Source organism: Pinus tabuliformis, chromosome J (genome assembly GCF_031772625.1).
Source record: "Pinus tabuliformis cultivar Carrire ecotype Pingquan chromosome J, CPIR1, whole genome shotgun sequence".
Taxonomy (NCBI): domain Eukaryota; kingdom Viridiplantae; phylum Streptophyta; class Pinopsida; order Pinales; family Pinaceae; genus Pinus; species Pinus tabuliformis.
In genome coordinates, this window is record NC_142295.1 from 244,885,900 (window position 1) to 245,030,078 (window position 144,179).

Below are 144,179 nucleotides of genomic sequence, written 5' to 3' on the forward strand. Positions count from 1 at the left end.
TTCTCTAAGTCTAGATTTAGGAACTGCATTAAAATATTAATTATTTTAATAAAATATAATCTAGGTGGAATTTAACGAAACGGTTTCTGGGTTCTTTAGAACTCATGTGCCTTAGCCTCTCCACCAATTTTCAATGCTAGATCACTTCTGATGCTACCAAAAATTAACACTCCTTCGTAGTGAGGAAAGTGCTCTAGCAATAATGTCCACCTACATGCTGCTCTGTTTCTGAAGCACCTCCTTTCTGCACTATTGCTACCACCAACATTGTGTTGCTACTGCTACTGTACTACTGCCCATGACACTGCCACTGCCACTGCTGCATCTGTACTACATCTCCCTCTCAAACGCTGCATCTGCTATGCTGCTAGCACTGCATCCTACTGCAACTCAGTTGCTGAGAGATGCAACTGAAAAACATCCAAAATTACTTGAACTTAACTGTGTTCAACATAATACCATGGATGTTGGAATCTGACTGCTGCTGATTCTGACCCTTTGAACCTTCTGCGCTGCTACTGACTCCTACATTGTGCCAACTGCACTCCTGCCAACCTTGCTTTGTGCTGATCAATCTTTGGTCCTCACGTACTGCATCTATCCTCCAACCACTCCATTGCATCATCTGACACTAAGTCCATCTCGTTACTGATGAATCTTGGGCTCCCGTAGCAAGGAATTGATCCAAGAGGTTGACTCCTCAAGGATCTTGCCCACATGTAGTCCTCCCGACTACAACTTAATATTGCCCCATCTCCCTCCTGGAGATGCGTGGGCACTCATGGCAAACTCATCCTCGTCAATCTTTGTTGAAGTAGTCTTAGGATCATGTTTCTCATCCTTGTCCTTTTTCTTCAAAGGACACTGGGATGCATAGTGGCCCATCTCGCCACAATTGAAACATTTCACCTTCGAAAACTCCTTTCGCTTCGGCTTCTGCTGTCCTTTTAATGCTAGAGCTGCGTTTTCCTCCTCCTCCTTTGTCTTTGTGCCACTCCCACTGTTGCCATTGAGGTTGACCTTCACTAGGTCCCTCCTTAATTCGTCCTATTGAAGAGCCACCTACATATCCTACCATGAAGGTAGTTTTTCTCTGCCCAATATGCTTTGGACGAAAACTTGCTATTCATCAGAGACTCCATTCAAGGCTATCCTCACTATCACGGTTGGTTGAGGAGTGGACCCCACTGCAGCAAGTTGCTCTCTAGTGTCCTGAAGATGCTGAAGATAGAGGTTCACCCCTTCTCCTTTATCCATCAAATTCTGCTGCAACTTCTGCTCCAAATACATCTTTCGTTGTTCGGAAGAGCCTTCATATAGAGATGACAAGGCTTCCCACATCTCTCGGGTTGTATCCTTGCCTTGCAAGTGTGAGACCACATGATCTTCGACTCCAGTGAGAATGAGCCTCTTTGCCTTCCCTTGCTTGGCATTGTACTTCTTCTTTTGATCGTTGTCAGCAGGAATAGCTACAACACTATTGACGTAGGCCTCGAGATCATATTCATCCAGAACAACTAAGATTCTGGTCTTCCGTATGACATAGTTGGAAGCACCTTCCAACCTATCCTAATCTCTGAGCCCATGCGATGCCATCGCACCCAATTGTCGAACTGACTCCTCTAGTCACTGCTCAGGACTTCTCAGCTGCTCAACAAGTGAGAAATTCGAACTTTCTGGCGGAAAAGTACTATGAGGAGAAAATCCCCCTTCTGCGTGTCTTCGTTCTTTTCCATCGGATTTCTGCCTCGACAGAAACTACGCCCTTCAAGTACTGCATTGAGGCTCTGCATCACTCCCTCTGCTTCTGCAAACTCACGAACTAGAAATCATACCCCTCTGTCATATCACTCAGAGAGAGATTTCCTCGGATCCGCTTCCCAGCAAGGACTGCGCAATCCCTCAAGGGGATTCGAATTGCTGCCAAGTTCAGCTTTTGGCCTCACTGCTCAGCACTGGATCTGTTCTTCCTGTTTCCAAATCAATGCTCTGATACCATGTGAAAATTCCTAGTCTCAAGGAACCCCTACTGTAGCAAATCTGAATCTACTTCACCTACTTTATTTTTTTTAATAAACATTATCAAGTTATTCCTCTGAATACTGAAGCAAATTACTCCTGCAACCTACACTAATTAAATGTTTGATCTCATGAAACAGAAAACAGAGCAAAGAACAAGATACATAGGACACGCTTAAGTTTGGACACAATAGTCCCTGGAAAAACCCAATGTGGGAAAACCGGTGTAGTGGTTCTGAGGGTTTATTATTATGTCGGAGAAATATTTGAATACAAATCTAGGATGCTCATCTAGCAATCCTTTACAGAGAAAATGCTTACAGAAAATTTGAGTGAGTTTTACCTCACTTCACCCGGCAGAATTCCGGCTGATCCGACATAAGACTAGCTAACCCCGACTGTTTCTGCTTTGGCTCTGCGTTAGCCTTGCGTCACCTTCTTTGCCCTCTGCGTCAGCTCTCCCGGCTGTTTCGACAGTTCCTGTAGTTCTCGATAGTTTCGGTTGTTCCAACAATTCTGGATTCTGTGTGACAGGAAGCTTTTTTGTGTCAGCTCTCTCGGCTACTGCACTGCCTCTGCGTTAGCTCTCCCGGTTGTTCCGACAGTTCCTGACAGTTCCGGCAGTTTCAGCTGTTCCAATAGTTTTGGATTTTGCGTGATATGCAACTTTTCTGCGTAAACTCTTCCGGTTACTGCGCTGCCTCTCTGCAAGCTCACTCCGCCTCTCTGTTCTATAATTTCGGCAAATTCCTTCTCCTGTATTCTCTCTACCCCTCAGCTGCAAGATCTCCCAATCGATTTTCCTGCTAAGAACTTCTCACCACAGAAAATCGATTTCCTCAATCTCTTTGTGTGTGTTTCCAAATGAACCCCAAGCCTCCATTTTATAGTTTTCCTGTTGAGTCTTCAACGGCTGAGATTAAGTCTCTAATCAACACCTAAGATTAAAACATGACTTGATCCTCCTTTTAGATTATTCTCACCGATATTTTGATTAATACCCATTAATATTTTAATTTCGCTAAGTTTAGAGTTAGGAACTCCATTAAAAATATTAATTATTTTAATAAAATACAATCCGGGCGGAATTTCACCAAACGGTTTCTGGGTTTTTTAGAACTCATGTTCCTTAGCCTCTCCACCAATTTTCAAAGCTAGAGCTCTTTCAATGCTACCAAAAACTAACATTAGAAACAAGTCATCCACATATAATACCAGAATAAGTGGCTCATTCTCCACCATTAGATAGTAGAGATCGGGATCATCCGTTGATTTGGGGTAGCATCGGATGTGCTCTAGCCACGAAATTTGGTGGAGAGGTTGGGGCACATGAGATCTCCAATACCCCGAAAGGGTTTGGGCAGATTCTAAACAGATAAGGAGATATTAAAATAATTAATATTTTTAATGGAGTCCCTAAGTCTAAACTTAGGGAAAATAAAATATTAATGTGTATTAATATGAATCTGTGTTAGAATGGTCCAAAAGACATGGATCAAGCCTGATCTAATCTTAGCTGTTGATTAGGGACTTAATCTCGTCCGTTGAGATGTCAACTGGAAAAGTATAAGAGAAGGCTTGAGGGTCACTTGGAGAACACACCAGAGTGATCAGTCATTCTATTCTCTAGAGCGAGGTTTGCTAAGAGAGATAGAATTAGTGATCGAGAGAGCAGTTGAGGGGCATTGAGTACAGAGAGACAGAGAGGCAGAGATAGTGCCGGGAAAGCAGCCAGAGAGAGAGAGACGCAGGAGCGTACAGTGCTCACGCAGGGCCATGTAGAGGCAACTAAGTGTTGTGCAGAGCACCAGAGGGGCCAACGTAGCTGATGTAGAGGCTCAGAGAGCTGACGTAGGGCCTCCTGGGGCTGACGCAGGCCAAGGTAGGCTGACGCAGGGCCAACGTTGGGCTAGGAGAGGCTGACGCAGTCCAGATTGGGCAGACGTTGGGGTTTCAGGGGCAGATTGGTGCTGAGTAGCTGCCGAAAGGATTATCCGAGATTTTAGTTAGTAGATTTGTTTGAAACAGAGAGGTATTAATGCTAAGGAAATTCTCTATTGGGTAGGCCAATTTTGGCACCCAGATTGTACTCTCATATTGCTTAACAAGAAAACCCTTAGATAGCTGCACCGATTTTCCCACATTGGGTTTTTCTGTGGACATTAGTCCAAAAATAATGGTGTCATATGGTGTGTTTGTTCTTGTTTCTTTTAGTTGCTGATCTGTAATATGTTGAGCATGCACTGGTGTTTATTTTGAGTATTTACTTTGTAAATAACTTGTTAAGGAAAAATAACAAGTAGGTAGGAATAAATCAGATAAAGTGCATGGAGGGTTTCTAAGCTAAGTAAACTTAGAAACTTTAATATGGTATCGACGCGTGATTGCAGATCACAGGAGGACTAAGAGACATCAGCCAAGCGGAGCAATAGCAGTAGAAAACCACTGTCCCGAGGTGATAGAAGCTGTTTCTAGCAACGCAGAAGCCAAGGAGTGTGACACAGAGCTAGCCAGAGCCACACAAAAGAAGTCGGGAGCTGCGCAGAGCCTCAGAGAGGCCAGCGTTGTTGACGCAGAGGGCCAGAGCGTTGATGCAGGGCATCCCAGGGTTGACGCAGACCCATCTGGAGTTACACAGAGCCAGCATGAGGCAGAGAGGGGTTGACGCAGTTCACAGAGAGGCAGTTGCTGGGGTCTAGAAGGCTGCAGGAATATTGCAGAGTTGAGTTGGTGAGGTACTGTAGTTAGAACAGTACCTGATAGAGTAGGGCCAGAGGAGTTGTTACTGAGGGTTTCTAGCCGAGGAACCCGGATCAAAAGGGTAGCTGCACAATTCGATCAGAGTAGGGGACATCTTGACAAGTGGCAGAAGGATTTCCAGGAGGGAAATCAGGACGCAGAGGGAGTCCAGAAGAGAACTTCCAGATAGGAAGTAGAGACTCAGAGGAGTCGAACAGAGAACTTCCAGGAGGGAAGTAGAGGAGCATCATGGACCTACACGGGGTAAGAGACCAGGATAAACTGGACAGAGCATCGAACTTCGCAGTCTGGAAGGCCAAAATCTTATTAGTGCTTGACAGGAATCGTGTCAAGAACGTTGCCTTGAAGGTTATAGCTATCCCAGTGGACCCCAATGATAACGACAAGCACGAGGAGGCAATGGCGAGGGCCAAGAGCATCATCCTTGATGGGGTCAAGGACCATGTAGCTCCACACATTGCAGAGAAGGAAACGGCATATGAGATGTGGGAGGCCCTCAAGAAATTGTACCAGCATATTTTTGTGCAGAGAAGAATGCTACTTGAGAATCAGTTGAGGTCATATCAGATGAAGAAGGGAGAACCGATTGACACCTTCCTCGGAGGACTTAATGAGATCCAAGATCAGTTGACTGCTATAGAAGCCACGCTGGATTAGTAGTTGATGGTGAGAACAACCCTGAATGCTGTCTCAGAAGAATGGGAAGTATTTGTCCAGAGTATACTGGGCAGAGGGACACTTCCACCTTGGGACGAGATGTGGGCAGCTATTCACCAGGAAGAGATCAGACGATAGTTGAAGACGGATAGCCGCAGCAAGGGGATCAAAGTCAAGTAGGAGGAGGAAGATGTGGCCCTAACATCTAAGGGAAAGCCGGAGAAGCAGAAGAAGAAAGATCTCTCCAAGATCAAGTGCTTCCACTGTGGGGAGCTGGGTCACTATGCGACCCAGTGTCCAAGGAAGAAGAGTAAGGGAGAGTCTTCCAAGACTAAGGCAGCGCCAACACGAGCAAAGAAGGAAGTTTAGATAGACGATGACTATGCCATGAGTGCACACGCACCACTTGAGAAGTGGGGAGACATCGAGCTGTAGTCAGATGGACTACGAGCGATGAGGGGCAGGATCCTCGAGGTACCCAGCCTCTTGGATTAGACCTTGCTACGGGAGCCCCGTCGAGGAGTAGCAGGACGAGCTGATGTGGGTAGAGATGGATGTGGATGGAGCAGCATAGAGAACTACAGTGCAGGAGTCCCCAGTACAACATAGAGCTAGCAGACTGCAACAGTGTGAGAGGCACAGGAGTGTTGCACCAGTGCAGGAAGGCACAAAGAGGTGTGCAACAGTTCAAGATGCAGGGAGTTGTTGCAATAGCGCAGAGGTCCAAGAGGGAGCACTTGTTAGCGGCAAAGGGAGCTTCAACATCAGTGGGTGTCTCTAGCCCAACAGGGAGGTCAGTTGGGAGATCAGTTACTTACTTCTCAGTAACTGAGTTGCAGTGCAGCAGTGAGCGGCACGATGCAACTTGATGAGAAGAGGTGCAGTGCGGATGCAGTGTTGGGAGAAAGGACCAGCAGCAACATGGATGCAGAGGGAGCTGTCGTACAGATGCAACAGTGGTAGTGGCAGAACCATGGGCAGTAGTACAGGAGGCAGTAGTGCAGAGGATGTTGGGCAGGAAGGCCTAACATCAGCACAGGCATTGATACCAGATGATTAGAGTAATATTCAGTGAGGAGTATTGCTAGAGCACAATCCTCGCTAAGAGGGAGTGTTGATTTGGGGTAGCATCGGTTGTGCTCTAGCCATGAAATTTGGTAGAGAGGTTGGAGCACATGAGATCTCCAATACCCAGAAAGGGTTTGGGCAGATTCTAAACAGATCAAGAGATATTAAAATAGTTAATATTTTTAATGGAGTCCCTAAGTCTAAACTTAAGGAAAATAAAATATTAATGTGTATTAATATGAATTTGTGTTAGAATGGTTCAAAATAAATGTATCATGCCCGATTTAATCTTAGCCATTGATTAGGGACTTAATCTCGGCCGTTGAGATGTCAACAGGAAAAGTATAAGAGGAGGCGTGAGGGTCACTTGGAGAACACACCAGAGTGATTAGTCATTCTATTCTCTAGAGCGAGGTTTGCTAAGAGAGATAGAATTAGTGATCGGGAGAGCAGCTGAGGGGCATTGAGTATAGAGAGATAGAGAGGCAGAGATAGTGCCCGGAAAGCAACATAGCAACCAGAGAGAGACGCAGAGGCAGCTAAGTGCTGTGCAGAGCACTAGAGGGGCCAGCGTAGCTGACGCAGAGGCTCAGAGAGCTGACGCAAGGCCTCCTGGGGCTGACGCAGGCCAAGATAGGCTGACGCAGTGCCAACGCTGGGCTAGGAGAGGCTGATGCAGTCCAGATTGGGTAGACGCTGGGGTTTCAGGGGCAGATTGGTGCTGAGTAGCTGCCAGAAGGATTATCCGGGGTTTCAGCCAGTAGATTTGTCTGAAATAGAGAGGTATTACTCCTAAGGAAATTCTCTGTTGGGTAGGCCAGTTTCAGCACCCAGATTGTACTCTGATATTGCTTAATAAGAAAACCCTTAGATAGCTGCACCAGTTTTCCCACATTGGGTTTTTCCGGGGACATTAGTCCAAAAATAATGGTGTCATATGGTGTGTTTGTTCTTGTTTCTTTTAGTTGCTGATCTGTAATATGTTGAGCATGCACTGGTGTTTATTTTCAGTGTTTACTTTGTAAATAACTTGTTAAGGAAAAATAACAAGTAGGTAGGAATAAATCAGATAAAGTGCATGGAGGGTTTCTAAGCTAAGTAAACTTAGAAACTTCAACATCATCATCACTCTTGACGAATCCCAACTGCTGCAAGTAACTATCAATCTAACCATACCATGCTCTGGGTGCCTGCTTGAGCCCATACAGGGCTTTTTTAACTTGCAAACATGAGTTCTCTTTTCATGAGTTTTGAAGCCTTCGAGCTGTTCTATATACACCTCTTTTTCTATCACCCCATTCAAGAATGTTGTCTTGACATCCATTTGGTGAAGCTCCCATCCCATTTGAGCTGCTAGGCATATAACGGATTTGATAGAGGTGTAATGGGCAACTGGGGCGAAGGTCTCTTCATAGTCTATTCCTTCTTTCTGAGTGTACCCCTTTGCCACGAACCTAGCCTTGTACTTCTCTATACTGCCATCTATAGCATACTTGATCTTGTAGATCCATTGTGATCCTACAACTGATTTATCTTCTAGTCTAGGTACTACTTCCCAGACATAATTCGTCATCATAGGGTTGTACTCTTCTACCATTGCATCCACCCATACTTGGTATTGAACAACTTCCTGAAAGCTAGAGGGTCCTTCAACTTGAGCTACCAATGTCTGGTATCTGTCAGGTTGTCTACGTTGCCTTTTCTTGGTTCTAGGAGCTCCAACAAACTCCTCTGCGTCCCTCAGTGTCTGCCATACTTCTCTGTTGGTTCTACCACTGGTGGTGGGAGGCTCAATCAACTCCTCCTCCTAATCTTGTTGTTCCATCTACTGAGAACTCTATTGATTTCCTCCTTCTGAGGAAAGACTAGTGCTGGTCACTGTGCTCGATCCAGGTGTCTGTCCTCCTTCTTGTCCTCCTTGTTGCCCCTGTTGCTGTTGGACTAAAGGAACATCTACTGACTGACCTTCTGTTGTCATTTTTCGAGATTTCCTGAAAGCTCTATCCTCCATGAACTTTGCATCCTGTCTTACTACAATCTTCTTGCTGCTAGGAATGTAGATTCTGTATGCCTTCGAGGTCTTGCTATATCCTACGAGGTACCCCTTTTTTGCAGTCTAATCCAGTTTACTACGCTTCTCGCTTGGAATGTGACAATATGCCACACTTCCGAATATCTTGAGATGACTCACCTTCGGCTTCTTCCTTGTGAAGACACCTTCGTGCGTTTTTGTTAAGATTAGGTATGTTCTATGCTAGAGCAATTTATTTAAATTTTCACAGTTAGCAATCACTTCAGCATTACGATAAACTGCAGATAGAACATAAATATAATATGCAGAAGACAAGCCAAGACAAGAGGACACAAGATATGGCGAGAGCCAGGGACAAACCCCACAATGTGTGGGGAAACCCTTGATCAATTCTTCTTTTATCTTCAAAATTCAGCAGAGAAAGAGAGAGAGAGTACATTTACAACAGAAGTCAACACTTTGACTAGATCATCTCCTATAACGATGAGATCAGTTGAAGACATTTTGCTTCAACTGGTACCTATCATCGTGCTGCATCTGGTCTTCTAGTTGCACCACTGCATACTGCACCATGCTGCTCTAATCATCATGCTGCCCATGTCCATTATCTTATCCATCATAATGCTGCTCAAACTAATGTGCATCATCATCATGCTGTTGCCCTTGTTAATGTATCATTGTACTGCCCATGCACATGATCTCATAGTGCTGCCCACCATGCTGTTGCCTCTGCCTTCTCGTTGCTTCATCGCGCTACAACAATGCATCATCATGTTGCTCATGATCACATACATTATGCTGACATCACAGTTGCATCATTGCTGCACTTTGACTGTCCCTTGAAATACCACAGAGGTAATCTTTGCATCTTCAATGAGATCATGATTTTACAAAAACTAGATCATGACTTTGTCACTGATCATTCTTGACACAGCTTCTTCCATTATGCTGAGAATGTAACTATCACTATCATTACTACAACAGCACTGACATTGCTTGAAACCTTCGTCACTGCTTCTCATTGTGCCCAGACTTCCAACAATTTCCAAAATATATATATATCGAGACTGAGGTTGTACCTTAAGGATCATTGTGATCTCCATTAATCCGAGACAGGGAGAACAGTAAGGGTTCTAAGTTCAATGTATCACATATACATTGATTGCTTATGAAGTAGATCCAACGTGTGATCTTATCTTCCATCTAGGCCGAGACTGTTCATCATGCCGATTCTTTGACTGTGGTTATGACTGCGTATACAACGAATAAAGGTATCACATGAACAACGTATTAACTGTCATCATGACTGCGTATGAAATCAGCTACTGTGGCTATGTCTTCCTCACTGCGGCTGCTGCGGCTAGATGTCTTCCTCACTGCGGCCACTGCAGCTAGGGCATCACTGTATGTCTTCATGAACAACGTAAGAAGTGTTTTCATGACAGCGTATATATTGCTGTGTATATGACTGCGTATATATAGTTGCGTATATCACTGCGTGGTTAGCTTGCGAATATAAATATATTGCTACAACGTATCACTGCCCATGAACTCACGTATCTCTTTATTGCTGTGTATATGACTGCGTATATATAGTTGCGTATATCACTGCGTTTCTTCTCCAAGTCTTGTAGGGCAGCGTATTACTCTTGGTGTCTCCTACTCCAAAAACCCAAGATGTGGAGAGGAGATCACCTTGAGAGTGAGTGTGCCAATTGACATCAAAAACTCTTCTATTTATACTAAAGCGAGGATGATGAATAGACACGTCGGTTGGGCTTCTAGAGCCTACATAAGTGCTGGTCGGCTTGACTATAATTACATAAACCAAAATAAATTCACATCTCCATAAATACTTATCGGAATCGGATGATCTTTGGATCAATCCTACACCTCTCGACGAGAGGGATCCAATAAAATTATCAGCTGCCATAAGTAAGCTGACCCACATGGAGTTTTACCCTAGTTCCCAATTTAACAGTTTTCTTCCCCAATGCTCTATGAGGAGTTCTATTCTAGATATACATCGTTGTGTTGCAAGCCTCTGCCCATAAGAATCTAGGCAGGTTCCGGTCATACAACATAGCCTTTGCCGCCCCAACAATAGTTCTATTCTTTCGCTCTGCTACTCCATTCTGCTCTAGATTATATGGAGTTGTCCATTCTCTTTTGATGCCCTCCTTTGCGCATAAATCTGTGAAGTCTTTGTCTGTATACTCTCCACCATTATCTGAACGCAATACCTTTATCTTTTTCCCTGTCATGTTCTCTATGAGGGCCTTAAACTCTTTGAACCGATCAAATACCTCATCCTTGGTCTTTAAGAAATAGATCCAGGTTTTTCTAGAGTGATCATCAATAAAGGTGACAAAGTATTCGTCACCACTAAGAGCTCTTGTGGACATTGGGCCACAAATATCTTAGTGTATCAATCCCAATACGCCTTCCGCGCTGTTGTTACTTCGGGAAAAAGTTGCTTTAGCGTACTTCCTTAGTACGCATCCTCTGCATACATCATCATGCTTAGTACTAAGGACTGGAACTCCTGTAATAGTGTCTTTGAGCATCCTCAGTGCTCCATGGTGTAAGTGTCCCATTCGCCTGTGCCACAGTTCATTCAGTTCCCTTTCACCATTATGATTGCTGCCTTTCAGTGCCATTGGAGATTCAAGCTGCAATCTATATAGTTTGTTGCTTTGAGCTCCAATTTGTCTCTTCTTCTTCTAGCTTGGATGTTTGACGTATACTTTCCTTCCAAAGAATTATGCATTGTATCCCTTGTCATGTAATTGGGACACTGAAATCAGATTCATTCCTAACCTTGGTACATGCAGAACATTAGTGGCTCCGATGCTTTTTCTATTTCCGTCTGAAATGCTATGGTGCCTCTCCCTACTAGAGTACACTTCGTTTTGTTTCCCATAGTAATATGGAAGTCCATTTTCTCTTCTTGATAGCTCGAGAAATATTCTCGTGCTCCAGTTATATGGGTTGAAGCCCCACTATCAATATACCAAACATCTACTGACGCTGAACTTGACAAGCATGCGAACTCTTCTTCCAATCTGGAAGATAATTGTGAGACATCTTGATTTCCATTCTTCTTTGTGCTATTTCTCCTATTGATTTCTGACTCTTTTCTGCCCCAACAACTGTTGAAGAAAAATGCATCTTTACCTGAACACTGCTCTGCGCTGCTCCCTTTGCCGTTGACAAATCTCGATCTAGAAATCTTACCTCTCTGTCGACTCACTTAGAGTTAGAGAGAGATCTTCCACGAAAAGCTTGACCTTCTGGCTTGGACTGCGCAATCTTTATCGGGATTTGATTTGCTACCTACGCAATACTTCGACTTCCCTCCTTCTCAATGCTAGCTCTTCTGGTCTACACTCCTGCTTAACTCAGCTCTGATACCATGTGAAAATTTCTAAATAGAAATGCAACTGCAGTGACTAATATTATTTCTTCTACTTCTTATTTCAGAAATAAGTTATTCACAATGTTTCTACAACAAATATCGAAATAAATTCTATTTAGCCTTCACAATTAAAACACTGCGGAAAGTAAATGCAAGGAAAAATATGAGCACAAGTGTAATCACAATGACATAGTTATTTTTGGACAATTGTCCTCGGGAAAACCCAATGTGGGAAAACTGGTGCAACAGATCAGGGTTTCTTTATTGATCTTCAGCAAAAATCTCATGTACAAGATACAACCAGTAGAATAGAAGAGGAATTTCTGTGAGAAATTTTACAGATGATATTCTCATGCTTCTCAGCAAGATTTTGACTCTGGAGAGGACCAGTTGCCCCCTCTACATCTCACTATGTCAGCTTCTGTGTAGGGACTGCGTTGTCCTAGCGTCACTGCTCTGCATCTTCTTTTTGCTCTTGCACTCCCAATTGACATTGATGTCCTCTCTCCTTCTCACCTGCAACTCTCCCTCTGATTCGATTTCCTCTTGCCGAACTTTGACCAGTGACTTACTTGGGTAACTGAGTATCTGGCGGGTGTGTTTTCCAAATGCCCATCGAAGTCCTTTTTATAATCCTCCAGTTGAGTAATCAACGACCCAGATTACATTCTAATCAATGGCTCAAATCATATTGACTTGATCCTCGTCTTCTTCTAGAAGTTTCACTCTTAGTTTAATTAATACCCTTTAATTATTTTAATTTCTTAAGTTTAGACTTAGGCACCCATTAAAAATAATTAATTATTTTAATAAAACTGTCTCCGAGTGAAATTTTCCAAAACGATTTATGGGTATTGTGGAATACGTGTGTCCAAGCTTCCTTGCAAATTTTGAGGGTTAGAGCACATCCAATGCTACCAGAGTTTTTTCTGGGGACTTTATCCAAAGATAACTGTATTATTTTTATGTGTGTGTGATAGTATTTCTTCCAACGTTTATTCTTCCGTAGTTTTATTTGTTTAGATTGCAGTGTGATTTATTCATTATTTGTTGTAGCAAACAGTAAATGAATTGTTAAATTAAATTAACAATTAGAAGAATAATTTCCAGTCGCTGCAATAGGATTATGTGTTGGAATTTTCACACAAGTTGCTTGAGGAAAGATACATTTTATTGAGATGGGTAGAAAAATTCGATCCTTCCAGATCGAGTGATTCTAGAGGCAGAGGGAGCAACTCAATACCTTCGTTGGGCAGATTTCTAGTTGGACACAGAGGGTTTTGTAGCCGTTTGCTAGAGAAAAACCAACATCGGGGTGGAAAAGAGGAATAACACACTATAAATTCTTCAGCATAACCATGGACCTAAGTAACATTCAGGAGACTTCATATTTGTCTTCCAGATTGCATGACGAATTTGCTTGCTTAGCGGGATCAACTTCACAGGGAGTTTGGTATATAGACAGTCGAGCATTAGCTCACATGACAGGGGTTAGAGAATATTTATTTAACTACAAAGAGGAGCAGATGGACTTCTAGATTACTATGGGAAACAAAACGAAATGTACTCCAATAGGGGGAGGTACCATAGATTTTCATAGGGAATCAGGAGGAAGCACCAGTGCTACAAATGTATTGCATGTGCCAAGATTGGGTACGAACTTGTTTTTAGTATCCCAGTTACAGGATAAAGGGTATGATATTCACTTTGTAGGGAAGAAAGTGTATGTCAAAGTTTCAAACATCCAAGTTGGAAAAAGGTAAGACAAATTGGAGTTCAAAGTAACAAATTGTACCAGTTACAGATTGATTATCCAATGGCACTAGTAGGCAATGACAGTAGTAGTGTGAAGGAGCTGAATGAGTTATTGCATAGGAGAATGAGACATCTATGCCATGGAGCACTTAGGACGCTTAGAGAAATGGTAATAGGCATTCCAAAACTTCGCACAGAACACGATGATGTGTGCAGCGGATGCGTACTTGGGAAGTATGCAAAGGCAACATTTCCAAGAAGTGACAACAAATTTGATGGCATGTTAGGACTCATACATTCAGATATTTGCGGCCTGATGTCCACTAGAGCTCTCAACGGTGCAGAATATTTTGTCACCTTTATTGATGACCATTACAGGAAAACCTGGATTTACTTCTTGAAGACCAAATATGACGTCTTCGTTTGTTTCAGAGAGTTTAAAGCTCTCTTGGAGAACGTGACAGGGAAGAAGATCAAGGTGCTTCGCTTAGATAATGGTGGAGAATATACTGATTAAGACTTCACAGGTTTCTGTGTGAAGGAAGGCTTTAAGAGAGAATGGACAACTCCATATAATCCACAACAGAATGGTTTAGCGGAGCGGAAAAACAGAACCATTGTTGGAGCTGCAAAGGTTATGTTATATGGCCAAGATGTACCCATATTTCTATGGGCAGAAGCATGCAACACGATAGTATATATTTAGAACGAGACTCCTCATAGATCATTGGGGAAGAATACGCTAGAATGAGTCTTCACAGGGAAGAAACCAAAAGTTAGCCACTTAAAAAGTTTTTTGGCAGCATTGCTTATTGCCACGTGCTAGATGATAAACATACCAAACTTGATCAGACTGTAGAGAAGGGGTTCTTCGTTGGGTACAGTGAAACCTCAAAAGCATACATAATCTACATTCCTAGCAATAGGAAGATTGTAGTAAGGCGAGACGTGAAGTTCATGTAGGATCGAGCTTTTAGGAGATCTTGTGAGATGCCTTCAGGCGATCAGAATCAGTTAGTAGAAGCTCCTTTGGTCCAACAGCAGAGGTAGCCAATGGGACAGGCAGGAGGACAGTGACAAGGATTGAGTACTATGGGCAGTACCAGTATTTTCTCAGGTATGGGAAATCCGGGGAGTTCTCAGTAGATGGAGCAACAAAGGTAGGATGAGGAGGAGCCGACTGAACCTCCCATGACTAGTGGTCAAGCTAGCAGAGAGGTTCATCAGACATTAAGAGATGTAGAGGAGTTTATTGGAACTCCTAGGACAAACAAAAGACAACGCAAACAACCTGATAGGTACCAAGCGTTGGTGGCTCAGGTTGCAGAACCTTCCAACTTTCAGGAGGCCATACAGAACCAAGTGTGGGTAGATTCCATGGTAGAAGAGTATAGATCTATCATGACGACTGATGTTTGGGAGGTAGTGCTGAGGCTGGAAGACAAATCAGTTGTAGGTTCTAGATGGATCTATAAGATCAAATATGCGGCAGATGACAATGTGGAAAAGTACAAGGCTAGGTTCGTGGTAAAGGGGTATGCACAAAAAGAAGGGATAGATTGAGGAGACCTTCGCCCCAGTTGCTAGATACACTTCTATTCGGTCAGTTATATCCTTGATGTTGAAATTTCTAAGTTTGACACGTTAGAAATCCCTACTGCATTATCTGGTTTAATTTTTCCTTCTTGTTCTTCTCATTAACAAGTTATTTATAAATAGAAATACTGAAAATAAACACAAATGCAACCTTAACTCATATACACATCAACAACTAAGATAACTGAGACAAACACACAAGGGACAGTTATTTTTGGACAATCGTCCCCGGAAAAACCCAATGCTGGAAAACTGGTGCAACCGACATGAGGATTTTATTATTATGATGTTTTTGAATACAACTAGGCTGCCAGAAATGCCTCATCCAACAGAGAATGCCCTCGGCAGTAGTACCTTTCCTCGGAGATAGATATTTCGGCTGATTAATCACCAGATGAACGATCCCTCAACAACTATGGCAACTTCCACTGCTCTACGTCACTCTGATAGGGACTACGTCACCCTCTCAACTCACCAGCACTCAGTCTGCCCCACAAAAATCTTCTAGCGCTGCCTCTTGGCCACGCGTAAGCTCTGCTAGCCTCTGCGCAACTATTGAAGCCTCTGCGTCAACCCCTTGGCTTTTTGCGTCAGCTCTTGACCCTCTGTGTCAGCTCTCAGACCCTCTGCGTCACCCACGCTGGCCTCTTCAGCCTCTGCGTCAACCTCTCCATGCTCTACGTTGTCTCTCTGGCACTATCTCTGCCTCTCTGCTATGTATTCACGGCCTTGTGCCGAACTGCCCCTCGCTGCAACAGATCACTAGCTTGATTCTCTCAGCAAAAGCCCACTCCAGAAAATCAAACTGATTGATCAATTTTGGTGTATCTCCAACTGACCCTCAACCCTCCTCTTATACTTTTCTTGTTGAGTCTTCAACGACCGAGATTAAGTCTCTAATCAACGACTAAGATTAGATTTGGCTTGATCCAAGTCATTTAGAACATTCTCACCCAGTTTTATATTAATACCCATTAATATTTTAATTTTCTTAAGTTTAGACTTAGGAACCCCATTAAAAATATTAATTATTTTAATATCTCTCCAACCGGGTGGAATTTTTGCAAACCATTTTTGGGCCTTGGAGATCTTATGTGCCTTAGCCTCTCCACCAATTTTCACGGATAGAGCACATCCAATGCTACCACAAATCAACACTCCCTCTTAGCGAGGAATGTGCTCTAGTAATGCTCCACCACTGAGCATCACACCAATCCTTCCGCACCGGTACCTATGCTGATGCTTGGCCTCCTGCCCAACATCCACTGCATTGCTGCTTCCTGTATTGCTTCCCATGACACTTGCACTGCCACTGCTACATCTGTACTGCATCTCCCTTTCAACATGTTGCCCATGCTGCTCGTAACATTGCCATTGCTAACTGCTATAGTGCAACTTAGTTACTGATAAGTAACTGATCTACCCAAATTACTGACATCCTTGTCAGTCCGTAAGCCTCCTGATGTTGAAGCTACCTCTATTGCGATCCTATGCTCCCTCTGTTGCTTCTGCACTGCTGCAAACACCTTTGTGCCTCTTGAATTGCTGCAACCACCTCTGTGCGTCTCGCACTGCTGCAAACACCTATGTGCTTTTCGCACTACTGCAACCCCCACTGCGCTGCTACAAACCTATGCACTCTAGCACTGCCTTGTCGCTCCATCACATCTTGCTTCTTCCCGACATCTGTCATCCTGCTACTCTCGTTAAGGGTTCCCGTAGCTGGATATGATCCAAGAGTTTGGGCACCTCAAGGATCTTGCCCCTCTTTTGTAGTCCTTTCGACTACAACTTTATGTCTCCCCACCTCTTCTCTAGAAGTGCATGAGCACTCATGGCACAATCATCATCAGTCTCAACTTCTTCCTCCGCCTTAGCCGGAACTGCCTTAGAGTTAGAAGCCTCTCCCTTGTTCTTCTTCCTGGGATACTGGGATGCATAATGACCCAATTCCCCACAATGGAAGCACTTCACCTTGGAGATATCCTTCTTCTTCCTCTTCCCCTACTGTCCCACAGATGCTAGAGCCGCATCCTCCTCTTCCTGTTTCTTGATTCGACTTCCCTTACCACTACTCCCTACCTTGGTCAACCTCCCAATCTCTTCTTGGCGAAGAGCTACCCACATCTCCTCCCATCCTGGAAGAGTAGCCCTGCCCAAAATACTTTTGACAAATGTCTCCCACTCCTCGGACACTACATTCAAGGCGGTCCTCAACATAAATTTCGGATCCGGTGTAGACCCGATGGAAGTAAGTTGGTCATGAATCTCTTGCAATATGAGGAGGAACGGATCTATCTGCTCTCCCTTCTACATCTGATACGACTGCAGCTGATTCTCTAATAGCATCTTCCGTTGCACGGAAGTGCCCTGATACAAGGTTGTCAAAGTATCCCACATCTCCTTTGCTGTGTTCTTTTCAGCAATATGTGGTATGATATGATCTTTGACCTCGTCTAGGATCATGCACTTTGCCCTCGCCATTGCATCTTCATGCTTCTCATTCTCAGCTGGGTCGGCTGGGATAGCCACGGTTCTCAAGGCAAAGTCCTTGATGTGATGTCGATCTAGGATTGCCAAGATTTTGGCCTTCCAGATGACAAAGTTGGAAGCCCTGTCCAACCTGTCCTGATCCCTCAGTCCGTTCACTACCATTTCAACTCCTCTTCTGGACTCCCTCTGAGTTTCGACTCCCCTCCTGGAAATCTCCCTCTAAGTCCTGATTTCCCTGCTGGAAATCCTCCTGCCAAATGTCAAACCGCTCCTCTCCAATCCTCCTTGCAACTGCAACTCGGATCTGGATTTCTTGGCTAGAAATCTGTCAAGGTAGCGACTCCCTCTACCTTGGTTCTGTCCCCTTAGGTACTGTTTTGCACTGATAGAAACAACACCCCACCAGCTTCTCAATCACAATTTGCCCACAGCTCCCCAAGCCCCAACAACTGAAGAAACTGAGCCTTTCAGGCTCTGCGCAATCTTGGCAATGGCAAAATTTGCTCCTCTTGGCCACAACGTCGATCCTTCCTGACTGAGAAAGATGACCGGGCACTGCGTAGGTCTGATTTGCCCCTCTCTGCCTCTGCGCTGACCCTCCTCCTGGCTCGAAATGATGATACAGGCCCTCTACGCCACTTCTTCTCTGTTGCTTTTGCTCTGGAAAAACGTTGTCTCTCGGGACAACTGCTACTACTACAAATTCTTCAGATTACTACTGGTGCCTTCAGTTCTCCTGTGATCTGCAATGCTTTGATACCATGTTGAAATTTCTAAGTCTGACACGTTAGAAATCCCTACTGCATTATCTGGTTTATTTTCTCCTACTTGTTCTTTTCATTAACAAGTTATTTATAAATATAAATACTGAAAATAAACACAAATGCAACCTTAACTCATATACAGATCAGCAACTGAAATAACTGAGACAAACACAGAAGGGACATCGTTATTTTTGGACAATCGTACCCAGAAAAACCCAATGCGGGAGAAGCGGTACAACAGATATGAGGGTTTTATTATTATGCAGTTTCTGAATACAACTAGGGTGCCAGAAATGGCTCACCCAACAGAGAATGCCCTCGGTAGTAGTACCTCTCCTCGGAGACAGATACTCCGGTTGATCAATCATTGGATGAACGATCCCACAACAACTATGGCAACTTCCACTACTCTGCGTCACTCTGATAGGGACTGCGTCGCCCTCTTAGCTCATCAACACTCAGTATGCCTCACGAAAATCTCGCGGTGCTGCCTCTTGGCCTTGCGTCAGCTCTGCTAGCCTCTGTGCAGCTACTGAAGCCTCTGCGTCAGCCCCTTGGCTCTCTACGTCAGCTCTCAAACCCTCTAGGTTAGCTCTCAGTCCCTCTGCGTCACCGACGCTGGCCTCTTCAGCCTCTGCATCAGCCTCTCCAGGCTCTACGCTGTCTCTCTGGCACTATCTCTGCTTCTCTGCTATGTATTCACGGCCTCGTGCCGAACTGCTCCTCGTTGCAACAGATCACTAGCTCGATTCTTTCAGCAAAACCCCGCTCCAGAAAATCAAACTGACTGATCAATTTTGGTGTATCTCCAACTGACTCTCAAGCCTCCTCTTATACTTTTCCTGTTGAGTCTTCAATAGCCGAGATTAAGTCCCTAATGAACGGATAAGATTACATTTGGCTTGATCCAAGTCATTTAGAACATTCTCACCCAGTTTTATATTAATACCCATTAATATTTTAATTTTCCTAAGTTTAAGAACCCCATTAAAAATATTAATTATTTTAATATCTCTCCAACCTGGTGGAATTTCCCCAAACCATTTTTGGGTCTTGGAGATCTTATGTGCCTTAGCCTCTCCACCAATTTTCATGGCTAGAGCACATCCAATGCTACCACAAATCAACACCTGACAGCTCAGATGGGATGGAAGATTCACCAGATGGACGTTAAGACAGTCTTCTTGAGCAGGGTGATAGAGGAAGAATGTTAGTTTTTGGTAGCATTGGAAGTGCTCTGGCCTTGAAAATTGGCGGAGCGGCTAAGGCACATGAGTTCTAAAGAATCCAGAAACTATTTGGTGAAATTCCACCCGGATTGTATTTTATTAAAATAATTAATATTTTTAATGGAGTTCCTAAGTCTAAACTTAGAGAAATTAAAATATTCATGGTTATTCATCAAAATGTGGGTGAGAATGATCTAGAAGGCGGATCAAGTCATTTTTTAATCTTAGCCGTTGATTAAAGACATAATCTCGACCGTTGAAGACTCAATAGGAAAAATATAAAATGGAGGCTTGGGGTTCATTTGAAAACACACATAGAGAGATTGAGGAAATTGATTTTCTGAGGTGAGAAGTTCTCAAGAGGAAAATCGATTGGGGAGATCTTGCAACGGAGGGGCAGTGGGAATCCAGAAGAAGGAATTTCCATAGAATACTGCCAGAGAGGTGGAGAGAGCTTGCAGAGAGGCAACGCAGTAGACGGGAAAGCTGCCTGTCACGTAGAATCTAGAACTGCTGGAACAGTCGAAACTGTCGGGAACAGACAAAACTGTTGGGAATTGCCGGAATAGTCGGGAGAGCTGACGTAGAGGTAGCGCAGTAGCCAGGAGAGCTGATGTAGAAAAGTTTCCTGTCATGCAAAATCCAGAATTGCCGGAACTGTCGGAACAGCTGGGAGAGCTGACATAGAGGGAAGAGAAGGTGACGCAGAGGCAACACAGAAATAATCGAGGTTAGCCAGTCTTGTGCCGGATCAGCCGAAATTCTACTGGGTGAAGTGAGGTAAAACTCACTCAGATTTTCCGCCCGTATTTTCTCTGTAAAGGATTGCTAGACGAGAATCCTAGATTTGTATTCAGATATTTCTCCTGCATAATAATTAACCCTCAGAGCTGCTTCACCAGTTTTCCCACATTGGATTTTTCTGGGGACTATTGTGTCAAAAAATAAGTGTATCCTATGTATCTTGTTCTTTGCTTTGTTTTTTGTTTCATGAGATCAAATATTTAATTAGTGTAGGTTGCAGAAGTAATTTGCTTCAGTATTCAGAAGAATAACTTGATGAAGGTAATTTAAAAATCAAGTAGGTGAAGTAGATCCAAATTTGCTGCAATAGGGGGTTCCTTCGAGTATAGGAATTTTCACATGGTATTAAAGGATTGATTTTGAAATGGGAAGAGCAGATCCAGTGTTGAGCAGTGAGGCCGAAAGCTGCACTTGGCAGTAATTCGAATCTCCTTGAAGGGATTGCGTAGTCCTTGCGGGGAAGCAGATTCGAGGAAATCTCTCTCTGATAGAGATGACAGAGGTACGATTTCCAGTTCGTGAGTTTGCAGTGGCAGAGGGAGTGACACAGAGCCTCAGCGCAGTGCTTGAAGGGCGCAGTTTCTGCTGGGTAGAAATCCACTGGAAAAGAACAAAGACACTTAGAAGGGGAATTTTCTCCTCGAAGAACTTTCTGCTAGAAAGTTCGAATTTCGCACTTGCTAAGCAGTGAGTAGAGGAGTCAGTTCGACAGTTGGGTGAGATGGCATTGCATGGGCTCAGAGATCAGGACAGGTTGGAAGGTGCTTCCAACTATGTCATATGGAAGAGCAAAATCGTAGATGTTCTGGAGGAATATGATCTTGAGGCCTTCGTCAATAGTGTTGTAGCTGTTCTTGCCGACCACGATCAAAAGAAGAAGTACAAGGCCGAGCAAGGGAAGGCAAAGAGGCTCGTTCTCGATGGAGTTCGAGATCATGTGGTCTCACACTTGCAGGGCAAAGATACAGCCTGAGAGATGTGGGAAGCCTTGTCTTCTCTGTATGAAGGCTCTTCCGAACAACGAAAGATGTATTTGGAGCAGAAGTTGCAGCAGACTTTGCAAAAAGGAGAAGGGGTGAACCTCTATCTTCAGCGTTTTCAGGACACTAGAGACCAACTTGCTGCAGTGGGGTCCACTCCTCATCCAACCGCGATGGTGAGGATAGCCCTGAATGGAGTCTTAGATGAATGGCATGTTTTCGTCCAAAGCATATTGGCAGAGAAAAACTACCTTCATGGGAGGAGATGTGGGCGACTCTTCAACAGGAGGAGTTAAGGAGGGACCTAGTGAAGGTCAACCTCAGTGGCAGCAGTGGGAGTAGCACAAAGATGAAGGAAGAGGAGGAGAATGCAGCTCTGGCATCAAAGGGTCAGCAGAAGCCGAAGCGAAAGGACATTTCGAAGGTGAAATGTTTCAGTTGTGGTGAGTTGGGCCACTATGCATCCCAATGTCCTTTGAAGAAAAAGGACAAGGATGAGAAACATGATCCTAAGGCTGCTTCAGCAAAGATTGACGAGGATGAGTTTGCCATGAGTGCCCACGCATCTCCAGGCAAGAGATGGGGCGATATTGAGCTGTAGTCAGGAGGAATACATGTGGGCAGGATCCTTGAGGAGTCCACCTCTTGGATCAATTCCTTGCTATGGGAGCCCAAGGTTCAGCATTAGCGAGATGGACTTAGTGTTAGATGATGCAATGGATTGTTTGGAGGACAGATGCAGTAGCTTGGGACCAGAGACTGATCAATGCAAAGCAAGGTTGGCAACACTGTAGTTGGAGCAGTGCAGGAGTCAGCAGCAGCGTAGAACATTCAGAGGGTCAGAATCAACAACAGTCAGATTCCAACATTCATTGTATTATGTTTGAACACAGTTAAGTTAAGCTAATTTTGGATGCTTTTCAATTGCTTCTCTTAGCAACTGAGTTGCAGTACGAATGCAGTGTTAGTAGTGGCAGTGCTAGCAGCATAGTAGATGTAGCATTTGAGAGGGAGTTGTAGTACATATGTAGCAATGGAAGTGGCAGTGTCATGGGCAGCAGTACAGTAGCAACAACAACACAGTGTTGGTGGTAGCAATAGTGCGGAAAGGAGGTGCTTTAGAAACAGAGCAACATGCAGGTGGACATTGTTGCTAGAGCACTTTCCTCGCTAACAGGGTGTGTTAGTTTTTGGTAGCATTGGAAGTGTTCTAGCCTTGAGAATTGGCGGGGAGGCTAAGGCACATGAGTTCTAAAGAACCCAGAAACCGTTTGGTGAAATTCCACCCGGATTGTATTATATTAAAATAATTAATATTTTTAATGGAGTTCCTAAGTCTAAACTTAGGGAAATTAAAATATTAATGGGTATTAATCAAAATATGGGTGAGAATAATCTAGAAGGTAGATCAAGTCATGTTTTAATCTTAGCCGTTTATTAGAGATTTAATCTCTTCCGTTGAAGACTCAACAAGAAAAGTATAAAATGGAGGCTTGGGGTTCATTTGAAAACACACACAAAGAGATTGAGGAAATCGATTTTCTGAGGTGAGAAGTTCTCAGGAGAAAAATCGATTGGGGATATCTTGCAGCAGATGGGCAGTGAGAATCTGGAAGAAGGATTTTCAAGAGAATACTGACAGAGAGAGCTTGCAGAGAGGCAGCGCAGTAGCTGGGAGAGCTGATGCAAAAACGCTGCCTGTCACGCAGAATCCAGAACTGTCAAAATAGTTGAAACTGCTGGAACTGTTGGAAGTACCGAAACAGTCGGGAGAGCTGACGCAAAGGCAGCGCAGTAGCTGGAAGAGCTGACACAGAAAAGTTTCCTTTCACGCAGAATCCAGAACTGCCGGAATTGCTGTGAACTGTTGGAACTGCCAGAACAGTCGGGAGAGCTAACGCAGAGGGCAAAGAAGGTGACTCAGGGCTGATGCAGAGCCAACGCAGAAATAGTCCGGACTAGCCAGTGTTGTGTCGGATCAGCTGGAATTCTGTCGGGTGAAGTGAGGTAAAACTCACTCAGATTTTCCGCCAATATTTTCTCTATAAAGGATTTTCGGCCAATGTTTGCTCTCACCCAAAAACTAATTTCTGCCACCAAAATCACCTCCCTAGCCTCTTGCGTCACTATCTGCACAAAGCTTACGTTGGCCCTATGAGAATTTCGACCTTCCTTCCTTTGCCTCTTCCAGGGACTGGAAACCTTCCTCTTGGAATGATGCTGCCCTCCTCTTCCACCTGCTACTCACCCTCTGGCTCTATCTCCGCTGCTGAGCTATTGCTTCTGAGAAAATTTGAACTACCTGGGCAATTGAATATCTGCACTGGTGTGATCTCCATCACCACATCGGCCTCCTCTTATAATCCACTGTTGGAGTATCAACAACCAAGATTAAAACATAATGAATGACTAGGATCATTTCTGAATCGATTAATGTGAGTTTCTATATAATTCTCACCTTATCTCAATTAATACTGATTAATTAACCATATTCCCTAAGTTTAGACTTAAAAAATAATTATAAAACAGTAAATAATCTAATTGAGACACTTCTAGGCTAAATTTCCAGAAATGATTTCTGGGTTTTTGAGATCTCATGTATTTTAGCCTCTCCACTAAATTTTGTGGCTAGAACACATCCGATGCTACAAAAATTAACATGGTATATTGTTTCAATGTTATATTGGATAACAAGGTAAGCCCTAAGTTATGATGAGAATGTCTCCTTCACAAATGGTTCATGCATATGAAAATGATTTGGATTCATGGTTCTTATAATGAAATGGTGCGCTTGGTAGTAAATAAGTATCTTACCTTTTAGACATGATGAACTTTTTGATTCTATGAAGCTACTTAATATTGATGTTTGATATAGTGGTATACTTGATGTTTGGCTAACATCTATCACTTTAAATATCTTGATCCCATAAAGAAGGCTAGCACCTTGGTTCTAGTAGATGGTAACTTGACACTATTGATATTGTTTGTTAAAAGCATGGTAGCCATGATCATAGAAGTATAACAATGAGATTAGCATTCCGGATCTTTTGTTGACCTTGGTTAAGTTTTAATGAGTTTAGTAATTATGGCATATGGTAAAATTTAATGCCCTGATTGAGTTATGTGACAAACAAGTAATGTTGTGATCATGATTCTTGGAGTATACTCCTATTAGCTAACCCTTGATGAAAGATTGATGTCATAGTTGATGCTAGCATGTTATGACCATGATGGATATATGTTTGACTTTATGATCTAACAGATCTGCGGATGCATTACAGTATTATAAATAGGTTGATAACTTGAATGAAGATAACTGAAGTGGCTTCCCATTTAGAGGGAGAATCTCTCCATAAGATCCTTACTCCTATTATAATTTTTCTTCACTATTGAAGTATGATTTATGGGCATGAGTAGACAAATATCTGATTTTGTTGATCTGCAGCAAAGTTCTGAGCTGATAGGAGAGAGTTTTCCCTGACTTTAAGCCTCAGTTGCCCGGAATCAAGCTTAAGCATGCGACTATAGCCTCTCAACTACATAGAGAAAGGCCTATGGGTGCGACTATGCCTATAGGACACAAGAGTGAATCTTTGTTCATAAAATCAGATGTTCACTCAAAGGATGTTAGTCCTACAGACATGAAGCAGACAACATAAAGTTCTATTAGCATGGAAGTTTGAATGTTTACTATAATATGAATATGTAGACTGAACTTGTGTTTGCAGGTGACCGGGATATGCATATAGACATGTCATTATGATTTAACCATTGAAATTTGTGCTACAAGAGTTTGACTAGATTTGGCTGATTGATATAGATGAGTAGTGTTTGGAGTTTTGACATGATACTTGATAATGATTTAAAACTTTAACTTGATATGTTTTGGGCTATAGATATCACTGTGATATCAAATATAGGATTTGACATGATGACTAATTTGACGATTGATGATTTGCCTTGATGACAATGCTATATGGGCATAGTGACTTTCAGTAATTTATATTGGTATTCTGTGTTATTAGTTGTGACACATTGGTTGAAGTATAAACAGTTGTGATTCAGCATGAAACAATCTCACAATAAATGGATGTAACCTGCATGACTTATTCTTGGTGTATGTATTTGCATCTAGTGACTTATATTATGATCATGAGATATTGTTTGGTAAATGATAATTTGTTGATAGATGAAGTCAAAACTTGATGTGAGCTCTACTTGTCACTTGGTCCAAATAACTTGTTAAAGTGATATTGATGAGTTTTATATTAGTTTTGATCTGGCATCCAATCTTTGATAAGCTAACTTAGTTGATTAAATTGCATGGTATTGATTTGTGTAAAGCTGAGCATATTGCTTTGGTCAAGTGTCATGATTGCAGAAAACATTGTATGAAGCAATCTCGTCGATCGTGATATGTCCGCTTTGACAACTATTTGGTGAAGCTAGAATGATGTGTTGATCCAAACCTCTACTTCACTAGTGTTCCAAGGTATGGCTTTGATTTTGGTTTTATACACTGACGGTATATTCTTGACAGGTAATGAGCCTCTGATGATCTAAGTAAGAGGGAGATAGCTTCTGAAGGTCGAAATACTGAATCATGGCACGGTGAATCAATTTTTGAAGTTTGGAAAATAAAATCTATATTGCGAAGCTATTGAAGAGTTTTGGAAAGTGGAAATGCAAATCCTTCGACACTTCGATTGAATTTCAAGAAGTTGTGAAGAGATATTGTTGAACTTGAGTTGGTAACTGACCACTGATTGAAGCATTGATGTTCCGTTTTTGAACATCCATATATATATATATATATATGATGTGCATAGAACCTGAATGAATTCATGGTTCAGCCGCTTCATACACATTGAGTTGCCACCAAACACCCTTCCAAATATTTGCATGAGATGATCTATCTTTGACATTCTTCCTATGATATGTGATTGCATGGATGTACTGCTGATGTTTGGATCATTCTTGATGAGCACTGCCTTAGTATGAGATCTGCCATGATGTTTTGGATGAGAAGTCCGTAGCTTCAGGCACGACCGAGGTTGAGTATGATGGTTGCTAACATGACTAGCTATGAAGCAGGATGAAGAATCTTTTTGGAGAGATGTTTGAGCAGGTTTTGGATATGACATGGATACATTATGATGACAAAGAGTGGAAACCAATTGGCAGAGAATCTCGTATATAGCTGGGAATGAGATACCTTCATTGAGACAATGCTGTTGTACGAAACAAGCTTAGGCTCGTGGTTGACACCTCCTTGAAAGGGAGGATGAATAAGGTATCCTTTTTGTGATATATATATTTTTGTTCTAATATGATATTTGAGTTGATGACCTGCATGAACAAGAGACTGTTGCTATTGAGATATAATGATTACTAGATATCAGCACGATGAAATGTTGCGGATCTATAGAGAGCATCGCTGATCGAGAACACTGAGCCGACTCTTCCCCCCTGTCTGAGATCCTAGGGTGAGGAATTGAGATAGAGGGCTCCTGGTGTTGAGGGATCTCTGGACAATAGGGTCGTAGATGTTGCTCCCCTAATTGTTACCCATAGGGTTGGAGTAGTAGCTCACCTATCTTGGTCTTTGCAGAGTATACCCCAGTTGGCATCATACCCACAAGTTGGGCTTGTTGGGACTACCGCTCCTCGTTTGGGAAACGGGTTGAGAGTATACTTCGGGGTGTACAACCCAAGCTGATTATGATGCAGTTGTTCTACCACATGACTCTTGAGGGTCATTGTTGGGAATGTCAATAGGCAATAGGATGGGTTGAGTAGTAGCTCCCTTATGTCACCTATTGTTCGATATGGAGTCGTAGATGTTTAGCTCCCCCATGAGATCTTGGGTTGAGATGTGCTGCCCGATGTGGTTCTAGGGTGAGATGTGCTCCCTGATGATATGCTCTCCAATGATGATGTAGGTCGTAGAATTGGCTCCCCGTTAATGTTTCTTGGGTGGTAGCATTGAGCTCCCCTTGGCAGAGATTCCGAGTGGTAGCAGTGGCTCCTGGATGGATAGAGGATGGTAGATTGAGCTCCCCTCCGATGTCAAATTTTTCTTCTTTTAGATTCAAGAATATTCAACATATGAGCAGGGACAATCAAGAGATAAGAAAGAATAAGCAAGAGATAAATCGAGATGAACAGTGATGATACGTGATGATGAGATACTTTTGATTGGATATGGTTTCATGACAGAATACACGTGACGTGTTGCAGGTGGACGTCTCCCTTGTTGATAGGCAGTGTTAAAATATGCAACTGCGGTCAAATTCCACCTTGGACAACTCATTTGATGGAGATAATGATTGCATTGGATTCCTCTTTTCGAGAGGACCAAAATCGACTTAAAGATCACTCAAATCAGATAAAGGAAAGTGTAGTTATGAAGAAAAACCCACATGTGCATATTTGATAAGGTCGGCCCTAAAGCAAATTGGACATCCTTGGAAGGCTATAAATACAAGTGACCTCAGCCTCATTTGGATATCATTATGAAACACTCTTCTATCCTAGTGTTTGGCTCGCACAAGTCTGATGCCTGTCCACAGAGGAACAGGTTCGCTTGAAGATGAAATTGCAGGGTTCGAAGCTCGCATTTATGTTTTAGGGTTTTGGACCTCAGTTGCAGGCACAAGATAGAGATATCTCGATTGTAGTTGCTTGCTACCAGTCCCATCCGTGCAACCGAAGCATCTTAGTTGCACGCATAACTCGTCCTTCGTGCCACCGACATCTAGGGTTTCAAAATATCAGTTGCAGACTGCAGTTGCTTGCTTGTAGGTTCCAGAGAGCGACAGGAAGCTTCCCAGTCGCACGCATGGCTTCTCCGTGTGGTCGGGACCTAAATGATAAGATTTCAATGGTCCAAAGATTTTGCTCAGTGACCGCAGTGTTCGACAGTTGACCACAGACAGGAACAGTTCATTACAGGCTTCAAAATCATAATTTTGAGTATAAGCATTGTTTGGTTCATTTCATGGATATTGTGTAGTTGTTTTTGCTGGATAGTTGTATGGATGAAGATATGGATCATTGTACTCTCTTTTGCTAAATCATTTGTGAAAATTCCAAACCAGAATCCTATCGCAGCAATTGGAAATTATTCTCCTAATTGTTAATTTAATTTAACAATTTATTTACTGTTTGCTATAGCAAATACTGAAAAAATCACACTCCAATATACACAAATAAAACTGCGGAAGAATTAACGTTGGAAGAAATGCTAGCATACACACATAAAATAACAAAGCTATTTTTGGACAAAAGTCCTTGGAAAAACCCAACTTGGGAAAATCAGTGCAATAACTGATGGTTTTATTATTATGCAACAGTGAAATAATCTGAGTACAACTGGATGCCAAAACTCAAAATCCTACAGAAAAATACTGGCAAAAATCTGGAGAGGAATTTTCCTCACCCCAGAGGAAATCTCCCGACACAAGCTGCCTTTAGAATTTCGGCCCTCTAAGCCTCTGTGTCAGCCTCTGCGCTGCTCTGCGTAGCTGGATGGATGTCTTGCCTCAGACTGGACTCTGATGAAGTCGTTTTGCCTTCGACTGACCAAAAGGATGCTTCTCCGGCACTCTAGGACTCCTTCCAAGCCCCTGGCAAATCGACTTTGCCTCTAGAGGCCTCTGCTCTATTTTGAAAAGTGTAACTACGTTCGGTTTTCATAATGACATGTAATTGTGATTTTATGTAAGAGATGTAAAGAAGAAAAATAAATTTCTTGTAATTCTTACATCATGGGTTTCATAAGCAAGAGATTTTATTTTAGTATAGGTTCCCATTGATAGCCCTTAGGAATTTTGTCATCTAGTCATAAAAGTCTAAAGAGTCATTGTGTTGTAATGAAGACATGTTACACATTGTAAAGAGTCATACTTGTCTATGTAAAGTCATCCTCCAAGGCCTTGTCACTAACCCTCATCAAGTCGGCCTACAACAAAGAGATTATTCTAGAAGATGAAGTCGACCTTCTCCAAATAACATGTCGGCCTAAACAATCATGACCAATGACTATATATACAAGTGCTTGTCCTCATTTGGAAGCAAGCAATTCGGTGAAACAAGTCTACAAAGAAGTGTGAAAATACACTAGAAGAAGCCTCTATATCTGCGTAGTAAGAAAGAAGGATAGTGAAGATAGGTGTGGACTGTTTTTGGGCTATTTTGTCTTCCCACGTGCGAAGGCAACAGATCTGAAGGTGTCTAGAAAAGGTCAAAAGATTGTAGCTACATTGAGGTGATCTTGTTTGGGTAGAAGACCTCGCTAGAAGGAGCCGAGTAGAAGTGCAATAAGTCTCTCTCTTAAGGAGACTATTCAAGGAAGCGAAATTGATCTAAGGTTTCTGTGGTAGGGTTGCAGACCTACAAGAAGAGACCGAGATTTTGAAGAAAGCTGAGAAGGAGAAGAGGAAGAGCTGCGTTGGAGAGGAGGCTAGTGACTTGGTCTTGGGAGGACTCTAGTGTCAAGGGTCTTTGTCATGGTCTTGGTGTTCGTCAATTGAAGATCTATAAGAAGAATTTCATTTGGGTTTTCCTCTCAAAGAGTGAGAGGTTTTGGCCCTGGATGACAAGCCTATATACTATGTCTCTTGTCTCTTTATTGTTCATGATATGGTAATTGTCTTGATGAAAAGAACACAATAATAACTACAAGAAAGAGAAGATCATAATCAAGAAGCAAAAGTCTATCACAAGTAATTATCATAAGTAGAGAAATCATCTATACAATTGATGCCCTAAATTTCTCAACATGGTATCGAAGCTAAGGTGCTAGAATCAAGGAAGGGCATCTAAACAAGAAGACACATAAGGATCAAGGTTCAAGAAAGGGATCAAAGCAAAACAAAGAATTCCAAGCAAGAGATTGAAGAAATCTACTTCAACAAGAGTCTTGGAATCATCATCGAGGAGGAAGCAGAAAGAAAGACCAAAAACACTAGAAGCATTTCCGAGATCATCACTCATTCATCATCTTCAAAAAGGGGTTCGCAAAGCAAGTTCTCTCTCATCAAAGAATACTTCAAGGAATAATCTTCTACTGTCAGAATTAAGGAAGAAGCAAGGGAAGAAAGCAACATCTACTCAAGTAAGTATGTGACCTCATTTGAATCTATCAAAATGTCTTTTTGTAAGGAAAGCAATAAATTAGTTGGGGCTTCAAATTTCCTTGCGTGGAAGAAAAGAATAGACCTAAACCTCATTGAGAATGAAGTCATGGATCACATCAAGGGGTCAATAACCGAACCTCCCAAAGAAGATACTCAAGCACTTGCTGAATACATGAAAGGGGAAGTGAGGGCCCAGAGGATTCTCATAGAATCAATCAAAGACCCTCTTAGCCCATATGTATCAAAATTAGACACTTCAAAATCAATATATGACAAAGTGGTAGATTTGTTTTTCGTAAGTACTATAGGATAATTTATCTCTCTAAGACAAGAACTCGACAAATTGAAGATCTCAAGGGAAGAAGGAATAGCCTCATATTTTATGAGGATTTCAGAAATAAGAGATCAACTTCAAGATCTGGGCGAAATAATGTCTGACAAAGAAATGACCTCTGTAGTATTGAATGCACTACCAAAGGAATGGGGCAACTTCACTTCAAGCATTTATGGAAAGAAAGAAGCCACCCTGTTCCAAGATCTATGGTCATTATGCAAGATCGAAGAAACCAGACTGAAGGCAAAACCTGATGTGGGATTAAATGAGCAAAATCAAGCATATGCTGCTATGACAAAAAGAAAGGGAAAGTTTGGAAAATTTGGCCCTCAAAAGAAAGGAAGAACATGGCTAAGGTGCAGTGTTATGGATGTCAAGAATATGGGCACTATAGAAGAGATTGTCCTAAACTTAAAAGGGACAATAACAAGAGAAACAAGGAAGAAGCTCATATTACCGAAGAAATGGAAGACCCTGAAATAAAGAAGCCTAAGAGGAAGTGAGAGATCTCTACTATGACTGAGATAATCTCCTTCACTAAAAGATATTCTTCTGTTGTGTAAATTATAGATAGTAAGATTTTTAAATGAGATTAGATGCATCATATTAGAGAATGGCATCATGGTAGAAGCATTAGATATAAGAGCTCATGACATAGGTAACATGAAAGATGTCTGGGACAAGATCTATAGCTATGTAGAGTATAGCTCTTGGAAACCTCATCGAAATCTCAAAATATACTTATGGAAAAAGGAAGAAGTCATCTAAGACAAGGCACATCATACATTAGTCACTAAGGTAACATTTGCAGGATGGGATATGCAAGATCCTTCATATTCTCTCATGGAATCTTCATTGTAAGGTTCACCGATCATGAGGAGAGACAAGTGTTTCATCAAGAATTCCAAACTTGTGGAATTCATGGGATGATGGCATGATGACATAACATGGAAGCAAGTCCATGGAATTAAGCTCCTTCATTCAGAGGGAGTTGCTGCAAGAAGTCTGGATGACCCAAAGGAAAGATTAGCTTTGTATCCTTACATGTGATATTATGGAAGTCATGTGATATGGTTGCAGTCAACATGGATCAATCTTGAGAAGCATGATTAGAGAAAGGATCTTCTCCCAGGATGCAGGAATGCATAGATCACATACCTACTAGATGAAACCAATATAATATGTCCTTTTATGGAATATGAGGTAATTGACTAAAATTGAGGAACTCTAATTGGAAGTTCCTGTGAACGAAATATGTGAAGAAACAAAGGAAGAGATCGTGGAATAAGCAACAATGGTAAAGGAAGTCAACATCTGAGAGGCCAAGAAGATTTGAATATGATATCTCCTAGAAATATATGAAGACTTTGATGGAAGTCTAGAAAAGATAGAGACCCTTGAAAATACATATCTTTGGAAGATGTGTCAACATGTACGCTGGATGCTGATACCTACAGGAAGATGTCATGATGAAAGACCATCACAAAGGTAATTGTGATTTAAGTGTAAATTTCTCATTTATGAACTAGTATCTGGTTTAGCTTATGCAAGGCTACCAAAGGAAAGAACTATGGATGTCTTCCAAGAGAACAATGTAGAAGGATGCAAGATCCTTCTGAAGGAGAAATCATGATGAAGGTAGCATAACTTGAAGCAATGCGAGATGTAGACTGATAGATCACTTTATGATGAGAGGAATGATGACGTGAATGACTCATGGATGAAAGTGATGGATGGTCTGTGCCCTATGAAGAAGTCCCCGAAAGATGAAGACTCTGTGACAAAGAAAATTCATGAAATCAAAGGAAGGAGTTCTTCTAGCAGCTGGTTGTCCCATCATCTCCACCTGAGGAGCTACTGTAGGTCCCTAATTAAGAGGGAGCCTTGAAACAATTTTCTTACTTGAAAGAAACTTGGAAATTCCTAAGCTAAGAGGGAGCTTAGGTACATTCCTTCTATAGGAATGAGTATATTCCTTTATTGGAATAGATATGTCCTCCCTAATTAAGAGGGAGAGATGTTGATTTGGGGTAGCATCGAATGTGCTCTAGCCACGAAAATTGGTGGAGAGGCTAAAGCACATGAGATCTCCAATATCCAGAAATGGTTTGGACAGATTCTAAATAGTTAGGGAGATATTAAAATAATTAATATTTTTAATGGAGTCCCTAAGTCTAAACTTAGGGAAAATAAAATATTAATGTGAATTAATATAAAACTTTGCTAGAAGGGTCCAAAAGTCATGGATCAAGCCAGAGTTAATCTTAGCCATTGATTAGGGACTTAATCTCGGCCGTTGAATTGTCAACAAGAAAAGTATAAGAGGAGGCTTGAGGGTCAATTCGAGAATACACCGAGTTGATCAAGAATTCGATTTTTTGAGGCAGGGCTTGCTGAGGAAATCGAAGGAGTGATCAGAGTTTCAACTGAGGGGTAGTGAATACAAAAGCAGAGAGGCAGAGAGGGTACCGGGAGCATCAACGCAGAAACCGGGAGAGAGTGACGCAGAGCCAGCTAGAGGCCACGTAGAGCCAGTTAGGGCCCACGCAGAGGCAACCAGGAGCTGCCCAGTGCCAGAGAGAGCTAGCGTGGGTGATGCAGAGGCTCTAGAAGATGACACAGGGCCTCTAGAGGTTGACGCAGGGCGAGTTGGGGTGACGTTGGGTTGACGCAAACCCTAGAGGTCGACACTGGGAGATTTCTTGGGGTAGATTGGGGTTGATATCTGTCTCTGATTGAGAGGTACTACTGCCGAGGGCATTCTCTATTGGGTGAGCCATTTTTGGCACCCAGATTGTATTCTGAAACTGCTTAATAATAAAACCCTCAGATACCTGCACCGGTTTTCCTGCATTGGGTTTTTCTGGGGACATTAGTCCAAAAATAACAGTGTCACTTGTGTGCATGTTTTTTTTCTTCAGTTGATGATCTGTAATGTGTTGAGCATGTACTTGTATTTATTTTCAGTATTTACATGGTAAATAACTTGTTAATTAAACAGAACAAGTAGGCAGAAATAAATCAGAAAGTACATGAAGGATTTCTAATCGTTAGACTTAGAAATTCCAACATGGTATCAGAGCGAGGTTGCAAATCACAGGAGAACTGAGGGCATCAGCCGAGCAAAGTAGCAGCAGCAGAAACTGTTGTCCCGAGTGACAGAAGCTATTCCTAGCGGATAAGTAGTAAGGGAGGGGTGACGCAGTGCCTGCGTCATCAAGTTTGAGCAGGGAGGAGGATTAGCACAGTGGCAGAAGGGAGAATACCTAACCTACGCAGTGCCCGGTCATCTTTCTTAGTCAGGAAGGATTGACGCCCGTGGCCAGGAGGTGCGAATTTTGCTAGTGCTGGGATTGCGCAGAGCCTAGAAGCTCTAACCTTCAGTTTGCTGAGGCATAGGAGGCTGTGGGTAAGTTGCAGAGTGAAGCTGGTGGGGTACTGTGGTCAGAACAATACCTAATAGGGCAAGACCAAGGAGGAGGGAGTTGCTGCCGAGGATTTCTAGCCAAGAAATCTGGATCAGTGTTGCAGCTACACTAACGATCAAAGTGGGGGCATCTCGACATTGGCAGAGGGGTTTCTAGGAGGGAAATCAAGGCTCAGAGGGAGTCACACTGAGAACTTCCAGGAGGGAAGTATAGGAGTAGCGAAATGGCAGTGAACGGGGTAAGAGACTAGGACAGACTAGATGGAGCCTCAAACTTCATAGTTTGGAAGGCCAAAATCTTGTCCGTTCTAGACAGGAATCGTCTCAAGGACTTCACCTTGAAGACAATAGCAATACCAGTTGACTCGGTTGCGAACGACAAGTACGAGGAGGCAATGGCGAGGGCCAAGAGCATCATCCTTGACAGGGTCAAGGACCATGTAGTACCACATATTGTCGAAAAGGAAACGACAAATGTGATGTGGGAGGCCCTGGCGAAATTGTATCAACATACTAAAGTGCAGAGGAAGATGCTACTGGAAAATCAGTTGCGGTCATACTAGATGTAGAAGGGAGAACAAATCGACACCTTCCTCGGTCAATTAAAGGAGATCCGAGATCAATTGACTTCCATAGGGACCACGCCGGATCAAGAATTGATGGTGAGGAAAGCCTTGAATGCAGTCTCAGAAGACTGGGAGGTGTTTGTCCAGAGCATACTGGGCAGGTCGACCCTTCCAGATTGGGAGGAACTGTGGGTGGCTCTTCGCCAAGAAGAGATCAGAAGGCTGACCAAGGCAGGAAGTAGTGGCAAGGGGGTCAGAATCAATGAGGAAGATGAGGATGTTGCCCTAGCATCTGAGGGAAAGTAGAAGAAACGAAATAAGGACCTCTCCAAGGTCAAAAACTTCCACTGTGGGGAACTGGGTCACTATGCGAGCAGTGTCCGAGGAAGAAGAGCAAGGGAGAGGCTTTCGAGACAAAGGTTGTGCCAGCAAGGGCGGAGAAGGAAGTGGAGACAGATGATGACTGTGCCATGAGTGCTCACATGCCACTTGAGAGGAAGTGGGGAGACATCGAGCTGTAGTCAAATGGACTATAGGTAATGAGGGGCAAGATCCTCGAGGTACCCAGCCTCTTGGATTATACCTTGCTATGGGAGCCTCGAAGAGGAGTAGCAGTACTAGCGGATGTCAGCAGAGACAGATGTGGATGGAGCGACAAAGGGAGCTACAGTGCAGGATTCCCAGGACAACGTGAGGCAGCAGTGCGAGATGCATGGAGTTGTAGCAGCGCAGAGGTTAGAGAAGGGGGACTTGTTAGTGACATATGGAGTTTCAACATCGAGTGTGTCTCTAGCCTGACAGAGATGTCAAAGTTGGGAGAGCAGTTACTTACTTCTCAGTAACTGAGTTGCAGTGCAACAGTTAGCAGTGGCAGTGCTATGGGTAGCACGATGCAGCATGATGAGAGGGGCTGTCGTACAGATGCAGCAGTGGCAGTGGCAGGGCCATGGGTAGCAGTACATGATGCAGTAGTACAGAGGATGTTGGGCAGCAGGCCTAGCATCAGCACCAGGACCAATGCCGGATGATCAGGCTGATGCTCAGTGAAGAGTATTACTAGAGCACAGTCGTCGCTAAGAGGGAGTGTTGATTTGGGGTAACATCGGATGTGCTTTAGCCACAAAAATTGGTGGAGAGGCTAGAGCACATGAGATCTCCAATACTCAGAAATGGTTTGGACAGATTCTAAACAGTTTGGGAGATATTAAAATAATTAATATTTTTAATGGAGTCCCTAAGTCTATACTTAGGGAAAATAAAATATTAATGTGAATTAATATAAAACTGTGTTAGAAGGGTCCAAAAGTCATGGATCAAGCAAGAGTTAATTTTAGTTGTTGATTAGGGACTTAATTTCGGTCGTTGAATTGTCAACGAGAAAAGTATAAGAGGAGGCTTGAGGGTCACTTTGAGAATACACCGAGTTGATCAAGAATTCAATTTTCTGGGGCAGGGCTTGTTGAGGAAATCGAAGGAGTGATCAGAGTTGCAGCTGAGGGGTAGTGAATACAGAAGCAAAGAGGCAAAGAGGGTACCAGGAGCATCAACGCAGAAGCCGGGAGAGGGGGACGCAGAGCCAGCTAGAGGCCACGTAGAGCCAGTCAGGGCTGACGCAGAGGCAGCCAGGAGCTGCGCAGTGCTAGAGAGAGTCAGCGTGGGTGACGCAGAGGCTCTAGAGGCTGACGTAGGGCGAGTTGGGGTGATGCCGGCCCAGAGAGGCTAATGCAGACCCTAGAGGTTGACGCTGGGAGATTTCGTGGGGCAGATTGGGGTTGATATCTGTCTTCGACTGAGAGGTACTACTGCCGAGGGCATTCTCTGTTGGGTGAGCCATTTCTGGCACCTAGATTGTATTTTGAAACTTCTTAACTAAGTTGCAGGAAACGCTGTGAGGGGAGGAGTTTCCGTACGGAAACAGAAACAAAACGCGGAAATGCGTATGGTACGGCGCAGAGATGCGTTTCTGGCTGTACTGGCACGTTTCTCGAGGTGGAAACGTGGCCAGTACGGTCGGAAACGCGTTTCTAGGCCGTATGACGCTTTTTACACATGCAACTTGACTTTTTTTTTAATTTTTAATTTTTATTAATGTTTTCTAATTTTTAATTAGGTTTTTTTAATGTCTTCTAGTTGCTTCTAGATGCCTGTCTAAAGTTATAAAAGTGAACTTTTGCCCTAGTGTTGATATGCAGTTCATGGTAATGTTAAATTCTTAAAGTAAAAGTGATATTCTCCTTTATTACCATGAAATGACTCAGGATGTTTGAGAGTGGTTTCGCCCTCATTGGATTTCATATGGAAAAAGTAGAATTTTAGATCTCACTCAAAATCTAGCAGACTTATCTGTTTTTCTGGATTTCAGGATTGGGGGGATTGCAACATTTGCATTGGATTTTATCATGTACTAGGGTATGGAACTTGTATTTAATCAAGAGAACCAAGCCCTCTATGCAGGGGAGACTCCCAATAATCAAGAGCATGTAGGGTACTAGGGTATGAAACTTGTATTTAATCAGGAGCACTAAAGTTGTTCGACTATGTAGGAGGAGACTCCCAATCAAGCATGAGACAAGAAATTAGAAATTTCTCGTGGCTGATTTTGGATATTTCTATTTTCATTATGTGATCATTCATGAGTAAATGTGATGTAAATTTAGAGACTTATAGTTTATGCATTGACAATTGATAATTTTATCATAATGTAATAAATTAGAATGTATCATATATGCTTTATGATTGCACATATTTCTTAAATGTCCTCATATATATATATATGTATATATATTCGCGTTTCCCCGTTTCCAAAATTTGGGGGGGTCACGTTTCGTACTTGTGCCTGTTTCGGAAACTCGTACCCGTTTCCCCGTTTCGTGCAACCTTGCTTCTTAATAATAAAACCCTCGGATAGCTGCACCGGTTTTCCCACGTTGCCTTTTTCCGGGGTCATTAGTCCAAAAATAACAGTGTCACTTGTGTGCTTGTTTTTTTCTTCAGTTGATGATTTGTAATGTGTAGAGCATGTACTTGTATTTATTTTCAGTATTTAGATGGTAAATAACTTGTTAATTAAACAAAGCAAGTAGGCATAAATAAATCAGAAAGTACATGAAGGATTTCTAACAGTTAGACTTAGAAATTCCAACAAAAGATAAACACATCATTTTGGTCTTCACTTGGGAAGACATAATGAGAGGATTGGGTAATCATTTGGCATCCGATACTTTTTGAGGATGAGATAGGGCATCCAAGATAAGAGTAGTTGTGGAGGACCGTTATTCTTTGAGGGCTGGGGAATCCAAGATAAGAATATTCCTCATCGAACACACCCTAAGAACCCGAGTGGGGTATGTTCCGAGAGAGACAATGATGAGAGTGTCTATAAATCATTGGTCTTGCCAGAATTGAGCTCAAATCTTATGGAGAGATAGAGCTATTAGTCAAGGCCTTGCTATGTAACAATTTTGGTTGATATGATGCTATATAATTGGGTTAGCAATCCGATCCTTCTAATGAGAAATTCTTTAGATTGAGAATGACCAAGTACCATTATGAATACCTCCTTAGTTAAGAGGGAGTGTTGAAAAGTGTAACTAGGTTCGGTCTTCATAATGACATGTAATTGTGATTTTATGTAAGAGATGTAAATAAGAAAAATAAAATTATTGTAATGCTTGCATCATGGGTTTCATGAGCAAGAGATTTTATTTTTTTATAGGCTCCCATTGAGAGCCCTTAGGAATTTTGTCATCTAGTCATAAAAGTCTAAAGAGTCATTGTCATGTAATGAAGACATGTTACACATTGTAAAGAGTCATACTTGTCTATGTAAAGTCATCCTCCAAGACCTTGTCACTAGCCCTCATCAAGTTGGCCTACAACGAAGAGATTATTCTAGAAGATGAAGTCGGCCTTCTCCAAAGAACATGTCAGCCTAAACAGTGATGACCAACGACTATATATACAAGTGCTTGTCCTCATATAGAAGCAAGAATTTCGGTGAAACAAGTCTACAAAGAAGTGCGAAAAATACACTAGAAGAAGCCCCTATATCAGCATAGCAAGAAAGAAGGATAGCGAAGATAGGTGTGGAAGGTTTTTGGGCTATTTTGTCTTCCCACGTACGAAGGTAGCAGATCCGAAGGTGTCTAGAAAAGGTTGAAAGATTGCAACTACATTGAGGTGATCTTCTTTGGGTAGAAGACCTCGGTAGAAGGCGCTGAGTAGAAGTGCAATAAGTCTCTCTCTTACGGAGAGTATTCAAGGAAGTGAAAGTGATCTAGGGTTTCTGTGGTAGGGTTGCAAACCTACAAGAAGAGCTCGAGATTCTGAGGAAAGCCGAGAAGGAGAAGAGGAAGAGCTGCGTTGGAGAGGAGGCTAGTGACTTGGTCTTTGGAGGACTTTGGTTTCAAGGGTCTTTATCATTGTCTTGTTGTTCATCAATTGAAGATCTATAAGAAGAATTTCGTTTGGCTTTTCCTCTCAAAGAGTGAGAGGTTTTAGCCCTGGTTGACAAGCCTATATATTGTGTCTATTGTTTCTTTATTGTTCATGATATGGTAATTGTCTTGATGAAAAGAACACAATAATAACTACAAGAAAGAGAAGATCATAATCAAGAAGGGATAGTCTATCACAAGTAATTATCATAAGTAAAGAAATCATCTATACAATTGATCCCCTAGATTTCTCAACATGGTATTGGAGCTCAGGTGCTAGAATCAAGGAAGGGCATCTAATCAAGAAGACACATAAGGATTGATGTTCAAAAAAGGGATCAAATCAAGACAAAGAATACCAAGCAAGAGATCAAAGAAATCTACATCGACAAGAGTTTTGGAATCATCATCAAGGAGGAAGCAGAAAGAAAGACCAAAAACCCTAGAAGCATTTCCGAGATCATCACTCATTCATCATCTTCAAAAAGGGGTTCGTAAAGCAAGTTCTCTCTCATGAAAGAATACTTCAAGAAATAATCTTCTACTGTCAAAATTAAGGAAGAAGCAAGGGAAGAAAGCAACATCTACTCAAGTAAGTATATGACTTCATCTGAATTTATCAAAATGTCTTTAAATTAGTTGGGGCTTCAAATTTCCTTGCGTAGAAGAAAAGAATAGACGTAAACCTCATCGAGAATGAAGTCATGGATCACATCACTCATTCATCATCTTCAAAAAGGCGTTCGTAAAGCAAGTTCTCTCTCATCAAAGAATACTTCAAGAAATAATCTTCTACTGTCAAAATTAAGGAAGAAGCAAGGGAAGAAAGCAATATCTACTCAAGTAAGTATATGACTTCATCTGAATTTATCAAAATGTCTTTTTGTAAGGAGAGCAATAAATTAGTTGGGGCTTCAAATTTCCTTGCATAGAAGAAAAGAATAGACTTAAACCTCATCGAGAATGAAGTCATGGATCACATCAAGGGGTAAATAACTGAACCTCCCAAAGAAGATACTCAAGCACTTGCTAAATACATGAAGGGGGAAGTGAGGGCCCAGAGGATTCTCATAGAATCCATCAAATACTTTCTTATCCCATATGTATCAAAATTAGACACTTTAAAAGCAATATATGACAAATTGGTAGAGTTGGTTTTTGTAAGTACTACAACATAATTTATCTCTCTAAGACAGGAAATCTACAAATTTAAAATCCCAAGGGAAGAAGGAATAGCCTCATATTTTATGAAGATTTTAGAAATAAGAGATCAACTTCAAGATTTGGGTGAAATAATGTTTGACAAAGAAATGACCACTCTAGTATTGAATGCACTACCGGAGGAATGGGACAACTTGCCTTCAAGCATTTATGGAAAGAAAGAAGCCACCCTGTTCCAAGATCTATGGTCATTATGCAAGATCTAAGGAACCAGACTAAAGGCAAAAACTGCGGTGGGATCAAATGAGCAGAATCAAGCAATAACTGCTATGACAAAAGGAAAGGGAAAGTTTGGAAAATTTGGCCCTCAAAAGAAAAGGAAGAACATGGCTAAGGTGCAGCGCTATAGATGTCAAGAATATGGGCACTATAGAAGAGATTGTCCTAAACTTAAAAGGGACAATAACAAGAGAAACAAGGAAGAAGCTCATATTACTGAAGAAATGGAAGAACCTGAAATAAAGAAGCCTAAGAAGGAGGAAGTGAGAGATCTCTACTATGACTAAGATAATCTCCTTCACTTAAAGGTATTCCTCTGTTGTGTAAATTATAGATAAGAAGCTTTGTAAATAAGATAGGATGCATCATATTAGAGAATGGCATCATGGTAGAAGCATTATATATGAGAGATCATGACATAGGTAACATGAAAGATGTCTCGGACAAAATTTATAGCTATGTAGGGTATAGCTCTTGGAAACCTCATCGAAAGCTCGAAAGATACTTATGGAAGAAGGAAGAAGTCAAGCCCTAGTAGTCAGAGGCAAGCCTTCAAAGAGCCCTCAGGCAACCTAGCAAGCCCCCATCACCCCATCCTCCCTCCCTTGATGTCCTCATTGGCCATTTCCCTTGCGCTGACAACCACTTTGGACCTCCAAAGCCGGTACATAGCTCTGACCTCCAATCCCTCCTCAAAGAGATTCTCTGATGGAATATTCATTGTAAGGTTCACTGATCATGAGGAGAGACAAGTATTTCATCAAGAATTCCAAACTTGTGGAAATCATGGGATGATGGCATGATGACATAACAAGGAAACAAGTCAATGGAATGAAGCTCCTTCATTCAAAGGAAGCTATTGCAGGAACTCTGGATGACCCAAAGGAAAGATGAGGTATGTATGCTCACAGGTGATATTTTGGAAGTCATGTCACATGGTTGCAGTCAAATTGGATCAATCTTGAGAAGCATGATCAAAGAAAGGATCTTCTTCCAGGATGCAGGAATACATAGATCACATAGTTACTAGATGAAATCAACATAATATGTCCTCATATGGAATATGAGGTAACTGACTACAATTGAGGAACTCTAATTGGAAGTTCCTGGGAATAAAATATGTGAAGAAAGAAAATAAGAGATCGTGGAATAAACAACAATGGAAAAGGCAGTCAACATCTGAAAGGCTAAGAAGATTTGACTATGATATCTCCGAGAAAGATATGAAGACTCTGATCGAAATCTGGGAAAGATAGAGACCCTTGAAAATACATATCTTTGGAAGATGTGTCAACATGTACACTGGATGATGATACCTATAGGAAGATGTCATGATGAAGGACCATCACAAAGATAATTATGATTTAAGTGTTCGTTTCTCATTTATGAACTAGTATCTGGATGGGTTTATGCAAGGCTACCAAAGGAAAAAACTATGTTTGTCTTCCAAGAGAATCATGTAGAAGGATGCAAGATCCTTCTAAAGAAGAAAGCATGATGAAGGTAGCATAACTTGAAGAAATGCTAGATGTAGATTGATAGAACACTTTCTGATGAGAGGAATGATGACGTGACTCACTCATGGATGAAAGTGATGGATGGTTTGTGTGTTGATTTTGTGAAAATTCTATCACAACAACAACAGATTTATTTTACCTACTTATTTCTCAATAAGTTATTTATGAAAACCCTTCAGTAAACATTAAAATAAATTCTGTTGCAGATATCACACCATAATACAGAAACAAACACATGCACACGAATCAACACGTTAACACAAATATTTTGGACAATTTTCCCTGGAAAAATCCAATGTGGGAAAACCGGTGCAACAGAGGAGGATTTTATTATTTAGCAATTCTTCAGTACAACTGGGTGCCAAACTGGCTTACCCAACAGAGAAAAATTCTCCAACACTTCTCCCAGTCTCAGAGTCAAGCTTGTTGGCCTCTGCGTAGCTCCCAGACCCTCTGCGTCAGCTCCTGCCTCTTTGCGTTAGCACTGGGCCTCTTTGCGTCACCCACACAAGCCCTCCAGTGACTGCGCAGTTTGCTGCCTCTGCGTATGCCTGAGAGGCTCTGTGTCTGCCTCTCCAACCTCTACGCTCATCTTCTGGTGCTATTCCCGACTCTCTGTTCTGTACCTGTTGCATCTTACTACTCTCTAGACCACTAGTTCGAATTTCTCAGCTAACCTCGCTCCATAAATCGAACTGACTGGTCTCTCTCAGTGTGTTCTCCAGCTGACCCTCAAGCTTCTTCTTATACCCATTAATATTTTATTTTTCCTAAGTTTAGACTTAGGAACTCCATTAAAGTTATTATTTATTTTAATATCTCCCAAACTGGTTAGAATCTGCCCAAACCATTTATGGGTCTTGGAGATCTCATGCGCTTTAGCCTCTCCACTAATTTTCATGGCTAGAGCACATTCAGTGCTACCCCAAATCAACACTCCCTCTTAGCGAGGACTGTGCTCTAGTAATACTCCATACTGAGCATCACTCTGACTATACGACACCGGTACCTGTGCTAATGCTAGGCCTCCCTGCCCAACATCCTCTGCACTGCTGCATCTTGTAATATTTCCCATGGCTCTGCCTCTGCCACTGCTGCATCCGTACGGAAGCTCACTCTGCATCTGTGCTGCTGCTGGTCCTTTTTCCCAACACTGCATCTGCACTGCAACCTCTTCTTATCATGCTGCATCGTGCTATTGTTGACTGCTACTGCATTGCAACATCACCCCCATTTCTGCTACTGAAATGGATTCTTTATCATCCCCATATTTTCTTTGAAATAATTAAACTTTGTTCTTCTAAGGGCCTTGGTGAGGATGTTTGCCACCTATTCTCCTGTAGGAGTGTAGCTCAACTATACAACTGCTTGTTGGACACAATGTCTGACAAAGTGACACTGGATATCAATATGCTTATACAATTGCTCGTTGGAGACAGTCTCTGATAAAGTGACACCGGATATCAATATGCTTTAACCGATCGTGAAACACTGGATTCTCAGAGAGCTCGATGCAACTCTGATTAGTACACATGATCCTGGTCGCCTCCATCTTTCTTCTGAATAGGTTCACAAGCAGTTTTCTAAGTCATATGGCCTCGCACGAGGATGTGCTTGTAGCCATATATTCTGCCTCAACTGAGCTCAAAGCTACAAACTTCTATTTCCTACTGCACTAGGAGGTCATTCCTGACCCAATGTTGAAACAGTACCCAGAGGTACTTTTTCGATCTACTGAACTTCCAGCCTAATCTGCATCAGTGAATCCACTCAATCTGATATCCTTACTCTTGGTGTACAAGAGTCTATAATCAACTGTTCCCTGTATATATTTAAGAACATGTTGGCTGCTGTCCAGTGTGCCCTTTTCGGCTCCACCATGAACTAACTGAGGGTGTTGACAACGTAACAAATGTTTGGCCTAGTATTGACCAGATACATCAGGGACCCTATGAGCTGCCTCTATAAGGTGGGATTGACATACTTGTCTTCTAATGCATCAATTTTCTTCCAGTTGGTGATCATTGGAGTAGCCATGGGTCTACAATCCTCCCTGAATCTCTTCAGAATTTCTGTAGAATACCTCCCTTGTCCAAGGAAGATCTCCCCCTTTTGTTGCCAAACTTCCAACCCCAGGAAATAATGCATCTGTCCCAAATCCTTCATGTCAAATTCTGTGGCTAGATTCTTCTTGCAGTCCTTGATGAGCCTGGATGATCCTATCAGGAAGAGATCATCCACATATAATACTAGGATTAGAGGCTCATTCTCTACAACTAGATAGTAGAGATTTGGATCTGCATCACTCTTGACAAATCCCATCTTCTGCAAGTAGCCATCAATTCGACCATACCATGCTCTAGGTGCCTATTTCAGCCCATACAAGGCTTTCTTCAATCTACATACATGAGACTTCTTCTCATGTGTCTCAAAGCCTTTTGGCTGTTCAATGTATACCTCTTCTTCTATCACCCCATTCAGAAATGTTGTTTTGACATCCATCTGATGAATCTCCCATCCCATCTGTGCTGCAAGAGATATCACGGTTCTAATAGATGTATACTTGGCTACTGGGGCGAAGGTCTCTTCATAGTCAATTCCTTCCTTCTGAGCATACCCCTTAGCCACAAACTTGGCTTTGTATTTTTCCACATTGCCGTTTGCAGCGTATTTAATCTTGTAGATCCATCTCGAACCTACCACTGATCTGTCTTGAGGCCTTGGCACTACCTCCCAAACATCGTTCACCATTATGGAGTTGTACTCCTCTACCATCGCTTCCAACCAAACTTGATGTCTAACAACCTCCTGAAAACTGGCAGGCTCCCCATCCTGAGCTACTAATGCCTGATATCTATCTGGCTGTTTTTGCTTCCTCTTATTGTTCCTTAGTGCACCGATGAAATCCTCTGCATCTCGCAGAATCTGACGAAGTTCCCTGTTCGTTCTTCCTTTGCCAGCAAGTGCTTCTGTTAGCTTCTCCTCCTCCTGTGATTCTTCTCGATCCGAGGAAGAATTTTTTACTTCCGTTGGTTGAAGAGGTTTGACCAACGACTCCTCTTTTGACTACTCCTTGGAAGGCATTTCTCAAAATTTTTTGAAAGCCCTGTCCTCTATGAACTTCACATCTCGTCGAACTACTACCTTCTTGCTCCCTGGAAGATAGATTCTGTATGCCTTAACGCTCTCGCTATATCCCATTAGATATCCTTTCTTTGTAATTTGAACCAGCTTCTTCCTCTTTTCCTCGAGTATGTGGCAATATGCTATGCTCCCAAATATCCTGAAATCACTGACTTCAGGCGTCTTCTCTGAGAAGACTTTCTCTGGAGTAATCTTGCCCAATTCCTGATGAGGAGTTCTATTCTGAGCATAGATTGCCGTGTAGCATTCTTCTGCCCACAGGAATTTTGGCATATCCTAATCATACATCATGGCCCTAGCTGCTTCTACGATAGTCCCGTTCTTCCTTTCTGCCACTCCATTTTGCTCCGGATTGTAAGGAGCTGTCCACTCTCTTTTGATGCCCTCCTTAGCGCAAAAGTCAGTGAAGTCCTTATCAACATACTCTCCACCATTATCTGAGCGCAAAACTTTTATTTTCTTCCTAGTCAGATTCTCCACCAGAGCCTTGAACTCTTTGAATCGACAAAAAACCTCGTCCTTGGTTTTCAGAAAATAAATCCAAGTTTTCCTTGAGTGGTCATCAATGAAGGTAAGGAAGTATTCAACACAACTAAGAACTTTAGTGGACATAGGTCCACAGATATCTGAGTGTATCAATCCTAATACACTCTTGGCCCTGTTTTTACTTCTAGGAAATGTTGCTTTAGCATACTTTCCCAGAGCACATCCTCTGCATACATCATCTCGTTTTGTACTAAGATTCGGAACTCCTGTTCAGTGTTCCTGAGAATTCTCAGATCCCCATGGTGCAAATGTCCCATTCTTTTGTGCCATAGTTCGTTCAAATCCTTGTTTCCATGACTGCCTATTAGTGCCATTGGTGATTCTAGTTGTAATCTGTACAACCTTTTACTTTTGATCTCGATCTGCACTTTTTTTTTTCTAGCTCGGGTGTTTGACGTATATTTTCTCCTTGATGAAGGAAACATCATAGCCTTTGCCTTGAAGTTGCTACATGGAAAGTAAGTTCATCCCCAATCCTGGTACATGCAACACATTAGTAGCATAGAACCACTCTCCCGTTTCTGTTTGAAAAACTATGGTACCCCTCCCTACTGGAGTACACTTTGCCTTGTTCCCATGGTGATCTGAAAGTTCATCCTCTCCTCCTCATAATTTGAGAAACATTCCCGGATTCCCGTCATATGCTAAGAGGCTCCACTGTCTATATACCATACCTCTGTTGTTGCAGAGCTAGTCACACAAGCCACTTCTTCTAGCCTGGAAGTCAACATAGAGAAATCGAAATTACTGTCTCTTGTGCAATTTTCTGAAAATCTGTGTGAGTCTCCTGATGTAGATGCCTTTGCATCATGGTCTCAACCCATAATTGATCTTCCCTTCCTGTCTCTAATTACTTCCTCTGAACCATGTGAAAATTCTATCACTGCAACAACTAATTTATTTTACCTACTTATTTCTCAATAAGTTATTTATGAAAACCCTTCAGTAAACATTAAAATAAATTCTGCTGCAGATATCACACCATAATACAGAAACAAACACATGCACAAGAATTAAAACATTAATGTAGATATTGGACAATTTTCCCCGGAAAACCCAATGTGGGAAAGCCGGTGCAATAGAGGAGGATTTTATTGTTCAACAATTCTTCAGTACAATTGGGTGCCAAACTGGCTTACCCAATAGAGAAAAATTCTCCAGCACTTCTCCTAGTCTTAGCGTCAGGCTTGCTAGCCTCTGTGCAACTCCTAGACCCTCTGCGTCAGCTCCTGCCTGTCTGCGTCAGCACTGGGCCTCTCTGCATCACCCACACAGCCCCTCCAGTGACTGCGTAGTCTGTTGCCTCTGCGTCGGCCTCTCCAACCTCTGTGCTGGTTTTCTGGTGCTGTTCCAGACTCTCTGTTCCATACCTTCTGCCTCTTGCTTCTCTCTAGACCACGAGTTTGAATTTCTCAGCTAACCCCGCTATAGAAATCAAACTGACTGGTCTCCCTCAGTGTGTTCTCCAACTGACCTTCAAGCCTCTTCTTATACTTTTCCTGTTGGTCCTTCAACGGCCGAGATTAAATCTCTAATCAATGGCTAAGATTAGGTTTGGCTTGATCCATGACTTTTGGAACCTTCTAACCCAGTTTTACATTAATACCCATTAATATTTTATTTTCCTAAGTCTAGACATAGGAACTCTATTAAAAATATTAATTATTTTAATATCTCCCAAAATGGCTAGAATCTGCCCAAACCATTTCTGGGTCTTGGAGATCTCTTGTGCTTTAGCCTCTCCACTGATTTTCATGGCTAGAGCACATCCGATGCTACCCCAAATCAACAGATTTATGTTTGCATACGATGTGCTCTAAGTCTTAAATTTTGCAAGGAGGCTTGGACACATGTATTCCAAAGAACCCAGAAAGCGTTTTGGGAAATTCCACCCAGAAACAGTTGTATTAAAATAATTAATTATTTTTAAAGGGACCCTCAGTCTAAACTTAGGAAAATAAAATAAATTAAAGGGTATTAATATAAACTGTGGGTGTAACTTCTAGAACAAGACGAGGATCAAACAAAAATGATCTTAGCCATTGATTAGCTTCTAATTTGGGCCATTTAATGTCAAAGAGGAGATTATTTAAGGAGGCTTGAGGTCACTTGGAAAAACAGATAGAGAGTTCAAAAGTTCAATTTTCTGAAGCAGAGCATTTTCCTAATAAATTTCGATAGTGAGCTGTTGTAGAGAGGGGCAGAGAGAGTTTTGGTTGGAGAATCTTCTTTAGAGCCAAGAATACTTAGCAGAAAGGCAGAGAGACACACAGAGGAGGCAGCGTAGAGGGCAGAGAAGGTGGCGCAGAGTCAGGAAGGGCTCACGCAAGCCCCACGCAAAGCAGCTTCTAGCGCAGAGGTCTGAATTTGCTAAAGGAGCTAACGTTTCTGAGCCAGGAGGGTTGGAAAAGGGTTCCTGAAGGCAGATTCATTCTCAGTTGGGTTGACATAGTGACTTAGAGGCTGACGTAGGGCCAACGCAGAAACAACCGTGTAACTCGCAGTTCAGCTGTCGGATCAACAGTGTTGAGTGAGGTAATCTCACCAGTCTTTCTTTCCAAGTGATTTTATTTGTAAATGGATTGCCAGGAGGGCATCCAGAGTTGTATTCAGAATGCTTCTACATAATAATAAAAACCCTCAGATCTGCTGCATCGGTTTTCCCGCATTGGGTTTTTCTGGGGATGTTTGTCCAAAAAATACTTTGTTACTTGTGTGTATCTTTCTCTATTGTTTTGTTCTTGTTTTGGGCAAATTAATTAATTAAGTGAAGGCTGCAGTTGTATTAGCTTCGATATTTGGTGTAGGAAGCAGTGAATAATTTGTTTCAGTTATTAACATGTAGGAGAAGTTTAATTAGTTGCTGCAGTAGTAGATTTGGGTGGGATTCTCGAATTTTCACATGGTATCAGAGTAGTGCAGGTGAAGCAAGAAGAACAGTGCTAGAGATCCTAACGCTGAGAAAAAAAGGAGTTCGAATCCCTAGAGGGGTTTGCACAATCCAAGCCAGGAGGGTTGAATTTCAAGGCAGTCTCTCTCTGAGTGAGTCAACGGAGAGAAGGGCTTGCAGATCGAAATCTTGTCGTGGCAGAGGGAGCAACGTTGAAGTCTTAGTGTGAGGAGGAGCCGACGGGATGCAATTTTTCTGTAGGCCGTTTTGCTGGGCAGAAGAAAACAAAAGAGAAGAGAAGAACAGTGAGGAAACTTTTCCTCAGTAAGACTTCCTGCCAAGAAGTTCGTTTTCTTATTGGCTGAGCCACAACAGTAAGAACCAGAGAGGAGATTTTCAACATTTTTAAGTGGCAGAGATGGCAACCAGTGGCTTGAGGGATCAAGATAGGTTGGACGGAGCATCCAACTATGTCATCTGGAAGGCAAGGATGTCATTCCTTTTAGATGAGCATGCCTTCAAGATATATGTTGACAGCATGGTGGCTGTGCCTGCAGATGCAAATCCATTGAAGAAGTGTTGAGCTGAAATGGAAAAGGCAAAAAGAATGATCCTCGACGGAGTGAAGGATCATGTTGTTTGTCACATCGCTAGCAGAGGGACTGCTAAGGAGATGTGGGATGCGTTGTCTACGCTATATCAGGGATCTTCCGAGCAGCGGAAGATGTACTTGGAGCAGAAGCTGAGATCTGCTCAGATGCAGAAGGGGGAGCGTGTGGATCCATTCCTCACGAAGCTTCAGGAGACTCGTGATGAGTTATCTGTTGTGGGGTCTACACCTCAAGACTCAGAGTTGGTTAGACTAGCCCTCAATTCTATCTCAGATGAGTGGCAAGTCTTTGTCCAGAGTATCTTGGGCAGGGCGACTTTGCTGAATTGGGATGAGATGTGGGCAACTCTCAAGCAAGAGGAGCCGAGGAGAGACTTGGTGAAGTGTAAACTTGACGGGAGCAGCAGCAGTGAGTTGAAGCCCAAGGAGGAGGAGGATAATGCAGCGCTTGCATCGCAGGGGCAACAGGAGCAGTGGAGACTTAAGAAGGACGTCTTGAAGATAAAGTGCTTCAGGTGTGGCGAGATGGGTCACTACGCAACATAGTGTCCTCTCAAGAAGAAGGATACAGATGAGAAGCACAATCCAAAGGCTGCACCCACGAAGATCAAGGAGGAGGAGTTCGCCATGATAACCGAGATACCTCCAAGAGGGAGGTGGGTTGATTTGGAGCTGTAGTTGAAAAGAGCTATAGATGGGCAGGATCCTTGAGGAGCCCACCCCTTGGATAAATTCCTTGATACGGGAGCCTAGATTAGAAGTAGTAGGATGGACTAGTGTTGGATGGTACCGAGGAGTTTCAGAGAGACAGTTGCAATGGATAGGAGTGCCAGAGACTGAACAACGCAAAGTAGAGTTGGCAGCAATGCAGATGGCATAGAGTTGTAGTCAGTAGTAGCACAGTAGATTCAGAGGGTCAACATAGAGACTAGCAGCAGTCTGGCTCCAACATTCACATGGTATCATACTGAACACAGTTAGTTCAGTAATTTGGGATGTTTTTCCGTTGTTGATGGAGTAGCAGCAACAGAATGCAATGCAAAGGTAGTGCAAGCAGTAGCAAGGATACAAAAATTCAGAGGGAGTTGCAGTATGGATGTAGTGTTAGTAGTGGCAGGGTCAACAACAGTACAAATGTAGCATTTGCACAGTGGTTGGTGGATAGCATGTCAAACATCAACAACATAGAGGGAGATGTTACTGAACAGAGTAATGCTCCAACAGGGTCCATTTCTAGAGCACATTCCTCATTAAGAGGGAGTGTTGATTTTTGGTAGCATTAGATGTGCTCTAAGTCTCAAATTTTGCAGAGAGGCTTGGGCACATGTATTCCAAAGAATCCAGAAAGCATTTTGGGAAATTCCACCCAGAAACAGTTGTATTAAAATAATTAATTATTTTTAAAGGGACCCTATGTCTAGACGTAGGAAAATAAAATAATTAAAGGGTATTAAAATTTAATATAAACTGTGGGTGTAACTTCTAGAATAAGACGAGGATCAAGCATAAATGATCTTAGCCATTGATTAGCTTCTAATCTGGGCCTTTGAATGTCAACGAGGAGATTATTTAAGGAGGCTTGAGGGTAACTTGGAAAAACACACAAAGAGTTTAGAAGTTCGATTTTTTGAAGCAGAGCAACTGCCGGGTGAATTTTGATAGTGAGCTGTTGCAGGGAGGGGCATAGAGAGTTTTTACTAGAGGATCTTCTTCAAAGAAGAATACTTAGCGGAGAGGCAGAGAGACACACAGAGGTGGCAGCGTAAAGGGCAGAGAGGGTGACGTAGAGCCATGAAGGGCTCACGCAGGCCCGACGCAGAGCAGCACAACAACTTTGAGCGCAGAGGTCCAAATTTGCTGAAGGAGTTGACGTTTCTGAGCCCCGAGGGCTTGAAAAGGCTCGTGAAGAAAGATCAATTCTCAGTTGGGTTGATGCAGTGACTTAGAGGCTGACGGAAAGCCCACGTAGGGGCAGCACAAAAGCAGCCAGGGAACTCGCAGTTCAACTTCCAGATTAGCTGGGATCAACAGTGTTGAGTGAGGTAATCTCACTAGTCTTTCTTGCCAAGTGATTTTCTCTGTAACTGGATTTCCAAGAGGGCATCCAGAGTTGTATTCATAATACTTTTGCATAATAATAAAAACCCTTAGGTCTGCTGCACCGGTTTTCCTGCATTGGGTTTTTCCGGGGACATTTGTCCAAAAATTACTATGTTACTTGTGTGTATCTTTCTCTATTGTTCTATTCTTGTTTTGGGAAAATTAATTAATTAAGTGAAGGTTACAATTGTATTAGCTCCGATATTTGCTGTAGGAAGGAATGGATAATTTGTTTCAGTAATTAACAGATAGGAGAAGTTTAATGAGTCGCTGCAGTGGTAGATTTAGGTGGCATTCTCGAATTTTCACATTGTGCCCTATGAAGAAGTCCCCAAAAGATGAAGACTCTTAGACAAAGAAAATTCATGACATCAAAGGAAGGAGTTCTTCTAGTTGCTGGTTGTCCCTCACTCAGATAATGGTGGGGAATACATTGATAAATATTTCACATATTTCTGCGTGAAGGAAGGCATCAAAAGGGAATGGACAACTCCATATAACCCTCAGCAAAATGGAGTAGCAAAGTGGAAAAATAGAACAATAATTCGGGCTGCAAAAGGCTATGTTGTATGATCAGGGACTGCCCAAATTTCTATGGGCAAAGGCATGTAACACAACATTATACATTCAGAATAGAACTCCTCATAGAGCATTGGTGAAGAAAACGCCAAAGGGAGTCTTCACAAGAAAGAATCCTGAAGTAAGTCACTTGAGGATTTTTGGGGGTGCAGCTTACTGCCACTTCAGGTATAGCAAGACCTCAAAGGCATACAGGATCTACATTCCTACCACTAGGAAGATTGTAATAAGATGAGATGTAAAGTTCATGGAGGACAAAGCTTTTAGGAGATTTCGAGAGATGCCTGTAGGTGATCAGAATCAATCAACAGAAGTTTTGTTAGTCCAGTAGCAAGGACAACTAGTGGGACCAGCATGAGGATAGTCACAAGGATCAAGTACAGTGACTAGTACCAATATTTTAGATCCAGGGAGTTCTGAGCAAACAGAGCAACAAGAACTAGAGGAGGAATTGATTGAACCTCCCACCACCATGGGTAGAGCCAGCATGGATGTTCGTTAGACATTAAGATATGCAGAGGAGTTTATCGAAACTTCTAGGACAGACAAGAGACAACACAGGCAACCTGATAGATATCAAGCCTTGGTACCTCAGGTTGCAAAACCCTCCAGCTTTCAGGAAGCCGCACAACATCAGGTGTGGGTGGATGCCATGGTAGAAGAGTATAGTTCTATCATGACAAATGATGTTTGGGAGGTAGTGTCGAGGCCGGAAAACAGATCAGTTGTAGGTTCCAGATGGATCTACAAGATCAAGTACGCTGTAGATGGCAGTGTAGAGAAGTACAAGGCTAGGTTCGTGGCAAAGGGGTATGCACAAAAAGAATAAATAGACTACGAAGAGACATTTTCTCCAGTCGTCAGATATACCTCTATCAGATCTGTTATATCCCTAGCAACTCAAATGGGATGGGAGATTCACCAGATGGATGTCAAGACAACATTCTTGAACGAGGTGATAGAAGAAGAGGTGTATATAGAATAGCCTGAAGGCTTTGAAACTCATGAGAAGCGCACTCATGTGTGCAGGTTGAAGAAAGCCCTATACGGGCTTAAGCAGGCACCTAGGGCTTGGTATGGTTAGATTGATAGTGACTTGCAGTAGTTGGGATTCCTCAAGAGTGATGCAGATCCAAACCTCTATTATTTGATGGTAGAGGAAGAGCCACTCATTCTGGTTTTGTATGTGGATGATCTCTTTTTGATAGGATTATTAGGGCTCATAAAGACTGGAAGAGGAACCTTGTAGCAGAATTTGACATGAAGGATATGGGGTTGATGCACTATTTTCTAGGATTGGAAGTTTGGTAGAAGAATGGGGAGATCTTCCTATAGATATTCTGAAGAGGTTCATAATGTAGGATTGTCGGCCCATGACTACGCCCATGATCACCAATTGGAAGAAGATAGATGCATCAAGGGACAAGGAAGTCGACCCCACCTTGTATAGACAACTCATTGGGTCTCTCATGTATCTGGTCAACACTAGGCCATACATTTGTTTCGTTGTCAATACCCTTAGTCAGTTCATGGTTGAGCCGAAAAGGGTACATTGGGCAGCAGCAAGACACATTCTGAGGTATGTGTGCGACACAGTTGGGTATGGGTTGAAATATACTCGAGGAGATGATGTCAGATTATGTGGATTCACAGATGTAGATTGGGCAGGCAGTTCAGTGGACAAGAAAAGTACCTCCGGGTACTGCTTCAACATTGGATCAGGGATGGTTTCTTGGTGTAGCAGGAAGCAGAAGTCAATAGCATTGAGCTCAGCGAAAGCAGAATATATGGCAGCCAGAACAGGTACGTGCGAAACTATTTGGTTTAGGAAGCTGCTCGTGAGCCTGTTCAGGCAGAGGATGGGAGCAACCAATGTCTACTGTGATAATCAGAGTTGCATAAAACTCTATGAGAATCCAATGTTTCTGTTGGGTTGTGTTATATTATTTCCACGACTAGCCCACATAGTGAACCGGGAGGTTAGAGGGGGGGCGAAGCCCCCCCTTTGTTGCGTTGATTGCGCAGCGGGGGGTCACAGGGGGTTTGAGGGGGGAGAGTGACCCCCTCTAAGGGGTCCGAGGCAACACCCTGGGGAATTTTTTTTGGATCCTATAGTAGGTTGGGCGAACCTACCTATGGTTTTGTGCATGGTTTTTGCACATGGTTTTGGATGCGATGGTTTTCGGTCCATGGTTTTGGACGCGATGGTTTTTGGTCCATGGTATTGGATGCTTCGACATGTATAAATATGTATTGTAACATTGAAAAGAACATAATGAAAAATCAATATGGTAGTCCCAGGGGAAAATCTTTGTGTATATGTGTTTTATGTGTTATGCTCTCGCATTGTTTATTTTCTGTGTTTTAGAATTCGTATGCAGGTAATTTCTGTACGGGGTTAAAACCTACATTTGGTATCAGAGCTGTTTTGGCTTCAAGGGGATGCCTTTGTTGCTGAGGGGTTTCGCTCGGGCCTGTGGTAGACCCTGTTCAGTGGGAGATCTGCGGGATTGATTCTGGTGGTGAAAGAAGATGGCAAGTAGTGGAAAGATAGAGATCGAAAAATTCAATAGTCAGAGTTTTGAGTTGTGGAAACTCAAGATGGAGGATTTGTTGGTGGATAAAGATCAGTGGATCGCGGTATATCCGAGTACTAAACCAATGGGAGTGTCTGATGAAGAATGGAAGAAGTTGGATCGGAAGGCAAAGAGCACAATACAATTGTGTGTCTTAGATTCAGTATTGCTGAATGTATCAGGGGAAGTTACGATGAAGGCTTTGTGGGACAAGTTAGGGACTTTGTACCAATCTAAGACTCGGTGACAGAACATCTGAACGCATTTAACACTGCGGTAAGTCAGTTATTATCTGTTGATATTAAAATTTCAGAAGAAGATAAGTGCATTAGTTTGTTGTGTTCTCTATCAGATTCGTGGGATAGTCTGGTTATTGCAATAGGTAGCAATGCAACTGCTTTGCAGTTTGATGAAATAGTCTCATCCTTGCTGACGGAGGAGATGAGACGGAAAAATATGGAGGGTCAGAATGGTGATGCCGTGTTTGTACAAGGACAGTCTCAGAACAGAAACAAAAATAAGTCATCGAGTGGGAGATCTAAATCTCCAGGAAAACCTGTAAAGGTGGTGTGCTGGAAATGCGGAAAGGAAGGGCACTACAAAAGGGACTGTAAATCTAAAGCTCTTGACAAAGAAAAGGGATCTGATGATGCTCCTTCTGCAGAGGTGAAAACCACTTTTGCTGAAGGTGGGGATGTGTACTTGGCTTCTTCAAGTACACATGTAGATCATGAGGCATGGTTGATTGACTTAGGTGCATTGTTTCACTTCACTCCCCATAAAGAGTGGTTCTGCGAGTATGAGAAATACGATGGTGGTGATGTCTTCTTAGGGGATGATAGGAAGGCTAGAATCGTTTGTTGCGGAAAAGTAAAGTTGAAGTTGCAAGGTGGAAGGGCTAGAACACTTCCGGGTGTTCTGCATATTCCTGCATTGGCCAGAAATCTGATTTCTGTAAGCAAGCTAGATGATGTAGGTGTAAAAACAGTGTTCGAGAAGGATACTTGCAAGATGGTTCGGGGAGCACTGGTATTGATGCGGGAGTTCACATTGGAACTCTGTACAAGCTGCAAGGTAGCACTGTTGTTGATGGGTGCAACAGTTCTGTGGTTCCTGAAAGTGGAACAGAAAATCTAGTGGTCTTTAGAGAGAAGACCATGCTGTGGCATCAAAGGGTTCGACATATTGGAGAGAAAGGCCTTCGAATACTTCATGGTAAAGGTATGGCAGAAGGTATGAGTAATAGCTCTCTGGATTTTGATTTCTGTGAAAATTGTGTATATGGGAAGCAGAATCAGGTGAGTTTCCCCTCTGGTGGTAAGAGGACGAAACAAATATTAGAACTTGTGCACAGTGATGTGTTTGGACCTGTGAATGTTCCATCACTGGGTAAGTCTGTGTACTATGTATCATTTATAGATGACTTCTCAAGGAATACATGGATATATTTCCTTAAGAAGAAATCTTAAGTCTTTGACAGGGTTAAAGAATTTAAGGCTTTGGTGGAAAACCAGACCGATAAGAATATAAAGGTGTTGAGAACAGATAATGGTGGAGAGTTTTGTAGTAAGGAATTTGAAGAATTCTGTAAGAAGTGTGGTATAGCACAGCAGGAGACTACTCCATACACACCTGAGCAAAGTGGAGTTGCAGAAAGAATGAACAAGACGTTGATGGAAAGGGTAAGAAGCATGTTTAGTGGCGCCGAGGACATAAATTCTAGGCAGAGGCGGTGGAGACATCATGTTACCTGGTCAACAGATCACCCTCATCAGCGTTGGAGGATAAGACTTCACAAGAGGTATGGACTGGTAAGAAACCCTCTCTTTCACATCTGAGGGTATTCGCATGTGATGCATATGTACATGTTACAAAGGAGAAAAAAACCAAGTTGGATAGTAAATCTGAAAAGTGCATTTTTATTGGGTATAAGGATGGTTTAAAGGGTTATAAGCTTTGGAACCCAGTAACAAGGATAGAATGTGACAGCCAAAGTGCAATTTTCTTGGCAAAGAACCTTGCTTACCATTCAAAGACAAAGCACATTGATGTTCAGTATCACTTTGTGAGGGATATGATAGAAGACAAAAAGGTGTTGCTGGTAAAGGTGGACACTTTGAAGAATACTGCAGATGCATTGACAAAATCTGTGAGCTTTGAGAAGTTCTCTTGGTGTAAAGAAACAATGGGTGTTGCAGGGCTGGGTAAATGACTAAGCTCTCCTGTGGCCCCCTGTGGAAAGAAAACAACAAGTGGGAGAATGTTGGGTTGTGTTATATTCTTTCCACGACTAGCCCATGTAGTGAACCGGGGGGTTAGAGGAGGGGCGGAGCCCCCCCTTCGTTGCGCCGATTGTGCAGTGGGGGGGTCACAGGGGGTTTGAGGGGGGCGGGTAGCGGAAAATTTGTTTGGACCCTATATTAGGTTGGGTGGACCTACCTATGGTTTTGTGCATGGTTTTCGCACATGGTTTTGGACGTAATGGTTTTCGGTCCATGGTTTTGGACGCGATGATTTTCGGTCCATGGTATTGGATGCTTCGGCATATATAAATATGTATTGTAACATTGAAAGGAACATAATGAAAAATCAATCTGGTAGTCCCGGTTTTGGGATCCAGGGGAAATCTCTATGTATATGTGTTTTATGTGTTATGCTCTCGCATTGTTTATTTTCTGTGTTTTAGAATTCGTATGCAGGTAATTTCTGTACGGGGTTAAAACCTGCAATTTCATGATAGGTCGAAGCACATAGATGTCAGATGTCATTTCATCAGACATTGTGTACAGCGTGGGGCAATCCACTAGCAGTATGTTCCCACAGGAGATCAAGTAGCAGACGTACTCATGAAGGCTCTAGGGAGAGCTAAGTTCATCCAGTTCAGAGAACATATGGATATGGTGGAGAACCCGTTTCAGTAGCAGATACCGGGTATCTCAAATGGTTCTCAAATGCAGATGTTGCAGTTGCAGCAACAACAACAGATGAGAGGGAGTTGTAGTGCAGATGCAACGTTGACAGTAGTTCAGCAGGGTCAGCAACAACACAGATGCAACGTATATCAGAGTTGCGTAGTAGTTGGTGGGCCGCAGTAGCGAGACATCAGCAGTGTGACAGGAAATGATGCAGAGACAGGGTGGTGTTATAGGGGTGTTAAGTTATGGTATGTTCTATGCTTACAACAGTTTACTTCTTTTTATTATTATTATCCACATATTAGCAATCACCTGTACAGTAAGTAAAGTGCAGATAGAACATTAAACGATCAACAGAAAACAAACCAAGACAAGAGACACAGATGTGGCGGCTAGCCAGGGAAAAACCCCAATATGGGGAAACCCTTTGATCAAATCTTCCTTTATCTTCAACAATTCAGCAGAGAGAAATATTACATAAATCTGATTTATATCAGCGATAGCAAACCCTAGATCAGTGGCATCAGCGGCATCAGTCAATATCTGTCAGATCATCTAGATCAGCGGCATCAGTATCATCGGCATCACTGACATCACCGGCATCAGCATCACCGGCACCGGCATCGGCATCACCGGCACCGGCATCACCGGCATCAGCAGCGTCCTTCCTTCCACACGTGTGAGAGAAGAGTCCCTTTCTGCGCAGTAGGAGAAGAGCCTCTTTTCTGTGCAGGAGAGAGAGAGAGAGATGTGATGAGATGTGTGTCCAAATGAGGAAAAGACCTCCTGTATTTATACACAACTGTTGATGATTGAATAGATGCGACTGTTGGGTTTCTGAGCCTACATGAGTCACTGGTTAGCTTGATAATTATTGCATAATCAAAATAAATTCATATCTCCATAAATACTTATCGGAATTGGATGATATTTAGATCAATCCTACATCTCTCGACGAGAGGAATCTAATAAAAATATTATCAGCCATGAATAAGATGACCCACATGGAGTTTGGCCCTAGTTGCCAATTTTAACACTCCCTCTCAACTAGGGAGAACTCCATCTGCAATCTGTCTGTTAGTCGCTACTATTCATCCATCCAATGCACTGCCCTGTACAGCTTGACCCTTGCTTTGTTCCGCTTTATCCTGCCTGCTCTGCTCAGTTTTGTTCTGCCCTGTTCTGATCTGCTCTGCTCTGCTCTGTTATGCTCTGCTTTGCTTTGTCCGAACTATGAAAAAGAAGAAATGATCAAGGATGTATCATACTGACTCAAAGTCAATCTCAGAGTGTGTACCACTGGCCCCAGACTAGTGTCAACCGACCCGAAGTCAGCGTCATAGTGGGTACAACTCCTACAACTGGTCCCAGACCAGTATCATCCTCCACTGACTCAAAGTCAGTCTCAAAGTGCGTACCACTGGTCCCAGACCAGTCTCAACCGACCCGAAGTCAGCGTCATAGTAGGTACCACTCCTACTACTGGTCCCAGACCAGTCCTCCATTGACCCGAAGTCAGTCTCAGAGTATGTACCACTGGTCCCAGACCAGTCTCAATCGACCCGAAGACAGTGTCATAGTGGGTACAACTACTACCACTTGTCCCAGACCAGTATCATTGATCCCAGATCAATGAAGGTCATCCTAGCATAGGGAGTACGGTAGATACAACGATGCGTCCATCGGTACTACTATGGTCCCTATCCTCATTTCCCTGCTCATTGATCAGATGAGAGATACTTCCCTTGAGTCCTAGACTACATGGGTAGGATGCGTCAACAAGAGAACTAATCATCCTATCCACAGGAGAGCGAATCATGCTGTCCCACAAGAGAGCGAATCATCTTGTCCACATGAGAGCTAATCATCCTGTCCACAGGAGAGCTAATCATCCTGTCCCACAAGAGAGCGAATCATCTTGTCCATAGGAGAGCGAATCATCCTGTCCATAGGAGAGCGAATCATCCTGTCCAGTGGATGCCACGGAGAACTAATCATCCTGGCCCACAGGAGAGTGAATCATCCTGTTCCACAATCGCCATGGAGAACACATCATCCAGGCCTCACAGGAGAACTAATCATCCTGCTACGCAATCGTCATGGAGAACACATCATCCAGACCTCATAGGAGAACTAATCATCCTGCTACACAATCGTCATGGAGAACACATCATCCATAATTCACAGGAGAACTAATCATCCTGCTACACAATTGTCATGGAGAACACATCCTCCAGATCTCACAGGAGAACTAATCATCCTGCTACATAGTCGCCACGGGGTGTCATAGGGAAAGTTTTGATTCTTTTACCCTGTACACGCACACCACCAAGGGATGGTGAGTCACCCTGTGGTCATATGTTACTCCAAGAAGTACCCCGCGCCCCCCCCCTCGCGGAGCTCCAAGAGCTCCATACATCATACAGGACCCTCATTAGAGGGTTTTTGAACGACACCAAGTCGTTCTCGGAAAGTAAAAAATTTGACCTTTCCTAGGGGCTTTGTCAGAATGTCGGCGACCTGTTCATCTGTACCGATATGTTGGAGCCTTATAGCTCCCTGCTGCACCATATCTCGAATATAGTGGTACTTGATATCGATATGCTTAGAGCGATCATGAAATACAGGATTCTCTAATAAACAAATCCCACTCTGGTTATCACACCGGATCATAGTGGTATCCAATGTAAATCCAAACAGCTCACCGAAGAGCTTTTGTAACCAGACTGCCTCACAGGAGGCCATGCTAGCAGCAATGTATTCTCCCTTGGCGGTGCTCAAAGCCATCGACTTCTGCTTCCTGCTCATCCAGGATATCGAGGTAGATTCCAGAGAGAACCAACACTGAGATGTGATCTCCACACTACCTGCTCACTCAGCGTTCGAATAATCATGCAGTTTCATATTTCCGGCAGTGTATCTTAATCCATGAGAGATTGTGCCCCGAAGGCATCTCAGAAGATTCTTGGCATCAATCCAGTGAGGCTCAACCAAATATGAGCTCACCATGCTCACTACAAAGCATATGTCCGGACGGAGGTTCACCAAGAAAATCAACACGAATGAGTTTATGAAACTCAGAGGCATTTCCCAAATCTGGTTCGACATCACTACCATATAACTTCTGAAAGTTAAGATCCTCGAGGTAGTCACAGGCTTGCAGTCCACCATACTGAATCTTTCCAATATCTTCACCACATATTTTCCTTGAGATAGGAAAATTTCCCTTGGCTTCTGCCAGACTTCAAGTCCTAGGAAATAGTGCATCAGTCCTAGGTCCTTCATTTCAAATTCAGAAGCCAACTCCCTCTTACATTTGTGAATGAGAGGGTCTGCACTTGTTAGAAAGAGGTCATCCACATACAACACCAGTATGAGAGGTTTGTCATCTTCAACCTTAGAGTAAAGGTTAGGATCGGCTTCACTCCTAGTGAATCCCAGCTTCATCAAGTAGCTATCGATCCTCTCATACTATGCTCGGGGTGCTTGCTTCAGCCCATAGAGAGCCTTCTTCAACTTGCATACATGAGATTTTCGATCATAAATCTCAAATTCTTCGGGTTGCTCCACGTAGACCTCTTCTTTGATCGAACCATGCAAGAATGCAGTCTTGATATCCATCTGTTGTAGGTTCTATCCTTGTGAAGCCGCAAGGGCTATGATCGAGCAGATGGTGGTATATCTAGAAACAGGTGCAAATATCTCGTCATACTCTTTTTCTTTCGGTTCCCTGGTGTCAGCTTCTTGAGAGCTCCTCGCTGTAGGAAGATTGTTCACCTGGCTGAGAGCCATATCTTCGTCAAAGGTGACATCATGACTAATCACGACTTCCCTTTGATCGGCTACATAGATTCTATAGCCTTTCACTATAGCCCACGAAGATTCCTTTCGGTGAACATTTCTTCAGGAGTCTTGGAACCCAATGCTTGATGAGGGCATCGGTTTTGTACATATACGACGGTGTTTGCAGCTTCGTCCCATAGAAACTTCGGAAGTCTTTGATCATGGAGCATGGCATGGATAGCTTCCACAATCGTACGGTTCTTCCTTTCCGCCACACCATTCTGTTCAGGAGTATATGGTGTAGTAGTCTCCCTCTTAATGCCAGCCTCTTTACAAAAGTCATGAAACTCATTAGATTCATATTCAGTCCCATTATCAGTCCTTAAGATCTTGATCTTGTTTTCGGTTTGATTCTCAATCATGGCTTTGAAGTATCGAAACCAAGAGAACACTTCATCTTTCTTTTTCAAGAAGTATATCCAAGTCTTTCGAGAATAGTCATCTGTAAAAGTAAGGTAATATGAATATCCTCCCAAGGAGTTCACAGGCATTATACCAGATATGTCTGAGTGAACCAACTGTAATATATCGGAGGTCTTGCTTTGGCTTGAGGGGAATGGTCCCCTTTTGAGCTTTCCGAGCTTTCCTTCGTCACATCCCGGACATGCACCTTCTTTCTCTACTCGGAATTTGGGCATCCCTGTCACCATTTGTTTTACATCAGGTAGAGCTTTATAATGAAGGTGGACAAACCTCTGATGCCAAAGTTCGGACTGAAGAGATGTGTCACAAGACATGACACCTAGCGGACTTCCACCGACCTGATATAATGAATCAACTCAAAACCCAAGAGTAAAGGCATCTTTAACTTTAAATAAACTCACCTGTCTATCGTAGATTTCCTTGGAGGTGTTCAGCTCAGAAACATAGGCCACCAAGCGCTTGTTGATAGAGTCCCGAATGATCTTCTTTGTTTTGACTTCATCGGTTTTCCATTTGTTCTTGGTAGCAGCGGGTGCATTTGATGGAGGCTCAACAATATGCCTCTCACATGGTCCAACACTCCTTGATCTTCTAAGGTTAGATCGAGAGACATCTTCCATCCGTGATTGTCAGACTTCTCACGGAGCTTGTCTTTGGCAGGGAAGAGTGTTGAGGACCCCATAGTTTTTTTAGGATAGCCTTGCCAATCTTCTCTTTGGTGATTGCTCTTGCTCTTGCTCGGTCTTTGTCTTCACCTCAGCTCTGATACCATGTTAAACTATGGTATGTTCTATGCTTATAGCAGTTTACTTCTTTTTATTGTTATTATCCACAGATTAGCAATCACCTGTACAGTAAGTAAAGTGCAGATAGAACATTAAACGATTGACAGAAAACAAGCCAAGACAAGAGACACAAGATGTGGCGGCTAGCTAGGGGCAAACCCCAATATGGGGAAACCCTTTGACCAAATCTTCCTTTATCTTCAATAATTCAGCAGAGAGAAATAGTACATAAATCTGATTTACTTCAGCAACAACAAACCCTAGATCAACAACATCAATCAATATCTGTCAGATCATCTAGATCAGCGGCATCAGCATCATCGGCATCACCGGCATCACTGGCATCATCGGCATCAGCGGCATCAGCGGCATCAACGGTGTCCTTCCTTCCACACGTGTGAGGGAAGAGTCACTTTTTGCGTAGTAGGAGAAAAGCCTCTTTTCTACGCAAGAGAGAGAGAGATGTGATGAGATGTGCGTGTCCAAATGAGGAAAAGACCTCCTGTATTTATACACAATTGTTGATGATTGAATAGATGCGACTGTTGGGCTTCTGAGCCTACATGAGTTGCTGGTCGGCTTGATAATTATTCCATAATCAAAATAAATTCATATCTCCATAAATACTTATTGGAATCGGATGATCTTTAGATCAATCCTACACCTCTCAATGATAGGAATCTAATAAAAATATTATCAGCCATGAATAAGATGACCCACATGGAGTTTGGCCCTAGTTGCCAATTTTAACAAGGGGGCAACAACACTAGAACACATTCCTCGCTAAGAGAGAGTGTTTGTTTTTGTAGCATCAAATGTGTTCTAGACACGAAATTTTGTGGAGAGGCTAGAATACATGAGATCTCCAAAACCCATAAACTGTTTATGGAAATTTTACCTAGAGACGACTTAATTAGATCATTAGTCGTTTTTTAAATATTTCCTAAGCCTAAACTTAGGGAATATGACTAATTAATCAAAATTAATAAATTCATGGTGTGAATGTTCTAGAAACTCACATGGATCGACAGGGAAATAACCTGGGCCATTGATTATGTTTTAATCTTGGTCGTTGGTGCTCCAACAAAAGATTATAAGAAGTCGATGGGTAGATGAAGAACACACCAGTGCAGTTACTCAGTTGCCCAGGCATATCGATTTCTTAGTGGTTGTGATTTAGCAGAGGAGATAGAGCCAGAGGGTGAGTAGTAGATGAGAGAGAGGGTAGCAGCAGGAGTCTAGAAGGCAGATTTCCGAATTCAGGAAGAGGAAGTGTGAAGGAGAGTGTATTCCACAAGAGCATTTCCTAGAGAGTGACGAAGAGGCACCAAAATATGGGCAGAGGGTCCATCTCTTGGTCAGGAAGTTGTTGTGGAGAATGAGAAATTTTTTTATAAAATTTCTCTCAGTATTTTTCTCTGTCTAGACTGCCAAAATTCTTGTACTCAGATTTAGAGACTTTGTGGTTGAGAGGGAATTACCTCTTAACATGCAGCCCCATAAGCAACGACAAAAGCAGTGTCAGAAAGTTGTGGAGCAGCCACAATTAGAGAAGCAGAGAGGAGACTGAGTGGAGAGATCCACTCAAGCAGAGAAGAAACAACCTCAGAAGTAGCCTTAGAAAGTTGTGGAGCAACCACAATTAGAGAAGCAGAGAGGAGACCGAGTGGAGACATCCACTCAAGCAGAGACCTCCAGTAGGGGGAAATTTCGAGCCAAGTGGGTAGAGGGAGCACATGCAGCCATACCTCCAGGTGAGAGGTGGGGTGATGTGAAGTATTAGTCCCAAGAGTGAAGAAATTTGGGTAGGGTCCATTGAGAGGTTTTGTCTCATGGATCATTACCTTGCTACGGGAGCCCACAATACACAGTAGCAGGATGGATCAGTGGCGGTTGATGCAGTCAGATGTCAGAGTGATAGAGGCAGAGACTAGCAGCAGTCAGATACTGGGGAGCGCAGAGCAGAGTTGGCAGCAGTGTAGATGGCACAATGCAGAGTCAGCAGAAGTGCAGAGTTTTCAGTAGATAGTGCAGTAGCTAGTAGCGGTCAGAGACTTTGGTGACAAATGCATCACACTGATTTGGTTTGGATGCTTTTACAGTTTCAGAAGTTGCAGCAGCAACAACATTAGAGAAAAGTGTTGCATGCATAACATTCTAAAGGTACCAGATCGAGATAGAGTTGAATTCCTTTCTTGTTGAGTGGGAGTGTTGAAAATAGCGACAAGAAATGTTAAAAATAACATCTAGAAATTCTAATTTAATTTGTCCTTGAATTAAATTGGGAATTAAATTGAAATTCTATTCTCATAGCAATTTGTAATAGTTAATTAAGTTAAATTGACTTAATTGACTTACGAAATTCGAGATGGAAGTCTATCTAGAGTCATGTGGATTGATCGCTAAATTTTAGGGCTATAGGTTGAGTTCTTTTGAGTTGTAATTAGATAACTCAGTCTAACTGAGTTATAGTCAGTTAAATTAGTTCTAACTATTGGAGGAACTAGTAGGAGGTCTAGTAGTGGAGTAGTGCACCAGTGCATCACCAGTACCACACTAGTTAACTGAAGATTCACTCATAAATAACTCATGCATGTTAGTTTAGAGGAAGACCCAGTTGAGATTAGAGTTCAGGGACAATGTACTATCAGTTGTATAATTTTCCGAGTTGTACAGATGGTGCATGCAATCAGTTGAGGACCTATGTTTAGATTGCGTAGTTATGGAGAGTGGATTTCCCAATTAAATACAGGCTAATTCTCTTAGAGATTGCGCAAAGAAGTAGGAGCTTGGAAGGCTAGGAATTTGGCTAAGTATTGGCCAAAGGCAATCAGTCAGGCAGAAGATAAATAATACTTGTGTAAGTTGAGCTCAAGGTTGAGCAGAGAATATTGTATTCATCCAAGGCTTGCCTAGGAAGCAAAGAGATAGATTGTACTTGTGCAGGAATTGTTCGGGTTGAACAAGCATTGTATTTTCTTCTCAGATCTTATGGTTAATGCAATATAGATAGTAGGGGTTTTTAGCAGTTGTTTTCCCCAGAGAAATATTGTGTTATGTGCGATTGATATTCTTCCTTTTCTGCTTATTATTTTCATTGACCAATTTTGGTTTCCGCTGAAGAGTAGAGTAGATTCTTGTCTTGTGTTTTAGCATATCACATAAGTTGTTGAATCTACAAGTAAAATCTACAAAATAGCAATTTAAATAACCTGTAAAATGAAATGAAATAAACCAAAGCTTTTCTTGCAAAAAAGAAAGATATTGTACTTGCTCAAAAATACTTCAACAATGAAAATGATAACTTCAATAGATGTTCATCATAACAAGTACATGAAATAAACTTGCAAGTAAGAAAGCTTTAGAAATAAAATGAGTTAGGATGAGATGCACTTAACTAAAGTGAAATGAAATTATCTTGGTAAGTTTTAAACTAAATGTCTATTTTAAGTGAGAGATTCTCTTTTCAACCTCTTACCAAAGGGTAAAGATTGGGGTGACTGCAAGGAAGAGGGGTTGAGGACGCACTTGTCGTCGTTAACGATACCCTTCCCCTAATCCTTACAAGCCATGTGTGCCTTCGTTCTTACAAGGGGACAATGCCGCCTTCATAATTGCAGGGTCACACACTTTACCTTACTCCGTACCAGTTGGAAGAACTTTCCAAGAAAATCTTGGTCCTAATGTTTCTATTCAACCAAGCTTATGCTTGGAGGTGAAAAAGAAATGCAAGTTATGCTAATATGCCTAAATGAGATGCATGTAAGTTTTCCCCAAAAGAAATGTTGATTGCAATGCTTCAAAATATGGACAATGAGATAGTGCTCAACATAAATTGCAAAAATGACTTCAATTGGAGAAATAAAATGGAAATTAGCTCACAAGTGTTGCATGCGCTGTTGATTTGGGGTAGCATCAGATGTGCTCTATCCACAAAATTTGGTGGAGAGGTTGGGGCACATGAGATCTCCAATACTCAAAAAGGGTTTGGGCAAATTTTAAACAGATCAGGAGATATTAAAATAATTAATATTTTTAATGGAGTCCCTAAGTCTAAACTTAGGGAAAATAAAATATTAATGTGTATTAATATGAATCTGTGTTAGAATGGTCCAAAAGACATGGATCAAGCTAGATCTAATCATAACCGTGGATTAGGGACTTAATCTCGGCCGTTGAAATGTCAACAGAAAAAGTATAAGAGGAGGCTTGACGAGCACTTGGAGAACACACTAAGGGAGACGAGTCAGTTCAATTTTTGGAGTGGGGTTTGCTGAGAAATTGAACCAGTGGTCTAGAGAGTAGTCAGGAGGCAGCAAGTACGGAATAGATAGATATGAGATTAGCGCAAAAGAGGCAGACGCAGAGCCAAAGGAAGCCACGCAGAGGCAACAGAAATTGCACAGAGCCAGAAGGGCTTGCGTCATCCACGCAGAGGTTGCAGGAGCGACGCAGAAGCCCACAGAGGCTGCGCAGAGCCTCAGTAGGCTGACGCAGAGGATTTCAGGGTGACGCAGAGGGTTTTCAGACTGACGCAGAGGGTTTTCAGACTGACGTAGAGGGTTTCAGGTTGTAGCAAAGGTCAGTAGGGCCTACGCTGGGTTTAGGAAAGTGCTGGAAGTTTATCTATCTATGGGTAAGCCAGTTTGGCACCCTGTTGTACAAGAAAATTGCTGAATAATAAAATCCTCCCTTGCTGCACCGATTTTCCCACATTGGGTTTTTCCGAGGACATTAGTCCAAAGTAACTGTGTCAATGTGTGCATATTCTTTTTGTTTCTGTATTACAATGTGATATCTGCAGCAGTATTTATTTTAATGTTTGTTTACGTAATTTCATGAATAACTTATGATGAAATAAGTAGGAAAAGTAAGTCAGTTGCTGCAGTGATAAAATTTTCACATGGTATCAGAGCAAGTAATCAGAGACAGAAAGGGAAAATCAGTTATGGGTCGAGACCACGATGCAGAGGCATCCACCTCAGGGGACTCATGTAGCTTTTCAGAAGATTGCACAAGAGAGAGAGATTTCGATTTCTCTATGTTGGCTTCCAAGTTGGAAGAAGAAGTAGCGTGCATGACTAGTGTTGCATCATCAGAAGTATGGTATATAGACAGTGGAGCCTCGTGGCATATGACGGGAATCAGGGAGTGTTTCTCAGAATATCGAGAAGAGAAGATCAACTTTCAGATCACCATGGGGAACAAGGCAAAGTGTACTCCAGTAGGAAAGGGTACCATATTTTTTCAGACAAAATCGGGAGAGCGGTTCTATGCCACAATGCACTGCATATGCTAGGATTGGGGATGAACTTACTTTCCGTTTCACAACTACAAGGCAAGGGCTATGACGTCTACTTACACATACTAATATCGCAGTCAAAAAACGGGTTTGTGGTCTGTCGAACCAACCTGAAAATGAAATCGTATAGTATACAACCCTAGCCGCAGAGGAATTCCTTTGTTTATCTGTGCAGGTCGGACGACGGAGGGTGATTGAGAAATCAGGCAGCGGAAGACTCATCGAAAAATACTTACCTGGCTCGGAGACTGTATGCGTGTTTGAGCACAGGTGAGACTGAATGCGTGTTTGAGCACAGGTGACGGCGGATGACAGCAAAATGTGTTCGATACTTACCCTCAAAACTGGCCTGCGTACATTACCGTCACAATTGGTTCGATACATTTACCGTCAGCGTAATGAAATAAACTGGCCTGCGTACAATGAATTTCTGGCTTGTCGGCTGAAAGCTTCGACGGAAACAGGCTTCCTGAGCTCTCGATTTGAGACCCTATCTCTTTCTTGCCACCCAGCTCGATCTTGCTAACTGTCAAACGTTGAAAGAATTTGATGGTGGCTTTGGTTTGCTCGGATCGATTTCAGATGAGCTGGGCCGTGTCGTTTAATCACCTTGTGTGTGCGCAGGTTGATGGCGGAGATATTGACAGTCAATCCTGAATCGCCTTGATACTTACTCATCGGCTTCCCTAAAATCGATTTGATTCTCTGCTTCAAATGGACATTCTGATGGCTACTCACCATACCACATATCTGAGCCAAATCATGATCAGATTTAATAAAACCGGGAGTGACCCTTGCTGCGTACGCAGAGAGAAAAACTTTCACTATTGACGGCTCAGCATTTCTGAAATCCCACGAAAAATGGCTACCGCTGTTTCATTTGAGAGTTATACTATCGTATCTGAAATTATGCCGACACATTCAACACAGGATCACTGAGACTGCGTGCAGGATCATGCATGAGACCCCAGAAATGAGACTGGCGAGGATGGTGGCTTGATTTATGGCTTCAGGCATTTGCTGAGATGGACAAGATCACCCAAGGAACCAAAACTGAAAACCCTGTACACAAAAAAACAAAACCCTAATGAGAAATCTGCATAAAGCAAGAATTTGAAACCCTAGAACAGCTAATTAATGTACAGATATGGCCCTTTAGCAGCCAGATTCAGCAATGAGCACAAAAAACATTTCAAAGAACAGAAATTTCAGATTGTCACTGTGAAGAACTTCAGAAAATCTCTCATGCAAACTTAGAAAAATAAACCGAATGATAGACCCAGGATCAAATCCAACTGGGCTCAACAAAAAGTGCTTGCGGGAGTTGGCTGGTTCAGCCGAGAACTTCCCCGAACGCCCACAAAATTTCCTTCAATGATGTTTTCTGCACAGCTCAAAACAACTGTCAATAAAGAGGGCAAAAATGCTGCTAGATCTCAGGAAGTAATGGAGATACCTGCCATTACTTCAGAAACCCTAACAGCACCCAAACCCCAGCAAGTGAACAAGATACCTGTGCTCACAATACTCTACAAAAAGCTATTATTAACGGCTGAAAATAACATATGCAGAAAATGAAACAATCTCACAGCATTTTAAGAGAGTAACACCAGCAAGATATGGACCCCAAAGTCTTCCTTTATTAACCAGAAACAGATTTACAAGAGAGCTTCTTCAGTCTCAGACTCACAGATCGAATGCCTTGAAATGACCCCCTAAGACCCTATATAAAGGAAATGATCCTAACGGCTAGTTCGAGTGATCCATTTAGAAATGATCTCGACCATTGATGAGGATCAAGACATCTCTTGATCTCATCCGTCGATTTATTAACTTAAAATATTATTATTTTATTAGTTAGGGTTTTTGCTTCATTTTTTAATTTTTAATTTTTAATTTTTATTCATTTTTTAATTTTTTTAATTCATTTAAAATGGATCACTGAACTAAGCTTTCGGAAACATCACCTAGGACCTAGGACTTAGGACTCATGAGGGGATTTAAAACATTTCTCGACCCTCAGGACACATTACATCATGACTTTTACAAAATTACATCTTAAGGGACAAACCCATTTAATACAGACCCTCACAAAACACCCAGTTCTGCGACACAACTATAATCTAGCAGATTTAACACACTAGGATTTTCCTAAAGTTCTAATGACAAAATCCATCCCGACTTTGGGGTCAGGTTTGAAGGAAAACTCTGCCGATCCATGGATCGGTGAGACGAAAAACCTTCCGGGACGTAGAGTACCACTAGAAAGTTAGGTCCACCTAGGCAATTTTACATACATGACTCTGATCTGCTTAGATTATTTACAATTCATACATGCAGACTGGGTTTACAATCAAAAAGATCAAGCTGCTGATGATGGCAGGATGGCACGGACATGCTGATCAGGTGCTGCTTCTTTCTGTCAAGAAAAACGGGGTGCACTGCATGGGTAGTTGACCAGTAGAGGTCAACATCTGGCTCTACTTGGGGACACGTTGCTGCTTGCAGGAATGTGAGAATCCAGAATCTGCATCCATACAACACAAAAAATAAGTAGCGTCCATCCAAAAATCAGCATATACGTTAAGCACAATAAAGATAAAAAGCTCTTCATTTATTAACTATCTAAAGCAGAAACGAAAATGCGGAAAAAACAAGGAGTAGAGTTAGAAATACGATACAAAGGATGCCCTACGGCATCAGATGTGTTCAATATAGTGCATACTGAGCATTTGCCTGCTTTCAGGCAAATCTGTCGGCTGCTTGTCGGATGTGCCATGTCCAATTTTGCATATGGTAGGACTCTTTCCTATCCGAAAATCAAGCTGCTCACGGCCGTCTGATGTATCAAATCTTCGTCTCATCTTCTTTCTCTTACGCTTTTTCTTTCTGGCAGGTTGAATTACTGATGATCTGGTACTTTCTGTTTCAAAACTATCAGATGAAGTGTGTAAGATATGCATGCTAAGTCTTTTTGTGTCTTGCATCTGATTTTTATCGTTTTTAAGCTTATCTGGATCACCTTCAATCAACCATCTTTCAATTGAACCAATGACCTCCTCATAATAAGATGGAGCTTGTTGCAACAAATGAGAAGGCTCCTGATCTATTGATGTCACCTGGTTTCTCTCATTTTCCAATTGCTGAAACCTTTGAACTTGTATTTTATATGCATCTATCTGACTAGAGTGTTCAACCTTTATAGCACTAATCTGTCTGGCATGGTGTTCTTGCATATCTTTTATTACTTTAACATTTCCTTCCTTTATGTTCATCAAGCAATGCTGTATGGAATTATTTCTTCTCTGTGATTCGCTTGCATGTCAGCCAGCTGATTATTATGATTGAATGTCATGATAGTCATTTCCTCATCCATAGTGAATAACTTATTTTGCATAGAGTCAATTTCCCTATCATGATCAGTTTTCATGGTCACCATATTTTCCTCTAAGACTGACATCTTGCTTTGTATGCTTCTAATTTCTATTTCACATTTAGTTTTTATGGCCTCAATTTCCTTAGCATGCTGATTTTGCATGACCTCAATCTCCCTATTACGTTTTCAAGATGGGTGCATAAAGTTTTGACATCATTGACGTAATTAGTTTGATTGCTTTCCATATTTTTCACCAGCATCATTAAATCTTGTATTATTTGCTTTTGCTCCTCCTTTTCATTGTTATGAACTTGATCTGCAATATTTCTGGTGGATGACACATTCTGACATGAAGAGTCGTCTTGGGATCTTTCACCATCCATTGGACCTCTTATTAAACTATTTTTATTCTGTCGCACAATTTTAGAGGCAGAAGGCAAGCTGTTTGGATAACCATATCTATCTTCAAAAGCATTTACAATGTCATTTAAAGAAGTAAAAGAATCCTTAGGAAAATTGTTAAACCAATTCAAAGCATCATCTTTTAAAGAAAGGACAAATAGACGCATTTTGATATCACCATGACTAAACTGAGGGGGTCTGCAATATATGATCATGATGCGAATAAACAAGTCTAGATGCCTTTTAGCAGCGATTGGATCACCATCTGAAAAAATAGGTAATTCAGGAACGGCCTCCTCCGGAAAATCATGGAGACGGTGAGTAAAACGACATGGTTTACATGAATAATCCGTGATGAATAATAAGGGATGAGACGGATGATAGAACTAGATCTATGCTCAAGAAAATCAAAAGATGAAAGGAGTGGAGTCGCCACTTGAACAATAAATCTGATTCTAAGATCCAAGAAGTAATCAACAAACAGATATGCGGCAGGCTTCTTGTCTGGGAAAAATAAGAAAATGGAGTCGCCACCCAAACAAGAAACAACCCCAAGAGATGCTGCTGATATGGGATGAAAAGATGCCAAAAATATTGAATCTGCCAGCTCAAATGAGAAGATGAGAAGATGAATGGTGAATGTTGATGAAACCCCAGGAACAGAAAAACTCTATCCCCGGCAACGGCGCCAAAAAATGTTGTCGCGCAGATTGGCACGACAACGCTCAGACCGGGGGCTGTCACTCTGATCCCCGATCCCTCCGTTTAAGCCTGTCTCCTGCGGCTAAGGGGGGTAGTCCCTGTGAGATGATGAGACCAACTGGGGACCAATTGGTTGGGAGACACGAGATACGATATAAAAAGGACTTGATGGATTTGATTAATTGAGCAGACCAGTGCCTTAAGAGATTGTGGTTAAAACGATTACTTGTTAAATGATAAAAATATGGACCATGAACAGCAATCACAATGCTCTTAGAATGACCAAAACGATATCCAGTAATTGAGAATTTTCAAAAAAAAAGTGAATACTTTAAACCACCACGAATCACCAACCATTAACCAGATATCAATTTCGCATCTCGGCTTGAAAATTTAGATCCCAGCATGAAAGATATAACATGAAAACCACTGAGACTGGCAAAAATAATTTTCCACGAAAATTTTATATTTTTTCGAATTTTTTTTATTTTTTAAATGAAAATAAAAATAAATCTAAAATTTAAAATCTCTAAAACCTAGGTCTAAAATCTTTTTTAAATAAAATCTTTTTACTATTTTTTTATATTTTTATATTTTTATTTAAAAAAAAAAAACCAAAAAAAAAACCAAAATGCTAACCCTTTTTATATATATATATTTTTTTATTATTTAAATAAACTAAATCAAAAATTTATAAAACAAAACTAATCAAAATTTCATAAAACAAATCTAACTCTAAAAGTTGAAATATGTATATACATATAACCTAAAAAAAAAAATGAAATTTAATACACGTAATCTAAAGCCAAATCGCATTTTTTTTTTTTTTTTTTTTGTTTAATTGAAAATCTAACTATATATCAACGTTAACCTATGAAAAAAAAAAATCAGAACGTATCGCATTTATATATAAAAAAACAAATCTAAAAAATTTAACATCCTAACTAAGATGAAACGTAAGCCAGCTTTCAAAAACTATTTACGCATACTAATATCGCAGTCAAAAAACGGGTCTGTGGTCTGTCGAACCAACCTGAAAATGAAATCGTATAGTATACAACCCTAGCCGCAGAGGAATTCCTTTGTTTATCTGTGCAGGTCGGACGACGAAGGGTGATTGAGAAATCAGGCAGCGGAAGACTCACCGAAAAATACTTACCTGGCTCGGAGACTGTATGCGTGTTTGAGCACAGGTGAGACTGAATGCGTGTTTGAGCACAAGTGACAGCGGATGACAGCAAAATGTGTTCGATACTTACCCTCAAAACTGGCCTGTGTACATTACCGTCACAATTGGTTCGATACATTTACCGTTAGCGTAATGAAATAAACTGCCTGCGTACAATGAATTTCTGGCTTGTCGGCTGAAAGCTTCGACGAAAACAGGCTTTCTGAGCTCTCGATTTGAGACCCTATCTCTTTCTTGCCACCCAGCTCGATCTTGCTAACTGTCAAACGTTGAAAGAATTTGATGGTGGCTTTGGTTTGCTCGGATCGATTTCAGATGAGCTGGGCCGTGTCGTTTAATCACCTTGTGTGTGTTGATGGCGGAGATATTGACAGTCAATCCTGAATCGTCTTGATGCTTACTCATCGGCTTCCCTAAAATCGATTTGATTCTCTGCTTCAAATGGACATTTTGATGGCTACTCACCATACCACATATCTGAGCCAAATCATGATCAGATTTAATAAAACCGGGAGTGACCCTTGCTGCGTACGCAGAGAGAAAAACTTTCACTATTGACGGCTCAGCATTTCTGAAATCCCACGAAAAATGGCTACCACTGTTTCATTTGAGAGTTATACTATCGTATCTGAAATTATGCCGACACATTCAACACAGGATCACTGAGACTGCGTGCAGGATCATGCATGAGACCCCAGAAATGAGACTGGCGAGGATGGTGGCTTGATTTATGGCTTCAGGCATTTGCTGAGATGGACAAGATCACCCAAGGAACCAAAACTGAAAACCCTGTACACAAAAAAACAAAACCCTAATGAGAAATCTGCATAAAGCAAGAATTTGAAACCCTAGAACAGCTAATTAATGTACAGATATGGCCCTTTAGCAGCCAGATTCAGCAATGAGCACGAAAAACATTTCAAAGAACAGAAATTTCAGATTGTCACTGTGAAGAACTTCAGAAAATCTCTCATGCAAACTTAGAAAAATAAACCGAATGATAGACCCAGGATCAAATCCAACTGGGCTCAACAAAAAGTGCTTGCGGGAGTTGGCTGGTTCAGCCGAGAACTTCCCCGAACGCCCACAAAATTTTCTTCAATGATGTTTTCTACACAACTCAAAACAACTGTCAATAAAGAGGGCAAAAATGCTGCTAGATCTCAGGAAGTAATGGAGATACCTGCCATTACTTCAGAAACCCTAACAGCACCCAAACCCCAGCAAGTGAACAAGATACCTGTGCTCACAATACTCTACAAAAAGCTATTATTAACGGCTGAAAATAACATATGCAGAAAATGAAACAATCTCACAGCATTTTAAGAGAGTAACACCAGCAAGATATGGACCCCAAAGTCTTCCTTTATTAACCAGAAACAGATTTACAAGAGAGCTTCTTCAGTCTCAGACTCACAGATCGAATGCCTTGAAATGACCCCCTAAGACCCTATATAAAGGAAATGATCCTAACGGCTAGTTCGAGTGATCCATGTAGAAATGATCTCGACCGTTGATGAGGATCAAGACATCTCTTGATCTCATCCGTCGATTTATTAACTTAAAATATTATTATTTTATTAGTTAGGGTTTTTGCTTCATTTTTTAATTTTTTATTATTTTTTATTTTTATTCATTTTTTAATTTTTTTAATTCATTTAAAATGGATCACTGAACTAAGCTTTCGGAAACATCACCTAGGACCTAGGACTTAGGACTCATGAGGGGATTTAAAACATTTCTCGACCCTCAGGACACATTACATCATGACTTTTACAAAATTACATCTTAAGGGACAAACCCATTTAATACAGACCCTCACAAAACACCCAGTTCTGCGACACAACTATAATCTAGCAGATTTAACACACTAGGATTTTCCTAAAGTTCTAATGACAAAATCCATCCCGGCTTTGGGGTCAGGTTTGAAGGAAAACTCTGCCGATCCATGGATCGGTGAGACGAAAAACCTTCCGGGACGTAGATTACCACTAGAAAGTTAGGTCCACCTAGGCAATTTTACATACATGACTCTGATCTGCTTAGATTATTTACAACTCATACATGCAGACTGGGTTTACAATCAAAAAGATCAAGCTGCTGATGATGGCAGGATGGCACGGACATGCTGATCAGGTGCTGCTTCTTTCTGTCGAGAAAAACGGGGTGCACTGCATGGGTAGTTGACCAGTAGAGGTCAACAGACTCCACCCAACTCGCACATCCTTTGGCTTCCTTAGACCCACTTTGCACTTTTTTGGCTTCCTTAGAGATATCGAACTTGCTTGACATAAGGTTCTCCAAATGAATTCGACTTGCTTCTATTTATAGGCTTCAAGGGAGGTCGAATTGATCTCTTCTTGGCCGACTTGATGTGGAGGATAAATGAATTATATTTGACTCAATACTAAACCTTTTTACATGATTCAAAAGCCTAAGAAGGGTCTCTTTAAAAGTACAATGACTCTATTGACTCAGAATAAATATTAGAAGTCGTCAATGGGGACTTTGACCTAAAACATGGTGACCCAAGCATGAAACTCATGCTTTAATAAGTCACAATAATAATAATAATAATTCTTTTCTTTATTCTTTTTACAGGTACATTAATGAAGACCGAACCTAGTTACATTTTCCAATAAAAGAGACCCTTCTTAGGGTTTTGAATCATGTAAAAAGGTTAAGTAATGAGTCAAATATAAATTATGTAGCCTCCACACCAAGTCGGACTTAAGATGATCAAGTCGGCCTCAAGAAGGCTATTTGACCTCACCAAAGGACTATAAATAGAGCAATTGAATTCCATTTGGAGCATTCACTCACAAGCAAGTTCAATATCTCTTGTAGCTGGAAGAAATGCAAAATTGAAGAAGGAAGAGGAGGAAGTGTGAGTTTGGTTAGGGAGAAGGAGAAAGGAAAAATTGAAATTTTGGTGCTTTTATCTCTCTCTCTCATGCCCTAGTTTGGAAGATCGAAGTTCTCTTGTTGATGCCGTAGCCAATTGTCGTATGATGTTGCTGCCAATATAGGTCGAAGTTGCTATTGGTGGGAGTTGCTGCCTCAAGAAGTTGTATTGGGTCTAGATCGAAGTATTCCAGTGAAGATCGAAGTCTCCAAGTCAAGATAGAAGTTGCTAGGTCGAAGAAAGCATTGCCGCCGCTGATGTTGCTGTTGCCAGGTCAAGTAGGATCATCTTCAAGAATAGAGGAAGGTTGGCTTGGTGTGGAGGAAAGTTTGTGTCAAGGTCTAGAGTCTTGGAATATCTCTAGAAAACTATTGAAGGAAGAATTATTGACTGGGTTTTCCCCTAGAGAGGCATTTTGCCTTGGCTATGAGCCTACATCTGGTGTCCATTTTTTTTGTGCTATTGCTTTGATAATTGCTTGATGAACTAAATTAAAGAAGAAATAAATAAACCTAATAAGAAGTCAAGAACATCATAAGTGATTATCAAGTATAAGAAAATATTTTTGCCTTTCTAATTTTCTAACATGGTTTCAAAGCTTTGGTGAAGAAAGAAGCTAAAGGCAGTTTCAAGCACTTGATCAAGGAATCATTCAAAGGGATTACTTCAAGAAAGTCTACTATATTCAAGGAAGATGTCTAACACAATCAAGGGAGAGAATAAACTTGAAGGAGCCTCAAACTACAGATCCTGGAAGAAGAGGATTGACCTCATCCTTGAAAAGAACAAGGTACTAGACTTGGTGAAAGGAAAGGTAAAGAACCCTGCTGAAGATGTCAGTGATGCTGATAAAGCTAAGTTAAGATATTTGGAATTAGTGGCCATGAACCTAATGGTAGAAGGAATAAAGGACAATCTTGTCCCATTTATAGCCAACATTGACCATGCTCAAGAAATGTATGAGGCATTGTCAAATTTATTTACTATCAAGAACACTGGTCAAGTTTCAAGATTGAAGAATGAACTAAGAACCACAAAGATGACTAAAGAAGATACAGTGGCCTCCTCCTTTGTGAAGATAGCAAGAATCAGAGATGACCTTTTGGCCATTGATGAAATTGTTCCAGACAAAGAACTTGTGATCACTACTATACTAGGATTGCCACCTACTTGGGGTGCATTTGTTGCAGGACTCAACAGTTGGAAGGAAGCTCCCACTTTTGAAGAACTATGGACCGCTTGCAGTCAAGAAGAATTAAGAATTTCATTAGTTGCCAACCCTGAAGGAGTGTCAAATGCCTATGCTACTCAACATAGAGGAAACTTCAAGAGAGGACCTAAGAGGAAGATTGATATGTCCAAAGTAGAATGCTATCAATGTCATAATAAGCGTCACTACAGGAGTGATTGTCCGACAATCCAAGAAACAAGAAGAGAGAAAGAGATCAAGCCAATGTTGTTGAAGAAGAAGACCTAAAGATAGCCAAACCTCAAGAATCTGATATTAGGGAGTTACAATACAAAGTTCTTTGCTTCTAGTATCAGATATTTTATTTTGTATTTTTGATGTTTAGAATTCGTAGGTTTTTAACATATTTTTGGAAAACGCATTTTCTTTTGTTTTTATAAGTTTATAGGTATCCCTCACGCTTTGGCGGTTTCCCCCAACATCGCCCAAAGATAAGTATCGCATTTCCTTTCAATTTCTGATTTCATATACTTATTCAAGTGTTGATTATATTAAATACTAATCACCATTCTCCCTCTATTGTCTTGGTTAGGAAAACATCTGCTATATCCTCAAGGAGTATGGAGGATGGCCTCCCAAGATAAGCTTTGTCAAGAAACAAAGGTATGCCTCAAAACTACAAAACATTGATTTCTTTATAATAAATGTTCATTCATTTGACAATCTATTACTAACATCGTTATGTCTAGCTATAATGATTCTTGTCTTGGGTGATCCATCACTTGATAAATCTACCCCCCCTCATATTCTTAATTGACTTTATAGAACCCTACACAGGTTTTGTAGAAAACCCTAACCTAAGGGTATGCTAATATCTAAAATCCTAAAACTACTTAGGGTTACTAGAAAATGTTTTTGAAGTTTGGGTTGATGATGTCATGTTTGGGGTTTTGATCATGTAAACCCTAACTTGTTAGGGTTGAAATAATGTAGTCTGAAATCCCGAACCTTTGAAGTTTTTGTAAAATCCTTGATCTTTAGGGCTATGGAACCCTTGATCTTTAGGGCGTGGTTAGGTCCGTAAGCAAAATCCTTGTTATGTCTTTAAGATAAGATCCTAGGAATGAAACCCTAGGTGTATATGTGTCTATGGGTTGAAACCCTAGCCGGGTCAGCATATGTCTAATATATATTAATATTGCTTGACATATTATGTGCCTACGCATGATGATGAATTCCTGGATATGTGTGTTGACCTAATTATTGATGGTCATGAGCCTTAGGGTTTAATATAAGTCCTTGTTTGAGTTTGATGTTCTAAGATGATGCTGTAATGAGAAAATCTAGGGTTTGTAGCTAACCCTAGTGGATGCCAGTCATGTTGTTGATTGAAGTTGTGATTGGTTTTGATTATTGTAGCTCATGTGTAAAATCTAGGGTTTTCATAGTAGGAAGTCTAAACATATGAAATTTGAAAGTTGTTAGATGTATTAATCTTATTTGTTTCTAGTGTTTGCTATATGAAAGATCGTGTCATGTCATTGAAAGAATATTGAAACCCTAGATATAATGAGTTTGATATCTTGATGAGTTGTGGTTGTGATTTAGGGTTTGTAACTAAACCTGGGCAAGAAGTTGAAGTATAGTCTCTTGTTGATTATGTTTATGCTTCCATTATTATAATATTTCAATATGACTAACTTTCATGCCTCTATAGTTTTGATTGTACTTGCTATCTAAGTTGTGCAGGTACACAATCTTCTAGGTGGTGAAGATGATTGAAAGAAAGGTTGATGTGATAAGCATGATATGAACAATGATGGTGACTCTGATAAGAAGGATGGAAGCCACTAAAATATTCTCCGATGACAAAAAGAAGAAGCTGATCTCCTTGAGTTTAAGGAGCCTGGATAGAGAAAATCTCCCTGTTTGAGAGGGAGAGCATAGTTTTGATTGGAGAATGAAGTTTGAAGGATATGCTGTTGTATGTGAAGTTGAAAAGAAAGATTCAGTTTATAGGCCTACTGTGTTGAGAAGCAACATTAGGAAAACCCTAAAGGTTTGTGTTTATTTATGAATATGTGAAAGTATATTATTGATTATGGGTTATGCAAATCTCTCAAAGGTTTTGATAGCATGTTGGTTACTGATCAGTTTGATTAGGAGAGATTTGTTGTCCTTTGTGAGTGAAGCATTACTTAGGAGGACATCTGTCCGGCCATTTGTGTCGATGTCTAGGTCTTGAAGTTGGAAAGGTGGTGTTGATTGTAGAGCTCTATTTTTGGATACACACCTAGATCCTTGGGTTGATGGTTAGCAAGTAAGCTTGATGATACCTATAGAGTCTTAAATCTTGATTCCATCTTAGTCCCAATTGGATAGATTGCCCTGGTCAGGAATCTAGTCCATGGCATTGCGGTGCCTTAATTGTTGAGAGACCAATGGATAGATTGCCCTGATCAGGAATCTAGTCCATGGCATTGAGATGCCTAAAGTTCTTCATGTTTCATATAGTTGAGATATTCCTTGTACTTGTATGTAATGAATACCTCCCTAGTTAAGAGGGAGTGTTGGAAAATGTAACTAGGTTTGGTCTTCATTAAATGTACTTGAGTCATAATGTAAAGTACTTTTTAAAGGAATGAAGAAAATAATAATTATTATTATTATTATTATGACTTATTAAATCATGGGTTTCATGCATGGGTCATCATGTTTTAGCTCAGAGTCCCCATTGAGGACTTCTAGGCTTTATTATGAGTTAATAGAGTCATTGTACTTTTAAAGAGACCCTTCTTGGGGTTTTGAATCATGTAAAAAGGTTTTTTTCCTAAGTAATACTATTCTATTGATATGAAACAAAATAAAAATACAACGAGGCGTTGGCCTCTGTGGTGCTGAACAGAGTTTGTCAAAAAATATCACAAACCAAAACGCGATTTCCCCATCGAGGGGGAAACTAGTCCGTGAGACCAGAAGAAAAGACCCATGCAGGGGTCACAAGTTCTAACATTAAAAACCCGCACATGGGACCTAGAATCAAACCAAAAGGAATGTTTTCAAAACAAAGCATATCAAAAAGAAAAACCTCAGGCAACAGCATATGAAACCTCCAGCTCGCAATAAGGCGACACCTGGCCACCCAGTCGTCAGTCATGATGGACCCCCTGGAGGTCTTCTGTAGCAGGTTCTTCAGCAATTTGACACGCATACTTGTACCACTCCTCCTCCTCTGCTGATGTGCCGTGCAATATTCCACGAATTGGTTGAGTGCTAGCAGAGCTGCCCTCTACTGCATGCTTGCCTGACGTGTCACCCTGGACGTCACACGTGGCCTTCGTGTCTCCTACTCGACCATCGGTGGCATGTTGGTTGCCAACCAGCTCCTCGCCATGCAGGGTGGCAGAGTTCTCAACCATCTGTTGCTTTCCTGGATCTCGGGCATTCCTGTTCCGCTGAGCAGCCCTCTGCTACTCCCTGTTGTTTCTTGGCTGAGCTTCTTGTGGGTCAATTTCCTCAGTGAAGGTTATGGTAACAGAGGCGGTGATGGCAGGCCGCGGTAGAGAACTATGGAAGCGGAATTGAGTCATATGAGGAGAGGGGTGAGGGGGAAGGGGAAAATTGGCAGTATGGACGGCTGCATTCATTTTGCGGTCACCCTGGAGCTAAGACCGCCATCTCCCACTACGCGTATTTGGGTATCTGTCGGAGAAGGTGCCATGGGGATGAGTATTGTCTGGAGAAGAGGAGGGAGAAGCAAATTCAGGGCTGAGCGTGGCGGGAGGACGAATGCTTTCGCCACGATTGCCCCCTCTTTTGTTGTGCATGCGGTGTCGAATATGCGCCATGACTGAGTTAACACTTAGGGAAGCAGAGAAACTACTGGGACTGGAATGGCTATTCAGAGGGTAAACAAAGGGGTTTGGAGCTTGATTCAACTTACAGTGGGTCGATTTGGAGAAATGATACCCATTTCCCACATCCATGCAGCTGAGCAACCAACATCCTTTGCCAGTGACAGTGCGAGAGTTTGGCTCCGCAGCCTGAGGAGGAGGTAGAGGTCACTTGTATTTATAGCCTTCCAAGGTGGTCCACTTTGCTTTAAGGTTGACCTTATCAAATATGCACATGTGGGCTTTTCTTCATAAGTACACTTTCCCTTATATGATTTGAGTGATCTTTAAGTTGATTTTGGTCCTTTCGAAAGGAGGAATTCAATGCAATTATTATCTCCATAAAGGAAGATGTCCAAAGTGAAATTTGACTGCAGTTGCATACTTTTAACAGATATTACCCACTAAAATGGGTAACTCCATAGGAGAACTTTTTCTCCTATCTTGGACAATGAGCTAGCTGATAGCCCTACACATTGCTCAATGATGATGATATGCCACATTCCCTTGCCATCTGCATTGGTCATGCATCTCTCACAATCTGGTACTCCTCTTGAATGAAGGTGGGCCACCACTGTTGGGTGTGGAGCCTGATTATCTTCTTTATTCAGAGGTATCACCGCATTGGACCCCAGTTCGTTGCCGCCCATAATATTTGTGCTGCAAGGGAGGTCCAGGGGGGGTGGCTGCGATCTTTGGGAGCCCCTCTCCCTGGTGGGGGATCGGGAGCAACGCTTCCGAAGCTAAAAATAGATGTAAAGTTGCCTTGTAAAATGTCGTAATTTCGTACTCAAACTGGGCCGTTCATTAGGTGGAGATCTGATGGTAGAAGTTATATTTAATTTAGGGTTTTTCCCTAGAAGGCAACCCCTCGCTATATATGAGGGAATTGTATTGCGTCTATGTTAAATTGGCAACTAGGGCCAAACTCCATGTTGGTCAGCTTATTTATGGCAGCTGATAATTTTATTGGATCCCTCTCGTCGAGAGGTGTAGGATTGATCCAAAGATCATCCGATTCTGATAAGTATTTATGGAGATATGAATTTATTTTGTTTATGTAATTATTATCAAGCCGACCAGCACATATGTAGGCTCTAGAAGCCCAACTGTCGTGTCTATTCATCACCCTCATTTTAGTATAAATATAAGAGGATTTGATGTCATTTAAAAACACTCTTTAGGTGATCTCCTCTCCACGTCTGGGTTTTTGGAGAAGGAGAAAACGCTAAGAGTATTTACTATGATGCCCTAACTGCTGTAATACCCTAGCCGCAATAAGCCGCAGGCATATGAGGATGCACGCCGAGATCTTATACGTTGGACCTTAGTTAATGGAGACCATGTATATGCAGAACATGATGGAGAGTTATACGTTGTCATCAAAAGGAAACACAGTCAAGGCATGGAGCCACAGTTAGAGGAGATCTGGCCGCAGTAATGGAGCATCCCTAAACGCGGTCAAGGGTGACAATGATATGCTGTCCAAGAAGACTTCATACGTTGCCTGTGGAAGCCTAAACGCAGTCTACACACAACATATATATATATATGCACAGCTTGGATGTAGCCGCTGTAAAATAAAAGGAAGAAGCCGTAGTCAGAATGTTGATCATGAACGCATAGCCATATATTCGCAGGACAGTTAGATATGTATACGCAAGACAGTCAGATATACGCAGAACAGTCAGATATATATATACGCAGGACAGTGAGATATACACAGGACAGTATATATATACATATACGCAGGCAATAATCCAATGCTGTAATGGAGATGTATGAAGCCACTGGGATAGAAGAACCACAATATATGGAAAGGAAACCTATAAGCAGTTCATGGTACGCTGATACGCTGTAAACCCTATACACTATACGCTGTTCATTAAAGACATTTATACGCAGTTCATAAAAGACTCATACACAGGGTATGGTATAGTTATGGCACACTTGTAAGGATCTCGGTTGAATGAAGCGATGTCTATATAATTCTAGAAGACCATACACAGTCATGCAGACTTCTCAACGCTGTTCATGGAAACCTTATACGCTGTAACACCTTACCATTGATGAAGTAGATCCAGGTGGTATTCCTGTAGCAATCTCAGCATAATGGTCAGCAATGGTTAGGGTTCGAATCAGAAGGGCTACGTTGTCTACAGAACTATTATAGTCTAGAAGATCACTATGATTTCATAATCTACCTCGGCATTCTCTCAGTCAGATCTGTAAGGGTATGACTTATAATTGGTGATCAATAAATATATATGTATATGAGTATGATTAGTAATGGGACTATGAAGAACAACATGATCATGATAATGTAAAGGGCAACATGATCGGTAATGAGATTGCATGCTGATGTATGAGGCAGCATGAAGTTGAATGAGAACATGGACATGATGGACAGCAGCATAATGATAATACACATCTGCAAGGACAACAGCATGATAAGATCATGAACATGAAGGGCAGCTTGATAAGATCATGGACATGGGAAGCATGATGATTATCATGATTAGTGCAGCATGATGCAGTATGCAGTGGTGCAGTGAGAGGATCAGATGCAGCACGATGATAGGTGGAGTCACCTTGAGAATCAGTTGAAGCAGAATGTCTTCAACAGATCTCATCATTATAGGAGATGATCTATGCTTAGATCTAGAGAAAGTCAAAGTGTTGACTTATGTTGTAAATGTACTCTCTCTCTCTCTCTTTCTCTGCTGAACTTTGAAGAACATAAAAGAAGAATTGATCAAGGGTTTCCCCACACATTGTGGGGTTTGTCCCTGGCTTGCGCCACATCCTGTGTCCTCTTGTCTTCTGCATATTATATTTATGTTCTATCTGCAGTTTATCGTAATGCTGATGTGATTGCTAACTGTGAAAATTTAAATAAATTGCTCTAGCATAGAACATACCTAATCTTAATAGCCTATGTAGATCTGTATTCTGAGCGAGAAAGAGAGATGAGATTGTGTGAGAGCGAAGAGGGAATTACAACGAATCTGTTGTAGGTTGTATCTCTTCATTTTGCTGGATAATATAAAAGGAAGGACTCGTTGTTTCTCCGTGGACATAGCCCAAATTGGGTGAACCACATATATCTGTGTCTCTCTTGTTTTATGTGTTTTCTGTGTTTATATTTCTGCAATATATTTTATGTGTTCCATTGCTCTGTAATATATAATTTTCTAACAACTACTCAACAAGTACTTTAACCGTTTTTCAGTTGGCTGCTTTAACTTAATGTTTTTGGCATTTTAACATGGATAAAGGGGTGATTTAGATGATTGAACGCTTTTGATTGTAAACTTGTTCTCTCACCTTAACAGGGGGATTGTTTGTTGATTTTGGGTAGCATCGGATGTGCTCTAGCAATGAAAATTGGTGGAAAGGCTAAAGCAAATGAGATCTCCAAGACCCAGAAATGGTTTGGGCAGATTCTACCCGGTTTAGAAGATATTAAAATAATTAATATTTTTAATGGAGTTCCTAAGTCTAAACTTAGGAAAAATAAATTATTAACAGGTATTAATATAAAACTGGGTTAGAAGGTTCTAAAGGACATGGATCAATCCAAATCTAATCTAAGCCGTTGATTAGAGATGTAATCTTGGTCGTTGAAGGACCAACAGGAAAAGTATAAGAGGAGGCTTGAGGGTCAGTTGGAGAATACACCACAGTGATCAGTCATTCGATTTTCTAGAGCGAGGTTTGCTAAGAAAAGTCGAATCAGTGATCAGTTTGCAGCAAGAGGTAGTGAGTACTAGACAGAGAGGCAGAGATAGTGTCGAGAGACCAGTGCAGAGGCAGAGAGGCAGACGCAAAAGTCAGAGTCGGCCACGCAAAGGGTAGCTGAGACAACGCAGAGGCTAAAGGGCCTGCATCATCCACGCAAAGGGAAGCAAGAGTGACGCAGAAGGTCGTAGAGGCTGCTCAGTGCCTCAGAGGGCTGACGCAAAGGGTTTTGAGGCTGACGCAGAGGTCAAGAGGGCTGATGCAGTGCTTCAGTTGTGCTAGAGAGGGCTTCATGGGGCATATTTTCTGAATATCTGTTTCCGAATAGAGAGGTATTACTGCTGGTTATTTTTCTCTGTTGGGTGAGCCAGTTTGGCACCCAGTTGTACTTAAGGATATACTACACAATAAATAACCCTCAAAATTGTTGCATCGGTTTTCCCAAGTTGGGATTTTTCAAGGACGAGTTGTCCAAAAATAACGGTGTCACTTGTGTGTTTTCTATTTCTTTCAGTTGTTGATTTGTAGATGGTTGAGACTGTATTGTGTTTATTTTGATGATTATATGTTTAAATAACTTGTTTGTAATTAACAAGTAGGAGAAATAAACCAAAAGAATACAGATAAAATTTCTAACGGATAGACTTAGAAATTTCAACATGGTATCAGAGCGTGGTTGTAGATCACAGGAGAGTTGAAGGCACCAATTGAAGCAGAGCATTTGCAGCAAAAACAGTTGTCCCGGGTGATATAAGTTGTTCTTAGTAGAAACCAGCAGAGAAGGTTTGACGTAGAGGGACTGCGTCATTAGTTCGGGCCAGAGAGAGACCAACACAGAGGCTGAGGAGGGCAGAAAAGGCTCACGCAAAGCCACGCAGAGACTAGGAGGGTTGACGCAGTTGGCTAGGGGAGCATTTTTGCCAGTGTCGGGATTGCGCAGAGCCTAGAGGCTCAGTCCTTCAGTTGTTGGGGCTTAAGAAGTTGTGGGTAGATTGCAAGGAGTGAAGTTGGTGGGGTGTTGTTGCTACCGAGTCAGAACAGTACCTAACGGGAAAAACCAAGGTAGAGGGGGTCGCTACTAAGGTGGATTTCTAGCCAAGGAATCCAGATCAGTGTTGCAGGTGCACAGAAGATCAAAGAGGTGCAATTCGACTGTTGGCAGAAGGATTTTCAGGAGGGAAATCAAGACCCAGAGGGAGTCTAGAAGAGGACTTCCAGGAGGGAAGTAGAGACTTAGAGGGAGTCTAGCAGAGAACTTCCAAGAGGGAAGTAGAAACTCAGAGGGAGTCGAAGAGCGGAGATGGACGATGATGACGATTGTGCCATGAGTTCTCATGTACCTCTAGAGAAGAGGTTGGGAGACATCGAGCTGTAGTCAGGAGGACTACAGGTGATGAGGGGCAAGATCCTTGAGGTACCCAAACTCTTGGGTCAGATCCTTGCTACAGGAGCCCTGAAGTGAGAAGTAGCAGGACTGGCGATGTCAATAGAAACAGATGCGGATGAAGCGGCAAAGGGTGCTACAGTGCAGTAGTCCCGGGCAACGTAGAGCTAGTAGGCTGCAGCAGTGCGAGAGGCACAGAGAAGGTTGCAACAGTGCAGGATGGCACAGAGAGGTTTGCACTGGTGTGAGAGGTAGGGAGTTGTTTCAGCAGCGCAGAGGCAGTAGAGGGAGCACTTGATAGCGGCAAAGAGAGATTCAACATCGGGGGTGTTTCTAGCCTGACAGGGATGTCAATAGTCAGATGTCGGTAGGAACAGATGTGGATGAAGCGGCAGAGAGTGCTACAGTGCAGTAGTCCTGGGCAACGCAGAGCTAGTAGACTGCAGCAGTGCGAGAGGCACAGAGAAGGTTGCAACAGTGCAGGATGGCACATAGAGGTTTGCAACGGTGCAAGAGGCAGGGAGTTGTTGCAATAGCGCAGAGGCAGTAGAGGGAGCACTTGATAGCAACATAGAGGGATTCAGCATCGGGGGTGTTTCTAGCCTGACAGGGATGTCAATAGTTGGGTGGATTAGTTACTTACTTCTCAGTAACTGAGTTGCAGTATAATAGCACGATGCAACATGATGAGAGGGGGTTGCAATGCAGATGCAGTGTTGGGAGAAAGGACCAGCAGCACCACAAATGTAGAGGGAGTTGTCGTACAGATGTAGCAGTGGCAGTGGCAGGGCCATGGGCAGCAGTGCAGAGGATGTTGGGCGGGGAGGCCTAGCATTAGCACAAGTACCAATGTCGTATAATCAGAGTGATTCTCAGGGTGGAGTATTACTAGAGCACAGTCCTCGCTAAGAGGGAGTGTTGATTTAGGGTAGCATCAGATGTGCTCTAGCCATGAAAATTGGTGAAGAGGGTAAAGCACATGAGATCTCCAAGACCCAGAAATGGTTTGGGCATATTTTACCCGGTTTATGAGATATTAAAATAATTAATATTTTTAGTGGAGTTCCCAAGTCTAAACTTAGGAAAAATAAAATATTAATGGGTATTAATATAAAACTGGCTTAGAAGGTTCTAAAGGACATGGATCAAGCCAAATCTAATCTTAGTCGTTGATTAGAAATGTAATCTCGGTCGTTGAAGGACCAACAGGAAAAGTATAAGAGGAGGCTTCAGGGTCAGTTGGAGAATACAACATAGTGATCAGTCATTCGATTTTCTAGAGTGGAGTGTGCTAAGAAAAGTCGAGTCAATGATCAGTTTGCAGCAAGGGGCAGTGAGTACTGGACAGAGGTAGATATAGTGCAGAGAGACCAGTGCAGAGGCAGAAGCCAGAGCAGGCCACGCAGAGGCTAGCTGAGATAACGCAGAGGCTAGAGGGCCTACGTCATCCATGCAGAGGGCAGCAGGAGTGATGCAGAAGGCCATAGAGGGCTGACGTAGAGGGTTTTGAGGGTAACGCAGTGCTTCAGTTGTGCTAGCGAGGGTTTCGTGGGACAGATTTTCTGCATATATGCTTCCAAATAGAGAGGTATTACTACTGGTTATTTTTCTTTGTTGGGTGAGCCAGTTTGGCACCCAGTTGTACTCAAGGATATACTGCATAATAAATAATCCTCATTATTGTTGCACTGGTTTTCCCAAGTTGGGTTTTTCTAGGGACGAGTTGTCCAAAATAACAGTGTTACTTGTGTGTTTGTTATTTCTTTCAGCTGTTGATCTGTAGATGGTTGAGACTGTATTGTGTTTATTTCAATGTTTATATGTTTAAATAACTTGTTTGTAATTAACAAGTAGGAGAAATAAACCAAAAGAATACAGATAAAATTTCTAATAGATAGACTTAGAAATTTCAACATTGGTCTTTAGCCCTAGTCCAATGGGGCGTCCTCTGAGGCCTTGGGATTATAGTGTTGATTTGGGGTAGCATTGGATGTTCTCTAGCCATGAAAGCTGGTGGAGAGGCTAAAGCACATGAGATCTCCAAGACCCAGAAACGGTTTGGGCAGATTCTAAGCGATTTGGGAGATATCAAAATAATTAATATTTAAATGGAGTTCCTAAGTCTAAACTTAGAAAAAATAAAATATTAATGGGTATCAATATAAACTAGGTTAGAAGGTTGCAAAAGTCATAGATCAAGCCAAATCTAATCTTAGCCATTGATTAGAAATTTAATCTCGGTCGTTGATGGACCAATGAGAAAAGTATAAGAGGAGGCTTGAGGGTCAGTTGGAGAACACGCTAGAGTGATTAGTCATTCTATTCTCTAGAACAAGTAGGAAGAAATAAACTAGATAGTACAGGGAGAAGTTCTGACGGGTTAAACTTAGAAATTCCAACATATAGGACAGGAACTTCATGGGAAACTTTGATTGATATAGCATGTCCATTATCCTCAGGGTTGTGGGGGAGTGCCCCCCCCCACCAAATCCAGTCCCAATTAGGCTCCCGAAATCTAGGAGCGTGCTCCCTTTAAAAAAAAATTGCTCCCTATTTTTGAGGGAGAAATTAGGGGAGTGGTCAGGAGCTATTGCTCCTAGACCACTCCCCTTCACTCCGAGAGCGATTTTTTAAGAGGGGGAGCGATCGCTCCCGAAAGATCCCCCTCTTAAAAAGGCGCTCTCGTCGGTGCCGAAAAAGGTTGGGCGGCAAAGAGAGGGAGACGATGGTCGACTTATGGAGAGGGAGAGGAAAGGGAGGGAAGGGGAGGGGGAAAAGGTTAAAAAGACCCTCTCCCCTCCCATTTTTCACCCATTTGTCTAAGTTGGAGAGAGTAAGAGACAGGAGCTTGAAGAGAGCAAGAGAGAGGAGCTTGGAGGAGCTTGTAAGAGAGATTGGATCTTGGGATTGAAGGCCAAAGAGGTAGGATCTACACTCTAATCTAGCATTTTTGTTTTTTTATGTTCATTGCTAAATAAATAAATAAAATCTCTATTTCCCATTCCCATTCCCATTCCATTTTTTTGCAAACTCAAAACTTCAAACATCATGGCTATATGGCTTGACATTTTCTTCTTGTTGGTTCTTTTTTTTGTTATTATGGTGTTGGAGAGTAGAAGGAGGGTTGATCATGATTAAGAAGAGGATGAAGAAGTGGTTTATAGTGGATTTGATGAAAACCCTAGAGAGGAATACGTTGGTGAGGAGGAAGAGAGTGGACATGATGAGGCCCCAAAAACTAGACAAGACCAAACCCCATTATGGAAATATGTTACTAGGTCTGAAGCAAAGAAAAGGGGTGGAACCACTAAACTTACATGCAAACATTGCAACAAAATTTACACAAGTTCATACACTCGTGCCAAAAGGCACCTTTGTGGGAAAAGGCTATGGGATGGAGATAAACAAATAGGAATCAAAGCTTGTGTAGGTGTGTCAGCAACAAAAAGAGCCAAATACATAGGGAAGAGGAGGAAGCCCAATACAAATCTAAAAAATCAAAGGGTTTCTTTGAACATAGCTCACAATCACATGCACAAAGAACTCCTTCAGCATCTTCCCATGGCAGTGGATATGGAGGCATAGGAACAAAAATCTCTTTAAAGAGTAGAACCATATCAGATTTCCTTGACGAAGGGTGTAGAAATGATGTGAATTCAAAAATTTACCGGTTTCTCTATGCATGTGGGATTACCATTCAATGTTATTCACTCACCTTATTGGCGTGAAATGGTTTCTTCCATAAATGATGCCCCCAAAGGATACAAGATCCCTGGGTATGACAAGGCTAGAACCATTGTACTTGATCATGAAAAGGAAAAAATATCACATTCTTTGAGTAGAATGACAAATTCTTGGACTGAGCATGGGGTGTCCATTGTATCTGATGGATGGACAAATGTAAAAGGCAAGCCATTGATAAGTGTTTTTCTGTGTCTGTTAGTGGTTCCATATTCCTTTCAGCATATGATTACTTAGAGAAGTTCAAGACTGGCATCAACATTGCAGAACCATTACTTGAAACAATTGAACGTATTGAGCCATACAATGTCATCCAAATCATCACTGATAATGTTGCTAATTGTAAGGTAGCAGGAGCAAATATTGAGGATAAATACCCCATCATATTTTGGTCTGGGTGTTTGGTTCACATAATGAACCTTTTGATGCATGATATTATTGAAAAAAAACCAACAATACAAATGGATTGGTGATTTGTACAAGAGAGGGAAACAAATGATAAAATTTACTACAAATCATAGCAATACCCTTGGGCTTTTCCGCAGTCACTCAAGATTGGAGTTGTTGAAGATTGCAAAGACTAGATTTGCTAGCTACTGCCTCACCTTCAGGGGCCTTTTGAAGGTAAGAGAGTCATTGGCTAGCATGGTATCAAGTCCACACTGGAAGGTATTAAAGGACAAGGCTACAAATGCAACTGACAAGCAAGGTTTTGAACAGATGGAGGAGACCGCTCTTGATGGTCTGTTTTGGCCACATGTGAGGCAAGTATTGCAATTCACCAAGCCCATTTATAACATGATTTGTTTTGCAGATACAGATAAACCAGTGATTGGGGAGGTGTATGAGTAGATGGATACCATGTTGGGGCAAATAAAATATATTGTTCAGGAAGATGATCCTAACTTGTATACAATGATTCATAATTGTGTGTGTACATGGTGGAATAAACTTAATGTTCCACTACATACATTGACATATATCCTTATGCCAAAATACAACCCTCCATCTTGGTTGGGCCAACCTGCACCGAGGGGTGGAGTTAGGGCCAAACCCCATACAGATCCAGAGGTACAAGAGGGATATATGAAAGCATTACACAAGCTAGTCCCTAATAGGGAGGAGTGTGCTAATATGTGTCTTGAATTAGGCAAATACTTCAGTTGCATTGGTTTGTTTGATGCTTTGTGTTCAATGGAAGATAGTGACAGATTTGATGCTCTCACATGGTGGGAAGCATATGGCGGCATGGGACTTTTGCCAAAATTGGCAAAAATGTTTTCTCACAGGTTGTAAATACTTCTTCTGTAGAGAGGTGTTGGAGCACCTACAACTTCATACATAATGTGAGAAGAAACAAACTCGATGAAAACCGAGCAGAAAGCTTGGTTTATGTGCACTACAACTTGAGGTTGTTTAGTCATTATTGTGATCGGTCTTATGAGGATCCAACATAAAATTTGGGACAACCAACCAGAGGACGATAATTTAGAGGATGGCACTATACATCTTGAAGAATTGGAAGCAGGACTTTTGAGAGATGATGATGAAGCAACAAAAACCATGCCACCCCCACCATCCAGTAGTAGTGTCAGTGCTCAAGTTCCAACTATTGTTCCTTTGTTGTTGCCGCCTCCATCTACATCCTCACATGGAGGGCATGTGCCTTCTGGTTTGGTCATGTGACTATGCGGGAGGAGACTCCTAGAAGACCACCAATACCACGATCTGCTAAAAAATTAGACATTTCTCATGGCAAGAGGCCCAAGAATTAGCAATAGTAATAGATTTACTTGTCTTTTCTAGTTTCTAGTAGTTTTAACTTTTAATAATTGTTGACTCTTTCATATTTATTATGATATTTTTTGTAAACAATATATGAAAATTTAAGTTTGAAGTTTGAAGCTGGCAATTATAACTCATTGGTAATGAATTATGAATATGATGCTTTAGGAAAGTTGAAAGTTGTTTCATTTCATGTTAGATATTTTTTGTTGTAATGATTACACTTAGCTTACAAGTACAACTTTGGTGACCAATGATGATAAATGTTATATATTGAATTTTGAAAGCTTGAAACATTAAGATTGATGAATCATGAGACTCAATATGTTGTATGTTACTAACTTGTGGATGTGGTTGATGAAGAGTATAACTTCTAAATGATTGATGTTATATGGTTCAATCTATGCTTTTATGGTTTTTATAATCTAATTCATCATTCTACATGCTTTTGTTGACATATATGCATCCAAATATATAAAATATATATATTATATAAAAATTCGCTCCCAAACCGAGAGATTCTGAAAATGTTGCTCTCGCTCCCCGTTTTCGCTCCCACTCCCAAGTAACCTTGATTACCATTTCCATAACATCTTTCATCATACCTTTGGTACCACCTCCATCCTTTGGGTGAATTGGCATTGCTTCATTGGGGTTTGGTACTCACATATCCACATCCTTGAGTAGGGCCGGAAAATTTGCCATGGAGGTTAATGCAACTAAAAGAATGAAAAAGGATAAAATGGCCACAAAAATAATAATAATAAAAATAATAATAATAAAAAAATGCAAAAGATGGTCAGGACAAAATCAGTGTGTGGGCAAAATCCTAGCATGAGCTCTACCCCCATCATTAATCATCACCCTGTGCCTGAGCACTTGATGTTTTATCTCACCTAAGGAACCCTTGCATGTCCCGACCTTGATGAGATAGAAATTGACTCATCTTAAGGGGTAAAAAAACGTTCCATCATAAAGAGCAAGCTTTTATACTTAAGCTATGCACCATATAAAAAGCATTATCAAATAAAATTAAAAGGTGCACTAGAGGGGTGGAAAAAGGAGGTCAAGGAAAAGGGGTAACTCATGTCTCCATGATTGCTCCCTGTTGTCGCACAGATTGTCACGACAACTCTCAGACCGGGGGCTGTCACCCTGATCCCTAATCTCTCCGTTTAAGCCGTCTCCCACAGCTAAGGGGGGTAGACCCTATGGGATGAACGAAGACCAACTATGGACCAGTTGGGTTGGGAGACAGAACAAGGCGATTTAGCACTTGATTGATTTAGAAATTAATGTACCAGTGCCGTATGGAGTTAATGATGATTATTTATTAAATGTTGCAGAAAGTATAAACCATGTAAAACAATCATTTATTATCAAATAACCCGGACGATGTAAGATATTCAACAAATGCATAACGCCTTAACAATGATCCAGCAATTAAACTTCAAGAAAAATTAAATGCTTTAAATGATCATAAAATTTAAATGCTGATTAGCTACCACTTTCATATAGCTAACTTGTAAATAAACATTTAAGTGCATTTATCTTCATCACAACAGAGAAAAGACTTTTAAAAGAATTTCCAATTTTTTAATTAGCCTTTTTCAAAAAAAAAAAAAAATAAATATTTTTATATTTTTAAATAAAACAAAACTAAAGTCTAAATAAAACAAGACTAACAAAAAAAACCTAAGAATTAAACATTTTATGCTTTTGGTATTTTTTTTTCATTTTTTATGATTTATTGATTTATTTTAAAATCAAAATGAAAACAAAACTAAACTTAAAAATACCCATTTCTAAGACTAGAACCTAAACTGGATAAAAGTAAATAAAAAAGAATCTAATTAAAAAGAACTAACACCTAATAACATAAAATATAAACAAAATCAAATTTATTTTTGTTATTTTTATATTGTTTATGTTTTTTTTAGATTGTAAAATTCTAAATTTAAAATCAAAACTGAATAAAACTAAAATCTAATCTAAACTTAAATCTAGATTAAAAAATAATCCTAAAAACTAACCCTTTTTAGCCTTTTATTTTTTTTAATTTTTTTTTTAAATTTAAACTAAGATCCAAAAAAATGAAAAGGAAACCTTTTTTTCTTTTTTTAAGATATTTTTTCTTTTTTTATATATATATTTTTAAACAAAACTAAACTAAAATTAAAATCTAAACTGAAGCCTGACTATACAAAATCTAAACTAAAATGTATCTAAAATCTAAAAAAGAACTTTTAGATGCTTTCTTTTTATGAAATTTTTTATTTTTCATGAATAAAATAAAAAAATAAAACAAAACTATTCTAAGCAGAAACTAAATTAGACTAAATCCTAAAAGAACTTTTTTTTTATGATTTAAATATATATATATATATATTAATTTATTTTTTAAAAACCAAACTAAGAGGAAATAGAATCGAATTTTGTTATTGATTTAAAAGAAATGCTATATACAAAACTAAGCTAAACTAAAATGAAACGTAAATTTAAACATGAACAAAATGAAATCGAATAGATAAAAGAACTAACCCAAACACTTAAAAGGAAATATAAACCAAAAAAAATATCAAAAGCGTATTGCCTTGCAGCTGCGAGCTACAGCCTACAATGGTAGAAAGAGGAGGCTGCTAAAATGGACAATGATTTGCAGGTTGAAGGCCAGGCTAGCAGACAGCAAGGATAGGCAATGCGGCTTTTGTGCGAGCGTGGAGGGAAATGAGGGTTCGCTGGCGAGGAAGAAAGGCAGGCAACGAGAAATGGAGCTGCGTGAGAAGTGAATGGGACAGCGAACTGCGGGTTCCTTCGTTTTATTTTGCAGGAATTGAGAGCAGCGTGAGGAGTTTAAGCAGCGATGAGAGACGGAAACGAAAATGGATGAGCAATACGCAAGTGGGCAATGGAGCAGCGATGAAGGGAAGGGAGCTGCGGGCTTGATTGTATGAAAAGGGACAGATTTGCAGCGTTTGGGCAGAGATGATATGGCTGTTGCGTGGAGGGGATTCGACAAAACGGTGTGGGATGGCAGCTTAGAGCTGCAATGAAGCCACAACAGTGTGTGGGGATGACAATGTGATGCACCGTGGAGAGAGACGTTGAGGCAGTACTGGACTGCGACGAAGAGCAGATGGGCAACACGCTACATGAGTTCTTTTTGCAGGCTTTGCAGCTAGCATTGAAGGCTATGGGAAATGCAGAAAGATTTTGAAAGCACCAGTAGTAATGAGAGAGACCTGAGGGTCCTGAAATTTTTTCGAAATTTTGATGCAGCATGAAACCTTACCAGTCAACCAATCGATCCAAACAAATTTCACTAGAAAAATATTTTCCAGAAATCTTAAAAAATTTAAACTGATCTGCTTCAGATTTCTCAATGAAAACCTTCGAATAACAGTTCCCAAATCCAAAAAAAACTTGGATTGCAGGAGTAATGCCTCTGCAAGAAATGGTTCTGAGGCCAGATCTTACCCTCCAGGGCCTAGATCTGGCTTTCAGAATCAAATTTCGACTTCAAATCTGCAACCTAGAACCTGTAAACAAACAGCCAGAACCTGAAAATGCCAAAAAATAAATTAAACCCTAAGAACAGCTAAATAATTACAGTATTTATAGATTAATGACTCTAAGCAGCCAGATTTGTCAATAATCCACAGTAATATTTTCAAAATCTAAATTTAATGTGAGATACTTCAGAAAACCCTTCTTTCATTCATAAGAAAACATTTCAAATGATAAGCCCGGAATTAAAACTGGCTGGGCTCTTTCAGTAAATGCAATCTGAGAGTTGGTTGATTCAGCCGAGAACTTCCCCTAACGCCCGGTAAACTCAAAACTAAAATTTCCTGCACAGCTTAAAATCAACCATTAACATAGAGAGAGAAAACAATAGTGAAGTCTAGATCAAATGGAGATACCTGCCACTATATTTCAGAATCTAGACTATCATTCAAACTCCAGAGATTAGACAAGATACCTGTGCCTAAATCAATCTTCATCAACCTATCATCAATGGCTAAAATTAAAATTATGCAGAAAATTAAAACATCTTACAACATTTCCAAAAGAGTAACACCAACAAGATTTTCAACCCCAAAGTCTTTCTTTTTTGCACAGAAAATGACTACAAGAGACCTTTCTTTAGCACCAAACTCTCAGATTCAATCTGATCTCAAATGACCCCTAACACCCTATTTAAAGGAAAAATTCCCAATGGCTAGTTCGAGTGATCCATGTCAAAATGATCTTGAACGTCGATGAGGATCAATATATCTTTTAATCTCATCCGTCGAAATTTTAATAAATTAAAAATTTAAATTTTGCATTTGTTTTCTCAAAATTTCGACTTATTTTATTATTTTATTTTTTTAATTATTTTTTAAATTTTAAATTTTTTTTTATTCCTTTATTATTATTATTTTTATCTATTATTTTAATTTTTTAATTTTTGTTTTTTGGATCCTCGAACTTAGCCTTTGGAAAAATTACCTAGGACCTAGGACTTAGGACTTATGAGGGGATTAAAACATTTTCTAACCCTTAAGACACTTTACATCATGACTTTTACAATTTCACATTGCAAGGGGGAAAATCCATTTGACATAGATCCTCATAGACCACCCAATTCTGCAACACAACTATAATCTAGCAAATCATTTACATTGACTCGACCAAGTACACTAGGATTCCCCTAAGATTCTAATGACAAAATCCATTTTGGCTTTGGGGTTAGGCTAAAGGAAAACTTTGCCGATCATGGATCGGTGAGACAAAAAACTTTCCGGAACGTAGATTATCGCTAGAAAATTAGGTTTGCCTAGGCAATATACATACATGACTCAAATCTGCGAAGATTATTTACAATTTACACATGCAGATTGGGTTTACAACATAACATAATCGAGCAGATGATGACAATCAAATGGCATGGACATGACAATCAAGCGCTATCCCTTTTGCGAAAAAAGGGGGTGTACTGCTATGGGTAGTTGACACGTAGCGGTCAACACTCCCTCATTACATCTATACACTCAGGATGTGGACCTTCACTAGCTAGTCCCCTGACCATGGCACTTGGCCATGAGATCTTTCCCCTTCGTTGCCATCTATTCTCACTAACACCTATGATTGAAGGGTTGAATATAGAAATGCCACCTCCCATTAGGGGCTGGAAGTGCTGAAGAAAGTGTAACTAGGTTCAGTCTTCATATGATTTGATCTTTGTAAATGATGTAATAAAAGAAAATAAATTATTTTGTATGCCTTGCTGCATGGGTTTCATGAGCAAGAAGTGTCATTAGGTCAAAGACTTCTTCTTGATGTCTTTAGGATTTATTAATATGTCAAAGAGTCAAGTCATGTATGAAGGAGCTCCTCATGAGCCTATGTAAAATATATTCAAGCCTAGAGCAGCCCTTCAAGGTCAAGATCAATCCTCCAAGAGAAAGCACAACGAAGTCTGCAAGAAAAACGACAAGGAGATCACCAAGTCGGCTTCAAAATTGAATTAAATATATAAAAGACATTCATGTCAGCTCAAGGAAATAGACACAACGTTTCACTTGTTGAAGTCGGCTCAAATATGGAGACAAACCACTCTAAATACCCTGTCAAGGTATCTGCAAAAGGCAAGCACAGAATTCACATTCTTCTTTGAAATTTTGGTTGTGTATGAGGTGCAGGAAGGAGATCTTGGATGGGTATAGGAGTAGAGATACGCATTTCAGGAAGGCAGCTGTTCAAGACTTCAGATGGAGAGGAATGGAACAGTAAGACAGTCTCGGCATAATTGTGACAAGTAAAGTCTTTGTATTACAATGAAAAGTATTCGGACCTGTCACCTAACAGCCTTGGCATATATATATGTATCTCGGTTCTCCTACAACAGTATACTATCTCAGCATTCACTCTAAGACGCAGTCACTTGTGGATAGAGAGATACACTCTCTAACAATCTCGGCATTCCAGATAGACACAACATATCTATGATGACTAAGATCTCAATCATATACGCGTGATGAAAAGATCTCACAGTGACTCACCTTGTCTCAGCATATAGATGCAGTCACGATCTAAGCATATGTGGAGTTCTCATAGTGACACTCTGTCTTGACATATATTATGGATGATGGTAATCATGATCTTGGTCATAATCATGTTACGTTCAAGATCATATTTTTGATGAAGATCTCGGTATAGATCTCAGAGATGTATATACAGATCTTAACAAAGAAATTGTTATGCAAAGCAACAGTAATGATCTAGAGAAAGGTGCAGCAGTGTAGTAAGGATCACAACGATGGCCTCGATGATACTGGCAGTGATGATATCTGTGATGTAACAATGAAGACAAGATACCTCGTTGACATGGTGAAGAAGCAGTAATGAAGATCTCAATGATGCAGTGGTGATGGCCTCAATGGTGCAGCAATGAGGATGATCTCAGCAGTGACAAAGAAGAGGATTGGTGTCTTGTTCTTGGAGTGGCATAGCAAGTCATGGTCTTGGTATTCGTCAATTGGAATCTCTATAAGAAGAATTTTTGTGTGGGTTTTCCTCTCCAAGAGGGAGAGGTTCTGGCCTTGGAAGAAAGCCAAATATCTTGAGTTCTTGCCTCTTTGTTTTTGGTAGCAGTTTGATGAAGTAAATACACACACTAATGACGAAAAGAAGATCAAGCTAAGATAAATTGCAAAAACACTTCACAAATTGTTATCATGTTAAGAAGAATCTCTTTAATAATGTTTGCCCTAGATTTTTCAACATGGTATCAGAGGGAAGGTTCAGAAGTCAGAGGAAGGGTAGAAAAGAGACATTCAAGGATCAAGTTTCAAGCAAAGCATCAAGGCAAGTTGTAGGAATCAAGATCTACATTCAAAAATCAAGACCTAGATCAAAGAAGTAGCCTACAACAACAGTCTACAACAGCAAGGGTTTTGGAGAACAACAGTCAAAAGATGAAGCGTTCAGATCTCAGGATACATGGCAACAACTTTGGTGACTCCCACAGTTTCGATCTACAACATACCAGTGATAGTCACTATCTCAGATTGAATCCTTTTCTATAAAGAACACAGTCTTGAAATCTCGGATTCTCAGAACTTAATATCATGGCAAGCAACCTCAATTCAATCAACCTCTATATATCATGGCAAGCAACCTCAATTCAATGTTGCATACTACAAGGTTCCTTATGTAGCCCATTTATATCAGCAGTTTGTTGGATATATAAATCAAGATAGCTCGAAGGAAAAGAAGGCAATCTTCCTATCAAGGATCTCATCCGGAGGAAGCATCAATACATCTGCTCCAACTATTGCCAACATGATCAAGGTGAATATTTCATCTTCATATCTCAAGTAAGTATCTTTTCATTCTATAATCAAGTTTGGTTCAATGACTTCATGAATGCAAGGAGATCTATAGGTTAGATGGGTCATCAAAGGTCCTTGCATGGAATAAGAAGGATTGTCATAATCCTTATGGAGAAGAGAAGTTTGTGAACATATCAAGGTCTCCTTTGAATTCATAAGAGGGAACTCCTAAGGCCCTCTCATTCCTTTTATTTCCTTTTATTACATCGTTTACAAAGATCATGTCATTATGAAGACTGAACCTAGTTATACTTTCTTCAACACTCCCTCTTAACTAGGGAGGTATTCATAATGGTCCTTGGACATTCTCAATATGAAGAATTTCTCATAAGAAGAATTGGATTTGCAATCCATCTGTTATAGCATCATTTCAACCAACATTGTTTCCATATAGCAAGGCCTTGACTAACAGCTCTATCTCTCAAATAGATCAGAGCACACACTGTTGTCAAGACCAATGACTGATAGACACACATCATCATTGTCTCTCTTAGGGTCATACCCATGCGGGTGTTCTCCGAGTATGCCCTACTAGGCCTATTCTCATCTTGGGTTCCCAACCCTCAAGAATATCGGTCCTCTTGCCCACTCTTGTCTTGGATGCCCTACCACATCCTCAAAGATTGTCGGATGCCAGATGATTACACAATCCTCCATTCTTTCTTCCAAACTGAAGACAAGGATGTCGTGTCTAACTCTCCCTTTTAACCAGGGATGAGTTCCAAGTTTCTCTTCGCTCAAAAACTTGATCGAGTTCCTTTTACTTATAGGAAACTCCCAAAGCTCCCTCTTACCTAGGGACTCCATCATCAATACTTTATAGGGTCTTCTAGTTGACTGACGATCCAAGACTTCGATGTCATCAATTTCTTTACATGTAGGGTTCAACCATCCATCACTTTATTCCGTCATGTCATTCCTTCTTTCCCAGAAAGTATCTTCCTTGGCTTTGCATTTGGGGCTTCCTTCATAAGGCCATCTATCTTCACCCTTTTCTTCAACGGTGATTTACAAGGTACATAGTTGTGACATCCTTCACAACTCTCCTTACCTTGGCCTTGCACACATACCCAGTATTTTCCAAGAGGTCAGACATCAAAAACAAATCACATGTTACCTTTTGGTGATGGCCTTCTATTAATGACATCTTCTTTTAGGCATCAACATTCTGCATACGTGTTGACACATCTCCCAACGATATCTGTTGTCAAGGGTCTTCATCTTTTCAGACTTCTATCAGAGTCTTCACATCTTTCCAAGAGATTTCCTGGTCAAGTCTTCCTGATCTTCTGGATGTTGATTGCCTTCATCAAGGTTGCATACTTCACGATCTCTTTCATCCTCACATATTTCATTCCCAGGAGCTCTCAAAGTTCTTCAATTGTAGTCAACTACCTCATACTTCATATGAGAACATATTATGTTGATTACATCTAGTTAGACTTATGTCTTTCTGCATCCTTTCAGAGGAGGAGATCTTTTCCCTTTTGATCGTTCTCGATCCATTTTACGTGCAACCATATATCATGACATTACAACATCAAATACAAATGCAAGCATACATACCTCATTTTCCCTTTAGGCTACTTTCAACAGCTTTCTTGATTGAATGGATCTTCAATCTCTTTGTCTGCTTCATCATGCCATCATTCATTCATCTCATGATTTCCATAGGTTGGAAATCCTGATGAAACATTTGTTGCCTTCCCGGACTAGGAGATCCTCCGCTGAAATTTCCATCAGAGATCCTTCAGGATCTAGTATGCCCCCATCTGGCAAATGTTTCCTTTGTCCTGGATGACTTCTTCCTTTCCTTTGATATTCAATGAGATTCTTAAGAGCTATGTTCTTCTTGATTCTCATACAAGCTCTTGTTTCCATGATGCCACGATGCATCTTCTTACCATGATCATATCTGCAAAGACTTCTGATAGGATCCTTTTGAGAGGGACACCATCTCACTCATGATGGAGATATACTATTCCCTCTTTCCCTGATCGCTTTCTTCATCTTCCTCCATTCTGCCAGTGATATGAGCTTTTCTTACATAGTACTATTATGTTTTGTCAACTTTCCTTTACTTATCTGCACTTATTTGAGTCCTATCAGCTTGTCTTTCTCTATCTGAAATAGAGACCACAAACTGTTGATCGAGGTAACCTCCTTGTCCATGGACATTTGTTACCTTGCTTATCAATATCAATATCAATGATGTTTATTTCATCATTATTCCCAGATCTCGTAACTGAGATCTCATGAAGATGTTTCTTCATTCTTCTTTACTGTATTTCAGATAGTATATCCTCTAGCATTTCATGTGTCCTTGTTAAAATTGGCAACTAGGGCCAAACTCCATGTGGGTCACCTTATTTATGGCAACTGATATTTTTCCTAGATTCCTCTTGTCGAGAGGTGTAGGATTGATCTAAAGATCATCCGATTCCGACAAGTATTTATGGAGATATGAATTTATTTGTATTTACTTGACAAATTGTCAAGGTTGGCCAACAGCTAAATGTGTGGTACACATGCCCAGCAAATCATATAAGTACAAGTGAGATTGATTCATTATCAACTCATCTCATCTCAACTCATCTTCTCTCTCCTCATCTTATTGGGCAAGCAAAGGAGCAACTTCTCTCACACGTGCAAGAAGAAGGATGAATTAGGGCAGCGTTCACTGAATTAGGGCAGTGTTGACTGATTTAGGGCAGCGTTGACTTTTTGGGCAGCATTGACTTTTCTAGGGCTGCATTGACCAAGTGTTGGGCTATTTTATGGAGCATTGACCAAGGGCTGACCTACGCTAACTTTTTGGGGTTGCGTTGACCAGCGTTGACTGGTTAGGGCTGACCGCAGATTGTTGAACTTTGATTGTTGTTTGACTGAGTATTGTGGACTGTTTTGGGCTGTTGAAGATAGTTGTTGAAGACCGAGTTCTTCAAGTTGACTAGAAGTCAATCCGGGGCTATTTTGACCAAGTTTGACTTTGCTGATTTAGGGTTTGTTGTCGCTGTTATAAAATTACAGATTTCTGATTTGTACTATTTCTCTCTGCTGAACTATTGAAGATTAAAGAAGAATTGATCAAAGGGTTTCCCCGCATTGGAGTTTGTCCCTGGCTAGCTGCCATATCTTGTGTCTCTTGTCTTGGCTTTTTTTCTGTCAATATTTTAATGTCTCTCGATCTAACATTGGAAGAGCAGGGAGTGTTGGACCATGTGAGAGGAAATATTGTTGCGCCTCCATCAAATGCATCCGCTACTGCTAGAAGCAAGTGGACCAAGGGAGAAGTCAAAGCAAGGAAGATCATCCGAGACTCTATCGACAAGCGCCTGGTCACTGGTGGCCTATGTTTCTGAGCTGACCACCTCCAAGGAAATCTATGAAGGCTGGTGATTTTATTTAAAGTTAATGATTCAAATCAAGTTTTGTTCCTTAGAAATAAGGAAATTAAGAAGGGAAAAGATGAGAGTATGCAAGCATATTTCTTAAGGATCATCAAGATCAAGAATGATCTCCTATATATTGGGGAAGTAGTTATTGACAGGGAAATGACTATCACAACTCTCGGAGGGTTGCCACCTGAATGGTATATATTCAGGACTACTCTTCTCAACAATAATGTAATTCTTGGATTTGTGGAATTGGTGGCAAGATGCATTTAAGAAGAAACAAGGATGGAAGAGCAAGAAATGCCCGCACGTAGAGGCAATCTCTCTGCCTTTTCTTCTCATGCTAAAAGAAGAAACTATTTTGAGGCTAAATCCAAAGGAAAGGTCGGACCAAAGGGTGGAAGAAAAGGAAGATGTTACAATTGCAACAAAATGGGCCACTATGCGAAGGACTGCCCTGATAAAAGGGACTCACATCATGATGATGATCAAAGTCACTTTCAAGGCAATCAAAGGAATGGCAGGTTCAATGGTAGAGGTAAAAGGAACGCTGGAAATCAAGGAAGATGTCAACCCTTCAAGAAGGCAAGAAACTCTAGGTATGAATCTAACGTTGTTAACAATAAGCAAGATGAATATTATCTACCAGTAGCCCTCTCTACTACTGCTTCTGCGGACTCACTGGGAAATTGGCTTATTGATAGTGGTTCCTCAAGGCACTTCACTACTTACAAAGAAGCTCTCTCTAATCTGATAGAGAAGGAGACCAACCTGGAAATTTTTCTTGGGGACAACTCAAAATATCCCGTGAAGGCATAGCGAATGTCACTCTTCAATTGAATCAGGGAAATACAATTCATTTACAAGAAGTCCTATATGTACCCGATCTCAAAATGAACCTGGTGTCCATTTCGGAAATGGAAGACAAAGGCTACAAGGTGGCCTTCATCGATGACAAGGTACGTGTATGGAAAAAGAACTTTAAAGATGCTTTCACTCTTGGGTTTCGAGTTTATTCATTATATCAGGTCAGAGGAAATCCGTTGGGTTTCATGTCTTATGAAACATCTCTTCAGTCCGAACTATGGCATCGAAGGTTTGCTCACCTTCATTATAAAGCTCTACCTGATGTGAGAAAAATGGTGACTGGGATGCCCGAGTTCAGATTAGAGAAAGGTGTATGTCCGAGATGTGCCGAAGGAAAGCTCAAAAGGGGACCATTCCCCTCAAGCCAAAGCAAGACCTCCGATATACTGCAGTTGGTTCACTCTGACATATCTGGTATGATGCCTGTGAACTACTTGAGAGGATATTTATATTACCTCACATTTACAGATGATTATTCTCGCAAGACTTGGATATATTTCTTGAAAAAGAAGGATGAAGTGTTCTCTTGGTTTCGTCACTTCAAAGCCTGGATCGAGAATCAAACCGAAAAGAAGATCAAGATCTTAAGGACTGATAATGGGACTAAGTATGAATCTAATGAGTTCCATAACTTTTGTAAAGAGGCTGGCATTAAGAGGGAGACCACAACACCATATACTCCTGAGAAAAATGGTGTGGCGGAAAGGAAAAATTGTACAATTGTGGAAGATGTCCGTGCTATGCTCCATCATCAAAGACTTCCAAAGTTTCTATGAGCCGAAGTTGCGAATACTGTCGTATATGTGCAAAACCGATGCCCTCATCAAGCATTGGGTTCCAAGACTCTTGAAGAAATGTTCACTGGTAAGAAACCTGACGTATCTCATTTTAGAATTTTTGGAAGTCTTGTATATTTTCATGTGCCGAAGGAGAAAAGGAATAAATTGGGTGCATCTAGAAAGAAATGAATCTTCGTGGGCTATAGCGAAAATACTAAGGGCTATAGAATCTATGTGGCTGGTCAAAGGGAAGTCAAGATTAGCCATGATGTCACCTTTGACGAAGATATGGCTCTTAGCAAAGTTGACAATCTTCTTACTCTAAGGGGATCTAAAGAAGCTATTAAAATGGGTAACTAGGGCAAAACTTCATGTGAGTCATCTTATTCATGGTTGATAATATTTTTATTAGATTCCTCTCATCGAGAGGTGTAGGATTGATATAAAGATCATCCGATTCTGATAAGTATTCATGGAGATATGAATTTATTTTGATTATGGAATTATTATCAAACCGACCTACAACTCATGTAGGCTCAGAAGCCCAACAATCGCATCTATTCAAACACCAACGTTGTGTATAAATATAGGAGGACTTTTCCTCATTTGGACTCACTCATCTCATCACATCTCTCTCTCTCTATTGCGCAGAAAAGAGTCTCTTCTCTACTACGCAGAAAAAGGGTCTCTCCCTCACACATGTGAAGCCGGAAGCTGTTGAAACTGAAGCTGCAACTGCAAAAGTAAAGATTGACCTGTGTGGACTAGAAGATCTCCTCATCTGAACTGCGTTGTAGGTTCATCTGAACCTCCTCTGGAAGGCACAAATTTTGGTGGTGGAATCAAGCCGATTTGACGGTTAGTTTGTGAGATATCGTCTGCCCTAGTTTGATGATAAAGCTGCTAACGCTGATGTTCCTGATCTAGGGTTTGCTACTGCTGATATGAATCAGATTTATTGTACTATTTCTCTCTGTTGAATTATTGACGATAAAAGAAGATTTGATCAAAGGGTTTCCCCACACATTGTGGGGTTTGTCCCTAGCTAGCCGCCACATCTTGTGTCTCTTGTCTTGGCTTGTTTTCTATCGATCGTTTAATGTTCTATCTGCACTTTACTTTATGTACATGTGATTGCTAATATGTGGAATATAATAAGAAAAAGAAGTAAACTGTTATAAGCATAGAACATACCATAACTTAACATGGTATCAGAGCCGAGGTGAAGATAAAGCCCGAGCAAGAGCAAGAGCAATCACCGAAGAGAAAATTGGCAAGGCTATCCTAAAAGAACTATGGGGTCCTCAACACTCTTTCCTGCCGAAGACAAGCTCCGTGAGAAAGCTGACTATCACGGATGGAAGATGTCTATCGATCTAACCCTAGAAGATCAAGGAGTGCTGGACCATGTAAGAGGCAATATTGTTGAGCCTCTATCAAATGCATCCGCTATTGCCTGGAACAAATGGAAAAATGGAGAAGTCAAAACAAAGAAGATCATCTGGGACTCTATCAACAAGCACTTGGTGGCCTACATCTCTGAACTGGACACCTCCAAGGAAATCTACGATAGACTGGTGAGTTTATTTAAAGTTAATGATGCAAATCAAGTTTTGTTTCTTAGAAATAAGCTGAAGGAAACTCTTAAGGGTAAAGATGAGAATATGCAAGCATACTTCTTAAGAATCACCGAGATCAAGAACGATCTCCTATCTATTGTGGAGACTATTACTGATAGAGAAATGGCACTCACGACTCTCAGATGCCTTCATCATTCTCAGATGCCGTCAAGCATCAAGTATGGAAGGATGCTATGACCGAAGAATATGAGCCTATTATGAAGAATGATGTCTGGGAAGTAGTTCCCAGACCCCAGGACAAGACAGTTCTTGCTTCCAAATGGCTTTACAAGATAAAGCATGCAGCAAATGGAAGTACGGAAAAGTATCAGGCTCGTTTTGTTGCTCGTGGTTTCTCCCAGAAAGAAGGTATAGACTATGATGAGATATTTGCACCTGTTGCCAACTATACAACCATCCGCTCGATCATAGCCCTTACCACTTCACAAGGATGGAACCTACATCAGATGAATGTCAAGACCGCATTCTTTCACAGCTCAATCAAAGAAGAGGTCTACGTGGAGCAACCCGAAGGATTTGAGATTTATGATCGAAAATCTCATGTATGCAGGTTGAAGAAGGCTCTCTATGGCTGAAGCAAGCACCCTGAGCATTGTATGAGAGGATCGACAGCTACTTGATGAAGCTAGGATTCACTAGGAGTGAAACCGATCCTAACCTTTACTTTAAGGTTGAAGATGACAAGCCTCTCATACTAGGTGTTGTATGTGTATGACCTCTTTCTAACAGGTGCATACCCTCTCATCCACAAATGTAAGAGGGAGTTGGGTTCTGAATTTGAAATGAAGGACCTAGGACTGATGCACTATTTCCTAGGACTTGAAGTGTGGCAGAAGCCAAGGGAAATTTTCCTATCTCAAGGAAAATATGTGGTGAAGATTCTGAAAAGATTTGGTATGGTGGACTGCAAGCCTGTGACTATCTCAAGGATCTTAACTTTCAGAAATTATATGGTAGTGATGTCAGACCAGATTTGGGAAATGCCTCTGAGTTTCAAAAACTCATTCGCATTGATGTTCTTGGTGAACCTCCATCCGAACATATGTTTTGCAGTTAGCATTGTGAGCTCATATTTGGTTGAGCCTCACTAGATTGGTGCCAAGAATCTTCTGAGATGTCTTCAGGACACAAATTCTCATGGATTGAGATACACTGCCGGAAATATGAAACTGCATGATTATTCAAATGCTGATTAGGCAGGTAGTGTGTAGGATCACTGGAGCACTTTTTAGTGTTGTTTCTCTTTAGACTCTGCTTCGATATAATGAATGAGCAGGAATCAGAAGTCAGTTTCCATAAGCACTGCTGAGACCGGATACATATCTACGAGTATGATCTCATATGAAGCTGCCTGGTTGGGGAAGCTCTTCAGTGAGCTGTTTGAACACATACCACTGTGATTCTCTATAACAACCAGAGGTGGGATTCGATTATTGAGGAATCCCATATTCGTCAATCGCTCCAGCAGATAGACATCATCTAGGATATGGTAAGTCGATGAGCAAGGAGGCTCCATCGCATTAAGATGATGTACAAGTCGATACGCCTTGTCAAAGCCTCGAGGAAAGATCTAATCTGTGATTTTCCCAAACGACTTGGAGTCGTCAAGAAACAATTGTACAAGGGTCCTGCATGTTGCATACATTGAGCTCTGGGAGCTCTGAGGGCTTGCGGTTCTTACTGGAGCAACATACAACCACAGGGTGACTCACCCTCCCTTGGTGGTGCGCACTGGAACAAGATGATTCGCTCTCTTTGTGGAACAAGATGATTCGCTCTCCTGTGTAGCAGGATGATGTGTTCTCCTGTGATGCCTGGATTGATGTGTTCTCCATGGCGATTGTAGCAGGATTGGTGTGTTCTCCTGTGAGGCCTGGATTGATGTGTTCTTCATGGCGATTGTAGCAGGATTGATGTGTTCCCCTGTGAGGCCTGGGTTGATGTGTTCTCCATGGCGATTGTAGCAGGATTGATGTGTTCTCCTGTGAGGACGGGATTGATTAAGTTCTCCTGTCGAGGCATCCTACCCATGCAGTCTGGGACTCATGGGAAGTACCTCTCATTTGATCAATGAGCAGGGAAATGAAGTTAGGGACCATAGTAGTACCGATGGACGCATCGCTGTATCTACCGTACTCCCTACTCTAGGATGACCTCCATTGATCTTGGATCAATGATATTGGTCTAGGACCAGTGGTAGGAGTTGTATCATACTATGACACTGACTTCGGGTAGGTTGAGACTGGTCTGTGACCAATGGGTACATACTCTGAGACTGACTTTGTGTCAATGCAGTATTGGTCTGGGACCAGTGAGAGTGGTACATACTATGACGCTGACTTCGGGTCGGTTAAGATTGGTCTAGGACCAGTGGTACACTCTCGGAGATTGCGATACTGGTATGGCACCAGTGGTAGGAGTGGTACCTACTATGAAGTTGACTTCGGATCGGTTGAGACTGGTCTAGGACCAGTGGTACGCACTCTGAGACTGACTTTGAGTCAGTGGAGGATGATACTGGTCTGGGACCAGTGGAGTTGTACTCACTATGACGCTGACTTCGGGTCGGTTGAGACTAGTCTGGGACCAGTGGTACATACTCTGAGACTGACTTTGAGTCAGTGTGATACATCCTCGATCATTTCTTCTTCTTCATAATTCTGACAAAAGCAAAGCAGAACAGAACAATGCAAGAGCAGAGCAGAATAGAACAAAGCAACACAGATTAGTACAGGGCAGATCAAGACAAAGCAGAACAGGCAGAATAGAGCAGAGCAGGACAAGGGTCAGGTTGTACAGGGCAGTGCATTTGATGGATGAATAGTAACGATCGATAGACAGATTGCAGATGAAGTTCTCCCTAGTTGAGAGGGAGTGTTAAAATTGGCAACTAGGTAAAAACTTCATGTGGGTCATCTTATTCATGGCTGATAATATCTTTATTAGATTCCTCTCGTCAAGAGGTGTAGGATTGATATAAAGATCATTCGATTCCAATAAGTATTCATGGAGATATGAATTTATTTTGATTATGGAATTATTATCAAGCTGACCTACAACTCATGTAGGCTCAGAAGCCCAACAGTCACATCTATTCAAACACCAACGTTGTGTATAAATACAGGAGGACTTTTCCTCATTTGGACTCACTCATCTCATCGCATCTCTCTCTCTCTACTATGCAGAAAAGAGTCTCTTCTCTACTGCGCAGAAAAAGGATCTCTCTCTCACACATGTGAAGCCGGAAGCTGTTGAAACTAAAGCTGCAACTGTAGAAGTAAAGATTGACCTGCGTGGACTAGAAGATCTCCTCATATGAACTGCATTGTAGGTTCATTTGAACTTCCTCTGGAAGCCGCAACTTTTGGTGGTGGAATCAAGCCGATCTGACAGTCGGTTTGTGAGATATCGTCTGCCCTAGTTTGATGATAAAGCCGCTAATGCTGATGTCGCTGATCTAGGGTTTTCTACTGCTGATATGAATCAGATTTATTGTACTATTTCTCTCTGCTGAATTATTGAAGATAAAAGAAGATTTGATCAAAGGGTTTCCCCACACATTGTGGGGTTTGTCCCTGGCTAGCCGCCACATCTTGTGTCTCTTGTCTTGGCTTGTTTTCTATCGATCATTTAATGTTCTATTTGCACTTTACTTTATGTACATGTGATTGCTAATCTGTGGAATATAATAAGAAAAAGAAGTAAACTGTTATAAGCATAGAACATACCATAACTTAACAGAAGCTGACACTAGGGAACCAAAGGAAAAGGAAGATGAGACGATGCCCGATGTGGAAGAACCTATGGATCCTATTGATCCCCCTCCGCAAGAACCGTCCTCTTCTAAGAAGAGGCCTTCATGGCTGAGGGAGACACTTGATGATGCTAAAGGACACGTTGCACCCAGGGGAACTTTCCGGGAAAGTAAGAAGCCGACCAGGTATCAGGGATACTTGACCATCATGAGCACGATCATCCAAAATGAGCCTTCATCATTTGCAGAAGTTGTCAAGCATCAAGTCTGGAAGGATGCTATGACTGAGGAATATGAGTCCATCATGAAAAACAATGTCTGGGATGTGGTCCCCAGACCCCAGGACAAAGTCGTTGTCACTTCGAAATGGCTTTACAAGATAAAGCATGGAGTTGATGGAAGTGCTGAAAAGTACAAGGCTCGTTTTGTCGCTCGTGGCTTCTCTCAGAAGGAAGGTATAGACTATGACGAGATATTTGCACCTGTTGCCTGATATACCACCATTTGCTCGATCATAGCCCTTGCTGCTTCACAAGGATGGAACCTACATCAGATGGATGTCAAGACCGCATTCTTGCATGGTTCAATCAAAGAGGAAGTCTATGTGGAGCAACCTGAAGGATTTGAGATTCATGATCGGGAATCTCATGTGTGCAGGTTGAAGAAAGCCCTCTATGGGCTGAAGCAAGCACCCCAAGCGTGGTATGAGAGGATCAATAGCTACTTGATGAAGTTGGGATTCACTAGGAGTGAAGTCGACCTTAACCTTTACTTTAAGGTTGAAGATGACAAACCTCTCATACTGGTGTTGTACGTTGACGACCTCTTTCTGACAGGTGCAGACCCTCTCATTCACAAATGTAAGAGGGAGTTGGCTTCTGAGTTTGAGATGAAGGACCTAGGACTGATGCACTATTTCCTAGGACTAGAAGTCTGGCAGAAGCCAGGGGAGATTTTCCTATCTCAAGGAAAATATGTGGTGAAGATATTGGAGAGATTCGGTATGGTGGACTGTAAGCCCGTGACTACCCCGATGGAGCTTGACTTCAAGAAGTTAAGCGGTAGTACTTCCGGACCTTTTTTACAAAATGCTACCAAGTATCGTCAACTCCTCAGAGCATTGATGTTCTTAGTGAACTCCCGTCTAGATATATGTTTTGCAGTCAACACGTTGAGTCAACATATGGTTGAGCCTCACCACACACATTGGATTGGTGCCAAGAATCTGTTGAGATATCTTCGTGGCACAATCACTCATGGGTTGAGATACACTGCCGGAGATGTGAGATTGCATGGATATATCAATGCTGATTGGGCAGGCAGTGTGGTGGACCGAAAAAGCACTTCTGAATGTTGTTTCTCTTTGGGATCTACCTCGATATCCTAGATGAGCAGGAAGCAAAAGTCGGTGGCTTTGAGCACCGCCGAGGTAGAGTACATTACTGCTAGTATGGCCTCTCGTGAGGCGGTCTGGTTGTGGAAGCTCTTCAGTGAGCTGTTTGGATTTACATTGGATACTACCGTGATCCTGTGTGACAATCAGAGAGGGATTCATTTGTCAGAGAATCTTGTATTTCATGATCACTCCAAGCATATCGATTCGCACTATATGTAAACTAGTTACTACAGGAGGAGATATAAATTAAGGTAATAAAGTAATACCTCACCAAAGTATCATAAATATGATAAGTCCTTAAAACCAGCAAAAAATATTAATTTTAAAGTACAGATTAAAATTTACAATTTAAAATTAATAAAATAATAATATAAATTAATTAAAAATTAATAATTTAAGTAATTAATTCAAAAAAATCTTATTTCAAACTACGTATCCAAATAAAAATCAACGAAATCAAATGAGATTTGATTTCATGAAAGTTACACGTAACCAAAATATTGACACGGAGATGAAAAGAAGGCAGTGGATGAAGAAATAAAAGGAGAAGGGAAAAACCATTTGGGGGGGCAGCAGAGTTAAGAGCAATTTCTAGATACTGTAAGTCTTGATTATACTGAAGTTTTTGGGCACGGGGGAATCAGATTGCTTCAATTGGAAAGCTTTCTGAGACTAAGTACCTAGGTTGTACTCAGTTCGGCAGGGAGGTTTTGGCCGTTTAAGTAACGTAGTCGGACAAGAATTGCAGCAGAGCAGAGCGGACAGATTGTCAGCAAAGTAGACAGGTTAGTATTCATTAGATTAATCTTTCAAATTCAGTTTTCAAATTTTCATGTTCTGGTAAAAAAAAGAATAAATTTACAATTTGGGATCTTACATTTTGGTATCAGAGGCAGGTTAAACTCTCAGACCTATTAAAATAAGGTTACAGTCATAATAAATGAGAATTATAAACACTGTAATCAGTATTATTTTCGTAATTTCATATTAGATTTCTGAAGTATCTTTCATAACTTTCAGACCAGGAAACCTTAAGTGCATAGGTAGTATTTATAGACTCCAATTAAATTTTATTAGAAATCATTTAACAATACGCTTCCCTTTATAATTACTTCCCTTTATAACACTGCCCTTGATTTTTAGCAGAAGCTTGCTGCTTCCACTTTGTTAGTGCAGAAACTTTAAAATAGAGGACAAAGTCAAACATCCCGGTTCAGAATGTGACCATTAAAGGAAATCCTGAAGTCATTTTGATATAAACAGAATATCAATGATGGAAAGATACATATGTACAAGAAAACATAAAGGGAACTGGTATATAAGTATAAGAGAAAATTAGTCGGAAGTTGGAACTATATATATATGGTACATATTACATGAATTGCTTAGGTTGCAGGACTCATTCAACCATTTAATTCATCTGATCTTCATTTGAGGTCCTCGTAAGTGATTCCTTAGCAAAATGTACGTAGTGGGTACCACCCTCAGAATCTTCATTCAATGTCTCATTCTGTTGAAGCTCCAATGAGTGTACTAACCACATTGACCACTCAGTGCTTCGGTCTTCAGCCCACAGACAACGCAAATATTCAAATACTTCTATGTTATATTCCCTATGGAATCTTAAGAAAGAGCTCCAAATATATGACAATTGATTTCCCAATGCTTGAAATGCTTCTGCCATATCTGCCTTGGATAACATTTGCAAATAGTCTTCTTCATCCCCATCAAATGGGCCGCTTAGATCGACAAGAGCAACGCCTGTCCCCAAATAGATAATCGTCACTAGTGGAAGGAAGGAAATATTTGATTTCATTTCCCAATAATATATATTACATAGTCGCATGAATTAGCATGGCTGTGTAACGATTGGTGCCGCCGGCTGCATCCAAGCAAGTAGCTCTTCATCGAGGGCCAGATTATAATCAATTGCGTACATATCTAGCAAGTTTCCTGTACCTTCGGCTGAAATCCACGATCCAGGGGATCTTCAGTACTAAAAAGGCAAGGTGTCCCAATCAGACCTCCGGTCCTGGTCTTGGCACATACCACCCAGAGAGTCTGTTATCACTCAGGTTTTTCCCAGAAGTTGTAAGAAGGGGAATATTGCCGAGGTAACCACAGACCAATCTTTTAAATACAGAATCTAGCCAATCTGTATCCAGAGAGGGCTCTCTCTTTATGATTTAGCTTTGTTTTTAAAGGTATTAGGCTAGTTATGAAGTTCAAGGGTTTTGTTTGAGTTTGGGTGGTGGGATTCCATAGAACAGAGAGGTAAAACAAAATAGTTCAGTCCATTGGGCATGATGGAGTCAAAGAAGATGGCTTTCTGGATTTGTTTTCTTAACAGAGGATGGCTTCACAGAGCAAGGTAGTCAAACAGGGAACAAATGAAGGATTGAAACAGATGGAATGGGCTCAAATGGGTGAAGGGCAGTTAAGAATCCTTCAACATATTGAAAGAGGGAAAATGGATGATTACTGATAAGGAGCAGTTAAGAATTCCTTGGCAAATAATCAACATGAAAGAATTAGGAAACAGGAGCAATTAAGAGTTCATTGTTTATACTAATTCTGAAGAAAACACAGAGAATAATAAAGACTGAAAACAGAGTGCAGTCAAGAAAATTCTGAAATTAACCTTTTTCTTTATCATTCAGATTATGAAACACAGATGATATAATAAACAAGAAAACTGTAAAACACAAGATATAGGGGACTTATTGATCCGGAGGTTGATTCAAGAATTCTGTGACAAGTCCTCTACTTCAATTCTTCATCCAGTAGGCTAGACAACAGATGTTTCCAACGGCTTTTTATTCCAAAACTTCAGTATTACAGCAAAGTCTAAGAAATCCACACAACACCCAACCTCCTTAAAACTCTAATGGACAACAAATATCTCATAACAATTGTGAGATAATATCTAGGATGACTTATAATAATGTACAAGTAGAAATAGAAACAGCTAACTGATGTTTGCGCTGGAGGCTGGCTCTTTAATTCGGCTGGCAGCTGTCTTCTGTAGTAGCTCTGCGCCAACTGCATGTCTTAATTGTGCATTAATTCTGATGTGATACACTTTAATTCTGCTCTGACACTCTTCATCGCCGATGTGATACACTTTAATGCTGAACTGATACACTTTGACTTGCTTTTCTCTGTCTGGCATTTCGCCCAAAATTTCCCTTTTACCAAGGGTAACAGCGCAGCTGGATGAACACCTGTTTGTTGGGGCACTGGAGGTTGTTCTGCGCCTTTTGATTCATTTCCTTTAGATTTTTCTGTGGCAGCGGAGATTGCTGAGAAGTCCTGGCAATTGATGCGCTGATTAGCCATGTTTTGAGAAAATTTACAGGTACCTGTGTCAAAAAGGAGAAAACCGTACACTGGAGGGTCGGTTGACAGGTGGAGGAGCTCATTGATGGAGCCTTTTCTGGTCCGGAGGCGGTCGAGAATGAACTGTGCACTCGAAAGTTTTAAATGCCTGGAGCGTTGTCCGCAAAAAAATATAACAAAAATGACTTTTTCCCTTTTATTTGACAAACTGAAGTTTTGGCGGGAATTTTTGACTTGAAGAACGGCTGACGTGGTTGTACAGATGGTGATGTCAGCAGGAGTACAGGGGCAGGTGACATGGTAGTAACGTGGCAGTACAGATGGTGACGTGGCGGTTGACATCAGCAAAGGACAGCTAACGTCAGTGGATGACATCAGCAGAGGGTGGTGGTAAGCGGTTTTTCCCGCACCGCTTTTGGGGTTGGGCGGTTTCAGGCGAAGGGCAAGCGAACATAGCAGGAGCGTGACGCATGGTAGAGTACGGGCGCCAAAACCACCTATCTCCCGGGAGTTAACGTTCGGCGATGGAGTGGGTCGCGAAATGGATGCGGACCATTGGATGAATGGGCACAGATCTAACAATGGACGGGTTTTGAATATGGCGGAGGTTTAAACAGCAGGACCGGCATAATAAACAATGGTTTTTTAATGGTTTTCGGGCACGTTTTGATTGGTGCGGGGCTTTGGTTTATTAATCAACCGGAGGTTAATTAACCCTTAGCGCGGGGAGGTTCTTAATAAGCTCCAGATGAACTTATTAATTCACATTTGTACAGTGACTATGGTTATAACTAACCGAGGCGGGATATGTAGTAATGAGGGGATTTTTTATTATATATTTACATAATACGGGGAAGGGTATATTTACATGGGAGTTATATAATAAAGTTAGAGTTAATATGAAATTGAATTGGGCGCTAAGTTATAGAAATAATTTAACTTTTGTTTTTAAACTTAGGCCAAAGTTGAAAAGGGTTTTTATGGAGAATTTTTGCCATTTTCCTAAGTAAAATAGTGGATTCACTTAGGTAATGTTGATGAAATGAGATAAGTGATTTATGAGTGATATTAAGCAGATCTTAATATGTTTGGGGGGGAAATTAGTAAATGATTTAGGGAAAAATATGAAGGGGAATTAGTCATTGAACCTTGTCTTGCTTGAACTGCTTCAAGTATAATGTCCGCCTTGTACTTTGTGATAGAGGTAAAAGTAACACTTTTTAGAGACAAAATCTATCATAGGTAACATTCTGCAACACCAATCTACCTACCCTGCCTACTTTGCCTAGCATTTTTTCCTTCTTTTGGGTGCACTTAGACTAGCAAACCCTCATCAACTTTTCTTTTCTTTTCACAGCAAGCCTACCTAAGTATGCACTTATTACATCCAAGGGCTCAGATTAAACTGTTGAGCTCCTTTGTTTCTCTACCTATCTACTTATCTGCCAAGATTAAACAGTTTGGTCAGATTCTTATTCTCTATCTCTAAAACAGGGAATTCAAACATGAACTAGCCAAGATTAAGTTGTTTGGCCATTCATCAATTGTGGCATAACTTAACAAACTGCACACAATGCTTTATTTGCAGAAAATGGAAAAATAGTGGCATTTTGGACTTGCACACTTTCCTGGTTTTTCTTTATTTGGGGTTCATTTCTTTCATTTTTTTGACCATTTTATTCTTTTCACCCTTTGATTTTTCTTTGAGGGCATACCCTCTTTACATTTTTTAAACTTTCTAATTTTTTTTATTTTTTGATAATATGGAAAACCTTTGCAACAAGAAAAGGGATGAACATATTAGAGAGCTCAACCAGTCAATCATGAAATATGACACCTATTGCTATAGGAGTGTAACAGTGGCTCCACTTGGGGATGGCTTTCCCTGGTGGAAAGTCAAGAACAACAGATCAGATGGCCTTATGAGTAACTTTTACTGTGCTCTAAAATCTTCCTTTGCTGGTTTGTTTTATTGTATATATGACAGCACATTTGTGAAGCTTAGGGCCTTCTCTTCGGGCTTCAACTGCAACAAGTTACTGTCCAATCAACACTTTTAAACATTTATACTTCTTCCTTGAATCGTACTTTGAGCACCTTGTCACTTGGGTGGGAACTTTTGGCCTTGGTCCTTCTATCAAAATCTTCTTAACTTTTTCCTGCACCATTTGGGATCTGACCTGAAACAAAAAGGTGCTGCAATCTTCAAACCGAATTAGTGAATCATCATGATATTAGGGCCTTTTGATTGGATTCAAACATTTAAGGATTTATTTCATAATCTACTAAAAACTGAATTAAATCAAACTGAAATCATACCTACCTACTCTAATCAGCTTTCTGACTGCTGGTTAGGTAAAATGAAACAACCAATGCAACCACTCAAGCATTATATACACTAGTGAACTTTGTTGTTTGTGCTTGTTGGTGTTTCAAATTGAGATCTTGCAATCAAACATAGCTTTGATAACCTTTGAGAAGACAAGGAATTTCCTGATCTCCTTTGCTGAATCTAAAAACTGTACAAAAGGATCTTGTAAAATATATACACTATTCTTGAGTTGATTCAAACAACTGTACAAATGTTCTGGATAACTTTCCTGCCATGAAACTGAAATATCACTTTTACCTTTATCACCCTGCATGTTTTCAACTGCTCTTTGTGATGAAATTTCTACTAATTGTAATGTTTGTCTGGTGAAATCATTGTAATCTTGATTTTGACCCTCAAAGTCTTTTAATGGAAAAAAATTATGATCACTTTCATCATCCAACCTGTCAGCTATTGGATCATAAAGAACTTGGAAGGATTGTTGCAACTTATTACATACAGGTTGAAATGGAACTTGACAGATTTCTACAAGCTGCTCCTCCTTATCTTTAACATTTTTACATGATTCAAAACAAAGAGGCAAGGAATCACCTTGGATGATTTGATCATTTGTTCCTGCTTCCAAGTTTTCTTCTGCAACCTGACATTCAATGGCATTTTGGGGCTGCAAATCTAGATATGATAAGTTTTGAACATGTTGGCATTATGATGCATGTGTTGTACTTGATGGCAAACAACTCATAGAAGATCAACTCACTTATATATATCTAGATGAATCTACGGAAGAGATATCAGATGACAACTCTCAGTATGACAAGTCCAAAGGGGGAGATTGTTGGCATTATGAGACAAGTGTTGTCCTTGATGGCAAATCACACAAATGATAAATTATAGTGCAACAAATTTATTTGATAAATTATAGTGCAACAAAGTTTCCTTCATGTAGAGAAAAGTTCACGCACTTTTATGCAGAGAAAAGTTTATTCCATGTAGAGAAAAGTTCACGCACTTTTATGCAGAGAAAAGTTTATTCCATGTAGAGAAAAGTTCACGCACTTTTATGCAGAGAAAAGTTTATTCCATGTAGAGAAAAGTTCACGCACTTTTATGCAGAGAAAAGTTTATTTCATGTAGAGAAAAGTTCACGCACTTTTATGCAGAGAAGAGTTTATTTCATGTAGAGAAATATTCACGCACTTTCATGCAGAGAAAAGTTCCCTTCATGCAAGAGAAAAGTTCACGCATTTTCATGGTTGGTTCATGGTATTAGTCTGACAGTTTTTGATCTTATGGTTTTGGTCCGTGGTATTGCATCCAAAATTGTTGATCCCAAGTATTGGGTCCGTGGTATTGTGTTATTATGGTTTTGGACCGTGGTATTGTGAAAGGCCTAAGACTATAAAAGAGGAAGGAGATCATTTGGCAAAGCATCATCGAATGAATTGAATATCTAATAAGTGCTAGATCTGAAATATTTGTTATTGGGTTATGGTGCAGATCTGGATCTGAATGAAGGAGAAACCTTAGCGCATAAAGAAGGATAAGTTCTTTTGATGGGTCATAATCTTTATGCTTGAATAATAGTATCTTTGCATGATTTTGATCTGTTATATGAGGCGCATACTTGATCTATAAATCTGACAATCTAGGTTAATTAGTGTTTGAATATTTGAAAGAAGGAATTATCCTTTATAGATCTGCACGCAGGTTTCAAGTTGTTGAAGTAGCGTATATCTTTAAATTATGATCTAGCTGCCTCTGTCTATTGCTGCAGTATTCTGGGTTCAGAATTTGGTGTGTGGTTACTGTTATTGTGTTCTGGGTACAGTTGTCAGAGAAGTGTTTACTTGATTCAGTGCTAATTGGGAAAGGAGATTGTTTGATGCAGATATACTTGATGATTGATTGATGTTCATGGATCCAGTCTGAAAATTTATGAAACGTGCTCCCTGGAAGAAAGAGAAGGTTGTAGCCTTCAGTAGGCCAGCACCTACGTACTAGTATCTTGGCTAGTACAAGAGCTAAGGGGGTTGTAGCTCCCTTCCAGGAGAAGCTGGAGAATGAGAGAGGGTTGTAGCTCTCTGCAGGTTGTAGCCTGCGTACTGGTAAAGGACTGCACCAGTACAAAATCATTGTAAAAGGAATTTCTAATTGAAAGAAGATAGAGACATATTGCAGCAGGTGGTTTTCATTCACATTGGGTTTCCACCTTATATCTGGTGTTCTTTTGTGTGACTATTTGCTTTTCTTGTTCCTGCTCATTATTTTATGATACTGACATACAAAGTAATGATCAATATTTGAAGAATTATTCAAAGTATAAATAAGGAAGATAGATTGATAAGAATTTGATAATACTGATTCACCCCCCCTCTCAGTATTATTTCCAACAGAACAAAGATTCGATTTCCCTCTAGATGGTTAATATCAAGACTTGTTGACATTTGATTTCTAATTGCATGATAGTTATCTCTGATAAACTGAAATGAATCAAAACAAAATGGTAAAGTTCCTTCACTGATTTCAAAATTTTCTGCACTTTCCTCCTCATCCTCATAGCTGAAATGAACACGTTGATCACTAGTTTCAAGTTGTTGAACCTGAATTTCCTTATTCCTCGGATTAGCTTCTAATTCCTCTGCAAGGTTAATTTGGATTTGAGAAACATAATCATAATCATATTGATCATATTTGGGTGAATCATTAAAAGAAGTAATGTTATCAAATGCACACATTAGATCAGGGGATTGCTCCTCTACATATTGCTCTATGAATCTATCTTCTAATCTATGGTAGATCGCGCTGGTAGGAATTTGTTCATGAATATCAACCTTTTCCTTTTGTGAGACAAATGTGTCATGGTGATTTTGAACAAAACATTCAACTTTCATTGTGATCTTCTGCATCATTTCCTCTGCTTTCTTTATCAAAATGTCGAGTTTTTCCTCTTTCTCTGCTTTCAACTTCTCTTCTAATTTTCAGATTAACCTCTACATCCACTGCCATGTTCTGCATTTGTTCCATAGTTGAGGGGTTTCTTTCTCTCAGATGAAATTCTATCTCTGAATCAAATGCTCTTGGGTAATGCAGTAGAGCTGCATCAGGGGAAGGTTTTATATTCAATGGTATTGAATGATAGATTTGATTAAATCTGTCTAATAATTGTTGTACTGTTTCATCTGGATGTCTTTTTAACTGATTATATTCTTCTATGATCATGAGAAGATTGACTTTGATTATCCATCTATCAAGGAAGAGTTTGAGAAACTGCTCAAGATTTGAGATGCTTGCCTCAGGCAGGATTTTGAACCAACTCTTGACTTTGCTTTGCAAAGAAAGAACAAAAAGCCTAATACTAACATCCTCTTCATCTACTTCAAATAAGTTAAGATAATCTTCAAAAACTTGGATATGTTTTTGGGCAGTGATACCATTATCTCCATCAATGCTAGGGAGATACTTGGGATAATCGTTAGGAAAAACATGGAGTGTAGGAGGCAAAATGAGTGGTTTATACCTATCAGGAACTTTATGAGGTACCGGAATATGTTCAGGGATTGGATGATTGGTCTTAATTTTTGGATTCTCCTTAATTGAAAAATGATCTTCATAAGAATTAGAAGACTGTTGTTCAAATGTGTAAGGAGAATTTGCATCTACATTTTTTAAAGGAAAATAAAAAAAACTTAATCTAAAATCATCTCTAAAATACAATATACATTGTAAAATCTTATCAATGAGAAAGAACATAATGTCTTGGATAACAATCCAAGTCAAAAGCCTGATCTTTTCATACAGTTATTTCAGGTTCATTTCTCCAGTGGAGTCTTGATTGTGAAATTGATGTGGAGTCGCCAGGTGGATGATTTTAAACTTTGTGTGTTTGATCCCTGTCCACCATCACAGATCAAATCTAAACCTGTAAAACAGTTCTGAGGAAAAGGTTTAGTCCTCCAGGAGAGCAAATTTTGAGATTTTTATGATTATTTCGATTTTTTATGATTTTTCAAAACAACTTCTATGATTTCTTTAAGAGGCTTTAGATATGAGATTTAAACTTTCTTAAAGACTTTATTTGACAAGAGAAACTAATCAAGTATTTGAAACCAACTGTTCAATCCATAAGCTAGACCAAAGATACTCTGAAGTAGCATTCATTTACTTCTGCAATTGCAAAGCAAAAGCATTTCAAAGGCTACCTGGCTAACTTCAGGCTTCGTCTGTAGCTTATGAAATAAACAATAGTAACAAACAATTATTCATGTCCCCAGCAGAGTCGCCAATGATGTTACCACTCAGGTTTTTCCCAGAAGTTGTAAGAAGGGGAATACTGCCGAGGTAACCACAGACCAATCTTTTAGATACAGAATCTAGCCAATTTGTATCCAAAGAGAGCTCTTTCTTTATGATTTAGTTTTTTTTAAAGGTATTAGGCTAGTTATGAAGTTCAAGGGTTTTGTTTGAATTTGGGTGGTGGGATCCAATAGAACAGAGAGGTAAAACAAAATAGTTTAGTCCATTGGGCATGATGGAGTCAAAGAAGGTGGCTTTCTGGATTTGTTTTCTTAACAGCGGATGTGTTAAAATTGGCAACCAGGGCAAAACTTCATGTGGGTCATCTTATTCATGGCTGATAATATTTTTATTAGATTCCTCTCGTCGAGAGGTGTAGGATTGATATAAAGATCATCCGATTCCTATAAGTATTCATGGAGATATGAATTTATTTTGATTATGGAATTATTATCAAGCCGACCTACAACTCATGTAGGCTCAAAAGCCCAACAGTCGCATCTATTCACCCACCAACGTTGTGTATAAATATAAGAGGACTTTTCCTCATTTGGACTCACTCATCTTATCACATCTCTCTCTCTACTGCGCAGATATGAGTTTCTTCTCTACTGCGCTGAAATGGGTCTCTCTCTCTCACACATGTGAAGCCGGAAGCTGTTGAATCTGAAGCTGCAACTGCAGAAGTAAAGATTGACTTGCGTGGCCTAGAAGATCTCCTCTTTGGAACTGCGCTGTAGGTTCATCTGAATCTCCTTTGAAAGCCGCAACTTTTGGTGGTGGAATGAAGTCAATCCGACGAATGGTTTGCAAGATATCAACTGCCCTAGTTTGAAGCCGGAAACTGCTGAAACTGAAGCTGCAACTGCAGAAGTAAAGATTGACTTGTGTGGCCTAGAAGATCTCCTCTTTGAAACTGCGCTGTAGGTTCATCTGAATCTCCTTTGAAAGCCGCAACTTTTGGTGGTGGAATGAAGTCAATCCGACGAACGGTTTGCAAGATATCGACTGCCCTAGTTTGAAGCCGGAAACTGCGGAAACTGAAGCTGCAACTGCAGAAGTAAAGATTGACTTGCGTGGCCTAGAAGATCTCCTCATCTGAACTGCGCTATAGGTTCATCTGAACCTCCTCTGGAAGCCGAAACTTTTGGTGGTGGAATGAAGTCAATCCGACGGTCGGTTTGTGAGATATCGTCTGCCCTAGTTTGATAATGAAGCCGCTAATGCTAATGTTGCTGATCTAGGGTTTGCTACTGCTGATATGAATCAGATTTATTGTACTATTTCTCTCTGCTGAATTATTGAAGATAAAAGAAGATTTGATCAAAGGGTTTCCCCACACATTGTGGGGTTTGTCCCTGGCTAGCCACCACATCTTGTGTCTCTTGTCTTGGCTTGTTTTCTGTCGATCGTTTAATGTTCTATCTGCACTTTACTTTATGTACATGTGATTGCTAATCGGTGGAATATAATAAGAAAAAGAAGTAAACTGTTATAAGCATAGAACATACCATAACTTAACATGGTATGGGAGCTGAGGTGAAGACAAAGCCCGAGCAAGAGCAAGAGCAATCATTGAAGAGAAGATTGGCAAGGCTATCCTAAAAGAACTATGGGGTCCTCAACACTCTTTCCTGCCGAAGACAAGCTCCGTGAGAAAGCTGACTATCACGGATGGAAGATGTCTATCGATCTAACCCTTGAAGATCAAGGAGTGTTGGACCATGTAAGAGGCAATATTGTTGAGCCTTCATCAAATGCATCTGCTGCTGCCTGGAACAAATGGAAAAATGGAGAAGTCAAAACAAAGAAGATCATCCGGGACTCTATCGACAAGCGCTTGGTGGCCTACATCTCTGATCTAGACACCTCCAAGGAAATCTACGACAGACTGGTGAGTTTATTTAAAGTTAATGATGCAAATCAAGTTTTGTTTCTTAGAAATAAGTTGAGGGAAATCAAGAAGGGTAAAGATGAAAGTATGCAAGCATACTTCTTAAGAATCACCGAGATCAAGAACGATCTCCTATCTATTGGGGAAACCATTACTGACAGAGAAATGGCACTCACAACTCTCGGAGGATTACCATCTGAATGGTATGTGTTCAGGACTACTCTTCTGAACAATAATGTAATTCCTAGTTTCGAGGAATTAATGGCTAGATGCATTCAAGAACAAACAAGGGTAGAAGAGCAGGAAATGCCCTTGCCTAAAGGTCCTCCTGCTGCTTTTTCTTCTCATGCTAAGAAAAGAAATAATTCTAGGTCTAAATCAAAAGGAAAGGCTGGACCTAAGGGTGGAAGAAAAGGATGATGTTACATCTGCGATAAAGCAGGTCACTATGCAAGGGAGTGCCCTGATAGAAAGGACTCACACCGGGACAATGATCAAAATCCCTCTGATGGCAAATCAAAGGAATGACAAATTCAACAGCAAAGGTAAGAGGAGAGCTAGGGATCGAGGAAGAGGACAACCATTCAAGAAGGCTAGAAAGTCCAGGATGTATTAAATGCACCTGACCTCAAAAAGAACCTAGTGTCCATCTCGGCAATGGAAGACAAAGGCTACAAGGTAACCTTAAGCAATGGCAAGGTATGTATATGGAAATGCCTTTACTCTTGGGTTTAGTGTTGATTCATCATATCAGGTCGATGGAAGTCCGCTAGGTGTCATGTCTTGTGACACAACTCTTCAGTCCGAACTTTGGCATCAGAGGTTTGCCCACCTTCATTACAAAGCTCTACTTGGTGTAAAACAAATGGTGACAGGGATGCCCGAATTCCAAGTAGAGAAAGAAGGTGTATGTCCAGGATGTGTCGAAGGAAAGCTCAAAAGGGGACCGTTCCCCTCAAGCCAAAGCAAGACCTCCGATGTATTACAGTTGGTTCACTCAAGCATATCTGAGGCTGGCATTAAGAGGGAGACTACTACACCACATACTCTTGAGCAGAATGGTGTGGCAGGAAGGAAGAACCACACGATGATGGAAGTTGTCCGGGCCATGCTACATGATCAAAGACTTCCAAAGTTTCTATGGGCTGAAACTACAATCACCGTCGTATATGTACAAAATTGATGCCCTCATCAAGCATTGGGTTCCTAAACTCCTGAAGAAATGTTCACCACCGGTCAAAGGGAAGTCGTGATTAGTCATGATGTCACCTTTGACAAAGATATGGCTCTCAGCAAGGTGGACAATCTGCTGACTTTGAGTAGCTCTTAAGAAGCTGACACCAGGGAACCGAAAGAAAAGGATGATGAATCAATGCCTGATGTAGAAGAACCCATGGATCCGATTGATCCTCATTCACATGAGCCTTCCTCTTCTAGAAAGAGGCCTTCATGGCTTAGGGGGATACTTAATGATGCTGAAGGACATGCTGCACCCTGAGGAACCTTCCATCAAAGTAAGAAACTTAACAGGTATCAGGGATACCTAACCATCATGAGCACGATCATACAAAATGAACCTTCATCATTCTCAGATGTCATCAAGCATTAACTATGGAAGGATGCTATGACCACAGAATATGAGTCTATTATGGAGAATGATGTCTGGGAAGTAGTTCCCAGACCCTGGACAAGACAGTTGTTACTTCAAAATGGCTTTACAAGATAAAGCATGCAGCAAATGGAAGTATGGAAAAGTATAAGGTTCATTTTGTTGCCCGTGGTTTATCCCAGAAGGAAGGTATAGACTATGATATTTGCACCTGTTGCCAGATATACGACCATCCGCTTGATCATAGCCCTTGTGGCTTCACAAGGATGGAACCTACATCAGATGGATGTTAAGACCGCGTTCTTGCATGGTTCTAACAAAGAAGAGGTCTATGTGGAGCAACCTGGAGGATTTGAGATTTATGATTGAAAATCTCATGTATGCAGGTTGAAGAAGGCTCTCTATGGGCTGAAGCAAGCACCCGAGCATGGTATGAGAGGATCGATAGCTACTTGATGAAGCTGGGATTCACTAGGAGTGAAGCTGATCCTAACCTTTACTTTAAGGTTGAAGATGACAAGCCTCTCATACTGGTGTTGTATGTGGATGACCTCTTTCTAACAGGTGCAAACCCTCTCATTCACAAATGTAAGAGGGAGATGGCTTCTGAATTTGAAATGAAGGACCAAGGACTTGAAGTGTGGCAGAAGCCAAGGGAAATTTTCCTATCTCAAGGAAAATATGTGGTAAATATGTTGGAAAGATTCAGTATGATGGAATGCAAGCCTGTGACTACCTCGAGGATCTTAACTTTTAGAAGTTTTATGGTAGTGATGTCGGACCAGACTTGGGAAATGCCTCTGAGTTTCAAAAACTCATTCGCAATGATGTTCTTGGTGAACCTCCGTCCGAACATATGTTTTGCAGTTAGCATTGTGAGCTCATATTTGGTTGAGCCTCACTGGATTGATGCCAGGAATCTTCTGAGATGTCTTCAGGACACAATCTCTCATGGATTAAGATACACTGCCAGAGATGTGAGACTACTTGGATATATTGATGTTGATTGGGCAGGCAGTGTGGTGGACCGTAAGAGCACTTCCGGGTACTGTTTCACCTTGGGATCTGCTTCGATATCCTGGATGAGCAGGAAGCAGAAGTCGGTGGCTTTGAGCACCGCCGAAGCAGGATATATTGTTGCTAGCATAACCTCGTGTGAGGCAGTCTGGTTGCGAAAGCTCTTCAGTGAGCTGTTTGGATTTACATTGGATACCACTGTGATTCTCTGTAACAACCAGAGGTGGGATTCGATTATTAAGGAATCCCGTATTCGTCAATTGCTCCAGCAGATAGACATCATCTGGGATATGGTAAGTCGATGAGAAAGGAAGCTCCATCACATTAAGATGATGTACAGGTTGATACACCTTGTCAAAGCCCTGAGGAAAGATCTAATCTGTGATTTTCCCAAACGACTTGGAGTCGGCAAGAAACCTTTGTACAAGGGTCCTGCATGTTGCATACATTGAGCTCTGGGAGCTCTAAGGGCTTGCGGTTCCTACTAGAGCAACATATGACCACAGGGTGACTCACCCTCCCCTGGTGGTGCACACTGGAACAAGATGATTCTCTCTCTTGTGGGACAAGATGATTCGCTCTCTTGTGGAACAGGATGATTCGCTCTCCTGTGTAGCAGGATGATTAGTTCTCCTGTGAGGCCTGGATTGATGTGTTCTCCATGGCAGCCTGGATTGATGTGTTCTCCAAGGCGATTGTAGCAGGATTGATGTGTTCTCCTATGAGGCCTGGATTGATGTGTTCTCCATGGCAATTGTAGCAGGATTGATGTGTTCTCCTGTGAGGACAGGATTGATTAGTTCTCTTGTCGAGGCATCCTACCCATGCAGTCTGGGACTCATGGGAAGTACGTCTCATCTGATCAATGAGCAGGGAAATGAAGTTAGGGACCATAGTAGTACTGATGGACGCATCATTGTAACTACAGTACTCCCTACGCTAGGATGACCTCCATTGATCTGGGATCAATGATACTGGTCTGGGACCAGTGGTAGGAGTTGTACCATACTATGACGCTGACTTCGGGTCGGTTGAGACTGGTCTGGGATCAGTGGTACATACTCTGAGACTGACTTTGAGTCAGTGGAGGATGATATTGGTCTGGGACCATTGGAGTTGTACTCACTATGACGCTGACTTTGGGTTGGTTGAGACTGGTCTGGGACCAGTGGTACATACTCTGAGACTGACTTTGAGTCAGTATGATACATCCTCGATCATTTCTTCTTCTTCATAATTCAGACAAAAGCAGAGCAGAACAGAACAATGCAAGAGCAGAGCAGAACAGAGCAAAACAGTACAGATCAGTGCAGGCAGAACAAGACAAAGCAGAACAGGCAGAATAGAGCAGAGCAGGGCAAGGGTCAGGCTGTACAGGGCAGTGCATTTGATGGATGAATAGTAACGACCGATAGACAGATTGCAGATGAAGTTCTCCATGGTTGAGAGGGAGTGTTAAAATTGGCAACCAGGGCAAAACTTCATGTGGGTCATCTTATTCATGGCTGATAATATTTTTATTAGATTCCTCTCGTCGAGAGGTGTAGGATTGATATAAAGATCATCCGATTCCGATAAGTATTCATGGAGATATGAATTTATTTTGATTATGGAATTATTATCAAGCCGACCTACAACTCATGTAGGCTCAAAAGCCCAACAGTCGCATCTATTCACCCACCAACGTTGTGTATAAATATAAGAGGAATTTTCCTCATTTGGACTCACTCATCTCATCACATCTCTCTCTCTACTACGCAGATATGAGTCTCTTCTTTACTGCGCTGAAATGGGTCTCTCTCTCTCACACATGTGAAGCCGGAAGCTGTTGAATCTGAAGCTGCAACTGCAGAAGTAAAGATTGACTTGCGTGGCCTAGAAGATCTCCTCTTTGGAACTGCGCTGTAGGTTCATCTGAATCTCCTTTGAAAGCCGCAATTTTTGGTGGTGGAATGAAGTCAATCCGACGAACGGTTTGCAAGATATCGACTGCCTTAGTTTGAAGCCGGAAACTGCTGAAACTGAAGCTGCAACTGCAGAAGTAAAGATTGACTTGCGTGGCCTAGAAGATTTCCTCTTTGGAACTGCGTTGTAGGTTCATCTGAATCTCCTTTGAAAGCCGCAACTTTTGGTGGTGGAATGAAGTCAATCCGACGAACGGTTTGCAAGATATCGACTGCCCTAGTTTGAAGTCGGAAACTGCTGAAACTAAAGCTGCAACTGTAGAAGTAAAGATTGACTTGCGTGGCCTAGAAGATCTCCTCATCTGAACTGCGTTGTAGGTTCATCTGAACCTCCTCTGGAAGCCGAAACTTTTGGTGGTGGAATGAAGTCAATCCGACGGTCAGTTTGTGAGATATCGTCTGCCCTAGTTTGATAATGAAGCCGCTAATGTTGATGCTGTTGATCTAGGGTTTGCTACTGCTGATATGAATCAGATTTATTGTACTATTTCTCTCTGCTGAATTATTGAAGATAAAAGAAGATTTGATCAAAGGGTTTCCCCACACATTGTGGGGTTTGTCCCTGGCTAGCCGCCACATCTTGTGTCTCTTGTCTTGGCTTGTTTTCTGTCGATCGTTTAATGTTCTATCTGCACTTTACTTTATGTACATGTGATTGCTAATCGGTGGAATATAATAAGAAAAAGAAGTAAACTGTTATAAGCATAGAACATACCGTAACTTAACAGGATGGCTTCACAGAGCAAGGTAGTCAAATAGGGAACAAATGAAGGATTGAAATAGATGGAATGGACTCAAATGGGTGAAGGACAGTTAAGAATCCTTCAACGTATTGAAAAAGGGAAAATAGATGATTACTAAGAAGAAGTAGTTAAGAATTCCTTGGCAAATAATCAACATGAAAGAATCAGGAAACAGGAGCAATTAAGAGTTTATTGTTTATACTAATCTGAAGAAAACACAGAGAATAATAAAAACTGAAAACAGAGTGCAATCAAGCAAATTCTGAAATTAACCTTTTCCTTTATCATTCAGATTATGAAACACAGATGATATAAATAAACAAGAAAACTGTAAAACACAAGCTATAGGGGACTTATTGATCCGGAGGTTGATTCAACAATTATGTGACAAGTCCTCTAATTCAATTCTTCATCCAGTAGGCTAGACAACAGATGTTTCCAATAGCTTTTTATTCCAAAATTTCAGTATTACAGCAAAGTCTAAGAAATCCACACAACACCCCCAACCTCCTTAAAACTCTAATGGAGGGGGTATTTATACAACAAAATATGTACAACAAATATCTCATAACAATTGTGAAATAATATCTAGGATGACTTATAATAATGTACAAGTAGAAATAGAAATAGCTAACTGATGTTTGCACTGGAGGCTGGCTCTTTAATTCGGATGGCAGCTGTCTTCTGTAGTAGCTCTGCACCAACTGCATGTCTTAAATGTGCATTAATTCTGATGTGATACACTTTAATTCTGCTCTGACACTCTTCATCGCCGATGTGATACACTTTAATGCTGAACTAATACACTTTGACTTGCTTTTCTCTGTCTGGCATTTCGCCCAAAATTTCCCTTTTACCAAGGGTAACAGCGCAGCTGGATGAACACCTGTTTGTTGGGGCACTGGAGGTTGTTCTGCGCCTTTTGATTCATTTCCTTTAGATTTTTCTGTGGCAGCGGAGATTGCTGAGAAGTCCTGGCAATTGATGCGCTGATTGGCCATGTTTTGAGAAAATTTACAGGTACCTGTGTCAAAAAGGATAAAATCGTACACTGGAGGGTCGATTGACAGGCGGAGGAGCTCATTGATAGAGCCTTTTCTGGTCCGGAGGCGGTCGAGAACGAACTGTGCAATCGAAAGTTTTAAATGCCTGGAGCGTTGTTCGCAGAAAAATATAACAAAAATGACTTTTTCCCTTTTATTTGACAAACTGAAGTTTTGGTGGGAATTTTTGACTTGAAGGATGGCTGACGTGGCAGTACAGATGGTGACGTCAGCAGGAGTACGGGGGCAAGTGATGTGGCAATACGGATGGTGACGTGGCAAGTGACATCAGCAAAGGATAGTTGATGTCAGCGGATGACGTCAACGGAGGGCGGTGTTAAGTGGTTTTGCCCGCACTGCTATTGGGGCTGGGCAGTTTCGGGCGGAGGGCGAGCGAGCATAGCAGGAGCGTGACGTGTGGCAGAGTACGGGCACCAAAACCGCCTATCTCCCGGGAGTTAACATTCGGTGATAGAAGGGGTCGTGAAATGGATGTGGACCATTGGATGAATGGGCGCAGATCTAACGGTGGACGGGTTTTGAATATGGTGGAGGTTTAAACAGCGGGACCGGCATAATAAACAATGGTTTTTTAATGGTTTTCGGGCGCGTTGTGATTGGTGTGGGGCTTTGGTTTATTAATCAACCGGAGGTTAATTAACCCTTAGCGCGGGGAGGTTCTTAATAAGCTCCAGATGAACTTATTAATCCACATTTGTACAGTGACTATGGTTATAACTAACCGAGGTGGGATATGTAGTAATGCAGGGATTTTTTATTATATTTACATAATACGGGGAAGGGTATATTTACATGGGAGTTATATAATAAAGTTAGAGTTAATATGAAATTGAATTGGGCACTAAGTTATAGAAATACTTTAACTTTTGTTTTTAAACTTAGGCCAAAGTTGAAAAGGGTTTTTATGGAGAATTTTTGCCATGTTCCTAAGTAAAATAGTGGATTCACTTAGGCAATGTTGATGAAATGAGATAAGTGATTTATGAGCGATATTAAGCAGATCTTAATATCTTTGGGGGCGGGGGTTAGTAAATGATTTAGGGAAAAATATGAAGGGGAATTAATCATTGAACCTTGTCTTGCTTGAACTGCTTCAAGTATAATATCCACCTTGTACTTTGTGATAGAGGTAAAAGTAACACTTTTTAGAGACAAAATCTATCACAGGTAACATTCTGCAACACCAATCTACCTACCCTGCCTATTTTGCCTAGCATTTTTTCCTTCTTTTGGATGCACTTAGACTAGCAAACCCTCATCAACTTTTATTTTCTTTTCACAGCAAGCCTACCTAAGTCTGCACTTATTACATCCAAGGGCTCAGATTAAACTGTTGAGCTCCTTTGCTTCTCTACCTATCTACTTATTTTTCAAGATTAAACAGTTTGGTCAGATTTTTATTCTCTATCTCTAAAACAGGAAATTCAAACATGAACTAGCCAAGATTAAGCTATTTGGCCATTCATCAATTGTGGCATAACTTAACAAACTGCACACAATGCTTTATTTGCAGAAAATGGAAAAGTAGTGGTATTTTGGACTTGCACATTTTCCTGGTCTTTCTTTATTTGAGGTTCATTTCTTTCACTTTTTTGACCATTTTATTCTTTTCACCCTTTGATTTTTCTTTTAGGGCATACCCTCTTTACATTTTTTAAACTTTCTGATTTTTTTGATTTTTTGATAATATGAAAAACCTTTGCAACAAGAAAAGGGATGAACATATTAGAGAGCTCAACCAGTCAATCATGAAATATGACACCTATTGCTATAGGAGTATAACAGAATCAATCCCCGAGCTTAGCCCATGGGTAAGGCATCAGCCATGGAGAACAGGCCTTCCTCTCTCATCAGAACAATCGGAGACTTGATGGTCTAGAAAATATAGAAGAAATAACAATTAAATCTATTACAAGAAAACTTGGTAAGAGACCTACACCAGAAACCAATGATATTGGGAATAATGAACTGTTTGGGAAGGAGAAGTCAGTTTCAGAAGCATCAACACGTGTCAACAGAGGGCTCAAAGCAATGTCCTTAGCATCAACCCCTGATTCCACAGAACTTATTACCTATCTGCTTTATGGAGAGCGTACAATTGACAAGCTATGATGCGGTAAGCATGGATCGAACACGTGACCTTCAAATCTTCAGTCTGATGCTCTCCCAACTGAGCTATTTCCGCTATACAAACCTCATGGACTTGTTTCCACTGAATACAAATAACTCGGTAAACCTTCCCCGCTGTTGAATATCGAGCAAGGGCTGACACGTCTAAGTAAATGTTTAACCAGGCTGTTTTAAACTTTTAAGAGCGTACATATTAAGGGAAGTTGAGAATTAGGAGTTTAGGGAAAATTGGAACAACGCAAGATGGTAGTGAAACTGTTCACTCTGGATCACGGTCAAATGCCTCTCCTACTACTATTTACAAATAAATATAAGGCAAGATATTCGACACCCACCCAGCTAAACGATTGTGTGCTAAATTATGGCATGAGATTGGTAGCTTATCTGACACGTAATGGATTGCATGCCCCATGGGCTCTTGCGTTGAAGACCATAAGTCACAATATGAATTATCTAAACTATCGTGTCAATAAATTATCAACGACAGAGGTCATGGCACCTATGATCGATTATAAGCCCGATATTCCATTAATAAACGAGATGGGTGCCTAGAGACAGTATTTTTTTTTAAAGTATAGGACTCCACTAAAAATATATATATATATATATATATATAATTATTAAATTAATTAAAAAAACCATTTAGTTTGAATTTCAATAATTTCAATTTTATAAAATAAATTAAAAAAACATTAGGTTTAAAAAAAAAAATATATATATATATATATATATATATAACGCTAAAGTTTAATGAGGTTACAAATTATATAGTTATAATTTTATGAAAATTTTAAAGGTTATAAATTTTGAAAACATAATATTTGAAATTATGTTTATTTATTTAAAAAAAAAGTGCATTATTACATATTAGGATAGAATATCCTTGCATTAGAACAAGGAGGTCGCGAGACCACCCTCCTTGACCTCGGTACCAGTGAGACCTGTCGAGCAGGTAAAAGTAGCAAAAAAAAACTATATAGGAAACACTACGATGGTAAGGACATATCAGCGACGACGACGTGATTGGGCAGCATCACCGTCATTAACACTACCACCGTCATCATCACCGCCTCCAGCGAAACCATCATCAACATCAATCGCTCCAGCGCCGGAGTTGACCGTGATAATGCACTCATTAGAAGCCGTATTGGAAACATTAAAAGGGTCAACAATGGCTAAGACCAAAGAAGAGCCTCAACCCTTAGAAACCAATTCAGCGGAACCAAAAAATTGAGTATAAAAGATCAAAGGAAGATATTTCTAGGGAGCTACAAAAAATTAGACTCCTAGAATTCTCTGGAGGACAAGCTGGAGAACGTGTTGAGGCATGGTTAGAAGGAATGAACAGATGTTTTAAACTAAAAGAGTATTCTTCTTCTTCAAAAACAAAAATTGTCGTATTTCAATTAAAGGAAAGTGCCTTGATTTGGTAGGGAAATTTAGAAAAACAACTACACCTCACAACAGATAATGTCCCTTCGGAATTGTTCGAGGAAATATTTTGTGCTAAATATTTACCTCCATATTTTCAATAACAACAAGCCGAGGCCTTTCATACATTAATTCAAGGTAATAAAACGGTGGAAGAATATGAAATAAGGTTTATGGAGCTTGTGAAATACATTCACTATTTAGATTCTGATGAATGTCAAGTTGAACACTTCATATTTGAGTTAAACCCTCGTATCAGGGCCTTGGTTAGGATGTGGAAACCATCATCAATAGCTGAGGCAGTAGAATGTGGCCGCTATGCAGAAGAACATCTAGGAATCAAAAAGGATGTCGGGCCAGCAAAACCTCTACAATCATGGGTTTCAAGAAAGACTCCCCGAAATTTCTTCAAGGGAAGTAGCTTAAGACCACCTTACGATAATAGATTTACCCCAAGAAGTGTAGGAGCAAGAGCTCCCATGGCAATTAATACTATAGCCGTTAAATCATCAAACACAAGTCTATGGAAATCTCGTGGAACTACTAATAAAGGAAGAAATTTGATAGGAAGCAACATGAGAGGGCAAAGCCCTTTATCTAGAAATTCACATTATGATTCAAGAGGACCGACCCAGGTTTATTGTTGGGGATGTGGAGGACTGCATTTTCAACGTGATTGTCTAGAAGCTTCATAAAGTATATTGCATGGGACAGAAAATGAACCAATACCAAATACCTAAGGCAATCATAGAATCCATGCATTAGTCAACAACAATCAAGCAGCACATCAATCCACTGTAGTGGAATCTTCAGATATTATTAATGGTATAAAATTCAAAATCTTATTTGATACTGGTGCCACAGATATTTTCATTTCGTCATATGCATTAAACAAATGTGGGTTGGCAGCTTGTAAACAAAATGATTTCAAACAAGTAGAAATGGCCTCAGGAGAACTCCAATCTGTAGACTTAAGTGTGGATCAATGCAAAATTTATCTAGCGGTCTGTTCGACTAAATTGAAAGTTTATGTCACAACCCTAGGAACTTATGATCTTGTCAAGCTTGGGTAGACTGTTATGGGAAAAGAATTCTCGGTATAAATGATGAAGGAGAGGCGATCCAAATTCAAGGTATCAAGAGAAAAGTATCTTTACGCTACATATCAGCAATGAAAATGAAGCGTTGCTTAAGGAAAGGTTGTCAGGCATATGTAATTCAAGAAGTAAGTAAAGAAAAAGGACCATCCTTAGAACAATATCCGGTGTTAGCCGAATTTCCAGATGTATTTCCAAAGGAACTACCAGGATTACCCCCCGAAAGAGAGCTAGATCTCACAATAGAATTGAAACCTGGTACTCAACCAATCTCTAAAACACCTTATAGAATGACAGCTCCAGAACTTCAAGAATTACAAATTCAATTGAAGGAACTATTGGATATAGGACACATTCGACCCAGTATATCACCTTGGGGTGCTCCTATAATTTTTGTCAAGAAAAAAGATGGTTCCTTAAGATTATGCATAGATTACCGAGACTTGAATCGAGCTACAGTAAAGAATCAGTATCCAATGCCTCAAATTGATGACCTCTTTGACCAAATGAAAGGAGCTGTTGTCTTTTCAAAAATTGATCTACGATCAGACTATCATCAACTAAGGATTCGAAAGGCGATATTTCTAAGACTACATTCCGAACACGCTTTGGGCATTATGAGTTTACTGTGGTACCATTTGGATTAACTAATGCACCAGCAGTATTCATGAACCTTATGAACAACGTTTTTCACAAAAATCTTGATCAATTTGTACAAGTTTTCTTAGATGATATTCTTATCTATTCCAAGAACGATAAAGAACATGAAGACCATTTACGAATAGTATTATCTTGCCTCAGAAAACACCAATTATATGGAAAGTTATCCAAGTGTTCTTTCTTTCAAAAAAAGATTTATTACTTAAGTCATATCATATATGGTGAAGGAATCTCAGTAGATCCCGAGAAGATAAAAGCAATCATAGAATGGCCAATACCGAAAAATGCACATGAAGTACGAAGTTTTATGGGTTTAGCTGGTTACTACCAAAGATTTGTGGAAGGTTTCTCTAAAATCGCAAAGCCAATTACAACTCTTCAACGTAATGGTGTTAGGTATGAATGGACTGAGGAATGTAATAAAGCATTCTCCGTACTCAAAACACTGTTGACCAGTGCACCAATCTTAAGAGTTCCGGATATGGACAAAGATTTTACTGTATGTACTGATGCATCCAAGCAAGGATTAGGTGCAGTATTAATGCAGGACAGAGGAGTAATAGCATATGCCTTAAGAAAATTAAAGCCTCATGAAGAACTCTACGCCATTCACGATTTAGAGTTAGCCACTATAGTATTAGCTTTAAAGATATGGAGACACTATCTAGTAGGGTGAAGCTTTACGCTTAAAGCGACCATCAAAGTCTACAATATTTGTTCACCCAAAGAGAATTGAATGCTAGACAAAGACAATGGAGTGAATTCCTAAGTGAATATGACTTTGGAATATCATATATTAAAGGAAAATAAAATGTAGTGGCAAATGATTTAAGCATAAGACCCTGAATATTTTCCCTCATACCTATCAAAGTAGACTTAAGGCAGCGAATACTAGAACATCTCATAAGAGATAGTTGGTATTTAAAGGTAAGATCTAGTCTTGATAGTAAAAAGTCAAAAAAACCTAAGTTTGAAGGGTATGAAATAGAAAATGATGGAATCTTACGATTTCAGGGAAGGATGTATACTCCTGATAATAGGGATCTCCGAGACACCATCCTTAAGGAAGCCCACAGAGCAGTATATTGTGCACATCCTGGAGTAAAGAAAATGTATACTGATATCAAGAAACTCTTCTTCTGGTCGAGCATGAAGCGTGATATCGTTCAATTCGTTGCAAGATGTTTGGAATGTCAACAAATAAAAGTTTATCATTGTCATCCAATAGATCTCCTACAACCTCATGACATTCCTATGACCAAATGGGAAATCATTTCTATGGATTTTATCACTGGGCTACCTCTTATTTCTCAAAGACACAATGCTATTCTGGTGGTAGTGGATAAATTAACAAAAAGCATCCATTTCATTCCTGTAAAAGATACTTACAAAGTTGTTGACGTAGCTTGAGTATTCATAAATGAAATTATCAGATTTCATGGAGTACCTAAGAAGATCATATCAAATAGAGACTCACGATTCACTTCAAGATTCTTGACTTGCATGCAGTCAGCCTTAGGAACTCAATTAAATTTGAGTACAGCTTATCATCCTGAGACTAATGGGCAAACAGAAAGGGTAAATCAAGTACTTGAAGATATGTTAAGGATGTACGTTATGGATCAGCAATCGCACTAGGAAAAGTACTTATCCTTAGTCGAATTTGCATATAATAATAGTTACCACAGTTCAATCGAAATGCCTCCATTTGAAGCATTATACGGCAGACCTTGCAGAACACTGTTAAATTGGGACAGGTTAGAAGATCGAGTGATAGTAGGGCCAGAATTAATCCAAGAGATGGAGGAACAAGTAAAACAAATTAGACAACGATTAAAAGAAGCATAGGATAGACAAAAGAGTTATACTGATGCCCACAAAACTGACAGAAAATATGAAGTAGGGGATCAGGTTTTCATCCGCATCAAACCAAATAAAAGTACTATCCAATTTGAAAAAGGGACAAAGTTGTCATCCCGATTTATTGGACCATTTAAATTCATAGAAAGAGTTGGACCTGTCGCCTATCGTCTTGCACTGCCACCTCACTTGCATAAAGTTCATAATGTATTTCATGTATCTGTATTAAGACATTACATAACTGGAAAATCTCATAACCTTCAATGGAAGGATCTACAGGTATCGGACGAAGCAATCATATCGATCTAACCATTACATATACTGGAACGTAGGGTTCGACAGCTCAGGAATTGTCTGGTAGACCAAGTTAAGGTCCAGTGGGACAAGTATAGTCTTGGATCGGCTACTTGGGAAGATACGGAAATCATATGTCAAGAATACCCCAACTTGTGTCAATTTTGAAGAATTTCAAGTCATATTTGTATATATTTACTTTACTTTAAATCAGATACTCAAAACCATTTTGGAATGATCACATATAAATGTGAATTTTTATGATATGTTATCTGCTTAATTCCACTGGTATGTGGATACCAAGACGGAATATGTTATTCAAATTGATCTTACTGAATTATAGATATCAAAGTAATTTTGCTATAGAATTTAAATCATGAATTCTGATGAAAATTAAGATATTATAAATTTCGCTTCATTTATGCATATCGGTGAGATAGAAATAAAAGAATGATTACAATTTCAATATGAAAGTCGATAACATGAGCAAGACATGAGGAAATATGTTGTACTAGAGATATACAGAAATTGTTTATTTTATGTATATACTGATGCATATGTTATAATATATGGACAAGTGTTTACGTTGCAGCTAGTATTGTTACCAAAACGGCCACGTGATGATAAAAACTTCAGTACAATTAAGACTCAATAAGATTACATGAAAGAACATTAACTCTGGTCCCACTAGGAGAGGTGGAGGTATTGCCCACCATTTATCCTCCAAAAACCTGGAGTCATGGGAAGACTGTGCGAGTCACGCTCCCCTAGACGTGTGATGATGGCTGTCAGATGCCTACTAGGCAATCAGGTTGATATAATCAACGCTGACACCCTTGAGAGTCTATGAATGGTTAATCAGTATTGCTAACACCATGGCATACTCTAGTAGATGACGGATAGGATGGAAGCGGAAGATATTAGAAAGGATAGGATGATTTTAGAGTAGCTTGAAGAATCAACCGGGGCAGGACATGAATATTATTTTTTTTTTTTAAATCTTAAAATATCTAAAAAAACAAAAATTTTAAATACCAAAATAAAATGAAATATGAGGACTTTTATACTCACATTAATCACTAATATATATTTAAGTAATCTTAACTCCGGGACGAAGCTTTTGGAAGGAGGGATGTATGTAATGACCTGTTTATAAATAAAATACGAGTATTAGCATACATATGAGACCTCCATACGATAGCTACGCATGCATGGACCCGCATGTATCGCATTATATGTAAACTAGTTACTACAGGAGGAGATATCAATTAAGGTAATAAAGTAATACCTCACCAGAGTATCATAAATATGATAAGTCCTTAAAACCATCAGAAAATATTAATTTTAAAGTACAGATTACAATTTACAATTTAAAATTTATAAAATAATAATATAAATTAATTAAAAATTAATAATTTAATTAATTAATTCAAAAAAAAAATAATAAATAAATCTTATTTCAAACTACGTATCCAAATAAAAATCAACGAAATCAAATGAGATTTGATTTCATGAAAGTTACACGTAACCAAAATATTGTCACGGAGATGAAAAGAAGGCGGTGGATGAAGAAATAAAAGAAGGGAAAAACCATTTGCAGGGGGGGCAGCAGAGTTAAGAGCAATTTCTGGATACTATTATACTGAATTTTTTGGGCACGGGGGAATCAGATTGCTTGAATTGGAAAGCTTTTTGAGACTAAGTACCTAGGTTGTACTCAGTTCGGCAGAGAGGTTTTGGTCGTTTAAGTAATGCAGTCGGACAAGAATTGTAGCAGAGCAGAGCGGACAGATTGTCAGCAAAGCAGATAGGTTAGTATTCATTAGATTAATCTTTCAAATTCAGTTTTCAAATTTTCATGTTCTAGTAAAAAAAAAAGAATAAATTTACAATTTGGGATCTTACAAGGCATCCTACCCATGCAGTCTGGGACTCATGGGAAGTATCTGATCAATGAGTAGGGAAATGGGGTTAGGGACCATTATTAGTACTATCGATGGACGCATCGTTGTATCTACCGTACTCCCTATGCTAGGATGACCTCCATTGATCTGGGATCAATGATATTGATCTGGGATCAGTGAGAGTGGTATGACACACTCTGAGACTGACTTTGGGCCAGTGGAGGATGGTATGATACATCCTCGATCATTTCTTTTTATTCATAGTTTAGCAGAGCAGAGCAGAGCCGAGCAGTGCAGAGCAGTGCATTTGATGGCAGAGATAGTACCAACGGTCTGACAGATTAGTAGATGGTGTTCTCCCTAGTTGAGAGGGAGTGTTAAAATTAGCAACTAGGGCCAAACTCCATGTGGGTCACCTTATTTATGGCAACTGATTATTTTTCCTAGATTCCTCTTGTTGAAAGGTGTAGGATTGATCTAAAGATCATCCGATTCTGACAAGTATTTATGGAGATATGAATTTATTTGTATTTATGTGACAAATTGTCAAGGTTGGCTAGCAGCTAAATGTGTGGCACACATACCCAACAAATCATATAAGTACAAGTGAGGTTGATTCATTATCAACTCATCTGCTCTCTCCTCATCTTATTGGGCAAGCAAAGGAGCAGCTTCTCTCACACATGCAAGAAGAAGGACGAATTAGGGCAGCATTGACTTTTTGGGCAGCGTTGACTTTTCTAGGGCTGCGTTGACCAAGTGTTGGGCTGTTTTATGGAGCGTTGACCAAGGGCTGACCTGCACTGACTTTTTGGGGGCTATGTTAACTAGTGTTGACTTGAAAGTTGACCAGCGTTGACTGGTTAGGGCTAACTGCAGATTGCTGAACTTTGACTATTGTTTGACCGAGTATTGTGCATTGTTTTGGGCTGCTAAAGATAACTGTTGAAGACTGAGTTCTTCAAGTTGACTAGAAGTCAATCCGAGGCTGTTTTGACCAAGTTTGACTCTGTCGATTTAGGGTTTGCCACTGCTGTTATAAAATTACAGATTTCTGATTTGTACTATTTCTCTCTGCTGAACTATTGAAGATTAAAGAAGAATTGATCAAAGGGTTTCCCCGCATTGAAGTTTGTCCCTGGCTAGCCGCCATATCTTGTGTCTCTTGTCTTGGTTTGTTTTCTGTCGATCGTTTAATGTTCTATCTGCACTTTACTTTATGTTTATGTGATTGGTAAACAATGGCTAATAAAAAGATTTGAAGTAAACTACTCTAAGCATAGAACATACTATAATTTAACAATCCTTCTTATGTCTCCTTTCTTACTTTATAGAACCTTAAGAGATCCCATGACTTCAAAGGAGACCTTAATGTACTGACTTCACTTTTTTTATGACGATTCTGTCAAATCTACTGCAAGAAATTTTGATGACCCATCTAACCCAAAGATCTTCTTGCAATGATGAAGTCAATGAACCAAACTTGATTATAGAATGAAAAGATACTTACTTGATATGTGAAGATGAGATCTTCATCTTGATCATTTGATGCTTCCTCTGGATAGGATCCTTGTTGAGGCTTATCTTCAAGTCTTCAAATTAATTGACTTGAATATCTGATCCTTGCAGCATTGACTTGAGGTTGCTTGCCATGATGTAGAGATCCATCAATTAGTGTTATTATGACTGTGGCAACGAACACCTTCATTCTACATCGAGTATTGTCCATACAATTCATGCTGTAGATGATCTGCTTCTTTGAGTAGGAATCCGAGTTGTTCTCTATTGAAAGGATCAATCATTGTAATGTTGAGGTCATGCCATGATGTGGATTGTGGGAGTCATCAAGGCTGCTGCTATGCATCTTGAGATCTGACTATTTCATCCTCTGATTAATGTCTCTCAAGACCCTTTGTTGTAGACTTGATGATGTAGACTGCCCCTTAGATCTAGGTCTTGTTCCTTTAGCTAATTTGCTGCCTTGACCTCTGAATGTCTCTTTTCTGCCCCTTTCCTTGGCTGCTAAACCATCCCTCTAATACCATGTTGAAGAATCTAGGGCAAATAGAATTAAGATGATTCTTCTTATCATGATAACAATTTGTGAAGTATTTAAGAAATTTATATTAGCTTGATCTTTCATTCATTATTAGTGTGTGTTTTCACTTCATCAAACTGCTACCAAAAACAAAAGAGACAAGAACACAAATATTTGGCTTTCTTCCAGGGCCAAAACCTCTCCCTCTTGGAGAGGAAAACCCACGCAAAATTCTTCTTATAGAGATTCCATTGACAAATACCAAGACCATGACTCTTGACACATTCTGCCTCTCCAAGACCAAGAAATCAATCCTCTTCCTTTAACACTACTGAGATCATCATGATTGCTGCACCATTGAAGTTGTCACTGAGATCTTCTAATATCTGCTCCATGACTGATCTTTGATATTGCCACCGAGGTGATCTCTACACCATTCATCAAGATTATGATCTTTCATAACAAGATCATGACAACATCTAGAGTTGATGTGTTACATCATGAGATCATGAGACTGTTTATCCTTGTCATCATTATCACAGCTCCCTTCTTTATGACAAGGCTGTAACTATCATGGTTTCTTACTACTCCCTTTGAGTATACCGAGACTGCAGCTCTTGACTTGATTGTCACTGCTTAGATTGCAGTAGACACAGTCATCACTGAAATTCTCTTCAACGTGATTATATGCCGAGACTGAGATAATACCTTCAGGATCACTGTGATTTCTATTAGGCCGTGACAGTAAGGACAACAAGGATTCTGAAGTTTACATTGATTGCTCATGAAGTAGATCCACCGAGATCTACTTTCCATCTAGGCCAAGAATACATGTATATCAGATATATATATGACGAGGCAGATTCATTCACATGTATGTCGTAAGGGAGATCTCTGCTCCATCTTCCATGCGAGATTCATCTTCAGGTATGCCGAGATAAGATATAGCCCAGATCTTAAGTCAATGCGAAGTCTGCCAAGACTGCTCCTTGTCATGCGAGGTCAGTCTATCTTTGATGCTGAGATTGTCATCATGAAGATCAAGTCTATGCCGAGAATGTGTTGAGCCCAGACTTCAACTCACTGTTGCGTCCTCATCTGAAGTTATTTCTGCTCCATACAACCGAGATCATGACTGCACCTAAACCCCAAACGAGGTGCAGTCAAACCCTACTGCGGCTCTGCTCCTATATGCGAAATTTCAGAGGCATACGAAATTTTCCTTGTGTCATTTGCGCTGACCCTTCGTGGGTATTTATAGTAGTGTGTGCTCTTAATTTGAGCCGACTTGAACTTATGAACCGACATGTCTTTATGCCAAGCCGACATGACTTCCATTTATACATTTAATTCATTTTTGGAGCCGACATTAGGATTCCTTTGATGTTTTGCTTGCAGACTTCAGTAGGCTTTCTTTTGAGGTATTGATCTTGGTCTTGGAGGGCTGTTACACAACTTGGACATGAAAACGTTTACATATCTACCCCTGTGCTAGGAGTTTCTTTATAGTAGATTTTGAAAACCCTGAAAGCAGACAATGTATTCTAGATTCCAACCCTTGGTTTTGGGAAAACTCAAGCCTATTCATGAAGCCATGGAACCCATCATTCGATCCCTCAACAACAATCATAACCTCAGCACCAGTTTGGGTGAGATTGCCAAACCTACCCTTGCATCTCTGGAATTCCTCATCACTAAAAGCCATTGGAAATGCAATTGGGAAATTTTACTGCAGGTGCCCAGAAACAGAGGAACATGTCAGAACCACCTATGCACACGTCTGTGTGGAAATGGACTTCAACACCAGATTCCCAGCTGAAATACACCTAACAAGTAAAGACTAAGTCTGGAACCAGAAACTCGATTATGAAAGTGTCCTCTTCAGATGTCGATCCTGCTTTGAGACAAGCCATCTAGCCAAAAATTGCCCAAAAGCCTCCCAAAAAAATTTTGCTAGAAAAAATCAACACAGATCTACATGGTGGGAAGGAGCACAAAAAGAAGACTACACTATCATCAAAGAAGAATTCTCTCGAGAAAACTCTGAATCACAAGAAATCGGGCAAGAAAGAAACAACTCTCAAGACAAGTAGGGGGAAAGCCCCGCCCAACAACAAAAAAGTGAACTCGACAACACCTCAAGCATCAATAGTTATGAGATTCGAATACTGCACAAAATAAATCTTCATTTAACAACAAAGCAAATGTCCTAGACCAAATTCCTTCTCTGACTATCTTCAAAAGGACGAACACAATAGATCGCGAAGTTAAGACACTAATGTCCCAAGAACCAGAAGAGATGAAGAAGATGCAAGATAAAGGAAGTTGGAAAACCGTAGAGAAAAAAAAAAGCTACAACACCAATCTCGCCAAGAAAGACGAGGAGCCAGACAATTAAAAACTAAGAAAATTATAGGTCCGATAGACCAATTTGGTCTCAGTGGATGTTAACCACCATCATCATCATCATCATAAACTCATGAAGAGTTTCTATACACATGACATGACTCTTTGGCATATAAATAAATCCTAAAGACATCAAGAAGAAGTCTTTCACCTAGTGACACTTCTTGCTCATGAAACCCACGTAGAAAGGCATAAAAAATTAATTTATTTCCTTTTACATCGCTTACAAAGATCATGTTATTATGAACACCGAACCTAGTTATAATTTCTTCAACACCTCTTAGCTAGGGACTTGTATCAACAAATTCTTCTTAGTGGGTCCTCCAGTTGCTTGATCTCCTTCCTTCCTCTGATGTCATGAAGTCTTTGTTCGAACTTCTTGGTAAGGCACCATCCATCGATCACTTTCCTTCCTGGTTTTTCATGTCATTGCTTCCTT